The sequence below is a fragment of the Dendropsophus ebraccatus genome, chromosome 1 (assembly GCF_027789765.1).
Source record: "Dendropsophus ebraccatus isolate aDenEbr1 chromosome 1, aDenEbr1.pat, whole genome shotgun sequence".
In the NCBI taxonomy this organism is placed as follows: Eukaryota; Metazoa; Chordata; class Amphibia; order Anura; family Hylidae; genus Dendropsophus; species Dendropsophus ebraccatus.
The window spans coordinates 67,580,568-67,724,746 of NC_091454.1; the positions used below are offsets into that span (position 1 = coordinate 67,580,568).

General features: G+C 43.8%; 1 protein-coding gene across 1 annotated transcript; it reads right to left on the reverse strand.

The window, feature by feature from the left end:
* Positions 1-21,202: 21,202 nt before the first annotated feature.
* Positions 21,203-97,422, reverse strand: UBTD2 (ubiquitin domain containing 2). The gene is made up of 3 exons (XM_069955070.1): positions 97,248-97,422; positions 51,313-51,549; positions 21,203-21,689 (listed from the first exon to the last, which is right to left on the reverse strand). Exons 1-3 carry the CDS (start codon positions 97,315-97,317, stop codon positions 21,292-21,294), a joined length of 705 nt encoding a protein of 234 aa, XP_069811171.1. The 5' UTR covers positions 97,318-97,422; the 3' UTR covers positions 21,203-21,291.
* Between the last annotated feature and the right edge of the window lie 46,757 nt (positions 97,423-144,179).

The window sequence follows — 144,179 nt, forward strand, 5'->3', positions numbered from 1 at the left end:
GTGGATGATGATAACCCACTCTGGTATTGCAGGTAACAGCTAGTACATGCCTCTTAACTTATGTTTACAATGGCTGCAGCAACACAATGTAAATAGTCCACCCACTGGGGCCCAGTTGTCATGGATATCAAAAAACACTTGGTTAACTTTAGTATGAGTTCTCACACTAACTTGGTAAAGGCAAACATGACTCTGTGGCTGGGTTCACACACAGTATATTTGAGGCTGTATTTGTGAGGCTGTATAGCAACCAAAACCAGGAGTGGATTGAAAACACAGAAAGGATCTGTTCACATAATGTTGTAATTGAGTGGATGGCTGTCATTTAATGGCAAATTTTTGCTGTTATTTTAAAACAACGGCTGTTATATTGAAATAATGGCAGTTATTTACCGTTATATGATGGCCATCCACTCAATTTCAACATTGTGTGAACAGAGCCTTTCTGTGTTTTCAATCCACTCCTGGTTTTGGTTGCTATGAGGACCTGACTTGAGGACCAAATACAGCCTGAAATATACGTAGTGTGAACCCAGCCTGAAAGTGTAAAATAATAAAAATAAAATACACAATACTTACCTTGCAGAGTTCAGCAGCAATGCTCTGCTGCACTCTGTTTTACTTCCTGTTTCGAACTCACTGCAGATGTTCTCTGACCGGAACAGCAGGGACATCAGGGAAAGTAAACAGGCACCAGGGCAGACAGGAACCTTGGCAAGGTGAGTATGTTGTATTTTATTATTCACATAAACAATATACAGCCTTCTATGTGTATTTGTCAGAAAATATAAATGATTCAGCTTCTGGGCTGAATTGGCTAGGGTATGTGATATAAATATCTCATACTACCATCTTATTTGTATGATACTGTTTCAGAAAACATTTCAGGTATGAAGTGGTAGATCATGCAAACTGAAAAGGTTGGGCCACAAAATGCCATCTAAATTTACTTTTGGCCATATAGCGCATATATATTCACGACACAGCCCTGCAACCATTGATTGGCTGATAATTGGTCCGTGTAGTAAGGATCCTAACTCATGCTCTCCGGTCAGCGGCATACAGTACCTATGGCCAAATGTATGTCCCAAATATGGTTTTAGGAGAGATTAGTGTACAAGCTCCAGGGTGGATATCCTGCTTTATATCCCCCAGCACTTTTCCACATATCTGTCTAGTGGGGGGAGGTTCTATTACAAGGTTAAAATACATTGAAGGATACACCTTTCATTTATTCAAATACCATCCCCACTGGGAATCGCTTGTGACTGTGCTGTTCAATATTTGTGGGAGCTACATACTGCTTTCATAAAATAATAGAAATGAACTAAGCTCAGAGTTCCAACATGGAAATGTTCTATTGCCAGGAAGATAAGCAGTGTTTGTGTAAGGGATGAGATACTGCTATGTTGATCTAAGTGTATTTAATTAGGCCTTTGGTTTCTTTTACTAATTAGAATAGAGTTGTTGTCACATGTTCAGTTTTAAAAGCAAGCGTAAGATAACATATCCTAATCAATGAATTTCACAGGGGGAAAACAAAGAGAAAGTTAGAAAGTTATAGTATCATGCAAAGTTTCTCAATTGTTGCCCACAGCTGATGTTCACAAGTAAGAACCACCCCACATTTTGAGAAGCATAGATGTACCTCACCTAAACACCATACATAACAATATAGATTCCAAAAAGTATGTGCCCAGAATTATTATTATGTAGAGATGCCAACCTATAGCCGAACATGTTTCTAGAAATTCTATTTACTTTAGTGGGCCCACAGTGTCATATTGTGTCTATGGTCAACCTTCTGTAACAGATCCTGTTTCTGCGTATAGACCACAGTTATAAAGGGGTTGTCCGGCGTTTTTAAACATATTGCTGCTGGTGCATATAAAATAATAAACATGTTATGCTTACCTCTCCGCGCTCCCCCTATGTCCTGCTGCGGTGTCGCCAGTGCCCCCTGCAGACTGCAGAGTCTCCACTTCTAAACTTGTCTCGGGAGTTATGGCCCACTCAGCTAATCACTGTCTGCAGGGGTTTTCCCGTCTCACTCAGTGATTGGCTGAGCGGGCCATAACTCCCGAGACAAGTTCAGAAGTGGAGGCTCTGCAGTCAGCAGGAGACACCGCTGCAGGACACCGGGGGAGTGCGGACAGGTAAGCATAACATATTTATTGTTTTATATACACCAGCAGCAATATGTTAAAGACGGTTAAGACATCTAAATCCACTTTTTTAAGTCGGACTGGCTGTGTAATGTGGCTAGGAGCCTCCAGAGCCTCTTCCCTACTGATGAATTAGGAGGCCTCCAATACAAACGTTAAATTTCAACTGCCCTTTTTGTTCGCAGAAAGGCTACAGCCAGAGAAGCAGCTTACCCCTTCTCTCTCTACTTAGACACATGAACACTAAGATGAGTTACAAACAGTCATGTGTCTAGGTACCCTAAGATGGAAACATTTTGTCATTATGCACAGTGTTAAGTTTGGCAAAAAAAACAACAAAAAAATAAAACACCCATTTGGTGCATGGTCAGTAAGTTTTCTTGCACTTATGTAATAAATTGGGGCACAGATTTTATTTTTTTGGCACATTCACCTTCATACATGTACGGATAGAATATCTGTCCACACTACATCATTAGGTATGAGTTTTAAGCTCAATGAAAAAAACCACCATGAATATATCCATCCCTTCTAATATGACAACTATGGGTGAGCAGCTTATTAGAAATTATTTGCCTCAAACTAACCAGAATCCCTTGCTGAATGAACAGACAAGTGCATTGGCTATAGTTCCGGAAAGTTATCCTTAGGTGGCAATGGATATGAAAACCCAACCACTGGATAATGAGGTGTTATACCAACCAAAGAATGGAGGTCTGAGAATGGAGATTTGGAGAAAGCAAAAGAACATTTTTATTCTGAAGGGGGGGGGGGGGGGGGGGGGGAATTGTTGGTTGCTGGGGTGACAAAGTGCCCAATGGTGCCACACAGAGGTAGGGATTAAGACAGACTGTGGCTTAGTCTGTGACTTAAAGGTTTTATTTTGGGACTTAAAATAAAATATTCATTAAAAGTAAATGTTATAACCATGTAGGAGGTTCAATATGTGGGATTAATAACATGTATGTTACTAAGTTTGACTTTATACCCAGCAATCTTTTTTTCTTTTTTAACAAAAATTAAATGGGGGTTTATTTTATATTTCAGGAGTTTTTTAAGCTTCAAAAAAGTTGACTGGATCTTAAATTTTAAAGAATGCTCACAAATGAACTGAAGCAATGTTGTAAGGAAAAAGGGGCCAAAAAGAATGAAACATCTAGAGAAAATGTCTACCTCAACTGCTTGTTGCTAATTCTACATGTTATTACTGTGAGGTGCTCTTGTTTTTTCCAACTGTTTTTTGAGCTACATATTCAAATCATTTGTCCATGTTTTCCAGTCACCATAAATATTTGCTCACAGAGGTTGCCGATGAACACAAATTGATATAGATCTGTTAAAAATGTATATCTTATGGCTATTTCTTTGTTTGTTTTTTTAGTGGATTCAGCTGTCATTTACATATTTTTCATCTTGTGCTTGGAGGAATGACTTTTATAACAAAATAAATGAAAGCTAGCAAATGGAGCCATATGTCAAACGAAGCAGTTATTCCTCATAATGGAATGACTTTATAGAACTATACTATCATTAAGGAAGTCAGACAGCTTGTGGTGTTCTGCCCTGGAAATAAAGGAGCTCATTACTTTAATGAAGTAGGAATCTCTGACTACCCACAAGTATAGTAACCTTATGATCCAAATAATACTACATCACTTGACGTCTGGAATATATTATACATATATTTACATAGTCAAAAGTGTTGGCATCCCTGAAATGTTTCCAGAAAATTAAGTATTTCTCCAAGAAAATTATTCCATATACTCATTTATTTCCTTTGTTTGTATTGGAACCAGTTAAATCTTTGCATGGGGTGTCTGTGTGGGTAGACTCCTGCAGGCTCAGGGTGCTTCAGTGTCAGGGCCAGCTATATGATGACATTTGGATGAAGTTAAACGCTATAGCCTACAAAGAGAAGAGCACAGTAGCCTACAATCAAATATGGTGGAGGTTCAAAGATGTTTTAAGGTTGTTTTGCTTGTTTGGGTCATAATGTAGGGCCCAGTGTCAGAAAGCTGTGATTGCATCCTGGATCATTGGTCTTGCAGCGGGACAATGACCCCAAAGATGCTTCAAGACGCACCCAGAAATCGATGTGACAAAGCAATGGGAAGTTGTGAAGTAGCCAGCAATAAGAATTCTTGCTGACTGGTAGGTGATCAAATATTTATGGTGCGTTTACACAGAGATTTATCGAACAGATTTTCGAAGCCAAAACCAGGAATGGAATCTCAGTCTTTCCTTTGTGACCTTTTCTGTTTATAGTCTGTTCCCGACTTTGGCTTCAAAGATCTGTCAGATAAATCTTTGTGTAAATGCACCATAAATCTCTGTGTAAATGCACTATTATTTCATGTAATAAAATGTAAATTAATTATTTAGGAACAATACAATGTTAATTTTCTTTATAGATTCTGTCTCTCACAGTTAAAGTGTACCTACAAAAAAAATTACAGATCTCTCTATAGATATTACATACATACATACATACATACACTTATCCTGTAGGGTAACCTACAATATACAGGAGAAAATCTGCATAAAAAAAATGCACATAATGCATATTTACTAAAAACCATTCTAGTATGTTTTTCAAAGGCCTGTTTGCTAAAGTTTTGTTACATCAGAGCGTGCAGTTATGATAAAAACTGCTTTGTTCAAGAACACTTTACACTACTGTGCTTTTATTGCAGTGGATAAAGTGCAATCTTTAGTTGTCACATTTATGTAAATAAAAAATTTTTTCATACACATTCTGCATGCAGAATATGCACATTTTAAGGCTCAGTATGTTTAACTTATCTTAAAACAGCAGCGTAGCTTGTAGTTATTGAAATAAAGTCTAAAAGCAGAGTGAACCTAAATTGCTTGTGTAACCTCGGATTTATTGTGCTGTGATTTTATTAGGATACATCTGCAACCCACTGATAAACCTGCTCTATACAACACAGTACAGCTAGGCACTGAGAAGTGGACTCTGTAGCAGTGGAATAGGGTCACAGTTTGATTAAAAAGATGAGAGGCGTCTGTAATTTACATCATAGGTAGACCTCAACTATGAGAGACAAAATGAGAAAACAAAACCCGAAAATCACATTGTCTGATTTTGTAAGAATTTATTTGCAAATTATGGTGGAAAATAAGTATTTGGTCACCTACAAACAATCAAGATTTCTAGCTCTCACAGACCTGTAACTTCTTCTTTAAGAGTCTCCTCTTTCCTCCACTCATTACCTGTAGTAATGGCACCTGTTTAAACTTATCAGTAATAAAAAGACACCTGTGCATACCCTCAAACAGTCAGACTCCAAACTCCACTATGGTGAAGACCAAAGAGCTGTCAAAAGGACACCAGAAACAAAATTGTAGCCCTGCACCAGGCTGGGAAGACTGAATCTGCAATAGGCAACCAGCTTGTAGTGAAGAAATCAACTGTCGGAGCAATAATTATAAAATGGAAGACATACAAGACCACTGATAATCTCCCTCGATCTGGGGCACCACGCAAAATCTCCCCCCATGGGATCAAAATGATCACAAGAACGGTGAGCAAAAATCCCAGAACCACGCGGGGGGACCTAGTGAATGAACTGCAGAGAGCTGGGACCAATGTAACAAAGCCTACCATCAGTAACACGCTACGCCGCCAGGGACTCAGATCCTGCAGTGCCAGACGTGTCCCACTGCTTAAGCCAGTACATGTCCGGGCGCATCTGAAGTTTGCTAGAGAGCATTTGGATGATCCAGAAGAGTATTGGGAGAATGTCCTATGGTCTGATGAAACCAAAGTGGAACTGTTTGGTAGAAACACAACTTGTCGTGTTTGGAGGAAAAAGAAAGAAAGAGTTGCATCCATCAAACACCATACCTACTGTAAAGCATGGGGGTGGAAACATCATGCTTTGGGGCTGTTTCTCTGCAAAGGGGCCAGGAAGACTGATCCGGGTACATGAAAGAATGAATGGGGCCATGTATTGAGAAATTTTGAGTGCAAACCTCCTTCCATCAGCAAGGGCATTGAAGATGAAACGTGGCTGGGCCTTTCAACATGACAATGATCCAAAGCACACCACCAGGGCAACGAAGGAGTGGCTTCGTAAGAAGCATTTCAAGGTCCTGGAGTGGCCTAGCCAGTCTCCAGATCTCAACCCTATAGAAAACCTTTGGAGGGAGTTGAAAGTCCGTGTTGCCAAGCGACAGCCCTAAAACATCACTGCTCTAGAGGAGATCTGCATGGAGGAATGGGCCAACATACCAACAACAGTGTGTGCCAACCTTGTGAAAACAGAAAACGTTTGACCTCTGTCATTGCCAACAAAGGATATATAACAAAGTATTGAGATGAAATTGTTACTGACCAAATCAGAACAATGTGATTTTCTGGATTTGTTTTCTCATTTTGTCTCCCATAGTTGAGGTCTACATATGGTGTCAATTACAGACGCCTCTCTCATCTTTTTAAGTGGTGGAACTCGCACTATTGGTGACTGACTAAATACTTTTTTTCCCCACTGTATTTCCCTCTAGAAGCACTGCCTACAGGTTAATATATGCCAGTAATATTATAGAATTATGGGGCTATTATATGATTTTTCTTTTTTGGTTAGATACTGTATACATAAAAACAAACATATGAAATGTAATGGCTTATAGAGATACAGTAGTAGGGTCTGAGAGTTATGTGTAACGCCTGGAGTAGTGGATCCACTGGACCGGCACCAGCGATGGCACAAACCTCACCAGGGAGCGGAGTCTAAGGGGCCGCTGGTTTTCACCAGAGCCCGCCGCAAGGCGGGATGGACTTGCTGCGGCAGGCGACCCCCAGGTCGCTACCCCTGGCTTGGTTGCTGGTGTCGGCAGGCGAGGCGTGGCAGGAGATGGCACAGGCAATAGTCTGCAGATGAGAGAGCACGTGACAGGCTGGACACGGGAACAGGTGGAGTGACAGGGGAACAGGAACCAGGAACAGGGACTTGGGACCAGGTAACGGACAGGACTCAGGAACAGGGACTTGGGACCAGGTAACGGACAGGACACAGGAACAACAGGGAGCTGGGCCAAACGCTATGGGAAGCATGTAGAGGCTCCAACACAGGGGACAGGGCATGCTGGGATTTATAGGGGAGTGATTAGGTGCAACTACCAATTAGGAGCGCACTGCCCCTTTAAATCTGAGACAGCCGGCGCGCGCGCGCCCTAGGAGGCGGGGACGCGCGCGCCGGCCGGCACAGCGGGAGACAGGAGCGTGGAGAGGTGAGGCGCCCCCCGGGGCCGAGGTGATAGCAGCGCCGGGTCCCCGACTATGGACACCGGCTGCTGCATGGGGCAGGAAGCGGTCGCGGCGGCGGCCCGGAACGCGGGACGCCGCCGCGGCTGTGACAGTACCCCCCCCTTTGGCCTCCCCCTCTTTCTTGCCTGCAGATGGCACAGGAAGCCACAAAGTCTTTGACATCTTGAAACAGACTGGGCCACCAGTAGTGGCGAGAGATCCGTTGGCCGGTCTTACGGACTCCAGGGTGCCCGGCCTCCAACGAGGAATGACCCCACTTCAAAATACCTCTTCGAAGCGCAGGGTGAACATGAGTCTTTCCGGGGGGTACTCTCCGAAGCGAGGAGGTGACGACTGGTGCTAGGCGATCAGGCGGTAAAACATGGCAAGGGACTGTGGGTCTGTGGACGAGGACCTTCTGTAAGTTCTCCCGGTGGTGAGAGGACACGACCTTAGTCTTGGGTACGGAGAGAGGGTACACCTCGGCAGAGAAGGCATCCGCCGAGTCTTGGTCTTCTGCCGGTAGGTCGGATAGAGGCTTGGCTGGGACAGGAAACGACATAGTACACTTGGTCTGAGGTGACCTGAGACACTGGTTGGAACAGTCCTGACCCCAACTGAGAATCTCCCCGGTTCTCCAGTCCAGTTGAGGGGCATGTTCTTGCAGCCACGGGAGTCCCAGGAGGACCGCGGGGGAAGAATGGGGCAGGACGTAGAAGGATATCTCTTCTTGATGTAAAGGACCCACCTGGAGGACTAAAGGTGCGGTCTGGTAGTACACACGGTCGGTAAGAATTTCGCCTGTGACCGAGGAGATAGTCAGGGGCCTGGCTAGTCGGGTCACGGGTAGCCTCCATCTTTGGACCAATGTTGCCGCAATAAAACTGCCTGCTGACCCAGAATCGAGGAAGGCAGTAGTCTGATGATTTTGTCCTGAGGGAGTCCGGATGGAAACTGGCATAGACAGACTTGGAATGGTGGCATTCACACCTAGGGACACCTGTCCCACCGGACCTAGGTGCGAGCATTTTCCGGATGTTTGGGGACGTAGGGGACATCCCAGCCGGAAGTGATCGGAACCACCGCAATAGAGACAGAGATTCTGCTCCAGGCGCCGGATTCTTTCATCAGGCGTCAGGTGAGCCCGTTCCACCTGCATAGGAGTCTCAGGAGAGGGTTGGGACATCGAAAGGTCAGGATTCTGGAAAACCGGCGCCAGCTGGGGATGGCGACGGGAACGGGTTAGTAAATGTTCATGCCGAACCTCCTCCTCCCTCTCCGAAAAACGAGTATCAACTCGGGTGGCCAGTAGAATGAGTTCGTTCAGGGAGGTAGGCAGGTCTCGGGCAGCGAGCACGTCTCTCACTCGACTAGACAGGCCCTTCTTGAAGGTGGCCAATAGGGCGGCCTCGTTCCAGTCCAATTCAGCTGCCAGGGTGCGGAACTGGATGGCGTAGTCACCTACAGAGGAGCTGCCTTGAGAGAGGTTGAGGAGAGCAGTCTCGGCTGAAGAAGCACGGGCAGGTTCCTCAAAGACGGAGCGAAACTCGAATAGGAAGGCCCGGAGATTGGCAGCAACAGGATCATCACGGTCCCACAGTGGCGTGGCCCAGGCCAGGGCTCTACCCTCTAATAGGCTGATGATGAAAGCCACTTTAGAGCGCTCGGTGGAAAACTGACTACTCAAAAGTTCAATGTGCATGGTGCACTGAGTCAAGAATCCTCTGCACAACTTAGAGTCCCCAGAGTACTTGCTTGGGAGGGCCAGTCGGAGTGAAGAAGAAGCGTCAGGAGGTGGTGTGCGCTGGGCAGTAGTCTGCTGCTGTAAGGCGGCAGTGAGTTGCTGGATCTGCTGTGACTGTTTCTGGATTTGTTGCGCCTGCTGAGTGACCACTCTGGCGACGTCACGGAGATCAGGCACCTCGCCGGGATCCATGGTTGGAGCCTACTGTAACGCCTGGAGTAGTGGATCCACTGGACCGGCACCAGCGATGGCACAAACCTCACCAGGGAGCGGAGTCTAAGGGGCCGCTGGTTTTCACCAGAGCCCGCCGCAAGGCGGGATGGACTTGCTGCGGCAGGCGACCCCCAGGTCGCTACCCCTGGCTTGGTTGCTGGTGTCGGCAGGCGAGGCGTGGCAGGAGATGGCACAGGCAATAGTCTGCAGATGAGAGAGCACGTGACAGGCTGGACACGGGAACAGGTGGAGTGACAGGGGAACAGGAACCAGGAACAGGGACTTGGGACCAGGTAACGGACAGGACTCAGGAACAGGGACTTGGGACCAGGTAACGGACAGGACACAGGAACAACAGGGAGCTGGGCCAAACGCTATGGGAAGCATGTAGAGGCTCCAACACAGGGGACAGGGCATGCTGGGATTTATAGGGGAGTGATTAGGTGCAACTACCAATTAGGAGCGCACTGCCCCTTTAAATCTGAGACAGCCGGCGCGCGCGCGCCCTAGGAGGCGGGGACGCGCGCGCCGGCCGGCACAGCAGGAGACAGGAGCGTGGAGAGGTGAGGCGCCCCCCGGGGCCGAGGTGATAGCAGCGCCGGGTCCCCGACTATGGACACCGGCTGCTGCATGGGGCAGGAAGCGGTCGCGGCGGCGGCCCGGAACGCGGGACGCCGCCGCGGCTGTGACATTATGTTATGGCGTCATACAATCTGGAGGCTCTACAGGGCTATAGTATGGTTGTAAACATGAGAACTTAGGGCCCTATTACACCAAAAGATGACTGACAGATTATTTTACAGATTTTTTCAGCAAACGTCTGGAACGGACTATAAACAGGGATCAGGTAGAAAAGATAAGACTGAGATTTCTCCTCTTTTTAAATCCATTCCTGGCTTTGGCTGAAAAAAATCAGTAAAATAATCTGTCAGACATCTTTTGGTGTTATAGGGCCTTTACACCTTCTGGCTCAGCTAAGATTTATTGACCCTTTCAGGACCGGTGCAGATAGTGCCTTGAGGACCAGAGCCCATTTTTGAAATCTGACCAGTCTCACTTTATGTGGTTATACGTCTGTGATGCTATAACTTGGGGCCCTATTTCACGGGTCAATTATTGTTCAAAAAGTCGTTAGATTGTTCAGATTTGAACAAAAATCGTTTTGTGTAATAGCAGGCAACGATTAAACGACCAAGGAGAAATAGTTGATTGTTTAATAGGATGTGGACCTACTTTGTTTGATCGTTCGGTGGAATAAGTCATAGCTGAAACGTACGCAACAGCGACGACTAAACGACCGCAAGAACAATCATAAATAACTATCATCGTTACGTGTAATTGGGCAAACAATTTCAGGTTGTTTTCCGTAGCAGTCGTTTCAGATTGTTTATCGTTAGTCATAAGAAAAAAAAAAAATTACTAACCGGTAATTTATTTTCTTTGAGCCTATGACGGCACCACTGGAGAGGACCACCTCCTCCCATTGGACAGGAAACAGGACCACTGCACCTTTAAAAGAAGCACACTGCCCCACTCATGCCAGACTATCAGCAAGAACCTAGGAGCGAAGGCTTAACAAAACATACATGTAGCAAATAAACACATGGCAATAGTATCATAAGTATCTACTATCACTTTGACTATACATGCAGTACAAAAAAAAAATCCTCTCTTTGCTCTATATATATCTATATACATATGTACATAAATTTATCAATATATATATATACATACACACACACACACACACACATCTACTCTTTGGGTGGGTTATAGGAGGGGTGCCGTCATAGGCTCAAAGAAAAGAAATTACCGGTTAGTAATTTTGGTTTCTCTTCTCACCCTATGACGGCACCCCTGGAGACAAGACTAGGGATAACCGCCTGGGGGGGGGCACTGCCTGTAGAACTCTATGGCCAAATCTGAGGTCCTCTGAAGCAGAAAGTTGTAATCTATAATGTTTAAAGAATGTATGTGGGGTACTCCAGGTAGCTGCTCTACATATCTCTATCGAAAATGAAGCCCTCTCTGCCCATGAGGTAGCCACTGACCTAGTTGAATGTGCAGTGATGGAGTGGGGTAGGTCTTTACTCTGTAGTATTTTTTAATGGCTTGCGTAATCCATCTCGATATAGTTTGAGAGGTAGCTGCTTTGCCCCTATTCTTCCCTTGGAAAGCTATTAGGATGTTATCTAATCTCCAATCCTTGGTAAGCTGTAAGTACCGTACTATAGCTCGTCTCACATCTAGACAATGAAAGGAACCTTCCCTGTCATTAGATAGATGTACACAAAAAGATAGCAAGATGACCTTCTAGGATCTATTGAAATCGGATACCACCTTGGGCAAGAAGGCCGGATCAGGAGAGAGAGTAATTCTGTTGTCTTGGATAGTCATATATGGTTGAGCAATGGAGAAGGCTCTAATCTCCAGAAGTGATTGCTAGAAGAAATGCCACCTTCCAGGAGAGAAATTTTTTGTGTATTTCTGAAATGGGCTCAAATGGGGCTGATGTTAGACCTGAGGGAACCATGTTTAAGTGGCAGGGTGGCAGTTTCGTTTTTAAAGTAGGATGGAGCCTCAGAGCAGCTTTGACGAAACGTTTAACCCAAGGGTGTTCTGCTAGCCTAAAAACAAAGAGAGCACTTAGGGTAGAAATTTGTACTTTTATTGTACTGGGCCTTAAATGTCTATTGAGTCCTTCTTGCAAGAAGTCCAATATGAGAGAAATATTGGGAGGCTCTAAGACATTGACAGGTTGTTTGATAAAGCGGAGAAAGGTGTTTCAAGTTCTAGAAGAGAAGATATGACATCATCGGATAGTCCTCTGTCCTTTAGTAACTGCCTCTCAAAAGCCAGGCTGTCAGATGTAAATTTTTCACTCCTGCATGGTACACTGTTCCCTGGTTCAGGAGATCTACTCGTTCTGGCAGTATCCAAGGATCCTCTATAGACATCTTCCGGAGCCAGGCAAACCACACCCTCCTTGGCCAGAATGGATCAATCAGTATTATGTGTGCTCTGTCTTGTCTGATCTTCTTGATGACACGAGGAAGAAGTCGGATTGGGGGAAAGGCATAAAAAAAGGCCTGTCTGCCATGACTGTGCTAGAGCGTCTAGGGCTAGTGGTTTGTCTGACGGGCACAGAGAGTAGAAGATCTTGACTTTTCTGTTTTGGCGGGTCTACCTGTGGAAAGTCTTAGAGATGACATATCTGGTGGAACACATCCTGATTTAATTCCCACTCTCCTTGATGGAGTCGGTATCTGCTTAGGAAGTCCGCTTGGTAATTGTCCACTCTTTTGAGGTGAAGAGCTGTCAGGGAGAGGAGATTGAGTTCTGCCAACTTGAAAATGAAAGGAGAAATTCTCATTAGCTCTCTTGATCTTGTGCCCCCTTGACGATTTAGATATGCCACTGCAGTCGCATTGTCCGTGAGAACCCTCACATTTCTTCCCTAAATGACCGGAAGAGATTGTGCTAGTGCAAGGAACACTGCTCTTAATTCTCTTATGTTCTGTGAGTCCCTGGATGTTTCACGGAAGTCCTTTGTCTAGGTTGTCCCTTCTTCTCCACCAGGAGAGGGATCTGAGAGTCTGAGACGACAAAACAAACAAGTCGTCTAGATTGTCATTGCACCCATTCCACACTTCCAGGACCTGGGACTGTAGGGTTATTGAATTGTATTGTGCCCACTGAACTGCTGGGATGCAGGAAGTGAGAAGACCCAACACAGAAATGGCTCCCCTAATAGAAACTTTTGGGTAATCAACCAATTCCCGTACTTTGAGAATTACCAGGGCAATCTTATTCTCCGGCAAAAAGGACCTTTGAGAAACTGATTTCAGACAAATTCCTAAAAATTTGCACTGTTGTGAGGGAGTCTTATTTGATTTTTCATCATTAACTTCCCAACCAAGTTTTGTGAAAACCTCTTCTACAAATGAAATACTAGATCTTACAGAGGTTATAGAATTGCCCACAATGAGTAAATCATCAAGGTAAGGGACAATAATTATGTCCCTTTCCCTGATGTGTGCCATCACTTCCGCCATGACCTTAGTAAAAATTCTGGGAGTATGGGAAATACCAAAGGGTATGGCTGTGTACTGAAAATGCATTACCGCTTCTCCCAAATTAACTGCTACCCTAAGGAATTTTTGGTGATCTGGGTGAGCTGGGATATGGTAGTACGCATCTCTTAATATCTATGTTAGCCATGAAACAGTTGTGGGACAAGTTGAGAAATGCAGAGGAGATTGACTCCATTCTAAATTTTTCGTAAGTGAGGACACGATTAAGAGGCTTGAGGTTATGATGGTTCGGAAGGACCCATTTGGCTTTTTCACCATGAAGAGTGTAGAATAAAACCCTCTACCTATCTGTTCTGCAGGTACCGGGACTAAGATCCTTTTATCTAACAGGGATCTAACCTCAGCCACTATAGAGGAATGTTTTTCAAGATCAGAGGTAAGATTAATAATTACAAATCTATCTCCTGGGGAGGACAAAAAAGAAATTTTTAGGCCATGCTTTATTGGTGTTGCAAACAAAAGAACTGTTCGAAATTTTACATCATTCAGAACAGAAAAAAGCTAAATCACCCTCCCACAGGAACCTGGCGTCATTGTGAGGGTATCTTAGATGTTTCACCGCCCGAGAACATGAGCCCTCCACCTTTCTTGGGGGTCTCCAGTCCTTTCCGCCCACCTGGGCACCTCCTCTGCGTCTCTTCTCTCTGCCTCTGGAAGGCCTGGTAGATTGGGTAGAAATAAGCGGAAAGCCTTTCTTCTTATCTAAGGCCGACCCAAATAGGAGTTTCCCCTCACAGGGTACTGCGCAAAGCTTAGCTTTGGATGTGACATCTCCCTTCCAGTCTCTATGCCAAAGGGTTCTCCTTGCAGAATTTGAAAGGGCTGCTGACCTTGCGGAAAGCTTGAGAGCATCTGCTAATGCCTCAGCCATAAAGGATACCGAGTTCTCCATGGTCGGGAATCTAGCCAATAACTCTTCCTTACTAGCTCCATCCTTGATCTGGTTCTTAAGCTGTGTTATCCAGATTTCTAGGGACCTTGCCACTGAAGTTGTAGCAATGAGGGGCTTAAACGTAGATGCCTCCCAATTCTTCCTCAGATATACTTCTGCCCTCATCCATAGGATCCCACATGGACACGGAATCTTCAAAAGGTAGAGCGTCTTTGCGAGTACGCTTAGCTACTGGAGGGTCGATCTTAGGTGTTATGTCCCAACACTCTGATTCTTCAGAGCTGAATGGGTACTTTCTCTTATAAGCCCGAGGCACAAAGAACTTTCTATCCGGGCGAGACCACTCATCAGATATCAAAGTCTTTATGCTCTGATGGATGGGAAAAAACAGGACGTTGTTTAGGAGCCAATCCTTCGAACCTAATGTCCTGAAATTATTTAGGCTGGGGAGTGTCTTCTATAGCCATAGTCTGTCTAACAGCCTTAACAATACTGTCAACGTATTCAGATGGCATAAGTTTTTTAAGAGGATCTTCCCCTAGAGATTCCAGACTAAAAGGGAGCTCCCCTGGTTCCTCGAGACCTGACAGTTGTTCGTCCTCCTCCTCACCATATTGAGAAGGTGGGGCCTCCCTGCTTGGTCCTGGGATCTCCACTGGGGCTTCATTCTCAGGTATAACAACGGTAGGAGGTACGGGGGTAGATGTAGAAGGGAGAGAGGCCCGAATCTGTCTCTTAATCAACCCCTTCGTACTTCTCAAAAACGCTGTCCCTTGATCATCCAGTAGCCTGTTCATACAGCCACGACATAGAGTTTTAGTATAAGAACTACTGAGTCGCTTTTTACGAATTGGACAATATCTAGGATTAGGTCTCGTTTTCCTAGATTCCTCCTGTTACAAACAAAATGATACGAATTAAAATAAACTTAATAAAAAAAATTACTTAAATGGGGGGAACCCTTCTTACCCATACCGCAGCAGTCTCAGGTTGAGGGTTATTAGCTGGCTCAGCGCCTTGGGACTCCATAATATGCTCACTTATGCGTAGCACGAGTACCACCAACAGAGGCAGCACTCCAGTACACCAGAAGCTCAAACTGGACATACACTGGACTATGGCCAGTGTCCATTTTTAAATCTGGTGCCAAAACGGGATGAGTGGCTGGCTCTGCCCCCCGCCGCAGCGGCACTGATGCAGCCAGGGCCGCCATCAGGAATTTCGGGGCCCCATACAACCAAAGTGTCTGGGCCCCCCACATTAATAAAAAAAAAAATAGTGTGTTCGCCCCACGCCTTGCTGGGAGGTATAATTTGGTTCCGATCAATTCTAGAGAACTGGCTCATATACCCCATTTTCCCCAGTGGCTTAAAATGTAACCTGTTATACAGTTATAAAATTGTAGAAACTAAATGTGAACAAGGTGCAATTTAAATGTCACCATACAGACACTTACTTGTATAGCTGCCTCTTGTGCTCTGTATACAGTGCATTATATCCACCCCTGCAACGTACAATTTATAGCGTGTCTACAAGCCCAGCGGGGCTCATTATGATGGAGACTAAAACTTATACAAGAGTGGGGTAGGGGTTCCCCTGTATTCAGAATGCTTGAGTACTAGGCAATGCCCCGTTTGGGGTTATTGAATTTCGAGGGTCTGGGGGGCTGTTTGATTTGTATATGTTCACCAATATCCCCCCCCCCCCCCCCCCCCGGTATGCTCACTAACATAGAATATGTTGATAAGGCTAATATAATGAGGCTGTTCCATGTTAGTGAGCATATACAACTCACACCCCCCCCAGGCAGACTAGTTTAGCTCACCCAAGACAGTGATAGCGAATACATGGCGGTGAGAACGCTTTCTAGGAGATCCTGTTTGTGCAGCAAAGGTGTCTTTATCCTGCTCTGCATAGACCCTCGAAATACAATAATCCCAGACGGGGCATTGCCTAGCACTCAACAGCATTCTGAATACAGGGGAACCCCTACCCCACTCTTGTGTAAGTTTTAGTCTCCATCATAATGAGCTCCGCTGGGCTTGTAGACACGCTATAAATTGTACGTTGCAGGGGTGAATATAATGCACTGCATACAGGGCACAAGAGGCAGCTATACAAGTAAGTGTCTATTTGAATTGCACCTTGTTCACATTTAGGTTCTACAATTTTATAACTGTATAACAGAGGTTACATTTTAAGCCACTGGGGAAAATGTGATATATGAGCCAGTTCTCTAGAATTGATCTCACACACAGACACCAGCACACATGTATACAGACACCAGCACACATGTATACACACATACAGACACCAGCACACCAGGGCACAATAAAGTTTGAACTTCTGCAACCTGGAGAAATCACCTGATATCACCTGCAGTCCTATGTAACACCACATAACACAGTGGTATCTCTGAGTACAGATAATGTAGTAGATTTCACCTGCAGTCCTATGTAACAGCACAGATAACACAGTGATATCTCAGAGTATAGATCATGTAGTAGATGTCACCTGCAGTCCTATGTAACAGCACAGATAACATAGTGATATCCCTCTGAGTACAGATAATGTAGTAGTCACCTGCAGTCCTATGTAACAGCACAGGTAACACAGTGATATCCCTCTGAGTACAGATAATGTAGATGTCACCTGCAGTCCTATTAACAGCACAGATAACACAGTGATATCCCTCTGAGTACAGATAATGTAGTAGCTGTCACCTCGGGGCACCCCTACTAAATGATGTTCTACAAAATAAGAAAAGTGTCATACAGTGACTCACAGGTGACGTCTTCTTTGATCTGAGGCGTCACTTTCCCTTTTCCTCTCCATCCGGCCCAGACCTCCAGGATGATTCCTTCCAGATGTTTCATCTTTTCAGAACCTGCGAGACAAACAATTTAGGCTCCGCACATTTCTAGCAACTTCCTTCCCTTTCTCCCTCCTGTAGGCTCCCATAGTAACTGCGCTGTTTGGTGTTATGTGCAGTAAAGCGAGTAGGAATGTGGGATGCCCCCTGTATGTAGGATTCCCTGCTGTGCCCCCTGTATGTAGGATTCCCTGCTGTGCCCCCATGAGCTAATAATGCCCCTAGAGGTGGCCCCCATGAACTAATAATGCCCCCAGAGGTACCCCCATGAGCTAATAATGCCCCTAGAGGTGGCACCCATGAACTAATAATGCCCCCAGAGGTACCCCCATGAGCTAATAATGCCCCCAGAGGTGCCCCCATGAGCTAATAATGCCCCCAGAGGTGGCCCCCATGAACTAATAATGCCCCCAGAGGTACCCCCAATGAACTAATAATGCCCCCAGAGGTACCCCCATACACTAATAATGCCCCCAGAGATGCCCCCATGAGTTAAAAATGCCCCCAGAGGTGCCCCCATGAGCTAATAATGCCCCCAGAGGTGCCCCATATACTAATAATGCCCCCAGAGGTGCCCCCATGAGCCAATAATGCCCCCAGAGGTGCCCCCATGAGCTAATAATGCCCCAGAGGTACCCCCATATACTAATAATGCCCCCAGAGGTGCCCCCATGAGCTAATAATGCCCCCAGAGGTTCCCCACATACACTAATAATGCCCCCAGAGGTGCCTCCATACACTAATAATGCCCCCAGAGGTGCCCCCCATATACTAATAATGCCCCCAGAGGTGCCCCTAAAAAAAACAAACCTCATACTCACCTAATCCGCGCTGTGTGGCTGCAGGCAGCAGCTCTTCCTCCTCTTCGGGCTCCATCTTGCGAGCCGCAGGGACGGGACTTCCCGCAGGCGTGATGACGTCACATCATCACGCCTGCCGGAGGTCACGTCCCGGCCTCCCATAGGCTGCTGGTATGAAGTGCCGGCAGCCTATGGGAGAGAATACAGGAGGAGGACGCTGACAGGTCCTTCTCCTGTATTCTGATCGCTTTAATGTTCCGCCCGCTCAATGTGCGTGCGTGGCCGCAGCTTCTCGGGATGCTCAAAAACAGGCGGCAAGGGGGGCAGTGCGGGCCCCCCTAGCGTAGCGGCCGGCGGGCCCCCCCCCCATGTCTCTTAGGGTCCGGGCCCCATACGGCAGTACTGGTTGTACTGCCCTATCGGCGGCCCTGGATGCAGCACACCCTCCCGTGCACCTGGAGCTAATCTTCCCCCCCCCCCCCCCCCCCCCAACTCACAGGGATCCCAGGCCGACGCCATCCAGCCTCGACCCGGTCCCCAGCGTGTGACGTGCGCACGCCACACACACAGGGAAACAAGCAGCAGGCGAATGCACAGCCCCGGTCCTGGAGCCGCCGGGGGAGCACGGGAACACTCTTTCGGAGGTGCGGGGGTTGGGACTCAGACTTTGATGTGGCTCCAGCAGTGGAGTCTTCTACAGCCGGGATGTCAGCAGGATAAGGTAACGCCAGGTGCCAGTCTCCCTCTTCTTAGAAAAAAAGAACCCAGCTAGCAGATGGAAACAGGTCCAGTGGTCCTGTTTCCTGTCCAATGGGAGGAGGTGGTCCTCTCCAGGGGTGCAGTCATAGGAAGAGAAGAGAAAAGTCGCTTGGTGTAGTAGTACCTTAATCCTAGCAATTTTGATAATGTTTTCTTGTGACATATTGTACTTTAGGTTAGTGGTAAAATTTGGCCAATATCCATACAATTTGTGTGAAAAATGCCTACATTTCATGAAAAGATGACAAGATTAGCGGTTTTCTGATTTTTTATTTTTATTTTCTGCAATTGTTGTGCGGGTTTAGTTATGTGAATTTTATTGCCAGTGTACTTTATTTTTTCTACATTTATTATTGCATTGGGGGCTATGGGGATTTTATGTGTTGTGTACTTTATTTTTTATTTGTGTGTGTTTTATATTTACTGGTATACTTTTACTGTCCAACCATGGGGGACATTACTATTTCATTGCCTAATTACAGGCACATCACATTGCAGATCTGCATTGCATTCTCAATGTGCCTGTAATAGGCAAAACTGACCAGGCACAGCCCCGATGGGAAAAGAGGGAAGATTCTCCCTCTATTCTACACTATAGGTGCCAAGATCGGCCTGATTGCAGCACCTATAGGGTTAACTGCCACGATCTGCGCTCAACATGGGTCACGGCAGATGCCCAGCTATCACTGACAGCTGGGACCGGCCACGGGATGGCACGGGCGCAGCTCCTGCGCCCCTTTTATCCCAGGACGTAACTCACCGCAAAAAAGGACGTACGTTATGTCCTTAGTACTAAAGGGGTTAAAGTCTTAACCTATGGTAACTGGCTTATAATGAGCCCAATGAGCCTTTGGCCCATCACTAATATAGGAACATTTCGGTTCATGTATTAAGAATAGTCCTTACTGAGTATCTAATATTTTGAAGTCTAAACACAGAAAGTCCTGTGTTTCCCAGGTCATCCGAGCGCTCACAAAGGCGGCAGCCATTTGATTGACAGAAGCATTGAGCCATGACACTCTGTACTGGCAAGCTGCAAACATGCTTTATATCACATCCACTGTTTATTTCGATTTCGACGACAGTGACACTTTAAAAGGGAATGTGTCACCAGAAAATGACCTACAGTTTAAGTAATGTTTTTATGTTAAATTTTAAGGGTGCGTTCACACGTACAGGATCTGCAGCAGATTTTATGGCTCAGATTTGAATCTGCAGCAGATCCGCAGCAGATTTGATGGCCCAGAGTTGCTTTGCATTGAATCTGCAACTTCAAGTCTGCGCCATCAAATCTGCTGCAGATCCTGTACATGTGAACGCACCCTAAAAAATTTTTTGGGTGTTTTTCTTTTCTTAGTTCCCACTTTCTATTATAACTTATTCCTACATTACATTGATGGGATGTGTACAATAAAATTCATCAATATTGTCTAAATAACAAAATTTCCACCACAGGTGGGGCCCTGAGAAACTGAAAGGTCTCACTCAGATACCACCACCCAGACTTTGACTGGCACATAAGGGAGCAGGTAAATCTACCGCTAGGCCATTGAGCTAGTGTGAGCTCCCACTAGTGTCTAGTTTTAACAGAGAAACAGTCACTTACTTTGTCTTTTAAAATGTCAAGGTGACACAATCTCAAGTCGACTTGCATTCTGTGTCAGCACAGCACCTTTACAAACAGTATCACAAGGGCCTTAGATAGTAAGCACACCATGACCTACTGCTACATTAAGGTGATCGTATGGTCACTACTATTGTACTTCAATCAACGATATAAGAACACGCTTTTATGTGCATGAGCCCTAGAAGTGCAGGGTTACTGAGTGTCTCCGAAGTATCATCTAGAGAGTTCAGCGGGGGTCCTAAAAACATCACAGGACCACCTCGATGGAGTAAGGTTAGGCAAGAATAGGACGCTTATTACTTTCTATGCAACCCCAGCACTATATTAAAAAAAATAATAATTTAATGACAGGAGTACCCCCTTTAAGATATTCAACCTTAGATTGTGAGAATGTTTCCTGTAATAACCTTCCCGCACCACATAAAATCGGCCAGGTATATGGCTTTCACAAAACATAACACATTTGGTTGTTTCAAATTTTCATTGTTTTGCTTTTGAAAAGTGCAATGCTAAATACTTCACGTACAGTCCAAACCTTTATAGAACAGATAAAAAAAGATAGTTTTCCTGATGTTATAAAAAGTCTTTTGTTGCATTAAGAAATACGACCGATTCCCCTCCCCCACCCTCCCATAAAACTTAGAGGAAGGCCCGGCTCTTCCTTCTGTGCTCATCTGCACATGTCCACTGAACCAGCTACAAAAGTCCTGTGATGCCAAAGAGGCCTGCAATGGGTTACATTGCTCTGACAACTCAGGTCTCAGAGAAAAAAAAAAGAAAGTTACAGGCTGCGTACAAACATAGCAAGGAGTGATTCGAGTAAAGAGGACGACGGTGGGCAAAGTCTTTGAGATGGTCAATTCTCTACTGGTGTGGGATTTGGAACAGGCTGGCTCACTATTACTTGTACTACATAGTCCTTGGGAATCTTCAGCTCCTCCAGCTTCATTTTGTCTGTGAGTGGCCGTCCAGAAAAAAACCAGCGCTGGCTGGCGGGTTCAACCCCCTCGGCGGTGTGAAGGCGTCTTTTCATATGATAAACAGTGTCCGTGCTGCGCACCAAGAGTCTAAGGTCTTTGCCTGTTGAGAGGCGCAGGCGCAGCTGGCATTCATGACCAGAATTTGGAGGCGGCTCAGGGATATCCAAAGTTTCTGTGTCACTCTTCTCCTCTATCATATTGATTGGAGGGGCAAGGCAGTAAACAGGTAGCTGGTAGCGGTTTCCCAGTTCGTCATAGCATTCCGTAAGGGCACCTTCAAGAAAAATAGGAAGAAACAAATTGTAAGAATAGTCTGTATAAAAAGTTAAAGAACACAACATATTTACAAGAGGAAAAAAAAAAAAAAAAAAACGTGCATTTGACACTAGGTGAGAATCCATAATAGGGAACCATAGGCGCTCCATGTGCCATTACACAGGGTCCGTTCATGCAGCATACTGTAGGCTCTGACAAATGTGGAAGGAGGGCAATGAAAATCAACCAAATGGTCCAGTAATGTCCTGCCAAGTTCTCCACATAGTTACCATTAGACATCTCACTGCTTGGTGCAAAGAGCCTCAAAATCTAGTTCAAATGGGATCATGTCAAGGCCAAACAAAAAGGAAAACGCAGCAAGGACGGGAAGTCTATAAACCTAAGCTACAAGTAGACATTGATGTCTTTTATACATTTTTGAGGACTGGTTTGCGTCCTTGTAAACTACTGATCGTGTGAATAGCCCAATAGACATCAATGTGCACTAACTCTAGTACGGAAATAGGGATCTGTAGATTACGGGATGTGTGAATAAGGATTCACTCAGCTTCTATGCACACACACGCACACAGATTACAAGCTAATAAGTCACAGATAAGGATGTTACCTATAGTAGCCATTCAAACCCATTTGTGTTAACTTTTGTACATGTTATCAGGCCTAAATCACCAGGGTATGTGAACTTTGGATAAGGGTTTTTTGATGTTATTGGTTGTCATGATTTAAAAAGAGAAAACACAGTAGTTTGACAATAAAAATGGCTTCACCCAACCACTAACCATGAGTAGGAACACAAAAAAAAAAAAAAAACTCTTGAAAAAGAAAGCAAAAAACTTCTGCTTTTGAGTTCTTAAGCAAAAAACAACCAAAAGTTAAATATCACATTATTTGAAACCAAATTAGAAAAAAACAAACAAACAGCTTCACCAATTTCTCATAACTACTTTTTGTCCTGCAGGTGGCGCACACAAATTAAGCAGACGTTTCATTATAAAAAGGAGTCAAGTCCCCAAACCTAAGCATTTACTTTGCTACTGGACTGCTATTCTGCACATGTTTCTCAGCTGGACCATTAAAAATGTAAGAGGTTTTTTTTTTCCCCCTGGCGTCAGATGGCACAGGTTCTTGCTGACTGGGTATGACAGAGATACGGTTAGCAGTGGTTTTGTGGTTAAGATGCAATATATGTGTGTCCAGTGACCTCATTCTTGACAAGAGTAATTGGCAATAACGATTCTGGTAATCATATCTCTTGAGCATTGCAGCATCACACTTTAGATATGCAAATGCTATAAAACTACTAGAAAAACACCAGTGTCCTGAGCACCAGTTCAGCACAATCTGTTCTATTGTGTCAAAATACTTTATATCCTTTGCCTAAGTTAATACATTGATAGACGAGTTTTTCCTATATCAGCATTTTATAGTCTGGGGTATATGGAAGGAGGAAACCACATATTCATTAGCTGTGCAATAAGACTAGAGGCCAGTGTTTACAACTAGATTTTCTGGTGATAAAAGGCTCCCCACATAACATGATTATAGCATATTTATTAGTTATTGCAGATTATATATATATATATATATATATATATATATATATATATATATATATATATATATATATATATATATATATATATATTACATACACATACATACATTTTGGGGCTGTATCATCGAGAGGGTACATGCTGTGAAACTAAAGAACCAAGTCATAGTAGAATCTCACCATTTCCAGCATACAAGCAGAACACATAGAAGGTACAGTATTGGGAGATCTCCCTTCCTCTGGCAGTTTAATGGACATTCCATAAAACTTGGGATATATGGAATATAAGTTTTAATTACAGGTAAGCATTTTGTAGATTAAAGAAAAAAAAAAATCCTATACCAGTTTGAAATACATATATATCCTCCAATAACTAAGACTTCATGTTCGATGCTATATTACGATATGTGTGGCACTGGCGATTATATGGAACCATTGAAGTCTATAGGCCTATACTGTACCCCCTTATGCTTCAATTTTATACAAAGTTTTAATTCTGTCAGGATCTGACAATACAAAATTGGATTCAACATTTATTTTGTCTGTTAGGGTGGGTTCACACTGTGTTTTGGCAATCAGTTTAACAGATCCTTTTTTTTTTTTTTTTTTTTTAACGGTCAAAAAAGTAGTGTCAACAGTACTTTATTGTGCATCAAAAAAACTCATCCGTTTTGATCTTTTTTTTTTTTTTTACATAATGCAAGTCAATGGAAAGACTGATGCACACAAATGCATCAGTTTTTTGCAATAAACGGATCAGTTAAACGGATGCTGAAAACGCAGTGTGAACCTAGCCTAATACAATCATTGTATAACAGATATGTGAATACAGAATCTCCTATTCATGTGCTACCATGTGTACAGAGCATTATATACCATTTCATAGTCCTTTCATTGAGGACATACCTACCAGATACATGGGCCATTCATATTTTATCTACGGCACACTCTGTACAATGTACTATTTCTATGCTTCTATTTTCTTCGACAAACTGGCTACATTTAATAGTTTGCATGGATTCAGAAGTCCATTAATTATAATTAGCTGCAGCATTGGTCCACTGGTTCTTGATACTGGCTTTAGCAACCTTGTCCTATCTGTATCAGTACAGACTGAATTCTCCATTCCTGGGTAACAAGGCAGCAGAGTGCAGTAACTCGAAGCACAGCGTGTCACTTATAAGGGACATGTGAAAGCTGGGAGAGCAGAAATGGCCCAATTAAGAACAGCTGGCGTTTGATGCGTGCTTCTGACAAAACCAAGGGATGGGGGGAGAAGAACAGCAGCACTGTTATAATGTTTCAATAAATGTTATTACAGAAATAGCTACAATCTCTTCTAAAGACAACTCCGGGGTTTTGCTAGATCTTTTATACACCCATGGTCCTAATTTCACATTTTTCCTGTAGCTGTATCCATGTTTTCCAGGCAGACCTAGGGCTGCTCTCATCTTCTCCTGCAACAAAGGGTTAAATGGCTGAGCATTTAGGATTTTACAGACCAGAACTAACTGTAGTTTCAGTTATCTAACATGGCATGTTCATTTCTGCCGTGGCTCTCACATTTTTTTATTTTTTTTTTTACATTGGCAAATTTTTAGGATGCAGAAAACTGCCAAACCAGGTTGATACATCCCTCCCCGTCCTTTAATGGTACTTTGATCTGCAAATTGTATTCCATGGTTTACTACTTTACTGAAAGGCCTTCCATTACCATTCTTTGTGCAGAACCATCCTGCATGGCTTTGGCAGCAGTGTTTATAGACACATGCTCTGCAATAGGAGGCAAGCAGGGCAAAGATATGCAGCAAGGCATGATAGAGGGACAACTCTGCTATTTGACACCACAGCAACAGATGTAACAGACTAAACATTAACATTAACTAAACATCACAAATTTTTTTTTTTTTACTTTTTTTGGAGCACGCTAAGGGCCTTATTGGACGGCCCAATGCTTCCTGTAAGCAAGCACTGATCTGCTACATCGGCGCTCGCTTACAGAGTCCATAACAAAGCTCCATAATCATTCAGCAAGGGCTGCACGGACCTAGTTAGCGATGTCTGCACAGCCTTTTTGCCCTTAAACTGCCTGTACATTGCCTGTCCACGGTCGTGGTGTTCTTCTGCTCTTTTCCCAGAGCCGCCACTTAGCTTCAGAGCTGCTACTCAAGCGTTAGTTGTCAGCCCCTTGTCACTATAACACGTAGCCATGCTCTGTTGGTGGTCAATGATTTTGGACCAGTGTGGTGCACTGCTGTGAGGCTCGACCAGTCACTTACTAGATTGTAACACGTGACGCCACTTCTGTGGTGTTTGGTCAGAATATAGCCTAGCCAGATGGTATACTGTCATGACGCCAGTGCCGGCTGGTCAAACAGGTATGGTGGCACACCTGTTTTTAGTTTAGGGAGGCTAGCTATACCCTTTTCCCTGTGGTCCATGACCTGCTGGTCTGTGAGTGGGTCCCTTGGGCAAATATCATGTTGGTCCGGAGTGGAGTTGTGACCCACCCGGACTATCGGTACTGCCACCCACAGAAAGAGGAGATGACCCAAGGATGTGGTTACTACTGTGAAGGTGCTTGAACAAGAATCACTGAGTCCCATTTGCATAAATAAGTTATCTTTACGGAGTATACTTTATACAGCAGTTAATAGCAGACTGTAGACTAGAAAAAGACAGGAACTGTACTGAGGACCTTCAGAGCGGAAGAGTAGCGAGTAGTTGAGAGTAGTGTGTCATTAGAGTCCCAACCCAGGGTAGAAGTGTGCTCTGGCAGAGAGAGAAGGAAAGAAAGAATAATGTAGACTTTTACTTGTGGCCGTGTTTGACTTCTTGTCCTTACACACTTACTGCCCATCAGTGTCGGGCGACCCATCCTAGAGGGTGACACAAGCTCCAGACCCTGTTACCTGGCATGAGCAGAGTGGCCAAGGTTTCCTGGTGACACCCGCAGGATAGAGTACGCAGGCTTCTAGCAACTTTGCTCTATCTGGATCAGTTCCTCTTGTTATCAGGATACTGTCCTGCTCTTTTAGACTGGTTCTCGGTGTGGGTTGTGGTTTTCTCAGACTTGTCCTCTCATTAGAGTAGCTTAACACTGCACATTGTGTAGTAGTGCTGATTTCAAGAAACTGGTGACTAAGTCTCCCATATACGTCTGCTCTGCTCAACTACACTAAGAACTTGCTGAGTGTAGCTCTGGAGTGGGGACCTGGCAAAGCCAGGGCCCAGATGAACCACTATACGGACCAACTCTTCTTGCTTTGTCTCTGTTCAGAAACGTGACTAAGACTAACTAGTGTGGGCGTGTGCTTCCTCTTCCCATGCAACAACTTCCTACAGTGAGTGGTGGAGGAGAGAAGCGTGGAGGAGAGAAGCATAGAAGAAAGGAGCTCAGAGATAGGTAGAGAGGTCCTCATTGGTGTACAGATCACAATACACAATAACCCTTTGTTTACCTACAGCTGTGCAAAACATAAGTACCGTTACATACAATAGTGACATCTTGTGGCAAAACTTAGGTACTGCTTCATCACCACAGTTTAGTTAGAGTACAGACTTTTGCAAAGGGTGTAACCATAGGCAACACCCGTGGTGGGACACCGCATCATCTTCGTTACATTGAAAAAAGGGAGCTTAATTGTAAGAACACAACCTGAGGACAGGGATATTGTTTTTTTAAAGAAAGCATCTGTGTTTTTTCCAGTCCTGGATAACTCCTTTAACCCCCTATGGTCAAAGCCAATTTTCATTTTTGCACTTTTGCTTTTTCCACTTTATGTTTAAAAGTCCATAGCGCTTGCATTTTTTCACCTAGAGACGTATATGAGCGCTTATTTTTTGCGAAACCAATTGTATTAATACATTAATACATTTGTTTTAATACATTTTTTACTTTTAATGCATATCTAATAAAAGTTAGATTTTATACGTGATTCTGGGAAATCGAAACCTATTGTACTTTGCAATGACAGGCATTATTTTTCCATAACATATGCTGGGAAACCAGAAAGCGTCATCAGCCGCTGAGCCGCGATTGGCCAAGCACAGTTATGCTCAGCCAATCGCGGCTGAGCAGCTGATGACGCGGCCGGCACTCGGGAAGATCGGAGGTGTTCAGGCCGGCCGAAGATGACGTTTGGCACAAGATGGCGGACGCGTGTCGGCACGGGTCAGGTATGTATAATGCACTACACTTCCGGGTACACGGGTGGGGGTGGGGGGACACGGGGAAGGGGGCCATTCACAGACATCACATACATTACAAAGTTGTATAACTTTGTAATGTGTGTTATTCTGTGAATATTTTTTTACCGCCGCACTACCCCTTTAATTGCAAACTACACCTGAACTGGAGACAACAGTAGGGGGAAAAGTGGCCATGTTTTTGTAGCGCTGGATAACCCTTTTAAGCTCTATTCACTTCAATGGAACTGAGCAGCAAAACCCCGCCCAAGTTGGAGACAAGAGTGGTGCTGTCTCTGGAAGAAAGTGGCCATGTTTTTGTAGCACTGGATAACCCCTTTAAGCCTTGTTATATAAAAAAAAAAAAAAAAAATTGCACAATTTCAGGATTATTTGAAAATAAAGACAGTATAACGAGTAACTGGCTGCAGGTGTCCTCAGTCCTTGGTTGCATAATAGTTTAGAAACACACCCACTCTTGCTCAGAGTTGTTAATATATCTGGTCTACAGCACCTACAAGTCCCATGGCGTCTGAAATCAGAGACTGGTTAGGGGTTAAAAGCCACTGATGTTTAAATGCGCCTTATGAACTGAAACTCCTCACTTTGTGGCCACAGCCATGCCCTCACAGACCAGTAGAGCCCCTATTACACAGGGCGACAGAGGAGCGGTTATCGCTCGTGTGCTCCTCGTTCCCCGGTCACTGCCAGTGCTTTAACACACGCCGGCAGTGAGCGGGTAAGTGCAGGGGAGGCCGCGGGGGGCTGATCGTCCGGACAGCCCATAGAGGATAGCGGTGGTCTGCTGCCGCCGCTCCTATTCGACGGGGCAACAGCAGCAGATCGTTGCTATCACAGTCGTTTGTCTTTCAACATGTTGAAAGACAAACGACAACGATCAGCCGACATCTTTCATGTTGGCTGATCATTGCTTTCTATTACACGGGAAGATTATCGGCCGATAATAGATCTGTGTACTAGGGCCTTTACTCGGGGGGCGTGCATGGTTTTGGACCCTGTTGGCTCTTAAACCGACTGGACAAGTTTGTTTTGCATTGCCAAGTGGACAATGTGGTATTCATTTGAACATCGACATGGACAGATTCCTTTCTGGGTTACAGGATCGAGTGGAGCAGGCCCTCTTTCTGTTGGTTGTAGGTGTACATCGGCGACTCCATGGCGGTGAGAATAGAGAGAAGTCGGCCAACATAATGCTTCGGATCCACCTATGCCTGTTTGAGAATGTCTGTTACACTGTTCGTTATCTGGTTCTATAGCAGTTATGAAGTTAAAGCTGTGGCCTAACCCTCATGGTCTTATACTCTGGTGGTGTGGAAGGCCCTTGCTGGAGGGTGTGTTGAGATGGGTCCATTGCATTCTACCAAGAATGTACTACAGTCTTCTGCTGTAAGAACATTTAGTTTAGTGTCAATGTTACTATTGCTAAACTCTGGATTAACATTAATTCCATTGTCAAAAGAGATTTTTCACGACATGACAAATGTATAACCAACCTATAGCTAATGTAACATTCAGATCCAGGCTTTTATATGCCTCAATTGCAGAATCCAAAACATAACCATTTTGTATGCAGAGTTTCTTTTCATAATAGCAATGAATATGACAGCACCATATTTGCTCCATGACATCTGACAGGAACAGAATAGTGCATTAGATTTACTGCTGGGAGACTTTAGCATCTTTTAAATCTGGCACCAGCCTTTTGATAGAGACTGAGTGCCAGCAATGACTGAATCAAGTCCTCGAGTGTTCTTCCTTTAAGCATCAAACTGTACTACAGCCAAGTGCATGAGAAAACAACTAGAGTGGGTGTCCCTAGACGGTAATACTTAGCATATTGACTTGCTCTATAAACGAGCCGATGGGCAGCTGTTTGCTTTCTGACTGCTTATCAGTCCTTCAGCCCTTGCTGCCTGTCACATAATGTTTAGAAAAAAAACATCAGGCTATGTTCACACAGTATATTTGCAACCAAAACCAGGAGTGGACTGAAACACAGAAAGGCTATGTTTACACACTGTTGAAATTTAGTGGCTGTCATTTAAACGGCAAATAACGGTTGTTATTTCAAAACAATGGCAGTTATTTTAAAACGGCAATTATTTGCCATTAAATGTAATCTGCCCACTAAATTTCAACAGTGTGAGAACATAGCCTGTGTTTTCAGTCCACTCCTGGTTTTGGTTACTGAGCAAAAATACTGTGTGGGAACATAGCCTCAGAGTGAATCCAGGCTTTATAGAACAGATCTTCATTTACAATGGTAGCTGGTTCCACTGAATCATACAGACTGGCTAGGTGGGACGTTCAGACGGCGGGAGCCCAGAAGCAAGCCGAAGCGGGGACATGTAATGTATGCGGTGGGTTAAGGGGGCTGCCTTTTACATACTTGCAGCAGGATGACAATTCCGCTGACAATATGTAATCCTATTGAAAGTGACAGGAGGGGAATTGCAGCAGACTTCACGCTGCGAGTCACCCTTAGGGTGGGTTCACACATAGCGGAATCATTTCATGCTGCGAGTGAAATCTGCTGTGATTACTGTACTGCGAGTCTGAATAGGATTCCATACTTGCAGTGGAAGTTTCATCAGACTGACAGTACAGGAATTATTATTATTAATGCAAACTTACCAGTCCTAGTTTCCCAATGGAACTCAACAGGGCCGCCGATAGGGCAGTACAACTGGTACTGCCGTATGGGGCCCGGACCCAAAGAGACATGGGGGGGGGGGGGGGGGGGGCGCCGGCCGCCGCCGCCCCCCCCGCTACGCTAGGGGGGCCCGCACGGCCCCCCTTGCCACCTGTTTTTGAGCATCCCGAGAAGCTGCAGCTTCTCGGGATGCACTGATCGCTTTGATGTTCCGCCCGCACAGTGAGCCGGCGGAACATTAAAGCGATCAGAATACAGGAGAAGGACCTGTCAGTGTCCTCCTCCTGTATTCTCTCCCATAGGCTGCCGGCACTTCATACCAGCAGCCTATGGGAGGCCGGGCCGTGACCTCTCCGGCAGGCGTGTTGATGTGACGTCATCACGCCTGCCGAAGTCCCGTCCCTGCGGTTTGCAAGATGGAGCCCAAAGAGGAGGAAGAGCTGCTGCCTGCACAGCGCGGATTAGGTGAGTAGGAGGTTTGTTTTTTTAGGGGCACCTCTGGGGGCATTATTATTAGTGTATGGGGCACCTCTGGGGGCATTATTATTAGTGTATGGGGGCACCTCTGGGGGCATTATTATTAGTGTATGGGGGCACCTCTGGGGGCATTATTATTAGTGTATGGGGGCACCTCTGGGGGCATTATTAGTATATGGGGGCACCTCTGGGGGCATTATTAGTATATGGGGGCACCTCTGGGGGCATTATTAGTATATGGGGCTACCTCTGGGGGCATTATTAGTATATGGGGGTACCTCTGGGGGCATTATTAGCCCATGGGGGTACCTCTGGGGGCATTATTAGCTCATGGGGGCACCTCTGGGGGCATTATTAGCTCATGGGGGCACCTCTGGGGGCATTATTAGCTCATGGGGGCACCTCTGGGGGCATTATTAGCTCATGGGGGCACCTCTGGGGGCATTATTAGCTCATGGGGGCACCTCTGGGGGCATTATTAGCTCATGGGGGCACCTCTGGGGGCATTATTAGCTCATGGGGGCACCTCTGGGGGCATTATTAGCTCATGGGGGCACCTCTGGGGGCATTATTAGCTCATGGGGGCACCTCTGGGGGCATTATTAGCTCATGGGGGCACCTCTGGGGGCATTATTAGCTCATGGGGGCACCTCTGGGGGCATTATTAGCTCATGGGGGCACCTCTGGGGGCATTATTAGCTCATGGGGGCACCTCTGGGGGCATTATTAGCTCATGGGGGCACCTCTGGGGGCATTATTAGCTCATGGGGGCACCTCTGGGGGCATTATTAGCTCATGGGGGCACCTCTGGGGGCATTATTAGCTCATGGGGGCACCTCTGGGGGCATTATTAGCTCATGGGGGCACCTCTGGGGGCATTATTAGCTCATGGGGGCACCTCTGGGGGCATTATTAGCTCATGGGGGCACCTCTGGGGGCATTATTAGCTCATGGGGGCACCTCTGGGGGCATTATTAGCTCATGGGGGCACCTCTGGGGGCATTATTAGCTCATGGGGGCACCTCTGGGGGCATTATTAGCTCATGGGGGCACCTCTGGGGGCATTATTAGCTCATGGGGGCACCTCTGGGGGCATTATTAGCTCATGGGGGCACCTCTGGGGGCATTATTAGCTCATGGGGGCACCTCTGGGGGCATTATTAGCTCATGGGGGCACCTCTGGGGGCATTATTAGCTCATGGGGGCACCTCTGGGTGACAGCTACTACATTATCTGTACTCAGAGGGATATCACTGTGTTATCTGTGCTGTTACATAGGACTGCAGGTGACATCTACTAGATTATCTGTACTCAGATACCACTGTGTTATGTGGTGTTACATAGGACTGCATCATGGTGATATCAGGTGATTTCTCCAGGTTGCAGAAGTTCAAACTTCGTGCCCTGGTGTCTGTATACATGTGTGCTGGTGTCTGTATACATGTGTGCTGGTGTCTGTGTGTGAGATCAATTCTAGAGAACTGGCTCATATATCCCATTTTCCCTAGTGGCTTAAAATGTAACCTCTGTTATACAGCTATAAAATTGTAGAACCTAAATGTGAACAAGGTGCAATTCAAATAGACACTTACTTGTATAGCTGTCTCTTGTGCTCTGTACGCAGTGCATTATATTCACCCTTGCAACGTACAATTTATAGAGTGTCTACAAGCCCAGCGGGGCTCATTATGATGGAGACTAAAACTTACACAAGAGTGGGGTAGGGGTTCCCCTGTATTCAGAATGCTGTTGAGTGCTAGGCAATGCCCCGTCTGGGATTATTGAATTTCGAGGGTCTATGCAGAGCAGGATAAAGACACCTCTACTGCACAAACAGGATCTCCTAGAAAGCGTTCTCACCGCCATGTATTCGCTACCATGTATTCGCTATCACTGTCTTGGGTGAGCTAAACTAGTCTGCCTGGGGGGGGGGGTGATTTGTATATGCTCACTAACATGGAACAGCCTCATTATATTAGCCTTATCAACATATTCTATGTTAGTGAGCATACCGGGGGGGGGGGGGGGGGGGGGGGAATATTGGATAACATATACAAATCAAACAGCCCCCCAGACCCTCGAAATTCAATAACCCCAAAGGGGCATTGCCTATTTAACAGCATTCTGAATACAGGGGAACCCCTACCCCATGCAGGAATACTTGTATAAGTTTTAGTCTCCATCATAATGAGCCCCGCTGGGCTTGCAGACACGCTATAAATTGTACGTTGCAAGGGTGAATATAATGCACTTCAAACAGAGCACAAGAGACAGCTATACAAGTAAGTGTCTGTATGGTGACATTTAAATTGCACCTTGTTCACATTTAGTCTCTACAATTTTATAACTGTATAACAGAGTTTACATTTTAAGCCACTGGGGAAAATGGGGTATATGAGCCAGTTCTCTAGAATTGATCTGAACCAAATTATACCTTCCAGCAAGGCGTGGGTCGAACACACTATTTTTTTTTTTATTAATGTGGGGGGCCCAGACACTTTGGTTGTATGGGGCCCCGAAATTGCTGATGGCGGCCCTGGAACTCAATCATCAACAGTCTCCAAACAATGGTAACCGCTTCCATAAAAAGAGGTGCAAAAAAACATTTATTCCAACATGGCAGTAGCATGCTACTGCCATGTTGGAATAAGGTTTCTTTTTTGCACCTTAAACCTCCTTTTTTTGGATGCTGTTACCATTGTTGTGGCGCTCCCCACTCAATGTCTGTGCGTGTAAAAGCACAGATAGTGATCGGGGAGCAAGGGGTGCACGCTGACCTGACAGATTGGCACTTGCTTCCCCCTAATTATCATGTTACGTAATACGTTCTTAAAAGGGGAACTATCAGCAAGTTAGAAAAATCTAACCTGCTGCTAGCCTTCTATGGCCCTGGGGGAGCTGAGTAGGAAGGTGTGTGTATTACCTTCCTCCTCGGTGCCAGTCCTGCGCTGTTAGTCAGAATAAACTCAAGAGCACCCTTAGGAGCACTGCCTTGTCATACAGCCAACTCCCTCGATTAATTATCATTAGAAGGGGCAGGCTGGACTACGCAGTGGTGCTACTGAGCAGAGTTTACACCAACTAACAGCGTGGGACCGCCACCGAGGAGGAAGGTAATACACATACCTTCCTCCTCAGCTCCGCCGGGCGAAAGAAGGCTATCAGCAGGTTAGATTGATCTCATCTTCTGATAATTTCCCTTCAAGCTGGGACTTCATATCCTGTACAGATAATATTTTAGTTGTTTCCTTATCAGCAGATAGAAATACGGTAAAAAAGGTGACAATGTATAGATATGCATAACAAAGAAGAAAGCCTTAGAAATATAAAAGGCACGTAGGTCATATCTAAAATGAGTAAAAAATAAAAACCAGCCTTCATTAGACTCCAAACGATTATGAAAAAGAAAAAAACAGATGCACAAAGATTTATACTTAGTAAAGTCACCCTGATGAGGGTTTTTCCTGTGCCAAGAAATATCAGGGTGAAATTCCACAGTATATATTTGTACGGAGCTTTTTTTTTTTTTTTTTACTTGTTTTTACACCTCAGGCTTTCTTCTTTGTTATGCATAGTCTTATAGTAATGCAAAGTAATTAACCTGTTTCGGTAAGCTGTGGCTCTGATTCCAGCTCCTGATTTTATCAAGGACAGACTCCAACTCCTTCATAAATGGCCAGTCAGACACCAGTGGAGTTATCAAACTGGTGTAAAGTAGATCTGGCTCAGCAGCTTCTTCCTAATGTCCTACACAATCTTGAGGCAACTTCTAAAGGCCCTATTCCACGGAACGATTATCGGCTGATAATTGTCCCGTGGAATAGAAGGCAACGATCAGCCGACATCGTTCATGTTAATAAAACAAACGACTGATGCAGCAACGATCTGCTGCCGTCCATCCGTGAAATAGGAGCAGCGTCAGCAGACGCTGCTGTATGCTATGGGCTGCCCGGACAATCTAGCGATCACCGGGCAGCCCCCCCGTCTACTGGCGTAGCTACCATGGGGGCAGGGAACGCTGTCGCTATGGGGCCCGGAGTAGCAGAGGGCCCGGGCCCCCTCGGGAAAACGAGTGTCCCAATGATGCTGAGCATGACAGTATGTGATTCGACAGCATCCGACCGCCCGCCGCGTGTGTGTGTGTGTGTGTGTTAGGCGTGCGCGGGCAGTCCTGAGAGGGGCCGTGCACGCAAACTGGAGAGGAGAGGAGGCCGGGGGGGTGGGTGGGGGAGTCGGGCCGGCGGGTAAGCCGCAGAGGGGTGGTGTGGGGCTCATGGCACAGGCACGCTGGAAAGGGGTGAGCGGAGGCAAGATGTTTGGTGGGCAGGCTAAAGAGGGTGCCGGCAGCCTCCAGGCGTTTAACAGCGCCGCCACAGACCTGCACCCACCCCTTCCACTAAGTGTCCCGCAAGCCTCCCGGCCGGACATGGTGCTCTTCAGTCTCTGCAGGCAGCCGCAGGGACCACAGGAGAAGGTTATCGCGTCGCTGCAGGTCCTGGAGCTGTACAGGGGATCGCGGGATTTAGTGCAGACCCCCTGATCCCCTGTACAGCTCCAGCACCTGCAGCGGCGCGATCACCTTCTCCTGTGGTCCCTGCGGCTGCCTGCAGAGACCGAAGAGCACCATGTCCGGCCGGGAGGAGAAGGTGTGTGTGGAGGCGAGAGGAGGAGGAGGTGGTGTATTTGCCCTCCTGCTGCAATCACCTCCAGCTACCCCAGTTCCCCTCAGTGTCCCCTCCTTCAGTCACCCCAGTCCCCTAATTCCCCCTCAGCCACCCCAGTGTGTCCTCAGTCACCCCATTCCCCCTCAGTCACCCCAGTCCCCTTCAGTTTTACCCCATTCCTCTTCTGTGTCCCCCCAGTCCCCTTCCGTGTCCCCCTTCAGTCACCCCAGTCCCCTTATTCCCCCTCAGCCACCCCAGTCCCTCTCAGTGTGTCCCCAGTCACCCCAGTCCCCTTCAGTGTCCCCCCTCAGCCACCCCAGTCCCCTTATTCCCCCTCAGTCACCCCAGTCCCCCTCAGTTTTACCCCATTCCCCTTCAGTGTCCCCCAGTTCCATTCAGTTTCCCCCTCAGTCATCCACTACTACACCCCATATCCACTATATCTCCACTACTACACCCCTTATCAACTATACCTCACTACTACACCCCTTATCCACTATACCTCCACTACTACACCCCTTATCCACTATACCTCCACTACTACACCCCATGGCAAAGCGTAGCCTGCTTAATGATGCTATGACACACCTCAGGACACACCCCCTTCAATCGCTATCCCCCCCCCCCCGTGCAGCACGTTGGCGGTGTATAGGAACCCCCCCAGCGCTGTCCCCTGTCCAGGCTTCCCAGAGCGGGCACCCCGCTTCGTCCGTCATGGCCGTAGGAGCGGCCCATCTCTGACACCCGCCCCCCCCCCCGCGTCCCACCAATGAGAGCTCCCCCACGTTGCCACAGATCCCGGTCCCTGCCGTCCCTCTCCCACCTCCCTAATACTTGAACAGTGTCCTGGAGCCCCCCAGATGGTGTTTCTGGGCTGCCCGTGACCCCCGTCCTCACCTTCCTCCTGAACGTGAGCTCTCCCTACCAGACAGGACAGGACCAGAAGAGGAGGCCAGAGCAGGAACCAGGTCAAGGTAAGATTACCCACAGAGAACTATAACCCCCACCATGTCCTGCTAATAGTTCATGGTGGGAGTTATAGTTTTGTAACCTGTTGCTCTCACTGTTGCAGAACTACAATCCCCATCAAGCCCTACTGACAGTACATAATGGGAGTTGTAGTTCTGCAATGGATTAGAGGATGACTCAGTATGGAGGGGGGAGCAATGGCACGGTAATATGCAGGACTACATCTCCCAGCATGGTGTGTGGTAGTATAAAGGACTACATCTCCCAGCATGGTGTGTGGTAATATACAGGATTACATCTCCCAGCATGGTGTGTGGTAATATACAGGACTACATCTCCCAGCATGGTGTGTGGTAATATACAGGACTACATCTCCCAGCATGGTGTGTGGTAATATACAGGACTACATCTCCCAGCATGGTGTGTGGTAATATACAGGACTACATCTCCCAGCATGGTGTGTGGTAATTTACAGCACTACATCTCCCAGCATGGTGTGTGTGGTAATTTGCAGGTCTACATCACATAATAGAGTTGTAGTTCAACAGATAAGATGATGAAACAGTACACAAGGGGGAGATGGTGACACAGCACACAAGGGAGAGCTAGTACCACAGTGTCTCACAACTCCGGAGCGTGCTCTGCCTTCATGGCGGCTCACAACATGTTGCATGGCAGAGAGGGTTTCTTTTGTGGCCAGAGGCAGCTGTGCACCTCCAGCTGCAAGAGCTCCCCCCCCCCCCCCCCCCAATACACGTACTCACTTTGCCTGACGCAGCGTTCCTTTATTCTCCCAGCTCCATGGTGCGCAAGTGGCATGCCGGGGGAACTGCGCCAGGCCAGGTGAGTATGTGTCGGGGGGGGGGGATACAGTTTTTTGCTATGGGGCCCCATGAATCCTAGTTACACCCCTGTGGGGTGGTATTCATACTGGGCTCTGCTGTGACTCCCGGCCCCCACACACAGGCCGCATCTCCTCACTAGTTATTTCTTGTCGTGATACAATCTCCAAATCGGTCACCTGCTGTGTGTGGAAATGCTCGGATGCCTCTGTCATCTGCACAGTTAAACTGGCTATTTAACTGTGCAGATGCCACTGTAAAAGTGACGGCGGCATCCTAGCTTTTCCATACACAGCAGGCGACTGATTTGGAGATTGTACCGCAAGTAGGGAGGAGATGCAACTTTTATCCCCAATATACTACACTAGTGCTATGTGTCAGCCATACAACTATCCCCAATATAGGGTCCTGTTACACTGAGCCATTTTTAACAATTAACAATCGCAAACGAGATTGTTTATAGTTAACCTGAAATAGTTCACCATATTACACAGAACAATAATAGTTACGGTCTTTACTATGATGTTTTTTCCTTCTGATCCCAGAAAAACAAACGAACAATGTGCTTTTACACTGAACGATTAGTGAAAAAATTTGGAACTTGAGTGAACGAACGAGGAATTACAGCGAACAATTAACGATAATTTTAGGTTCAGATCTATAACAATCTATGACATACAAACGATTTTTCGATCGTTGCCTGCAATTACAACTATTATTGTTTAAATTCGAAAAATTTAACGATTTTTTGCACGATAATTGTCCAGTTTAATAGGGCCCTTACTATACTTCGTGCTATGTGTCAGCCATACAACTACCTCCAACATACTATACTGTGTGTCTGCTATACAACTACTACCCCCAACATACTATACTGTGTGTCAGCCATACTACTACTAACTCCAACTACTATAATAAAAACAAAAAAAGGAAAACAAATTGGCTTAATGTGTAATTCCACTATTAAATGATCAGCTTCCCGAACTCGCACTTTATACAGTGTTTGCGCCAAAAAAAACAAAAAAAAACCCCAAGTAATATTTGCAAACATGGGACCAATCAAAGCTGCAGATCATGGTGCACAAAAATGACTCAGTCCTACAGTTATGGGCTAAAAAAGTTATGTGACTTTCGTAAAGTTAAGTTATATTTGTAAAGTGTAAGTTGTAAATTAAAATGAACATATATTGTACCATTGTAATCATATGGACCTGAAGAATATAGATAATATCAGGATTACTACATAGTGTAAAAATTGGGGAGCAATATATCTGCAGTCGGGTATAGAGCAGTGATGGCTAACCTTGGCACTCTAGCTTTTACGAAACTACAACTCCCATCATGCCTGGGCAGCCAAAGCCATATCTTTGATTGTTCAAGCATGATGGGAATTGTAGTTTTGCAACAGCTGGAGTGTCACGGTTAACCATCACTGGTATAGATTACTGAAATAAAGTTGGTATTGGTATCGAACTCAAAATTCTGGTATCGTGACATCACTATATGGCTGTATGCAGCAGTACAGGGTCCTCACATGCAACAATGCCAGTCTATGTGTGAAACATGTAGCATGTGCTTCTTGGTGGAAATGATTGTATTTAGAGAATTTACTACTAAATTACATTTAGGTGAAAATGTCACACTATAAAATGCATTCATCCACATGTCAACCTCCTCCCACCCCCATGGCATGTTCCCCTCCCACCCCCATGGCATGTTCCCCTCCCATTTCTAACAACTGTGAAGCAAACTTATTTAAAAATAAACTTGACCTATTCTGTCAGTCTTATCACCCTGCTTGGTTTAGCCTGTAAACCTCTAAATGGGAGTTCTTGAGACTACAAATCCACATGGAAATTTGTTTTATATTTTTTGATAAAGGTTTCATGCTGCCCAAGTCCTTCTGGAGAGTAGCTGTAATTTATCATGACATTGATAAGAGAACAAAAACTTATTCATTTTATTTCCTTGTCAAACACTTTTAGAGATGCTGTCCTTCACTAGGATAACAGGATGTAATCTCAGACATCCATAGTAGAAATTATTTTTCATACGTTGTAAACAGGAAAGATTTTTTCTCAGGTGGCATCAGTGTCTGTATATTAGTGCTACATACCCTTAACTACTTCTGGCCATTACATAGTATGTATAGAGGTTTTTTACACCCATTATAACCCCATCTGCAGACTCCACTTCTAATTTGCACAAGCACAGAAGAGGGGAGGTCTAGTTTCCTATGTCTCTATAGCACGCGGTGAGAAGCAGCATGGAAGGCATTATACAGCAGTACTAAGCAATGTAAACTGTGAATCAAGCCTGGAATGATATAGAACTCTCTAAAGGCCCTATTCCACCAACAGATCTGACGACAGATTATCTGCCAAAGATATGAAGTCAAACCCAGGAGTGGATTTGAAAAGAGGAGAAATCCAGTCTTTCCTTTATGACCTGTTCTCTGATTATAGTCTGTTCCTGGGTTTGGCTTCAAATCTTTGGCAGATAATCTGTCGTCAGATCTGTTGGTGGATTAGGGCCTTAAAGCTTCTACCCAGGTCTTGGTCTCTCTCATAGTCAGATTAGTGTACAACTCCCTATCACTACTGAAGGGACTATACCCCTCCTTGTTTAGCAAGCACATCCCTGAACTTTTGGTTCCAGCTTAGTTCCATTCATTTTGAAAGGGTACTCCAGTATCAGAAAGTTGTATTTAAAGAAAAAAAATCATCCCAAGATATATAACTTACCAATATAGTGTTATCACTAATAGAACTGGTATCAGTGTGCTTGTGCATGCTTTACACATGACAGGATATAGAAAACAGAACTAGAAAATGTGTATTGTCTCTGGCTCCTCAGTCCCTACCGCTCTTTGCAGACAACACATCTTCTGATGTCACAGGAGGCTTGGCTGGATCTTGTCTCTGAGCTTTAGTCCCACCCCCAAGTGACTCAACATCTGACGAGCCATCCAGTCTACGTCTACGTCTAAGCAGACAAGGGGTGGAAGAAGCAGGTGCTGCAACTTCACCAATCTGCAAGGAAATAAGAAGCTCTGCAGCATCTTTAGATAGGGAACTGGCAGAAGTGCAGGTAGGTAGAATGGGAGAGCTGTGATGGACAGCTATGAATTCTGGAACTTATAGTACTGAACCACCAGGAAGTACAATCATGAGAATAAGACTCCTAAAAGACAGATTTTTAGTAGTTTTAAAACTGGGGCAGACAGGTAAGGAATGCAACATGCTTTTGCAAGAGGTTTAATTTTTTTACCTTATGTCAGAGTACCCGTTCAAAAATTTTTGAAAATCTATTATAAATTTAGCAAAACTTGCCTCCTTCTCATATATGTATTAGTTTTTAGAGCAGAGAGGTGGATGTAACCTAGGGTCCTTATAGATGGGCTGATAGGAAAGAGCAAGCGAGTGCCCAGCTGTAAGCTTAGCGCTCGTTCTCTATTCCCTGCTCACTGTCTGAGCCATTACACGCATAGACATCGAGCGGAGGGGAGTGAGGCGCAATCTTTAGATCATCCGGGTGGCCCACAGAAGATCGAGGCGGTCGGATCCTATTTCACTGGTCGACAGCCAGCAGACTGCCGCTATCATTGTCGTTTTAATAGAAGTTGTATGTAAGACAACGATCAGCCAACATTATGCTTATCGGCTGATTGTTGCCCCTTTTACCATGACCTATTACGGCCAATAATTGTTTGGTGTAATACGGCCCCTAGACAAGGGGCTGTCAACAATAGTTATAACACAAAAAAAAAAAAAAAAAAATTTTGCAAAAATATTAAGCTTAATAGTTTAATTAAATATATTGACTAATAACACCTGATCTATCTAGATGTATAGACATAAGGGTTTATCAAGCTGTGTAAAATAGAAATATATACAAACATCTGACAGCAACCAATCACGGCTCAGTTTTCAACTCCGGTAAAATGAAAGTTCTATACACACACACACACACACACACCCACACCTGTTCTTTAGATCAGAGAGGGGGTCGGTAACCTAGACAATGAGTTGTCAACAAGGGAAGGAAAAGAACGGTCATATGGAGAGATTGAGGAAAGTTTGCTAAATAAATGTTTTTGCAAAAATATATATCTTGACAAGTTTAATTCATTTAGGTAAGATGGGAATACCCCTTAAAGTGTGCAGGTTACCAGTAATTGCGTATTTATACTTATCCCAATGAATAAATCCATCACATGTACACACAAGGCACAGTTTCAAGAAACAAACATGTCCTTTTAAAATCCTGAACCTATTTGTGCAAAAGTTTCCAACTTTACTCAGATTAATTTTAGAGGACTTGCCAATGCTAAAGGACTACTCTGTACACTTGTAAAAAGAAGTTACATACCAGTCTGCAGTGAACATGTAGGCAATAGTCTGGAGTAGCAAAATTTTCCATTATGGCACAGATTTATTGAAATATGTGAAATAGAAACTAGTGTGACCTGCCCACAGCAACCAATCACAGCTCAGCTTTAATTTTACCAGATCTGAAAGCTGAGCTGTGATTGGTGGCTGTGGGCAGTTTACACCAGTTTCTATTTTACTCACTTTGATAAATCTGGGCCATCAATAATTTATTCTTCACTAAGTTAAATAACTGTTAAGCTTGTTATAAATGAATAAATATTAATCTAATATTCACTCAAAACCTATGACAGTCTATTGGAAATTTCCACTTTTGGAAATCTGTACTGAAGATGTACAGTTGTCTGGAAATCTGTACTGAAGATGTACAGTTGTCTGGATCAGACCACAAAGAACTCAGATTTTACTGCCGTTTCATAGAGACTCTGCCTGGCAAACTCTGAGCAAACAAATAAATCAAAATGATGACCTGCTAAGAGTACACAGGCTATATTCAAGGTTATCTAAGTATGTGGTATGTGTCTGCGTCTAGCTAGGCTGGTGACTACTAAAAAGTAGTACTGTGTTTCACTTCCTATCTCAGACAAGTTCATGTCTCCATCCTGAAGTGCCACTCTTACTTATTAATGTATATTAGATAGTTTAAATTAAATATTGATAGGAAAATACCTATTTAAAAAACACTCAAAACTTCCAATAGATTGCATTATATATAGTTTACTATTTACAGCATGTGATTGGAAGGTGGCCTTAGATGACTCTTCAAAGCCCTGAAGGTTTTCCTTTTCTAGAAAACACATTACAATCGTGAATCCAATACAGGATTCTGGAAGCAGAAGCATAACTGTCTGAGGAAGAGAAGACAGCTCACAATCTGTCCCTTCATATACATTCCTAAAGAATGGCACACAAGCTATTCCTTTGAGCTTTAAAAGAAACCAGAATACATTTTAGAAGCTTAAGTGCCATGGGAATATACAATACCATATATTTTGCCAAAAAAAAAAAGAAAAAAAAAAAGAAGGACGCTGATATGCAATGCTCTTTAAAAGGAGATCAATTTAACCCAATAAAGTCCATTCCAAAATTGCAGCATAAGGCAATGTTCACACAAAAGTTTTGTATTAATCATGGCTGTTGCTGCCCATTTTGCAACAAGTATGATTAATACAAAACTTACGTTGTACTGCAGTCAGAGGGAATACCGGCTGGAATGTATACACATAGTATACGCTCCGGTCGAGATCCCTAGCAGCCATACAAAAAAAACGTCAGGTCACACAATGGAGGGGGTGGCTCTGGACGCACTCTCTTTGTTCAATGGTGGACTGAGATACGGGCACACAGGGATGTGCCCGCATCCCAATTCAATAGAATTGAAGTTTATCCCACCGGTACTGCACAGAATGGCTGGTGTCAAACACTGGGTGAACCTGGCCTAAGGCTATGTTCACAATATGTAAAAACAGTGGCTATCTTTCTTAACGGCCGTCGTTTGCACAAACAGCCCTGTTATGAAACACAGCCTTTGTATTTACATAGCATGAGCACAGCCTTAGGCTGAGTTCACACTGCGTTTTTCCAGTCCATTTAACATATCCAAATTTTAACATACACAAAAATGTGATCAATAGAAGTCAATGGAAAAATGGATCCAACGGACTGCATGCATCCTTTAACTCATAAAACGCATATGTTAAATGGACTGCAGAAACAGTGTGAATCAAGCCTAAGCCCAAAAGTGGTAAAAATATCCTGATCTAGTTGTACCCTAGTTTATAACAATTTGAGATTTGAGTAGACAATCTTTTGTGAGTTTGGCTAGAGATTCTGCTTAAAATGCTGGAAAGCACATCAGGTAGCAGTATTTTAGATAGTTGAATACCAGGCACAATTATGGAAATCTGACAGACCTTAAAGTCAGAAGGGCCCGTTGGGTGTCAGTGTATGGCATAAAGCAGGTTCTGTGCATTTAATTGGTAGAACAATGGAAAAAGTTGCAGCTGTGTGAACCTTGCCTTCAAACTGTTACACCCCCCCCCCACACACACACACACTTCAAATAAATAAATAAATAAATAAATAAATAAATAAAGGGTCCCAACTGCGTTAATAGTTCTTGCCTACACAGATACAATTAAACTGCAACTGTGAGCAAAGCATGGTCTGTAAAGGACCATTCTTCCTCTGAATGTTTCAATTCATTGACAAGATATAACTTGCTCACAGTTTTCCTTTAAAGACTATGGGCTATTTTTTTTTTTATTGCTAATTTGATACCTAAATGTCATGCAAAAATTTGTAATAAAGCGTCAGCACTATTCAAGAGATTAAAGGGGTAGTGCGGCGGTAAACAGTTATTCACAGAATAACACACATTACAAAGTTATACAACTTTGTAATGTATGTTATGTCTGTGAATGGCCCCCTTCCCCGTGTCCCACCACCCCCACCCGTGTACCCGGAAGTGTGGTGCGCTATACATACCTGTCACGTGCAGACTCGTCTCCGATCTTCAGTCAGCGATGTCGTCTTCGGCCGAATCCCTCAGTCCGTCCTCTGCCGGGTCAGGACGCTCGGAGGGATTCGGCCCAGCCGTCCGAAGAAGACATCGCTGACTGAAGATCGGAGACGAGTCTGCACGTGACAGGTATGTATAGCGCACCACACTTCCGGGTACACTGGTGGGGGGGGGGGGGGGGGACACGGGGAAGGGGGCCATTCACAGACATAACATACATTACAAAGTTGTATAACTTTGTAATGTGTGTTATTCTGTGAATAATTGTTTACCGCCGCACTACCCCTTTAACCCCACGTGTGCCACTGCGTCATGTTATGGTGCAGGTGAGCTATATTACAGTCTCACATCACTGACCCCAGCCTGTCAATCAAGCTGCAGGAAGGAGGTGATACAATGCACAATGCAGAATTTGTCTGTAAAAGATTAAGTAACTAAATAGTCTTGATTAAAATTTCTTACCATTTTGCTTCTGCATAGCATGGGAGACACCTTTAAAATGACCCACAGGTATAATAAAACAAAAACAACAGCACAATATATGCTAATGATGCAGTCAATCTGGGTAAATACACGTTTGGTAAGGTTAGGATTAAGCCTCATTCTCACATTTGCGATCAGAATGTGGTTGACACGCTGCCATTTCTTCACCAATAACCATGTGATGTTGCTGGGACAATTGCAAATAGTGTTGAACTGTCATGTACAACCTCTTTACCCCCCTGCCAATAGAGTGTGGAGAGAGGCGTGCACCTAAGTTTTCATGGAAGGACAGATCACAAGTTGTACTGTACAACAATTTAGCTAAAAAGGAGAGCACATCTGGCCATACACAGGGAGAGGGGGGAAAGGAGTGGTGTTTCTGTGTACATTAGGAGGAGAGTGCACACTCCGACTATGCAGGGGGAAAGATGGGAGAAATCACACACTCCTCAGCATCAGTGTCCATCAGCACAAGGGAGAAGAGATCCCTCATGGGTTTTACCACTAAAAATCTGTATAAAATAAAGCTATGCTGATATAAAGGTGAGCTAAGGAAGGAAAATTTGTGAAATGGGGTAGTTCAGGGGCAGTCCCTGGTCCAGTCCCACAGAAGACGTACTGTAATGCAAATCGCTGAAAATGTAATAATTGTTATGATTCATGCAAAGAAATCCAGTGAGTGATCCTATTGAGTGACACTGTTCATTGGACTCCTTGAGGGTCCATTTACACAGAAAGATTATCTGCCAAAGATTTAAAGCCAAAGCCAGAAACAGACTATAAACAAAGATCAGGTCATAAAGGAAAGCCTGAGATTTCTTTTTTCAAATCCATTCCTGGCCTCTGCTTCAAATCTTTGGCAGACAATCTGTCAGATAATCTTTCTGTGTAAATGGACCCCAACACAGAATGATCAGGGATTTCAATCGACAAGGTTCAACCTGATGTCTATAGATTAGATACCATTATCTTGGTGACCGGTTCTATTTAATAAATCTTAGGTTAAAGTATTGACTTAAAGGTCCTATTACACAGCCCACTATTAGGAGAAACAGAGCACCGACCGGTCTTAAAAACTGCAGATAGTAATCACCGCTCAATGGCTTGGTGTTGGTGGCAGTGTTTGAACAGATTGGGGAGCAAGAACCAGGGCTTGGACAGTCCTACAGTTCCCATCAAAATGGTTCATGGCAGCAGAGAGCTCTGTGTCGCTCCTTACTGTTACCACTAATCATATGATGGCAGATTAAAAATTAATACATAACTTAGTAATGAAGTTTTTTCCATATATCAATAACAGATTTTATTATTATTTGACATTTCCTAGTGTGCTTAGCTTTTTGACCTGAATTGAGACATATATAGAATAGGTCTAACCTTACATGGAGTTTCTTTGGATTTGTATGTGGAATAGTAATTATGGCAAAGAAAAAAAAGGTCAATAACATGGTATTGACACAATGCACAAATTATTTAGCATTGCATCCATACTCAAAAGTTTTTAACTACCATGAAGCCACACTACAGTTTCCTGCACAAGTGGCCATGCAGCGCCGAAGTGTAAAGTGGCCCTAGCTTTAAAACAGCAGTGTGTATTTTAAGGATCGGCACGAATCACAACATGGCCTAGCAATATGTCATCTCTAGGAATAACCATTTAAATCACATTTCTTAGTGTGTGAAACATGCTGTGCTTTAATGGTGTTGTCTGGGTTTAGAGAAGAGTGTCAGTTCCACACAATTCTTCCTTGTGTCAGCTGGAAGTGTAAAAGCTACTGGGAAAATGCAGATATTTTGCAAATAGACTTATACTACAAAATAAGGCTGTGCCTAATGCTGCGAGTTCTGCCCAGCAATGTTACCACTGCATGTATCACCAATGTATCGCTATTGTGTTTGCCACCTGTGCTAGTTAAAAAGGCAACTAAAAAAAAAAACATATAGGCTAAATCAGGGCCGGACTGGGACTTAAAATCAGCCCTGGCACTCAAACCTCAGCAGCCCACATATAACTTTTCTTCCTTGATATATTACCAGCGGAAGTGTCACCTCCTGCCCCTGCCCCTTCCTGCTCTGTCTGAATGACATACATGTCTGGTAAAGAAAATTATTATAAATGTCATAAGTCATAAAGTGCTATTACATCCAGTGACTCACACGAGGTGTCTGTCAGCAGTTGATTCCCAGATCAGAGCCCCCCATAACAATGTGACTAATCTGTAGGACCCAGTAATAATGCTCAAGTAATGTCAAATAATAATGCCCCCTTCCTCAATAGCAATGTCCCATGTACTCCGTAATAATGCCACCTGTAGCCAGATATAGTACCTTCTGTAGTGTTAAACAACGCCCCCTGTAGCCATTAATAATGCTTCTTCTGACCAGATGTGCCCCCTGTGGCTAGAGGCAATGCTTCTTGTAGACAAACATGCCCTATGCAACCAAGTATGCTCCTGTGGTCAGATACAATGGCCCCTGTAGCAAGGTATGTCTACTGTAGTAAGCTATGCCCCCTGCAGCCAAATATGTCCCTTATAGCCAGGTATGTAGCCTGCAGTCAGATATGCCCCATATAGCCAGGTATGTAGCCTGCTACCAGATATGCCCCATATAGCCAGGTATGTAGCCTGCAGTCAGATATGCCCCATATAGCCAGGTATGTAGCCTGCAGTCAGATATGCCCCATATAGTGAGGTATGTCCACCGTAGTCAGATATGCCACCTTCAGCCTTGTGTGCCCCTTATAGTAATATATAACTCCTGGAGCCAAATATGCCCCTTGTAGCCAGGTATGCCCCCCTGCAGACATATGCCACTTGTGATCAGGTATAGATAGATAGATAGGAGATACTGTACTTGTTGGAGCATGTAGTTTCTGGCTACTAGATAGATAGAAGAAAGAGGACATAGATGGATAAGGAGATAGATAAGAGACAGACAGACAGAAGAAAGTGGACATAGACAGACGAGAGGACATAGGTAGGCATGGAGGGAGCCAGAGGACGCTGCACAGGAAGGAGGAGGGAGGAGACACACAGCCCGTGCAGGGGTCACAGGTCACCACACTGAGGGGAAGCACGGCCTGTGGGGAGATTCAGCTGCTACCACATACAGCCTGATGACCCCTGAGGCAGAGTTCAGCCCTGTGTGTCAGGGCTGCTGTAGCTCATCTCCAGGGCCGTCTCTAACCACAAACTGCACTGCACTGACCTGTCCTGTCGGCTTCCTGTGAAAGGATCCGACAATCTCTCACTGCCCAGCCCGGACTTGACCCCCAGCAGCATCTTCTTTTTTCCTGCTCCCGGCGGCATCTTCTTCTCTGCCAGAGATGTCAGCCGCCAGAGATGGGCTGTAGCAGACATGCCTGCGCGCCGCACGTCTGCTACACAAAACAAGTGCTAGCCACGCTGGGGGGGGGCTGTCTGGGGATTTTGCAGATGCCACAGAGCAGCTGAGTGAATAGCGCGGCCGGCCACGCTGTTCACTCAGCTGCAGAGGGCCACCGGATTAAGTATCCAGTGGACCCGGCGGCACACGGACTGGTAATTCTGGCGGCCCAGAGGGCATTTGACCGGTCCGCCAGATTACCAATCCGGGCCTGGGCTAAATGAATGGCTTTTCGTAATCAGAAAGCTATTTGGGCCCTATTTGGTAAAACCAAACAAGCTGTATCTCAATCCAATGAAAAGTTCTGCAACACAAAACCTCTGCAATTTATTGTTGGAGATCCCATCTACATTATAAATGTAAAATGTCTGTCCTCTATAGGTGTCCGAACACCTCAACCGTTTGACCCCAAACTTGACACAAGCTCATTGGATGTCTGGGAAGGTTTTCGTTAAAACCCAACTTCGCCAGACATCTAATGCACTCACTGCTGTTATTCTCTGTTATGAGAAATTATGACAGGATTGTATCCTGAGGATACTCGGTTGTTTTATTATCAGCCATTGTGAGAAATCTATTAATGCAGTTTCACGGGCGCGTACTAGAGACTGATCACGGGTTGAATGACCTGAAATTGTGATCACAGTGATCTGTAATGCGGTCAGTTCATGTGGTCAGAGCACAAGATTTTAGCAATCATATGGGCACAAAAATAGCCTATAATAAACCAGTGTAAAGTCGGCCTTTGGTGCTGTCTCCACTATCCAATGCCTCTAATTTGAACTATTACATATACTGTTCATAGGTTTAGCAGAGTAGCTTTTGGACTCCAATGCAATATGCAAGTACAGAATAAGATTTCCAAACAAGTACAGTATGTTAAGCAACTTCTATATGAAAGTGCTTTCGCTTCCTCCCTATTTTCCATATTATCAAATATACATAATTTAACTCTCCACTAAAGGTCTTAAATTTTTTAACAGAATTTGTACAAGTAACAGGAGTTTATTTTAAGTTCTTTGGATATAAGTCCAGTCTAAAGCAAACTTCAAGTAAATACTAAAAGACCCCAAAACATTAAAATTTTAAGGCTTCACAAAGGGTCTGAAAACATGGGAGTCTCATTTTTATAAGCAGTATCATATTTGTATACAGGTTATGCAGGAGCGTAACTGCCACTGTAGCAGCCATGGTGGCTGCTTTGGGGCCCACAGGATCAGGGGGCCCTGTGGCCTGTTCCTGTGATACACTGGGCCCCCGGAGCAGTCATTCGCAACACCAGGTGGCCAAGTAGGCCTCTCGGAATGTCCCTTTAAATTAAAGCACTTCCAATGATCACTTGCAGTTGGGGGGGGGGGGGGGGGAAATCAAAAGATTGCTGTGGGGTCTGGCCATTTCTAGTTTCACCCCTAAGGTTATACATGGTTACTGCAGCTAAAGTGCATGTGGGATGAGCACAATGACACACACACACACACACACACACACACATACACACAGTGCCATAACTTAGATAGATTTCTGGGTTAAAAGTATTGACGACCTGTCCTCCAGTGCAACATTCCATGTGGGCTGCAGTCCACAGAACCCATCTTGCATCTTTGACATCTATAACAGGCTGTCCTCATCCTCCTGTATTCCCCTGGTTGCTGAAGAGCTGGTATCCACCCTCACTATCCTAGTTGCTGTGCTTCTCATATTTGTCCTCAGTTACATCCTCAGCTGCTTTATAGACAAATAGCTCTCCCTTCCATACTTTCTAGCGCTGTAAGGGAGCATGCCTGACCAGGTTTGTGCACATGAACCTACCAATATCCCCCTGTAGCTGCATACCTTATGCTGTTAGTGCTGGTATTCTTTTTTCCGTCCATGCCACCGTTCTAGAGCAGTTTGATCAGATATGCAGATAAGGTTGTTAGGAGCACTGGGGACATTGCTCACCTGCACAGAGCACCCACCTTGGCCCACCCAGCTGCCTCTTTCATCCCCACCTACTGTGTATATTCATATATACATAATTACGCCACTAAGCGCGCATGCGCAGGAAGCAGGCAGTCTCCGTATGGGAGGTCTTCCAGCACAAGCGCATCAACGAGCTGCACTATTATGTGCAGAAAAAGCTCATCTATGGAGTTGGTCTGCTTCCTGCTGGACTTGACCTGGATTTCTGGTGAGTATAACTTTGTTGTAAAAGGTATGATAAATAATTATAATAATAAGTTACAAAGTTGTTTTATATCACATGTCCTGTTGATTTAGGGTCCTATTACACTGAGCGATTTGTAACGATTAACGATAAACAATCGCAAAAGAGATTGTTTATCGTTAACCTGAAATTGTTCACCATATTACACAGAACCATAATCGTTAGTTACGATCATTATTGTGATTGTTCATTGTTTTTCTGGGATAAGAAGGAATAAACAATGTGCTATTACACTGAACGATTAGTGAAAAAACACGGAATTTGAGCGAACGAACGTGGAATTAAAGCAAATGATTAATAATTTTAGGTTCAGATCTAAATAAACGATCGACATACAAACGATTATTCAATCTTTGCCTGCAATTACACAGAACGATTATAGTTTAAATTCGAACGATTTAACGATTTTTCACAAGATAATCGTCCCGTGTAAGAGGGCCCTTAGACTTTGAAAGTTATAATGACAGGGACACTTTAAAATTACAATGAAATGTTACTTCAAGGTACTTTGTTGACATTTCTTTGACTAGGATTCCTGGGCACTTTTCCTTGCCAATGGAAAATGTAACATCCAGTGGTCAATTTATACAGTTGCAGGAGAAAAAAAAATAAAAAATAAAGTAGTTTTAAGAAAACATGCGATAAGTTTGTTGTTTTTCTCCCTTGCTGCACATTAACAGTTTTTTTTTTCTTTTAGTTTTTCTGGACTTTAAAATTTTGCAGCTATATTTTGATAGTCAAATGAATGAATTACAGCTTTAACAGGTGAAAATACTCACAATAAAAGTTCCTTTAAGAAAAATTAGGGGCTTGACACATACACATTAATGGAATATTTTGCATTGATACTTTATTATATAGTTTGCTACAGTCTCACTACAGTTATTTTTGTTTATGATCAATCTACACAAATTTGATAAAAAAGGACGAATCGGTCAACTCCAATACTACAGGAATTTCACTAAAATATGAAATCACTAGCTACATTTCAAAAGTAGTGCTAAGTAATGTAATTCCACAATGCACCGAAATATCAGGTCTGGGCATTGATACAATTCTATACTGTATGTTAAGCTGTGCAATAGTGCGGCTTAACATACAGTACAAAACAAGGATGGCAACATGAGAGTCTGCCATTTTCTCGGTGTGACGCCAACCCGCATTTAAGAAAAATAAAATCTTTTATTTTTTTGTTAGTCTTAAAAAGCCTTGACCAACTGAACACACAGATTTAAGGAATAAATAAAATAGAAAAAAAAAAACCTACCATGCGGTAATGTTATATTTGCACCATCAATGATTGCTTGGGCCAGTTCGTGATCATTACTCTCAAAAGCGTGTGCTGCTGCTTTCAGAGCATCCCAAATTTCTTTCCTCCCTTCAAAAGCCGGTGCAGTGTCCCAAAATTCATCCCTTTTGCTACGCAACTGTCCATCTGTCATAGGGTAGTCACTTTTCCATTTAGGTTTATCCTTCTTCAAGGGCTGATTACGTCCTAAGGCCACTAAATATAAAAAAAAAAAAGGCAAACATTAAAATTCATTGAAACAAGAGAAAAGGACATTAAATAGATTACCCAAATAGTAACGCATATAAAATACAAACTCTGTACAAAATGCTGGGAAGTCTTGGGTCTGTATTACATTGGCACAGATACATTGGAAAAATCTTAAAATCTGCTGCCTACGTACAGTAGCCTTTGTGCTCATATCAGAATGGGCCCCATTTAATTCAATGACCTGAATGTAGTCAGCTAATAACTATATTTAGGTAATTTTCTAAATGCATATAAAAAGTGTTGGCTCAGAAACAATATAGTCTGCTGCACTGTTCAGTCTCAGACAAAACTTGTATGACCATCAGAAAGTGATATGATAGTAGTAATTAGCTGACAATGTTCAGGTCATTGAATTAAATGGGGCCCATGCTGATCCAAGGACGTATAAATCAGCAGCCAATTTTCATTATTTCATCAATGTATCTGGGCCTTGTAGGCACACATCATGATCCTGGCCTTAGGGCCCTATTCCACGGGACGATTATCGTTCAGATTATCGTTAAATCGTTCGAATCTGAACGATAATCGTTCGGTTGAAATGCAGTTAACGATTAACGACCGAACGAGAAATCGTTGATCGTTTAATAAGACCTGGACCTATTTTTATCGTTGCTCGTTCGCAAATCGTTCGCATTGAATAAGACATCTTTCGGTCGTTCTCAATAGATACGAACGCAATAGCGAATAAATAGCGAAGAGAAACGATCGCAATTACGATCATAAGTAACGATTATCGTTCCATGGAAATGAGTGAACGTTTTCAGGTCTTTCGCAATAGCGGTCGTTTGAGATCGTTAATCGTTAACGATTATCCAAACGATAATCGTCCCGTGGAATAGGGCCCTTAGACTTGCCTCTTTTGCTTTTGGCCATGGTAGACATGCAGTGCCACTCAATAATACTGTACCTAACATAGTGCTCCACTGAACTTGTCACACATCGTGCCATATACCAGGACTGCCATCTGACCATGCCAGTCACAGTATCTACTTGGCAAAATCATCATGCCACATGGGAGTGATGTCATGACTACAGTGATGTGGCTGCAATGGACTAGTTAACATGCAGGCAACCAATGGAACAAGAATGGTATCAGTCACAATTTCTGCTAGCTGCCAGTGAGGCAGAAATATAAAATGGCAGGGTACCAGAAAGAAATGCTGAATTAAATCACACAGATAATAAAAAAGGAATATACCATAATCTTCACATTGCACAAAGTCATGTAGAATTTTTTTTTTACAGCTCTGTATCATAATAGTGTGCATTTCAGAAAAGAATGTGGGAAATGAGAGTACCATAAAATGGAAAGGGAAGCTAGATGTGCTGAATGCAGCAGCTCCCATAATTGCTAGCTACATTAAAGACTGAAGGATGATAGGGTAAGAATGTTTCAGAGGAAGGAACTCTTGCTAACCAAGCCTTATGGAAAGTCTACATATTGGCACTGATGAAAGAAATCCAGCTGGGTACAAGCCACACCAAGGCATTGCCAGTTTTATTTATTTTCTGCATTTGTGCTTAGTCCAACTGTTTTAATCACTGAAAAAGATGAGCAAGTGCCAGTATCCTCCGCTACTATGGATTTATGCAGCACAATGATGTCAATGAATAGTGTTTGTATGCCTGGTGACATGCAAAAGTAAATGAGTTTACAAGATTCAAGTACCATTTTAATACTATACATTTACCATTTGTAGAGGAAGGATATGTGCAGCCTGCAATATATTTCTTTTAATAAATGCACCTCAAATAATGAAAAATTAAAGAAAGCAACTAAGCAAATAGTTTCAAAATACAGTATCCTTCCATTCTGCATATACAGCTTCTATAGTTATAGACAAGCTATTTATCCCACATTTGTTTCAGTCTTACCTCTTTTAAAGCCTATAGATTAGAAAGTAGCAGGGGTAAGAGAAGACTCCTATGCCTACAATATCAGACTACGCACAGCTTTACTTGTAGTCTGTAACCATGGAAGCAGGAAAGCACAGGGACAGTTTAGTGGTGTGTGTTGTGACACTACAACTTACAGCATAATTGGTACAACATACTGGGAGATGTAGATAAGCTATTGTACTCTCCAATTGTCTATCTCAAAATTCTACAGCCATGTAATCCTTTTTATATGTGGAAAAACATAGCTTAGAATCACCAGGCCATATAATATTTTAAAATTAAATTTTAGCAACTTGACGACCTTTTTTTTAATTTATTTGTGGGGGGGGGGGGGGGGGGGGGGAGACAGACTTGTCTGCAGAAAAATCCAAATGCCATATTTATACTTCAAAGAAGTAAAAAAAATAGATCACACACTAAAAGCATGTACAAAAGGAAGGAGGAATTCCCCACTATTAAGACACATGTATGACATTTCACGTAAATAAATCAAGTAAAAAGAAAACCTGGTACTAACAAAATATTTATAGGATATCTTTGCATAGAAGGATTGCTATGAACATACACCAGCAGTATGGAGTGTGACCAGTAATCTGAGTTTGCAAGATGCCTAGTGTCACCTAGAAAAGATGAAAGTTTACAGTACAAGAGAAGGTCACACATTTTATTAGCCGGAGCTCCCCTGCTGACATGCATAGCACAGCCCAGACAGTAAATGCAGCAGCATGAAAGCCTCAACCAGACCACTCTCTACACCCTCTATAAATCCATCATTGCTGTGATCTAGGACTAATAAGAGCCCCATAATGTATTGCCTGCAGACAATTTTGTAAAGGTATTGAACAGATTTTTTTTGTTTTCAGATTTCATAAAAATTTGACTAATGAACTGATATTAAATTTCTATAGGAGAGGTTACTAAAGTCAAATTATTGATGCAGGATTTCTCCTAATTATTTTAATGACAGGGCTTTGCTTGACTTATGCTTTAAGATGCACCATTTTTACCTGCTCTAGTCACACCTTGGGAAAGGAAACCTTGGTCTTTCACATTCCCCTTTTGTGCAATGTGACTACCTTGTAACAGGTACAAGCCCTGCCAAAGTTTCATCAACATTCAAGATCAACTTTTGTGAATCGCACATTTGTGTTGCTAATACACAGGGGTTGCACTGAAAGGCTACGTACCTTTAGAAACATTTTTTTTCAGATGTATACATAACTTATGTAGACTCCTATGGATCCTCATGACTATCTAGTAGCATTCTGCAGTCTGCTTGTACTCTCTTCCACCCTCTCCTCCTAATAATCTACAGTAAAAAGACTGCAGGATCGGACTTCACACAAGACTAGCCAGCTTGTTTTGCTTGCTGGTCAATTTGCTTAACCTTTTATAGCTCTCATAGTTCAAAAAGTACATATCTTGACAGCAAAATTCATCAAGTCTATATTGACAAGTTCAGAAGCAGTTAAAATTCAGAGCATATACATATAGAGAAAACCAGACATAACTAAGAAACAAGCAGGTCAACAATTCTAAACTATGTAAGAGGACCCTTACCAAAAAAACAACAAACAAAAAAAGTGTATGTGCATTAGAAAAACCTCTTGTGTGCAGTGCTGAATGGCTTTCCATGAGCCCTAGTCAGCATGAGGGGGCCCATCTTAAAGCTCCCACTGATTACAGGGAGTTATGGAGAGAGACTGCACAGAAAGTAGTGACATGTAGGAAGGGAGCATAAAGCTGCATAAGTCAGCCAGCACAGATACATGACTACATGAATGGAGTGAAGTATACTGTTAAGTTATAATATCACAATAATTCGGAATGTGGAGAGAAAAAGAACCACGGGTAAGCACTTCCTTTCATTTATATATATCCTATTTTCCCATTGTGCTTCTGCACAATTTAAATTAAAAGACTCCAGCCCTTTAGCAGGGCTGGGAAAGAACAGAGGGAATACATAAGATTTCCCACAATTGCTATTAAACATTTATAATAAAAACTAATGTTTCAGTTGCTTTTGTGTCTATACACTGCGGTTACATAATTGTTAAGACATCCACATGTATTCTTTTGATTCCCTCCCAGAATGTTCTCCTGATGTGTCCAGTGCTGCAGAATCTGTTGGTGCTATTATTATTATTATTATTTTGTGGTCACACACGCTCATTAGTTCAGTCCTACCACCCAGAATCTCCTCTACACAGGCAGTAGAGGGACTCTTGCCTTTGGCCAGGCCAGCAAATAAGTATCAGTGCACTTGGAAGTTTCTTCTTACCAGCACTGGACACATTACATGGATGTTGTAAGAGGGAATCTAAAGGACAGAAAGGAGCACCATAAGATTAAACAGCAATAACTAGACATATTATTACCATTTAAGGATTCCTATAGAAAAATGTGTAACTGTGTGAGATCTAACAGAGAAATCCAAAATGTTACTAGGGATGATCCCTGTAATATGAGTTACCTACAAGTTCTGCATCTTGCTTTTCCATTGAGAAATCTATAAGAAATAAACTGGAAGCATATTCAAGCATTCTTGGGGGGACATATGAAAAGAGCACAAGTAACATGCAAGTATCAAACATTTTCATTAAATGAAACACTAAAAACACACAAAAGTAAAAATTATTTCTGGTTGGAAAATCTCTACTCAAATTATAATAATGGGTCACTAAAGATGTTGGGTGCCTTGAAAAAGTAAAGCTAATGAAAGGAATCTATAATGGTATTGCTTGTTCACACAGGTTTCAGAAGATCTGTAATTCACCGCTGCCGGGCTAATACATTACCTGCCTAGGTTTCCGCCTGCTACTCCGGCTCCTGGGTCACCGATGTCCCGCTCGGCCAATCAGTGGCTGCGGAAGGGAAAGGGCACTAATTGGTTCAGTGGGACATCAGGGAGCCGGAGAAGCAGATGGGAGTGTGAACAGGTAATGTATTAGCCTGGCAGTGGTAGGTTAAATTGACAGCAGAATAAAAATCCGCTTTGAGAATAAAGAGCCACATGGAACAATTCTACAGGGAATCGCTGCGATGCTGTACCTGTGAAAGCACCCGAATGTATACTAGGTGAAGAATAGGCACTTGGGTATCTGCTGCCTTTGAATAAAACATAAAAACAGACATTAGCATTCAAGATTTGGGGCCCACCCACATTTTCTGGGTACACTACCGATTTCACAAAATTGGGGGAAAGCATTCATACGTACACACACCTTGGCATTTCTGTGGCACACCCATTTACTATAATAGCGACTGTTTAGTATGTTTCTTAAACATATGATGGCCGTGCTTTGGAGATCTCTGTGCAAATAGGGGAGAAATCACATTTCCTTCTCCTTCCGCATGGATGCAGTCTGCATGTCGCCTCCCCTGCCGACTCTGGTTGCTTGCACCCCCTCTTTAAAAGTGACTGGAGGCGGGCTGACCCACCCTTAGTGGGAGGAACCCCCCGCCCCTCTATGATAGGGTTCCATTGATTCTAATGGAGTCATGTCATGGAGGGGCTGGGGTCGGCCCGCCTCCAGTGCTTCAGCCTGGGCCTGGTGGTACAGTCACTTTAATACATTTTACTCTGTGTGCCACCATTCTCTTCCCTGCTGATATTTATAACAATAAGAGGGGAGAGAAGGAGTGGAGAGGGCATATGAGCGGTGGTCTGTGCAGACAAAAGCTGTGTGCTGTCCAATGTAAAGAGACTGCATTGGGGGTGGGGGTTTAAGGAAAGGAAAGCATGACCAAGCTGTGTGAGGAAGTTAAGGATGGTGCGGAGCTTACTTTTCAGAGTGGACAATAGTTTATTTTTTAAAGTTATTATTAATTGCTTTTAAAATTTAACAGTAAAAAAAAAAAAAAAAAAAAAAAAAAAAAAACTTATGCCAACAGGGACAAAAAAAAACAATTCATACTAGTGAACAAAAGGGTACAGCAGTAATACATTTCAACCCTCAACCCTCAGATCAATGGAAAATATGCAGGTCAACCTCATTATACTGCGGCCTATGCAACAGAGTGTCGGGTGCCCAGGATGTGGCATCAAGGTATAAACTAAAAACCATTTTATATTGCTTGTTCTAAAATCAGAGGAAACACATGTACTACGCATTTGCTCGCTCCATTCACACACTTCTCTGGAGCTGTGCCTCATCCCTCAATCTAGCTTAAGTTGTTTTGGCAGATAACCAAGGTTCCCAAATGTGATAGAACCTTTTAGGGCTGCCTCTTGCCGAATATGTAACATTATACATTTCCAAATCGTCATCTACCAGTTTCAGCCAGTGGGACAAAGTAGGGCGCTTAGGAGGTTTCCAATTCAGTAGAATTGTTTTACGGGCATAATATAGCAGGAACCTATACAAAATACGGCTATGTTTAGAAGGGACCAAATCATTTATCAGACCAAGTAGACTATTTTCAGGTGCAGACAATAGCTTTTAAAACTTGCTCATACAATCATGTGGGCAGTCTGCAGCTCCTAAGTGGCCATGGCTGGGGGAGATCACATCTTCAGGGAGCATTTGTGCTTAGGGACTGCCCCTCTGACATTGCCAGCTCCTATATGCCGACACTTCCAGGTAGGTGTGATTTCTAGCAAGATTTCCAGACAGCTGTCAGACCGCCAACGTGACCAGTTAAGTTTTAAAAAGTATTTTTTGGGACATATAAGTAACGCTCATAATGTTTACTAATATGCCCAGAAATGGTGCTGGGGGGTGGGGGGGCATAAATGAACTTATTTGTAGCTGCAAAAGCAATTCCTTTAACAGGAAGGGGGAAGGGTGGAAATAGAAAATGTTTAACAGGAAAAAGGAAGCAATTTTTGTCTGATAAGATATATTACAAAGTTTCTTATATTGGCTTGTAATAATATATGCAAAGTTTGTTTAAAAGACTTAATTTTTCATTTAGAAAGTTAGTACAAAGCCTTTAAAGAGGTACTCTGGAGAAAAAAAAATAGTTAAGTCAAATGGTGTCAAAAGTTAATTCATAAATTAATGAATCAGTCAGCTGCACTATTAGATAACTGTAAGGTCTAGAAGACACATGATACCATGTATGTTTGTACTTCCAGCTAGTGTACTTCTGTCTCTGACCAGCATTGCTGCTATTTCCTTTCTGCTCATAGCACCTTGCAATCCTAGTGCATCAGTAATGCCCGCACCTCCAACCTGTTCAATGCTAAGGGTAACTCCCTCTTTGCGGTCCTGCTGAGAAACAGCTGTGTACCATGCTGTGTACCAGTGGCAGCACTAAAATCGCCTTGTCAGCATTCTTAAGACCTTGCAGAATGTGATAATGTTTATAAAAAAAAAAAAAACACACAGTTCCCTGGTGACAAACGGATTCTGAAATGTCAACACTAACATTATCTCAAAAAAAAGAAAAAGGAAGTATGACTGATTGATGCTTGCAAGTCAGCTGTCAAACAACAAACATTTCCTCACTGCAAAATGTGGTACGCATGCAGATCCTTGAAGCTCCATTAACTTTGGGGTCAACTGATACGCTTCATCGGATCTTTCTGGAAACTGACACCTCGCCACTCTGTGTATTGAATATTTTCTTATACGTGATTAAGAAATGGCTTATGGCTTAAATCTCACAAATGACATACTCCATTCTATAAAGCGCTTCACCTGCACAACAAGAAAAATACAATTTTATCAAAACTGAATGAAAGCTATAACAAAATGTTTTTATTTCAGGAATTTCTAGATAAAGAGAAAACAAGCAAAATCTGTAACTCTAGATGAATTTAACAAGCATTTACTTATAATATACCACCAGTGTTTGATAACTCCCAATGTCAAAACACAGTTTAAGGCCCCGTTTACACTGAGCAAGAACGTTGGAATTCCGCTGTGCTCAATGCACTGCTTTGCCTTGTTTATCCCATTTTGTTTCTTACAGTTCTGCTAATATGAAAGTAAAACAGTTATTTTCATGTAATACTAATAGGGAAAAACATGTTTGCTAAAGTGTTTGATAAAAACTGTAGATTTCATCTATTGTCAAATCTTGTTTTTCACCATAATAGATAGGTTCTCTTTACCAATAGGACATCACTCTTTATAACTGGCTTGAATTAAGAGTAAAGATCCTGAAAAGCACAAGTGATCACAGGCACATAATGTTGTTGCATAATGCTGGGTAACTTAACCCTTTAAGGACATGGCCCATTTTCGTTTTTACGTTTTCGGTTTTTCCTCCTTGTGTTTAAAAGGTCATAGCACTTGCATTTTTCCACCTAAAAACCCCCATGACCCCTTATTTTTTGCGTCACTAATTGTACTTTGCAATTACAGGCTGAATTTTTGCATAAAGTACACTGCGAAACCAGAAAAAAATTCGAAGTGTGGTGAAATTGAAAAAAAAAAACGCATTTCTTTTATTTGGGGGAAATGTGTTTTTACGCCATTCACCCTGGGGTAAAACTGACTTGTTATGCATGTTCCTCAAGTCGTTACGATTAAAACGATATATAACATGTATAACTTATATTGTATCTGATGGCCTGTAAAAAATTCAAACCGTTGTTAACCAATATACGTTCCTTAAAATCGCTCCATTCCCAGGCTTATAGCGCTTTTATCCTTTGGTCTATGGGGCTGTGCGAGGGTGTCATTTTTTGCGCCATGATTTGATCTTTCTATCGGTACCTTGATTGCCCATATACGTCTTTTTGATCGCTTTTTATTACATTTTTTCTGGATTTGATGCAACCAAAAATGCGCAATTTTGCACTTTGGGATTTTTTTGCGCTGACGCCGTTTACCGTACGAGATCAGGAATGTGATTAATTAATAGTTCGGGCGATTACGCACGCGGCGATAGCAAACATGTTTATTTATTTATTTGTTTACTTTTATTTAAAACCTGGGAAAAGGGGGGTGATTCAGACTTTTATTAGGGGAGGGGGCTTTTTACTATTAACAACACTTTTTTTTTTTTTTTTTACACATATACTAGAAGCCCCCATGGGGGACTTCTAGTATATACTCTGTGATCTCTCATTGAGATCTCTGCAGCATAGATATGCTGCAGAGATCCATGAGATCGGCACTCGTTTGCTTTCGGCTGCTGCAGCCGGAAGTAAACGAGTGCCGAGCCGAGGACGGCGCCATCTTGGACGCGTCCCCGGCCGGCATCAGTAACGGAGATCGCTCCTCCGGGACAAGGTCCCGGAGGAGCGATCTCCCCCACTAGACACCAGGGAAACGTTGCCTCCGGTAATCGGAGGCAGCTGTCAACTTTGACAGCTGCCTCCGATTAGCTAATTAGCGGGCACGGCGATCAGACCGTGCCCGCTAATAGCGGCGGTCCCGGGCTACACGCGGCACCTGGGATCGCGGCACTTCAAAGCGGGGCCGCCGCGCGGCCCCGCTTTGAAGTGCAAGTGAGGACATAGGACGTACCGGTACGTCCTATGTCCTTAAGAGGTTAAAGAGTCACTGTCGTATTTTTTTTTTTTGCAGAAATCAATAGTCCAGGCGATTTTAAGAAACTTTGTAATTGGGTTTATTAGCCAAATCTGCCATTATCTGCATGTAAAAAGCCTTTTCCCAGGTCCCCCCCTCCTTCCTCTTTTTCATCCACTCTGAAAAATCTGAAAATTGTGACTTGTTGCAGGAGACGTCCCCTGTCTGCTCTAGGGAGAGGGGAGGGGGGAGGAGGAAGGAGGGAGTTAGCCGGCAGCAGAAAGCAGATAACAGAGGATTACAGGCACGGAGCTGGGTGACAGCTGTAATCCGAGCTCAGACAGGTCACTGGTGATGGTCAGAACAGATAACGGGTTAGGGATTTGTAGATTAACTCTTTGTTGTCCTGTTTTGGTCTTTTCTTTAGCTCTCTCCATAGGAGAACAACGAAGACAGGGGGGAGAGCTTCAAACTGCTTTTTCATGATAAAAATGCATTTTTCGGATAATAAACCCAATTACAAAGTTTCTTAAAATCGCCTGGACTATTGATTTCTGCAAAAAAAAAATTCACGACAGTGACACTTTAACCCCTTTGTGCTGCAGCTAGTTTTGGCCTTAATGACCAGGCTAATTTTTCAAAATCTGACCTGTCTCACTTTATGCTCTTATAGCTCAGTGATGCTTTAACGTATGCTAGCGATTCTGAGATTGTTTTTTCGTCACATATGGCACTTTATGTTAGTGGCAAAATTTGGTCACTACTTTGTGTGTTTTTTGTGAAAAACATCAAAATATCATGAAAAATTAAAAAAATTAGCATTTTATGAACTTTGAAATTCTCTGCTTCTAAAAAAAGAAAGTCGTAGCACATAAATTAGTTACTAAGTCACATTACCAATATGTCTTCTTTATTCTGGCATAATTTGGTAAACATATTTTACTTTTTTAGGGTGTTATGGGGCTTAGAAATTTATCAGCAAATTATCAAATTTTCGTGAAACTGATTTTTTTAGGGACCAGTTCTTTTTTTAAATGGATTTAGAAGTCTGGTATCCTGAAAACCCCCATAAGTGACCCCATTTTGGAAACTACACACCTTAAAGAATTAATCTAGGGGTATAATGAGCATTTTAACCCTACAGGGGCTGGAGGAAAGTATTCACAATTAGGCAGTAAAAAAATTGAAAATTTTAATTTTCCAATAATATATACGTTTAGATTAAAGTTTCTCATTTTCAAAAGGAATATGAGACAAAAAGCACCCCAAAATTTGTAATGCAGGTTCTCTTGAGTACAACGGTACCCCATATGTGGGCGTAAACCACTGTATGGGCACACAGCAGGGCTCAGAAGGAAGGGAGCGCCAATTAGCTTTTCCAATGCAAATTTTGCTGAAGAAGTTTCTGAGCGCCTGGTGCGTTTGCAGAGCCCCTGTAGTGTCAGCAGAGAGAAAACCCCCCATAAGTCACCCCATTTTGGAAAGTGCACCCCTCAAAGAATTCATCTTGGTGTGTGGTGACCATTTTGACCCCACAGGTATTACAGGAAATTATTCAAAAGAAGACAGTAAAAATGAAAAACTCGAATTCTTCCAATAATATGTTCGTTTAGTTTGAAATTTCTAAATTTCACGAGGAACAAGAGGAAAAAAGTACCCCAAAATTTGTAACGCAGGTTCTCCTGAGTACAATGGTACCCCATATGTGGGCATAAACCACTGCATGGGCACACAGGAGGGCTCAGAAGGGAAGGAGCGCCAATTAGCTTTTTCAATGCAGATTTTGCTGCAGAAGTTTCCGAGCGCCAGGTGCGTTTGCAGTGCCCCTGTAGTGCCAGCGGAGTAAAATCTCCCCATAAGTCACTCCATTTTGGAAAGTGCACCCCTCAAAGTATTCATCTTGGTGTGTGGTGACCATTTTGACCCCACAGGTATTAGAGGAAAGTATTCAAAAGTAGACAGTAAAAATGAAAAACTAAAATTTTTCCAATATTATGTTCTTTTAGTTTGAAATTTCTCAATTTCACGAGGAACAAGAGGAAAAAAAGTACCACAAAATTTGTAACGCAGGTTCTCCTGAGTACAATGGTACCCCATATGTGGGCGTAAACCACTGTATGGGCACACAGGAGGGCTCAAAAGGGAAGGAGCGCCAATTAGCTTTTTCAATGCAGATTTTGCTGAAGAAGTTTCCGAGTGCCAGGTGCGTTTGCAGAGCCCCTGTAGTGTCCGCAGAGTAAAATCTCCCAATAAGTCACTCCATTTTGGAAAGTGCACCCCTCATAGAATTTATTTTGGGGTGTGGTGAGCATTTTGACCCCACAGGTATTTGAGGAAAGTATTCAAAAGTTGACAGTAAAAATGAAAAACTCGAATTTTTCCAATAATATGTTCCTTTAGTTTGAAATTTCTCAATTTCACGAGGAACAGGAGAGAAATGTCACCCCAACATATGTAAAGCAGGTTCTCCTGAGTAGAACAGTACCCCATATGTGGGCATAAACCACTGCATGGGCACACAGGAGGGCTCAGAAGGGAAGGAGCGCCAATTAGCATTTTCAGTGCAGATTTTTCTGAAGAAGTTTCTGAGCACCAGGTGCGTTTGCAGAGCCTCTGTAGTGTCAGCAGAATAGATTCCCCCCAAAAGTCACCACATTTTGGAAAGAGCACCCCTCAAAGAATTCATCTTGGGGTGTGGTGACCATTTTTACCCCACAGGTATTAGAGGAAAGTATTCAAAATTGGCCAGTAAAAATGAAAAACTCGAATTTTTCCAATAATATGTTGGTTTAGTTTGAAATTTCTCAATTTGACGAGGGACAGGAGAGAAAATGTACCCCAAAATCTGTAACGCAGGTTCTCCTGAGTAAAACGGTACATCATATGTGGGTATAAACCACTGTATGGGCACACAGCAGGGCTCAGAAGGGAAGGAGCGCCAATTTACAGGAGCAAAACCGCAGCTAGTAATGGTTATTAGAATAGCGCAGTTACTAAAATAAAATAAAAAAAATGAGATTACAGGTAATGTGGGGTGGTTACGGGCAACCAGGGGTGGTTATGGGCAACCTGAGGTGGTTACGGGCAACCTGGGGTGGTTACGGGCAACCTGGGGTGGTTACGGGCAACCTGGGGTGGTTACGGGCAACCTGGGGTGGTCACGGGCAACCTGGGGTGGTCACGGGCAACGTGGGCTGGTTACGGGCAACGTGGGCTGGTAACGGGCAACGTGGGCTGGTTACGGGCAACCTGCTGTGCTTACAGACAATCTGGGATGGTTACGGGAAACGTGGGGTGGTTACGGGCAACCTGCAGTGCTTACAGACAATCTGGCGTGGATACGGGCAACGTGGGGTGGTTACGGGCAACCTGCAGTGCTTACAGACAATCTGGGGTGGTTACGGGCAACGTGGGCTGGTTACGGGCAACCTGCAGTGCTTACAGACAATCTGGGGTGGATACGGGCAACGTGGGCTGGTTACGGGCAACCTGCAGTGCTTACAGACAATCTGGGGTGGTTACGGGCAACGTGGGCTGGTTACGGGCAACCTGCAGTGCTTACAGACAATCTGGGGTGGTTACGGGCAACGTGGGGTGGTTACGGGCAACGTGGGGTGGTTACGGGCAATGTGGGGTGGTTACGGATAAACTGAAGTTCTTATAGGCAATCTGGGGTGGGTACCTGTAATCTGACATGGGCACCGCAATCTGGAGGTGGTCAGAGGCGACGTGGCGTGGTCAGAGGCGACGTGGCGTGGTCAGAGGCGACGTGGCGTGGTCAGAGGCGACGTGGCGTGGTCAGAGGCGACGTGGCGTGGTCAGAGGCGACGTGGCGTGGTCAGAGGCGACGTGGCGTGGTCAGAGGCGACGTGGCGTGGTCAGAGGCGACGTGGCGTGGTCAGAGGCGACGTGGCGTGGTCAGAGGCGACGTGGCGTGGTCAGAGGCGACGTGGCGTGGTCAGAGGCGACGTGGCGTGGTCAGAGGCGACGTGGCGTGGTCAGAGGCGACGTGGCGTGGTCAGAGGCGACGTGGCGTGGTCAGAGGCGACGTGGCGTGGTCAGAGGCATCGTGGCGTGGTCAGAGGCATCGTGGCGTGGTCAGAGGCATCGTGGCGTGGTCAGAGGCATCGTGGCGTGGTCAGAGGCATCGTGGCGTGGTCAGAGGCAACGCGCGGTGGTTACGTGCAATCTGGGGGGGTTACATGTAATCTGGCATGATTACGGGGAACCTGGGGGGTTATGTGCAACCTGGAAGGGTTACAGACAATCTGGGATTGTTACTGATAAACTGAAGTGCTTATAGGTAATCTGGAGGGGGTCACGGGCAATCTGGAGGGGGTCACGGGCAATCTGGAGGGGGTCACGGGCAATCTGGAGGGGGTCACGGGCAATCTGGAGGGGGTCACGGGCAATCTGGAGGGGGTCACGGGCAATCTGGAGGGGGTCACGGGCAATCTGGAGGGGGTCACGGGCAATCTGGAGGGGGTCACGGGCAATCTGGAGGGGGTCACGGGCAATCTGGAGGGGGTCACGGGCAATCTGGAGGGGGTCACGGGCAATCTGGAGGGGGTCACGGGCAATCTGGAGGGGGTCACGGGCAATCTGGAGGGGGTCACGGGCAATCTGGAGGGGGTCACGGGCAATCTGGAGGGGGTCACGGGCAATCTGGAGGGGGTCACGGGCAATCTGGAGGGGGTCACGGGCAATCTGGAGGGGGTCACGGGCAATCTGGAGGGGGTCACGGGCAATCTGGAGGGGGTCACGGGCAATCTGGAGGGGGTTACGGGCAACGTGCGGTGGTTACGGGCAACGTGCGGTGGTTACGGGCAACGTGCGGTGGTTACGGGCAACGTGCGGTGGTTACGGGCAACGTGCGGTGGTTACGGGCAACGTGCGGTGGTTACGGGCAACGTGCGGTGGTTACGGGCAACGTGCGGTGGTTACGGGCAATCTGGGGAGGGGTAAGGGGTAATTTGGGAGTAAACTGCAATTATTACTATAATAAAAAAGTGTGTGTGTTTTATTTTTTTGTATGTTTGTCACTTTTTGTACTTTACATATTCATTTTCACTGTATTACTATGATTACTGTGATATTTTCTATCACAGTAATCATAGTTCAGTGACAGAGACCAAATTGGTCTCTGTCACTTTAAATTTTCAGAGTTGGCTGGTTGTGAAGCGCATGCGCACTTCATAACCAGCCAGGACGTCGAGGAGGAAGGAGCTCCGTGGATCCGGTGAGTAAATGGGGAAGGGGGGGTGACTGGGGGACGGGGGTGACAGGGGGGGTGGGGGGGCGACTTGGGGGGTGGGGGGACATCACTTTTTATCCCCTGTCACCAATCATTTATGGTGACAGGGGATAAAAAGTGCCGGGAGCACATGGCACAAGCGATCAGCGGTATATAGTATATACCGCTGATCGCTTGTACCGGGACCCCACAGGGGGGTCCCCGATGACTGCCCCATGCTCTCCGCTACCTCCGGTGGCGGAGAGCATGGGACTTTCATTCATTTTAACTCTTTCATCGCTGTGAACCGACGTTAGTCGGTTCACAGCGATGGCGGCGGCCATCTTGGAAATGATGGCCGCCGGGGGAGGGGGGTTAGTTATCGGGGCACTAGGGGGGTCTGATCTGAGGTCTGGGGGACACTTATTTCATCTCCCCCCGCCGTAGATTCACGGCGGGGGGAGATGAAAGGCGGCGGCAGCACCGGTAATCCTCTTTACCGACGGTCGCCGCTATAACGTTAATAGCGGCGATCGTCGGTAAGGGGGGGGGGGCCGGGACGGACCCCACACACTGCCCCAACCCCTCAGCTACCTCCGGTAGCCGGGGGGATGGGGTGGGGGCCGTCCCGGCCCCGCAGCCTTATTCTCTGCCATCGCCGTAAAAAGCTGATGGCAGCAGAATAAGGCCCATTAGTGACCGCCGTAGAAAGCCGTATCGGCGGTCACTAAGGGGTTAAGGGTGCGTTCACACTTACCGTATCCACAGCTGATTTTCTGCTGCTGATCCGCAGAAGATTTCATTTAGATAACTGAACACAGCATCAAATCTGCTGCGGATCCTGTAGGTGTGAACGCGTATTTTCTGCTGTGGATCTGCAGCAGATTTCATTTAAATAACTGAACACAGCATCAAATCTGCACCATCAAATCTGCTGCAGATCCTGTACGTGTGACCACACCCTAAAAGGGGTTATCCAGTGCTACAAAAAAAAAAAAAAAAAAAAACACATGGCCACTTTCTTTTAGGGTAGCTTCACACACACACCGTATCGCAGCAGATTTTTTGCTGCGGATCCGTAGCAGATTTGATCTAAATAACTGAACACAGCATCAAATCTACACCATCTGCTGCGGATCTGGTGTGTGTGAAGGCACCCTTGGGGCCAGTTCACAGAGTAAACAGCGTAATTCCGCGGCGAAGCTCTCCGCTGCGCTCAGTGTGCTGCTTTGAGTAAATGAGAGTGTGCGCACTTGTCCTCTCTCCACTCTCAAAGAACTAACATGTCAGTTCCTCGAGCGGGGAGCGGCGGCAGCAGACAAGCACGCGCCCTCTCATTCACTTACAGCAGCTCACAGAGCACGGCGGGCCCGTAGAGACAACACAGCTCTTGTCTCCAGTTCAGGTTTGGTTTGCAATTAAGCTCCATTCACTTCAATGAAACAGAGCAGCAAAACCCCGCCCAAGCTGAAAAGAAGCTGAGTCATTTGCTCTGTTTGTGTTGGGGAAGGATGAGGGTGGTTGGGCACAGACATCACAGTAGACAAAGTGCATCATGGGAAAGCCCAAACCAGGAAGTAAAGAAGAAATAAATACAGCAACTGGAGTTTCAGGGACCTGCAAGCAGCGGGAAATTCAAACTGAGAGACTCAGGAGGGATGGTAAGTGTGAAAACTATGTTTATGATTGATTTAGTTCTTTTTAATTAGCGTGGGAGTTGTCCTTTAAGTTACTTATGTCACGGCAATGCTTTTGACACAACTCATACTGTTAAAAAAAAAAAAAAAAAAAAAACCTCACACTTCCCAATGACATAGCAATTAAACAATAAAAAGGATCCCCAGAAAATGATCAGCTCTATTCTAAGTAGGAACCTGATAAATGTAATGTATATGTAATACATGATATTGTTCCCTCTAATCTAATGATAAATGTAATGTATATGTAATACATGGGAAAGCCAAGAGACTCTGCTCTTCCATCTGGCTACTAATGAAAAGTCCTAAGGGCTCTGGAGTCAGCAAGCCAAAAGTCAAATTTTTCATAAAAGGGCTAATGTGCAATAATGAGTATGACTTAGGGTATTTTACATGGAGTTTTGCTTTGAAGTCTGCTGTGATTCTGACTAGCATTAAAGTCTATGGCACTATATTATTATTAATATTTTTTTGTATAGCGCCAACAGATTCCGCAGCACTATATTGCCAAAGCAGATTTTAATTCCACTATGAAAATGGAGTGCAATAGCAAAAATAATAGAGACCATACTTACCTGTGTCGTGCTCCCCTGGTGCCTTCCTGCTTGGGTCTACTGCTCATTGACAGCCTGCCGATGAAGCTTGGAGAGGTAAGAATGGCCTCTATTATTTTAAACATAACAGCAGCATTATACAGTGTTTCCCCCCAAAAAAGAAAGTGCCTTATTAATTTTTGTTCCCAAAGAGGCACTCTGTCCTATTTTCGGGGGATGTCTTATTTCTCGGGAATGGCACCAGACAAGCATGTTGAGGGAGTGGGGTGAGCGGCATGGGGTGGTGGGCGGCCTTACTTTCGGGGTGGGGGTGCCCTAGTTAAAGGAGGATGACTTATTGTTGGGGAAACACTTTTACAATGCTATGGACTCCATTTTGCAGTGGAATGAAAATCCACTATGAGAATTGAGTGTCAGACGTTACTGCTAATCTGAATCTCAGCAGATATTACCGAGAGACTCGCAGCGTCAAATGTGCAGCAATATGGTGTGAATGTACCCTTAAACTCCTATCAAAATAAATATCTTCTAAACTATACACTGATCAAATATAATATTCTGTATTTAGAGTCAAAAGTCAGTACATTTTTACCAACTCCACAACCCTGATGATTTCTTCTCTCACTATTAATTCAAGACTCTAGAACAGGCTGTTTGATGTTAGTTTTGCTGAACAGACAGTTTACTTCACTTAAAATTTAAGGAAATGCTCTTTATAATAGGATATGAAACACATAGTTCATTGTCTCTAGGCCTAAATACGGCTCTATGAAAAGATATGGATGAATGGTCCAGTCAAACACTTTAGGAGGGAGATTCAGGATTTGATTGTCTTATATTCCGGTAGGCTTTTGTCCTTTAAAATATTATGACATAAATATTGCTATGTAAAACGTGTTCCCTTACAGCGTGTTTCTGAAGAATCGGGAATTAATTTGTCAGCCCATCTGCACGCAATGTGCTGCAGACGTGGACTGATATAATGATGCAACAACATGTAAGTCGCCTTATAAAGCTAATTGCTTTTGGAGAAGTTATAAAATCAGGCTGAGGTGTTATGGAGTGCAATGCTGTGGCACTTCAGCGGCTTGCCTTGCCTCCTTGATACATAAAATATACCCACTGTATACTGGCAAGCCGCAGCAATTATAAGGCATCACTGCTCAGTTCCCAAATTTTACTGACACACCCTAACAATGCAACAGACCTTAAATAAATTACATTTCCTTTCAGCCTTGTGAGACCAATTTAAAATGATGTGCTACATATTAACAGAATAGGGAGTGAGAGCAGTTGGAAGAGGAATCCACATTCCAGGAAAAAAAGCTGAAGGAGATTGATCTTTCATAATCAATTTCAGAACATTGTGAAAATCAAAAACATAAATTAATTTATAAACCTTAATGTGTGGTGTCCCACTGTTAAGTGCCCTAGGCACCTGTCGTAAGGTTCTCTCTCCAGGTTCAGTGGCGATTAAGGTAGTATTCTCTAGTTTCACCACAGGTGTCGGTGTTTTATGCACAGCGGGAGTTAGCAATGGGTTATTGATGTTGTACCAGGTGTTCTGTGTTAGCCTATAGGAGACGCTCTTTCTTCTGCCTATCCCTGTTCTCTACACACACACACACACACAGCCCCTGTGGGTAGAGCTAGTTAGCCCCGTGTGGGAGGAAGTCAGTGCAGTGTGTTCAGTCTACTTCAGTTGGTAGAATTTTCGCAATAACGATCGCATTTGAGCGATAATCGGCTCGTGTAAACACAGCAAATGATCAAGCCATGAGTGAGAAATAAAAAATAACGATCTTTCAACATGTTCTCAAATAGTCGTTCGCTAAAAATTCGTAGATCTTAAAAACGATCGCAATAATGATTTTTATTACGAATTTTCTAACGATTTGTCTAAACACTGATAGTTTTAAAAACCAAATAGTTTTACCCTGTATCTACTATGCAGTGCTTAACACTATAAGAGAAGAATCTGGGAAGAACCTAGCCCATGCCTAGAACTACTCTACAAAGTGCAGGGCAGTATCCTGATACAAAAGAGGAACTAGCCTGGATAGGACAAAGCAAACAGATGGTCTACGTATCCTCTCTCGCAGTGCAGGTAACCGGGAAGACTCGGAAACTTGCACTAAAGCCTGTGTAAAGATTTATGTATTTGCTACCAAAGTGTTTTGTGCTGTTGACAGACTGTACAGTAAAGCTGTTATATTCCCCCCCCCCCCCCCCATCAATGGGACGCAGACCATTTTGGGGAGTACAGCCAGCCACAACATAAAGCAGTGAAGACACCCATACCTGTGTGCTGGACTAGCACTTGTGTCACAACACATCTTTGGCTGAGCTGCCACAACCACCAGTACATCAACCGGTGGCACAGAAATGTATATGGATAGCTTATAAGAACATGACCAAAATTATGTACATTTTGGATACATCTAAAAACAATGGATGCTATAAAACGCTTTGACTGCCCAGGCATGATGGGAATTGTAGTTTTGCAGCAGCTGGAGGGCCACGAGTTTAACATCCCTGCTCTACACTGTATAACAACTCAATCACACATTCAGTAATTTTTCAGGACTGTATATTATGTCCACAATAGTCATCTGCAAAAAAAAAAAAAAAAAAAAAAAAAAAAAAAAAAATTTATATATTATATATATATATATATATATATATATATATATATATATATATATTATATATAAATAAATAAATATATATATATATATATATATATAATAAGGTTAAATTGTCCGCAGCCGCCCCGTTATCCCCACGCCTGTTTGCTTCGGGACTTCCTGGCACGTCCCGCTCGGCCAATCAGTGCACTGCCCCGCCGCAGCGCACCGATTGGCTGAGCGGGATGTGAAGACACCGGGAGCCCCGAAGCAAGCCGGAGCAGGGACCAGGTGATGTATACACTCCAGTAGCCGCGTGGTTAACGGGTCAGGCTGCGGACAAACTTGCAGCAGGATGTGCATCCTGCTGAGAGTTTGTCTGCCCATGTGTGTACAGGGCAGGGATTCAAATGCAAATTCGCAGCGGATCCGCCCAGTGAGTTTGTACCCTAAAGCAGGAACTTAGTGTTCTGTAGCTCATTTGGCCGATTGCATCTCTTATGCAGCCCTATAAATCATTGTTTATTTGCCACCACATCTCCCTGTGTAAACAGGAGATGTGCGGTCAATAGCATGACATGTCAGTTTTGTGTGGCCGCTACTCATTAAATAGCGGCCATACAGATGTGTCAATTCACACAATGGAGAGTGCGGCTCCAGCCGCGCGATGCATTGTGTGTAGTGGTGAATTGGGATGCTGGTGCACACGGATGTGCCCACATCCCAATTCAACAGAAATCTGACATAAGGCACGCCCTGCTTACTGCTCAGTATTCAAAAGAGGCATGCAGTACCGGCCGTTCTGTGACCCGGCCATGTGACAGAACGGCCGGTCACATTCGACGAGTGAATGTCACCTAATTCTGCATGCCCCTTTTGAATACTGAGCAGTTAGCAGGGCTTGCCTTATGTCAGTGAGCCCTACACAATTGTCACACATGCAGTTACAGCTTTTTGGTGGCTTTTCTGCATGGAGTTCCCAAATGCAAAATGACACGTCTTTTACATCACCCTTCTGTGGCTTTGTGACAGTTATTAGCAGCTGAATTTTCATGGCCTGACATCTGGCCAAGACGAGTGTACACTACACACATCAGTTTTCTATGGACTATGATCACTCCTCATGGAGTTCACACCACTATCAGTTTGAAGCCTCCAGTGGTTGTTCCATGAGATTTAACAGAATAAAAAATGCAGCACTATACTTCCTATCAAAACGTCAGATTACAGTGGAACCCAACAAACCTCACTATAAGTCAGTGGGGTGCATTAGGCATAGTTGTCGCTCTTTTGACAGTTCCATTATTCAGGATGGTGGTGTGAGCAGGGCCTGTAAACCTTGTGAGCAGCATCTGTCTTCATCACTCATTGTTGGACACACAGAGCCCTCTGAAGTTATTTTTTCACTATGAAAACTGGGATTACCTCTATGAAATAACAAAAAAAAAAAACAACTAAATTCAGAGTTTTCTTTAGAGTATTGAAATACTGTTTTATAACTCAAAATGTTGAGAAGATTGTCCAACAAAATTTTTTTTGGTAAATGTGACTGTACTAGGGTATATACTGTAGGTGCCATAGATGGAGCTGATTTCTGCCCTAAATGTTTGGATCAGAGCTGGAATACACATTGTACTTAATTTAGGGTTTCTAAGCATAGTGAACCATTTTGGATCTTGACTTCTGAAGTTAAACCACACAGAAATAATGCAATGTTCTGGGCTCACAGTAATCTGTCGGAAAACTCAGATGCTACTGTTCAAACACAACCTTCTCTGCACATTGGCTTGGTCACACTCATTTACCAGCTGCAGAATAAATCAGAGCTTCTAAGTCACAGCGTGATAGCCTGAAAACTCTGCTGGTCATATCAGGCAATGCAAACACATTAAAATCCTCTGTTTACAATTGATGCAATTAATTTAAACCAAGTCAGAGCCTTACACATTATGAAGAATCAATGCTACATTTCTGGTATTAGCAGCTATGGCAAAAAAATAAATAAATAAAAAAAAATTTTTTTTAAAGGTTTTTGTTTTTACTCAGAAAGGGAATGCTTTGGATAATTTCTTAAACCATGTTATAACGATTATGTAGACCACAATTATGCTCATTTTCAGGAAAATGTTAGCACTCTGATGTCTCTTTCTGCAAAAGCCTTTGATTGAATAGGTGAACAGGGTGAATGTTCAACCAAACTCCTGCTGCCATGGTCCTGTGTCCAGAGTAGGGGCAAGTACAAGGAGCTGATCTTCCCTGTTCTGAAAACCATTGGTATCCCCAAAGTCAGACCCTCATCAATGTAGCATCTATTACTTATTTAGTAAACCGATGGTAAATGCTGGTGACCTGAACACATCTCCACAGCAATCACAGAGCTCAAGATGATCTCAGGGAGATAGCAAGAATCCTCTTCCACAATAACGAGGAGCAAATACCCTGAAACAGCTGTCTGTGGATGCATACCTGGCTTTGGTATACCCTTGTCATGTCGCAATACCCGCAACAAAGTTAGACTTTGACTTTAAAGGGGCCACCCTGGTATTTCCCCATTTATGTTCCAAAACTCGTAACTGAGTGAGACTTAAGGGGCTACGTATTGGGGTGGTTTGGTGATCTCCCCACTGGGAGGGACCCCTTGGCAACAGGCTTCCTTCTCTGGAGAGAGTGATATCTGGCTGTGTTTTGAGACTCGCAAGCTTCAACATCATGCCACGATAAAAATGCACCTTTATCATGACTTGTAAAGTCACTGTTTGAACCTTGTCTTCTAGTCCAGGGCTGTACTTACAACTCTTCTGGTAATTATAGGAACCATTGGACAGCTTGTAAATGAACATATGCCTGGCTCAGTGGTAGGTCTACCAATTGGCCTCAGAGAGCAGTCAAAGATCCTTTGATCAGGCAGCAAGGGTGTTCTCTTACTGGCTGCAAGACAGACCCATAAATATGCAGTTTTCCCTCTATGTTTTGTGGTGCCCACTTTTTCCTAATGCTTTGGTCATTTGTCTGATCATGTAACAACCACAATTGCAGACAGCTACAGACGCACATGCCCTACGGATATGTGAATAAGGACTTATACTACCTGCTTTGTCCTTTTCTAAAATTTGACTCAAAAACTGCAGATAATTTCTGATAACTGACAATATGGTGTGCCTATTGGTAAAGAAATGGAGGCATGGCTTAGTTTGCAGTTTAATTGTTTAAGCTGCACCAAACTGAAAATATGGTTTTTAGAACTTTTCATTAATTTCTTCACCCCAGCAGCTACTTAAGGGTGGTATTACACGGAACGATAATCGGCCGTATTGGCCCGATTCGGCCGATTATCGCTCCGTGTAATAAATGCAACGATCAGCCGATGACAACGATCATCGGCTGATCGTTGATATAGGTTAGAACCTATTTTCGTCGGGCGCCGACCGCGCACCACTGCATGTAATAGCAGTGCGTGGCCGGCGGCTAACGATATACATTACCCATCCACGTTCCAGGGCTGCTCCTGCCGTCCGCTTCTCCCTGCGTCCCGCGCGCGCTCTAGCGTCACAGTGGCCTGTCAGCTGATAGGCCGCTCAGCCAATCACAGGCCGCGGCGGTCCCGGCCTGTGATTGGCTGAGTGGCCTACCAGCTGACAGGCTGCTGTGACGCTAGAGAGCGCGCGGGACCCCCAGGAGAAGCGGACGCAGGAGCAGCCCTGGAACGTGGATGGGTAATGTATGCCAGTTTAGCAAGGGCTGCAAGGACATCGATAACGATGTCCTTGCAGCTCTTGTCAAACGATTATCGGGCCGTGTAATAGGTCCAGTAAACGAGCAACGATCTAGCAGATCGCTGCTCGTTTACAGGTATTATCGGGCCCTGCTCGGCCCGTGTAATACCACCCTAACTCTTATACAATGTTATCAGTAACAGATCAAATAATTTACGTTTACATGCATCAGTTGTTTAGCAATAAATGATAATTTTATGTTCACATTAACAATTTCTTACACAATCAACAATCATTTTCTTGCCAGCTGTTCAGTCAGCAATGTATTCGCATTAAGCAGTTATCAGCCACTCAACCATTAGCTTTGGAATTTGATTGGTTATCTGCTTGTTTAAATGGACCTTTAGTTGGCAGTAAAAACGGTTTTATTTCTCCAGGATTTTTTTATTCTTAACCTATCCGGTCCCTGGGGCCTCACAAAGCGTCTTCAAGACCTGAGGTCATGAAAACAGTTTCTGATTCTGTTCTTCTCAGCACCCCACAAAGTAGAGAAAATCACTCCTGTCTGGGTAATAGGGGATGTGGCAATGTGACTAACCACTCTCTGTGACTGGGAAAAAAAAAAAAAAAATTATATATTATACACACACAGTCATGGCTCTGAGGAATCACAGGACACTCAGGAGAAGGACCTCAGAACGCTGTTCTCCTGATCTGTCAGGACAGAGACCCACAGGGAGGGGACAGGTTCCCTTCAAAACTTTTTGGTAAACATGGCTTCTTTTGTTTGATCCCACAATACATTGAGCACAGTCTGTCCCTATATTACAGCCAATGGAAGATTCTAACCCATTTATTTAAATATTGGTCAGTACAGAAGTTACAATAGTTGTCACACAACTCAAATGTCTCTTGTTAATGGACAAGTCATTGTCTCCGACAAATTATGAGGAAATACCTTGACTTAGTGGAGCTTCACTTGAGGGCAAGTCCCAACCCCAGTCGGAGTTTCACCTAAAGCTAGGGCAATAGTGCAATTCTACATTGTGACTCCATTCACTTGTATGAAATATGGAGTTGTGTCATAAGAACAGTGGTTCCTGGTAAGGCAACTCGATCACTCATACAAATAAATAGGGTCACGTCATCACTCACAAGCGACCACAAACCTGCAATCTCATATCCCCTCGCAATGCAACCCTATTGTACAAGTGAGGGTATATGAGGGTTCCTGGTATTTGCCATGTGGCCCTAGCTAAATGCGTTAATTGCAAGCACAGTAACATTAACACACATTAAACTCCTTTCCAGACGGCATTAGAAAGCCAGTCGCCTGTACACGTTTCTTGGAGACCATTCTTTTTCTAGAGAAATGTAGTCTGCAGGTCATACATTCCTGAAAACTATTTTACTGTATCACAATCACATTCTGAGATGAAGGGGTATTTTGAGGTCACCAGGCTTTGTGATATGCCCAGATTTCAGACAGTTAAGATGTAGTGTTGTTGTACCTGACAAAGAACTGGAAGAATATATGGTCATCAGAATCTCGCAGTATTGCAGCCTTTGACTGTGGGCCGGTAAAGCCACAACCGAGCTCAGATCTAAGATTATTAAAGTCTATGATAAAATGCCATTCACTATTTTTTTCTGCCATTTCTCCTTTCTTAGAAATAAATTACAGATTAAAATTTCTGATGAAATATTAAAATGCTATAGTTGCTATTTGTTATTCCATAAAAAGGAATTGGTGTTTAAATCTCGATTGATTTTTGTTCACAAACCAAACAGCTCTTTAGAAAAATCCTGAAAAGTGAACAGCCCCTGAGACCTGAAGGTAAATCTTGTCTAAATGATAGGACACGCCATGCACTGCTGTCTTTTGCAATCAGAAGAACAGCAGGTCTACATTTATCCTATGTCTTCCTGCTAGACCCATGACCTAGATAAAATGTCCTGTTGCTGTGGACACATTTACAATGCTGTATTGAGAATCACAATCAATGTGGCCAATTTATTGTGTATTTCATCAATATCTGGAGGACTTAGTTGAGCTGCAAACAAGCATCAGAAGTTTTTGTGCACTCCCCACCTCTAAAAACTTTCCTGGCCACATATTTGGTTTGGCACAGGATTAAGAAAGCCTCTATAATATTGTTCTGATGTTGAATCAGCAAAAGAAAAAAAATCTGCACATTAACTATTGTCTGATGGGTTCAAAATCAGATGAGGACCATATTTTGCTGCCCAGCAAATTGATACATAAATTATCAATGAAAATGACTTTGGCGCAGTAGTGGTGGTGAGGCTTTCAAATTTATTGATGTCTTGTCCTGTACAAGATTTTTAGATAGTAATGGAAGCCTCTGTTTATAATAAATAACATATGGAAAGTCAGAAAAGTAGCTTTTACATTTACTGTGGTTTCCCCAACCACAATTATGTTTTCTCTAGATTTTATTATCGACCGAAAAAGGAAAGAATCATTCGTCGTCATATCCTAAATTCGGTGGCTTAAAGGCAACCAGTCATCATGAAGATGCTATCTAAGCTATCGGCATCATGTTATAGAGCAGGGGGAGTTAAATAGATTGATATATACTTTATGGGAAAACATACAGTATAACTTGTAATTTATTGATAGAAATCTAGTGTTTCTATGCTAAAAAGTCCAGTCCATCGATATTGAGTGACACTGTCCACGGCTCCTTTACACAGAATGATTACAAGTTATACTGAATATTTTCCCACAAAGATATATAATGAGTCTGCTCAGTTCTTCCAGCTCTATAACATGATGCCAATAGATCAAGGTTAGAAGGGCATTAAGCCAATTGGGATCATTTCGACGAGTGGTTCGGGCAGCATGAAAGTGCTAACACATTCCCTACAAGCACAAACCCATTGCAAGCTACCAAAAACAGACAAACAACTAGGTTGCTGTCACAAAAGTACTAAAGCATTTGCGCAATGTTGTGGTTATACAATCAAACCGCTTTCACACCATTTTGCAACCATTATACATCTACACCTTGAAGACAGTAATATGGAGTTAATGTTAAAATGCATCAGTCACGGTTCAGGCTTTTAAACTTCCATGTGCAGATGCAGTTGTGGATGGACGTTCAGGTTGCCACAGAAGTGTCCCAAGAATCTGTGAGCTCTGTGCACAAGGCTTATTAAGCAGAATGGGGCTCATGCACAGAACACAGACGGCGTCTGCACATGGAGACTGAACCATGACAGGCATGTGATAATTTATGGAACTATTCATACAGGCATATAAAATAAAATGCATATTTAAAAAATGCAGCATGTGCCTGTTTTGTGCTTGAAAAATGCCCATTGAAATCAAGGTAAAGGGATAAAGTACTGATGCATCGTATGTGTCTGATGCATCATTTAGGGTGCGTTCACACCTACAGGATCCGCAGCAGATTTGATGGTGCAGATTTGATGCAGTGTTCAGTTATTTTAATGAAATCTGCTGCGGATCCGCAGCAGAAAATATGCAGCGGATCCGGTAAGTGTGAACACACCCTTAATCTGTATTGCACCTATTTTATCAAAGGGTAGTTTAATTTCCACCCTAGAACATAGGCTGTGTTTATTGCACAGAAATGCAAAAGATAACCTACTGATGCAATCCTGCACTTTATACGTCCATATGTTGTACCTGTAATATGGATATTTACCAATAGGCCTAGAGATTATGGTATAGTAAGGATGTGTATGGATATATGGAATAGTAAAAGATGTAGTGAACTGCATGTTTTCGGAGATGCTTTCTTATGATTTAGCGCATTTCAAACAAAGATGGTTTGGTGGTTGTGATTTTTCTATGACTGCACTTCTTACTTGTGTAGGAAAACCACAAATGTGTTTAATAAATCTTTCATATGCCACAAAACAAGGGATAAAACAATGTATTAAACCCTAAAAACTATGCAGCCTTCAAAAGGCATAGTGTGAATCCTATTTATAACCATGTAACGGCAGTAAAATAATACAGTACCAACAACATGGTGTGAATGTTCAAGCACATCTGATGAGTAGCCCACATTTCAGATATATATCAGCATACCAGCAGAAAGGTCGGATCCAGTTCAAAGAACCAGACGTGGTCTACTAGTGACTACATTCGGTCAACTGCCCAGCGTATCTGTAATGCTCAAAAGCGCAGCTGCCTGCTGGGTGCCAGAGTACTTTTCAATGAAATCTGCAGAGGCGTGATGCAACGCATGTCAGCACGCGGTTCGGCCAGTATGGTGATGTATAACCCAAACAGACTACTGATCAGGTGTTAACACAGACAAAGAGATAAAGGGGGAGATTTATCAACAGGGGATTTTTCTAGATGTGGTCTATTTCTGCTTTGGCAAGAATAGACTGGTCTATTTAAAGTGCAATATACTATCAGGGATAAGCCTGGTCTATTTTCTGTGGTGCTGATTTGTTTGGCTCAGAATTGTCTCTGAATAGTCTCATTGACCCTGGTTTGCCTCCTAGGTAATGAGCATTTTCTTCTCCCTTTCTTTTCCAGATAGCGGCATGCAGAGGATTACAGCGGATTCGTTTGGATTACGTCGATGACCTGCGGACTTTACTGTTCAATAAAATGGTCAATGAGGGGTGTGGGGGTGTTTTTATTTGAATAAAAACATTTTCTCGGTGTGTTGTGTTTTCTTTAATTTCTCTACAGACTTCGTAGTGGAAGCCGTCTAATAGATGGAATCCATTACCAAGTCAGGGCTTAGTGTTAGCCGGTATAAAATGGCTAACACTAACCACCCCATTATTAGCCCAGTACCCAATGCCACCAGGGGTACTGGGAAGAGCCGGGTGCCAGTGGTCCCGGAGCGTCAAAATTGGCGCTCCTGGCTGGTAAGATTTAGACTGGGGAGGGCCTAAACCAATGGCTCTTCCCACCCTGATGTTACTAGGCTGCTGTCTCTTGGTTTTTATCCTGGCTGGTTATAGTAAGGGGGGACCCTATGCGTTTTTTTTATTTTATTATTATTTGTTTAAAAAAACAAACAAAAAAAAAAAAAAACAACACATAGGGTTCCCCTTATTTTCATAACCAGCCGGGATAAAAGCCAAGCGACAGCAGCCTGGTAACACCAGGGTGGGAAGAGCCATTGGTTTAGGCCCTCCCCAGTCTAAATCTTACCAGCCTGCTGCCGCCCCAGTGCAGGAGCGCCAATTTTGACGCTCCGGGACCACTGGCACCCGGCTCTTCCCAGTACCCCTGGTGGCATTGGGTACTGGGGTAATAATGGGGGGTTAGTGTTAGCCATTTTATACCGGCTAACACTAGGCCCCGACTTAGTAATGGATTCCGTCTATTAGACAGCTTCCACCACCAAGTCTGTAGAGAAATGAAAGAAAAACACAACACACCGAGAAAATGTTTTTTATTCAAATAAAAACACCCCCACACCCCTCGTTGACCATTTTATTGAACAGTAAAGTCCGCCGATCGACGTAGTCCAAACGAATCCGCCGCAATCCTCTGCATGCCGCTATCTGGAAAAGAAAAGACACAAGCAAAAACAAATAGCAAGTAAGGGGTTAAGTCCCAGGGAGCCAGACTAACTCCCATGCCTATGCTGGAGGTCACCCAGCTTTCCCAGCATCCTGTAAGGTTAACCCTTACAGGATCCTGGGAAAGCTGGGTGACCTTCAGCATGGGCATGGCAGTTACAGTCTGGCTCCCAAGGGCTCAAGCCCCTGGGAGCCCGACTGTAACTTCTGTGCCAGGATTTTAAATTTCCCGCCCAGAAGCAGACTGCTTTCTGCTTTTGGGTGGGAAACCCTGTCGGCAGGGAATCCCGGCTTAATTAAGGGGATTCCCTGCTCCTGTACTGCAAGGAGGGGTGCGCTAAGCACCCCTCCTTACTGTACAGCTCCAGGGGGTTAGTAGTGATGCTGCTGCATCACTACTTAACCCTTTACACTCCGTGGACCGGGTGCACTGCACCCGACCCACGGAGCAAACTCACTCCACAGTATAGGTGGTGAAATAGACCACCTCTAGTGTGGAGTTAGTTTGCGACACATGTGCGACCCTTTTAGATAGTCGCACATAAATCATGCCTACTTTCAGCAGTAAGCTGAAGTAGGCATGATCAGTCTATGTTGGGGAAAAGTCGCAAAATTTTGCGCAGCTATGCGGTTGCTCAAAATTTTGCGACTTTCCACTCCAAAAAAAAAGGTGTAAATGTTTGATAAATCTCCCTAAAAGTGTGTATTCTTATTGCCTTCCCTGTATACAGCCACATTACAATGTCCCAGTCATTTTCAGAAACTGATATTAAAACGAGTTATGCAGCGCTACAAAAACATGGCTACTTTCCCCCCCCTCGTCTCCAGTTTGGGTGGGGTTTGCAATTAAGCTCCATTTACTTCAATGGAACCCAGTTTGAAACCCCACCCAAACTGGAGACAAGAGGGGGAAAAGTGGCCATGTTTTTGTAGCACTGGATAACCCTTTTAAAGCGACTCTGTACCCACAACCTGACCCCCCCAAACCGCTTGTACCTTCAGATAGCCGCTTTAAGTCCAAGATCTGTCTTGGGGTCCGTTCGGCAGATGCAGTTATTGTCCAAAAAACTACTTTCAATCCTGCAGCGCTGTGTCCAACGGCCGGGGCTTACATTTGTATATGCATTAGGCTGGCACAACTTCTCCGTCCTTCCTCCCCACTGTCATTAGAAATGCTCCAGGCAGATTGCTTCCTATTCCCCACCTGTGTCAGCCCCGCAAATGGGCTAGATCGTTAAGACACCTGTGCAATGTTCAAACAGCAGTAAATGTTCCTGGAGCATTCCTAATGATTAGGAGGGTTGTGAGGAAGGACGGAGAGGTGGTGCCAGCCTAATGCATATACAAATATAAGCCCCGGCCGTTGGGCAAGTTTAAAAGTTGTTTTTTTTGGACAATAACTGCATCAACTGCCGAATGGACCCCAGGACAGATCTTGGATTAAAAGCAGCTATCCGAAGGTACAAGTGGTTTGGGGGGGGGGGGGGGGGGGGGACAGATTGTAGGTACAGAGTCGCTTTAAGAGCTTGGGGGTCTGTGCATTTAGACTTCAATTTCTGGAACAAGACAGGAGAAGTGTGCAGTTGAGTGTTCGCTACCTGGCTTATTTCAGAGACAAACTATTGTAAGTCTATGGAGCCCATCTCCAGCAGTGAGACAGGAAATGCAGCAAACCAAGGAGCGAAGGGTTTGGTGAGTGACCATTCAAAACTTCTGACATGTCAATTTTTTTTCAAAATGACAGGGATACAATAGAGGAATTAAAAAAATAAAATAAAAATTATATATATTTTGCAGGTTGGATTGCAGGTTAGCTCCGTTTATAGGTATATTCCCATCTGAGCTAGGTATTCCCTACTCACTTGAATAAATGGATAAAATGTATTCCTTCTCTACGGGGCTGCAGACCGCTTCCTAGCTCAGCTCTTGGGAACATTTGGTTGGCCCATAGAGAATGAATGTAGGCACAATGAAAGTAGATTTCTTTTGGCTAAATGGTATGAGTGCAGCCTCAGATTTTGCACTCTCCCTATACTCAAATTCCCTAGAGGTGAATCACAAACCTGAATTTATTCATCAATAGATCCTATTTTAAGAGCTTGAACTCTACATTACATGTATTCATGTATTAAAAATGGATCGTATTACACAGCCCGACATCTCCAAGTACACAAGCGTGATCTGTTGATTCACACTTTGCTTACCGAGCTCACTACTCAATAGTCTGCAGCAAGGGATGCAAAGACATAGTTGATGTCTGTGCAGCTCTTGCTTTTTTTCATTAAAAATAAAAAAAATCTTAACGTTCATACTCCTCTATTCTCCCCCGATGTCCTGCAGCATCTCACTGCTGATGCTTCTGTTTCGGCTACTGAAGAGACAAGGTCAGAAGTCTCGGCACTAAGCAGTGAAAGGCTGCAGGACACCGGGGGAGCATACATAAGTATGAACTTTTTTATTTTTTAGCGTCATCAGCTGTCAGCCGCACACCAGTGCACGTAGCAGCCCACAGCCAGCGGCTAATGATTTTTGAATAGCGATCAGACGATTGTCGTTTTTTCAACTGATCGTCATCTTTACCAAGCGGAGCCATAATCAGCCGAATCGGACATTTATCATTCTGTTTAATAGGGCCCTAATCTGCAGCAGCTACACTACAGGAAGTGGACAGCACAAAAATCTACCTAAATGGCAGCTACCTCTAGCCTCTTCCGCTCTTTGTTTCATAATATACAGGACTCCTACATCATACACTTCTGCTCATATAATAGCATCCAGCTATGCCTGACCACGTTATTATGTAGGTAATAAACTAAACATTCAAAAGCAAATACTTATTAGCTCTTATATGTCATGCAGGAAATGTTTTATTTTCAGTCTGACACAGTGCTCTCTGCTGACATCTCTGGCCGAGACAGGAACTCTAATAAGTATGGAGATTTTTTTAATAGAAATAAATTACAAATCTATAAAACTTTCTGACATCAGTTGATTTGAGAGAAAAACATTTTCGCTGGACAACCCCTTTACACATTAAGGGTAGCTTCACGCGTACCGCATCCGCAGCAGGTTTCACGCTGCAAATTTCTATTTCACTGCAGATATGTAACCCGGCCCCTCTAACCCCCGCCGGGAGCATACATCACCTGCTCGGTGCCACTGCTGTGTTTGAGGCTCCCGGCTCCCCTCGGTCCCCATCAGCCAATCAGTGCATGGCAGCACTAATTGGCTGATGGGGACTGACAGGAGCTGGGAGCCTCAAACACAGCCATGGCACCGAGCAGGTAATGTATGCTCTGGGCTGGGGGCTGCGGATTAAAGGGGCCGGGTTACATATCTTCAGTGGAATGAAAATTCCGCTGCCGATATGTAACCCCATAGACCTTCAAACTACCAGGATCCGCAGCGGATTTCACAGCAAACTCGCATTAAATCGGCTGCGGATCCGGTACGTGTGAAGCTACCCTAAGGCCATGTTCACACCGGCTGTTCTGTGAACTGGCCAGGTCGTAGAAAGACCGGTGTTTGTGAAGATCATCCTGACCAGTACTGCAGTAGCGGCCGGATAATCTTCCTTTGTGCTGAATTGGGATGTGGGCGCCTGCATGCCAATTCACCATAGCCGACAATGGAGAGAGTGTGCAGCCGGAGCCGCACTGTCCATTGTGTGACATGTCAGGGATGTGCGGCCGCTATTCAATGAATAGCGGCTGCACAAAACGCACATGTCAGTTTTTCAGGGGGCCGCTAGCGATCCCGGCTGGAGTGTATACTATGTGTATACACTCCGGTTGGGATTCCCTCAGCCTCCAGTGCACACAAGTTTTGAATTAATCACAGCAGTTGTTGCAAAATCGGCAACAGCTATGATTCCTTCAACACTTACATTGTGTGAACATACCCTAAATAGTAGTAGGTTGATAGCTTAACAACCATTGAATGAACATTTGTCCGACAAATGATTGGCGAAGATAATCCCATTAAAGGGCTGGCCACTAGTAAAATATTCAGTTGTAAAAATCTCCACAACAAACCTACCAAGTGAGAATATATTCTTTGTGCTATTCTGTGAGTTCTTTGTGCGCAGATCTTTAACCTGAGATGAAACTTGAGTGGTGCCCTGTTTCCTGATCCCTTGAAGGCTGTACATTTTTAATGCAGTCTAGTGGAAATGTAACAGTGTTAATGTGACAAGGAGCAATAATAGTGTCAAAGCACAAGTTGTCTAACCTTTAATATTAAGACCTAAAATAAAAAATGTTTATTATTTATTCATGGAGTAGCAAGGCCTATCCCTGCATTTAGTCCTCTAGGTTTAGTATTCAGAAAAAAAACTGAAGGTAGTCTTCATCAGTGGCGTAGCTACTATAGAGGAAGGAAAGGTGGTTGCTATGGGGCCCCTGGAGGGAGGGGGCCCAGGGAAGATGAGAGCCTCCTGTGTCCTTTTGCTTAACCCCTTATTTACTGCAGTGTGTAAGTGACCCAGTGTTCTCTAACATGCTGCAAAACAAAAAAACGGGTTAATACAGAAGACAATTAGCTCTCTGCCTGACTACTCTGATAACCTCTGACCTCTGTTCTCTGAGTTCCTGCAGAGGTCAGGGGTTATCAGTGCAGGAGTAGCAAAGGAGAAAGCTAATTGTCTTCTGTATTAACCCTTTGTTTGTGTTATAGCATGTAAGAGAACTCTGGGTCACCTACACACTGCAGTAAATACAGGGTTAAGCAAAAGGTAGTCTGTATATAACCATAGGATCCTGACTCTGGCCACAAGAGAATTTTTTTGGGGACCACATCACAGAGAATTATATATATTAGTGTGTAGGGGAGGGGGGCCCCATACAGTTTTTTGCTATGGGGCCCCATGAATCCTAGCTACGCCCCTGGTTATCATATTGTATGGAATTTAGAGCTGGCGGGGACTTCAGCAATACTTTGATACATACTGATTGATCATAACTTTAAAGAGTCACTGTCGTATTTTTTTTCCGCAGAAATCAATAGTCCAGGCGATTTTAAGAAACTTTGTAATTGGGTTTATTAGCCAAATCTGCCATTATCTGCATGTAAAAAGCCTTTTCCCAGGTCCCCCCTCCTTCCTCTTTTTCATCCACTTTGAAAAATCTGAAAATTGTGACTTGTTGCAGGAGACGTCCCCTGTCTGCTCTAGGGAGAGGGGAGGGGGGAGGAGGAAGGAGGGAGTTAGCTGGCAGCAGAAAGCAGATAACAGAGGATTAAAGGCACGGAGCTGGGTGACAGCTGTAATCTGAGCTCAGACAGGTCACTGGTGACTGTCACAGGAGATATCCCGTGAGGGATTTGTAGATTAACTCTTTGTCCTGTTTTGGTCTTTTCTTTAGCTCTCTCCATAGGAGAACAATGAAGACAGGGGGGAGAGCTTCAAACTGCTTTTTCATGATAAAAATGCATTTTTCGGATAATAAACCCAATTACAAAGTTTCTTAAAATCGCCTGGACTATTGATTTCTGCGGCGGCCCCGCTTTGAAGTGCCGCGATCCCGGGTGCCGCGAGTAGCCCGGGACCGCTGCTATTAGCGGGCACGGTCTGATCGCCGTGCCCGCTAATTAGCTAAAGCTAATCGGAGGCAGCTGTCAAAGTTGACAGCTGCCTCCGATTACCGGAGGCAACGTTTCCCTGGTGTCTAGTGGGGGAGATCGCTCCTCCGGGACCTTGTCCCGGAGGAGCGATCTCCGTTACTGATGCCGGCCGGGGACGCGTCCAAGATGTCGCCGTCCCCGGCTCGGCACTCGTTCGTTTTCGGCTGCAGCAGCCGAAAGCAAACGAGTGCCGATCTCATGGATCTCTGCAGCATATCTATGCTGCAGAGATCTCAATGAGAGATCACAGTGTATATACTAGAAGTCCCCCAGGGGGGCTTCTAGTATATGTGTAAAAAAAAAAAAAAAAAAAAAAAAAAAAAAAAAAAAAAAAAAAAAAGTGTTGTTAACAGTAAAAAGCCCCCAGGTTTTAAATAAAAGTAAACAAATAAATAAATATGTTTGCTATCGCCGCGTGCGTAATCGCCCGAACTATTAATTAATCACATTCTTGATCTCGTACGGTAAACGGCGTCAGCGCAAAAAAATCCCAAAGTGCAAAATTGCGCATTTTTGGTCGCATCAAATCCAGAAAAAATGTAATATAAAGCGATCAAAAAGTTGTATATGCGCAATCAAGGTACCGATAGAAAGATCACATCATGGCGCAAAAAATGACACCTCGCACAGCCCCATAGACCAAAGGATAAAAGTGCTATAAGCCTGGGAATGGAGCGATTTTAAGGAACGTATATTGGTTAACAACGGTTTGAATTTTTTACAGGCCATCCGATACAATATAAGTTATACATGTTATATATCGTTTTAATCGTAACGACTTGAGGAACATGCATAACAAGTCAGTTTTACCCCAGGGCGAATGGCGTAAAAACACATTTCCCCCAAATAAAAGAAATGCGTTTTTTTTTTCAATTTCACCACACTTTGAATTTTTTTCTGGTTTCGCAGTGTACTTTATGCAAAAATTCAGCCTGTAATTGCAAAGTACAATTAGTGACGCAAAAAATAAGGGGTCATGTGGGTTTCTAGGTGGAAAAATGCAAGTGCTATGACCTTTTAAACACGAGGAAAAACCGAAAACGTAAAAACGAAAATGGGCCATGTCCTTAAAGGGTTAAAGTGTACACTGTGCATCATGTACTGTATATAGCTCAGTTGGTTTTGGATTACTTCTGGATGGGGATATTTTGTCCAGATATAGGGAGAGATTTATCATAGGGTATAAAGTTTAGACTGGTGAAAACTGCCCACAGCAACCAATCACAGCTCAGCTTCTAGCTCTGGTGAAAGGAAAGAGGAGCTGTGATTGGTTGCTGTGGGCAGTTTGCACCAGTCTAAATTTTAAACCCTTTGATAAATCTCCCCCATAGTGTATTGGATGTAAACAGGCCAATCTATAGTTCCTTGCACAATTCAATCAAAAGCTCAAGAGAAGGAAATACATAAAAAGTACCTTTTATTTGATATACAGTAAAAAAGTAAAATGATGCAATTGTTGAACAATCTCCAAATAATTTATGCCATAAAGAGGTGCAGTAAGGTTGTGACTGCACTGTCCATGTCCTGTCCACTGTCAATAAAGTGGTGCCTATGTAGTAAAAAAAAGGAGCCTGTAAACACAAGACTAGCCAGACATCCCTCCAGGACAGGCCCAGCCAAGGGGTAGCTCCTGTAGGGAAACCACCAAATTAAGTGGCCCTACAAGTTAACCCCTTAAGGACAGAGCCTGAAATGGCCTTAAAGTGTCACTGTCGTGAATTTTTTTTTTTTGCAGAAATCAATAGTCCAGGCGATTTTAAGAAACTTTGTAATTGGGTTTATTATCCGAAAAATGCATTTTTATCATGAAAAAGCAGTTTGAAGCTCTCCCCCCTGTCTTCATTGTTCTCCTATGGAGAGAGCTAAAGAAAAGACCAAAACAGGACAACAAAGAGTTAATCTACAAAGGGATATCTTCTGACCATCACCAGTGACCTGTCTGAGCTCGGATTACAGCTGTCACCCAGCTCAGTGCCTGTAATCCTCTGTTATCTGCTTTCTGCTGCCGGCTAACTCCCTCCTTCCTCCTCCCCCCTCCCCTCTCCCTAGAGCAGACAGGGTACGTCTCCTGCAACAAGTCACAATTTTCAGATTTTTCAGAGTGGATGAAAAAGAGGAAGGAGGGGGGGACCTGGGAAAAGGCTTTTTACATGCAGATAATGGCAGATTTGGCTAATAAACCCAATTACAAAGTTTCTTAAAAATCGCCTGGACTATTGATTTCTGCAAAAAAAAAAAAAAATACGACAGTGACTCTTTAATGACAGAGACAAATTTTATGAATACGACCAGTGTCACTTTATTCATTAATAACTTCGGGATGCTTTTACCTATCCGGCTGATTCTGAGATTGTTTTCTCGTGACATATTGTACTTTACATTTCTGGTAAATTGGAGTCGATACTCATAACAAATCTTTATGAAAAAACACCAAATAATGTGAAAAAAAATGCATTTTTCCAACTTTGAAACTTTTTTGCTTATACAGAAAGTGGTTATACGACATAAATTATATATTAAATAGCATTAGCAACATGTCTAATTTATGTTGGCAGCATTTATTAAACGATCTTTCATTTTTTTTTTAGACAATAGGAAGCTTAAAACATTAGCAGCAAATTTCCAAATTTTCAAAATCAGATATTTTTAGGGACCTGTTCAGGTTTAAAGTGTATTTGAGGGGCCTGTATGTTAGAAAGCCCCACAAAGCACCCCATTTCAGAAACTGCACCCCCCACACTCTGCAAAAGCATATCCAGAAAGAGTTTTAACCCTTTAGGGGAGTCACAGAAATAAAAGCCAAGTGTGTAAGAAATGTGAAAATTTTAATTTTCTGTGCAGAGATTTTATTGTAATCCAATATTTTTCATAATTATAAATTACCAGAGAAATGCACCCCAATAATTATTGCCCCGTTTCTGCAGTTTATAGAAATGCCCCATATGTGGCCCTATTGCGCTATTTGACGCAACCACAAGCCTCAGATATAAGGGAGCGCCTAGTGAATTTCAACGCCTCCGTTATATTTGGTCATTTTTGACTGTACCACTTCAGGTTGGCAGAGGCTCTGGGGTGCCAAAACCTAAAAAACACCCCTAAAGGGACACCATTTAGAAAACTACACCCCTCAAGGAATGTAACAAGGGGTGCGGTGAGCATTTTGACCCCACAGGTGCTTCACAGATTTTCCGAACAATATGGTGTGAAAAAAGAAAAATTTTTTACACTAAAACGTTGTTCTAGCCTTCAATTTTTCATTTTCTTAAAGGGATAAGAGGAAAAAAAAAGACACAAAATGTGTAGCGCAGTTTCTCCCGAGTACGGAAATACCCAACATGTGGCGATAAAGCGCCAAGGGGGCGAAGGGCGAGCCTCCAAAGGGAAGGAGCGCCAATTGGCTTTTGGAAGCTGAATTTCACTGGAAAGGATTTCAAGGGCCATGTCGCATTTACAGAGCCCTTGTGCTGCCAAGACACTGGAAACCCCCCACAAGTGACCCCATTCTGGAAACTACACCCCTCAAGGAATCTAACAAGGGGTGCAGTGAGCATATGGACCCCACTGGTGACGGGCACAAATGTGGAACAATGTGATGTGAAAGGGAAAATTTAAATTTTTTTCACTTTCATGGCACAAATGTGCCTGTCATCAAGGGGTCAATATCCTCACTGCACCCCTTGTTAGATTCCCTGAGGGGTGCAGTTTCCAGAATGGGGTCACTTGTGGGGGGTTTCCAGTGTTTTGGCAGCACGAGGGCTCTGTAAATGCGACATGGCGTTCATCATCCATTCTAGCCAAATCCAACCTCCAAAATCCAAATGGCGCTCCTTCCCTTCGGAGGCTTGCCCTGCGCCCACATGGCGCTTTATGTCCACATGTGGGGTATTTACGGACTCGGGGGAAATTGCTCTACACATTTTGTATTTTTATTTTCCTCTTAACCCCTTGTGAAAATGATAAATTCAAGGCTAAACCAACATTATAGTGTAAAAAATATAATATTTCATTTTCACGCCACATTGTTCCACATTTGTGCCCGTCACCAGTGGGGTCCATATGCTCACTACACCCCTTGTTACATTCCCTGAGGGGTGTAGTTTCCATAATGGGGGTCACTTGTGGGGGGTTTCAACTGTCTTGGCAACACAGGGGCCTTTTGAATGCAACATGGCCCCTCGAAATCCATTCCATCCAAATCCAGCCTTCAAAAACCAAATGGCGCTCCGTCCCTTCGGAGGCTTACCCTGCACCCGCATGGCGCTTTATGTCCACATGTGGGGTATTTCCGTACTCAGGGGAAATTGCGCTACACATTTAGTGTTTTTTTTTTTTATCTTTTAGCCCCTTGTGAAAATGAAAAAATCATGACAAGATTAATGATTTAGAGTAAAAATTTTACAAAAATTACACTAAATGTTGGTCTAGCCTTGATTTTTTCCCATTTCCACAAGGGGTTAAAGAAAATGAACACAAAACGTGTAGGGTAGTTTCCCCTGAGTACGAAAATACCCCACATGTGGGCATAATGTGCCATATGGGCACAGGGCAAGCCACCAAAGGGACAGAGTGCCATTTAGAGGCTGGAATGGAGGATGGAGGCCATGTCGCATTTACAAAGCTCCTGTGCTGCCAGGACAGTAGAAACCCCCCCACAAGTGACCCCATTCTGGAAACTACACCCCATAAGGAATCTAACAAGGGGTGCAGTGAGGATATGGACCCCACTGGTGACGGGCACTTACGTAGAACATGTGCCGAGGAAATAAAAAATACCACTTTTTTCATTTTCACGTCCCAAATGTGGCCGTCACCAGGGGGCCATATCCCCGCTGCCCCCCTTGTTAGATTCCTTATCGGGTGTAGTTTCCAGAATGGGATCACTTGTGGGGGGTTTCTACTGTCCTGGCGGCACAGAGGCTTTGTAATTGCATCATGGCATCCTCTAATGGGAATGGCGGCCATACCTACTTAGCTGGGGAAAAGGGACAATTCTAATTTATTTTGGGGTATTAGGCCAATTATTAGTTTATAAGGTTGAAAATGACAGGTGTCCATCAAATTCAACCTGTGTTGATCCAGAGGAAGGCAAAAAACCCTCGTGAGGCAGACGACAGTAGCCTCATCACAGGGGAAAAATTCCTTCCCGACTCCATAATGGCGATCAGAATAATCCCTGGATCAACGTGACCTTCCTGATCCCCCTGTTACGCCACACTCTGCACTTCTTCTGGGGTCTCCCTTTCTCCAGTGTGGGGGACGTCACCTGGAAAATGTTGCCCTGGTGCGATACGGGGTCCCTCACATCCAGAAGCGCTGGGTCCGCTCCATGGCTGCTAAATATTAGGGCTCTATTACTACTTCGGATATTTTCGGTTCGTGCCGCAAGCTACAGGGCAGCGAGGGACCGGAAGAGGGGGTGCTGGTATAAAAGTTATCCCCGTACAGGTGGTGTTAACCTTTATCCAGCAGTGGGAAGGTCAGTTCCCGGACGATCTTCCCACGTGTTCAGAGGATGGGTGGGGGGGTGGGGGGGGTTCGGGGAGGGGGCTGGATTCGGGTGTCCCTTCCTACATACACTCTAAGGGTACGTGCACACTGCGGAATCGCGACAGATAACCCTTCGTGCATTCCACTGCTGGCACCCGCCGGCGGAGTGATGCAGACACACGTCTCCACACATGTCATAGACTCCATTCTATGCACGGGCGGATTCCGCTCTCCGTCCAATGTGTTCATTCTTTGGATGGACGATGGAATCCGCCTGTGCATAGAATGGAGTCTATGACACGGGTAGAGACATGCGCCCGCATTAGTCTGCCGGCGGGTGCCAGCTGCGGAATGCACAAAGGGTTATCCTTCACCATTCCGCAGTGTGCACGCACCCTAAATCTGCAAGAGTACCCAGAGGCACGCTCACAGAGTTTGTAGAATTTCACGCCATACCGTCATCTCTTATTGGGACGGTACTGGCGGAAAAGACGTGTCTGGGGGGCAGCGTACGATACGCTACCCCCAGACACGTCACTGGATGATGAGGATGAATGGAGGAAAGAAGGATCCCCCCCATTCATCCTCACTGGCTGTTTTGGTGTCGGAGGCAATAATAACGTATCCCTCTGACGCCGAAAACACCCTCGGGGCCATCTTTATATGGGGTATGTAGTGGTGTAGTGTCAAACTTTATTCAATGTAGTGTGGTGTAATGTAGTGTTTTTTTTTTTTACAGTAAGTATAAAAAAAACCTACGCCAACAAAGGCGTTGCCGCACTTATGTGCGGCACTTATCAGCAGACCGTGGCAGTAGGATATAGAGAAAAAAAAAAAAAAAAAAAAAAAAAAAAAAAAAAAAAACACACCCTACGCCAAAAAGGAGGAGTTGCTGATTAGCAGCGCACTTTCGTGCGATGCTGATCAACACTCAGCGGCGATAGGGTGCAGAAAATAGAAAAAAAAAAATTTGGAAAAACAAAAAAAACTTTCTACATTCTGAACATCCCTGTAGCTGCTGATAAGTGTATTACACATATCAGCCGCTAGGGGGCAGCAGAGCGCAAAATCCGGAAAAAGACGAGGCTGGAGCCGAAAAAAGACGATGGGGACTGCCGGAAATAGCCGAAGACCGAGGACGCCGCGAACCCGGAAGACGCCGATCAGGACCCCTGGACAGGTGAGTAATGTACAAATACCTGCTCTGGACCCCTCAGCTACCTAGCTGAGGGGTCCAGAGCAGGTATTTATTATTTTGGTGGACTCTGATCGCCGTACCACCGGCCCGATCGTCGCGAACGGCCGGCCGTTCACGGCGATCGGGCCGGTGGCACCGTGACCACCATTACTTTTTACAGTAATTGCGGTCGGTGCCGTCCTCAAACAGCACCGACCGCCATTTTTTTCCGGGTCATCGATGACCCGGAAAGGTTCCGATCGCCGCTATTAGCTCATCTGAATTGATCAGCCAATAGCGGCGATCGTAAGCACGGGGGGGTGTTAACCACCCCCCGTGCTGAGAAGCTAAGATGGCCTGCTATGATTTATAGCAGGCCATCTTCCCCGATCGCTGTGTGCGAACACGCAGCGATTGGGGAAACATCGGGTGTAAATTTACGCCCTGATGCGCTAAGTACCAGGGCGCGAGGGAGTAAGTTTACGCCCGATGTCGTTAAGGGGTTAAAGTAGAAGTCTGGCTAAAATTACAAAGTATTTTATTGCTCCCCAAAAGTTATACAAATCCCCAATATACACTTATTACGGGAAATGCTTATAAAGTGCTTTTTTCCCTGCACTTACTACTGCATCAAGGCTTCACTTCCTGGATAAAACTGTGATGTCACGTCCAGACTCCCAGAGCTGTGTGGGCTGTGGCTGCTGGAGAGGATGATGGCAGGGGGGGGGGGGATGCTTAGTGTCCCCTCAGTGCCCTGTCTCCCTCAGTGTCCCTCCTGCCATTATCCTCTCCAGCATCACAGCTCTGGGAGTCGGGTCGTGACATCACCATGTTATCAAGGAAGTGAAGCCTTGATGCAGTAGTAAGTGCAGAGAAAAAGCACTTTATAAGCATTTTCTGTAACAAGTGTATATTGGTGATTTGTATAACTTTTGGGGGCAGTGCAATACTTTAATAAAAATATTAGCCAGACTTCTCCTTTTATGGCCACACAAATGATCGCTGTATCATTTGTGGCCCAGCTGCACCATTGATTGTTCCTTGTAAAGGCACTGCAAGTGAGCGCCAATCTCACTGATTGCATATCAGGCCATTTAAAAGGACTACAGATTAGCAGCAACAGTACCTAATGTCATGCAACTAAATCCAGATCAAATGTAATTTTGTATTGTACAGAGAAGAAAAACCTAAGTGCAAAGCATCAAGGAGGCTTACCCAAGCCCATGAAGTGACGAGGGCTGGTAACTGAGCTGTGACGGTCAATCAAAAAGGGCAATATTTTAGAGGGGACTTAACAGCCCTCAGCACTTCAAAAACATTATTTTCCAGTTCAAAAGAGGCTTTACTTTGAATTTTACAGTGTAGAAATAATAATAAATATGTTATAGAAGCACAGATAGATATAGGAAAAGGTACCATGTGTCTTCTTGACCTAACAGCTATCTAGTAGCACTTACAGAGCAGAAAAGCAAGTGGCACTCACTTCTTTTATTGCAACTCCATAAAAAAGCGGCCAAACATAAGGTTCCAAAGAGGAAGAGCAGGCAATGGCTGCTTCGCAGCGGTGATTACACGCTTAAAATCTGCAACAATTCTGTATGAAGTACCTATACGACTAAAAACAGCAGATACTCACCTTTTAGATCTTATTCATGCGACTGTATTTTCAGGTATTACTGATCACAATTGTGAACAGTATAGGCCCCACTGATTTCTATGTACCCATGCACATGACTGTTTTGTCACAGATCTGTGTTGGGGTTGCAATACAAACCACAAAAAAAACAAACAAAAAACTATTACACAGTCTGTATTTGCAGCACAGACTTGATAATACAAGTTTGTGTCCTTTCAAATTGGGGGATGGATATGAATTAAATGCAGATGGTGGATACTTACAAGCAACATTCCCCCCCCCCCCCCCCCTTTTTGATCCCCATCTCGTTTTTGTAGATCCATACAGATGCACTGTGGATGGTTGTGTTTTTCGAAAAACTTAAACAATGTGGTCATGTGAATGAGGTCTAGAAGTGAGCCTGTCACTCCCCCTGGGCCTGTGCAGTTTCCAGCTCCATAGTGTTTGAAATAAAATATTTTGCAAACTATTTTCAATTTTGCAATCCTTGTGTTCACTGTCCCTTTATCATCATGACAGTGTCATGGAGGTGGAGAGTACTGGCCTTTACGACATCTGTGTTGCCTCTGCCCATCACTGAAAATCACCCCTCCTGATGCTGGGTCAAGGAAATCCCACGCAGGTGCCGTAGTCTCCTCTAGTCACTTCCAGTGATGGGCGGGACAGAGGACACAAGCCACCCTGTCAAAATCTGGTGCCAACATAAGTGTGCACAGACAGGCACAGACCCCAGTTACTTCTGAATGCAATCAGCCAATGACTACGTTCAGGTGATTTCCTGCACATATACCAGTTTTAACTCGAACTTAGCGATCCAGCAAGCTCATTTAGGTGCAGTAGTCACTACATTTGAGCCATAGCTGTCATACCTGTCCTCCATCGCTTTAGTGGGCAGGATTATAATAGCTAACTTAGCCCATTGAAGAGCAGGAGGACACATGATCCCGACTCTGGGGGCCAGAAGGAGTGTCGGAGTGGACTCAGATTAGCCCCTTATTTTGCATCCAGAGGAGGCGAGTGGGAAGAAATACCCCCAAAATGACTCAGAACAGGTAAATACTTGCTTTGAACAGTGTATGGAGCTGTGGGTGGGCTATTTAAAGGGGTTATCCAGCGCTACAAAAACATGGCCACCTTCCCTCTACTGTTGTCTCCTGTCTGGGTGGGGTTTTGAAACTCAGTTCCATTGAAGTAAATGGAGCTTAATTGCAAACCGCACCTGACCTGGAGAAAACAGTAGGGGGAAAAGTGGCCATGTTTTTGTAGCTCTGGATAACCCCTTTAACAATGCAAAAAGATTTCTGTGTAAAGGCACCCTTAGTGTAGGGTGCCATGAAAAGTACATGCAGGAGCAGGGACTCCTATCAGTTGCTGATGAACAATAAAAAGGTGAGGCAGTTACTGTATTGCTTGATGCTCAGTAGTCACTGGGCTGAGCCTAGTGAATATTTTTGGCACCCTAAAGACCTGACGATCCTTTGCGATCTCACATCTAGATACATAACCTTTGGACGGGGAGAATATGTAACACCCATTTGTCAGTTTATTAATAAATATTCAGGAGGAGTAATCAAGGAGAACAGCAGAACCCGTAACATAATAAATTGCTATTCTAGGTAGATAAGAATACACCGTAAGCATCTACTAAAACAGATAGGTCAGGTCAGGAGAGTTAAGAGACCCTCATTACATTCTGCTCTCTTACAGCACCACTAGTGCCATATGTCTCAGTGTGGACACAATATCACCACTGTGGCCAGCAATTGGGAGGACAAGTTCTGTGACCTCAACCGAACACTAGCATAAAGGAGTGCAGGCACTATACTTCTATTGGCATTTGTCATCTAGTGACATTTAACCTTGTACAGACTATACAAATAACCTAAAGTATACAGCCCATACACTGCTTCTGAGAAAAGACAGAAGAACACTCAGCATTGTAGTGCACCCCTTCATCCTTATGATCAAAAGTCTCCACGGCCTGTCAGAAGTTCTCCAAAATGACAGATACCTTTTATACTCTGTAGAACACATACAGTCGCAGGCTACTTAGGGAAAGGGATTGAGTTCTACAAACAGCAAGGCAATGGGTGAAATTTGAAGCAAAGTCCATGTAAATCTAAATGCAAATTTTGTTGTGTTCATAGCATGTAAAAAAAAGGCCTCAGATGCAAAACGTCAAGCTTCTGGGCCCCAGAGCAGAGTAGGTTGTTTATAATCCTTGAGTGGCAGAGGGACCTTTGGGCCCACATGCACCTGCTACCTCTGCACCCCGTATACCCAGCCTCATGAACCAGTCAGACCGCTCCTGGCCCACTGGGAATTTATTAACGGGCAGGAAGTCAGAACTTATCAATGGAAACCGTTAACTACTTGGCTCCTGGGATTTGTCCGGCCCTACAATAACTGGCTGGGTAGAGAATTGTTTCCTTTTCATAACTAAATATTTACACATTTACCAAAATACTGAATGTAAACATGAGGAAAAAGGTAAATAAACATAAAAGAAGTAGTACTGAGCGGCTTTACTACAGTCCGAACATACATGACTAATAAACACTAGAACAGTGAAAGTTACACATACACACAAGTAGGTAAAGTTTGATGCAGTGTAACACAATGCCAGGTGATAGGTGTGGGCACTCACCCTGAGGAGGGAGAGGATTGGTACACAGTAATCCTATCAGGAAGAGTTGGAAGCGAGTGTCTCCCCATTGTAGCATCAATTATACAGTGATGGCAGGGGCATAGAAACCATACCAAGTACACACAGCTGCCCTGGGTCTATGCCAGGCTGTGCCCTAACCCCCAAAGTGGTGGGGGGCAGGAGAGTGGGCACAGGGGCAGCAATGGCTTCCCTAACCCCATGCAGGACATGCCCCCACTCAGCTCAGGGCAGCGCTTCCTACCCCTCAGAGGGCAGTATCTGCACCGGGCCAGTATCAGACAAAAGAGCAGCGAATCCCTTTCCATCTCCCCTCCTCCCCTCTCTCCTCCTCTTCCCCACCATCCTTCCTTGTTTCCTCACCTCCGGTCCCGTCCGAGTTCTCGTTCAGGCTGCCCGAGGAGTCGTGGTGAGTGCCCACACACCCTCCCATGGGTGCCGGCGGGGGCAGCCTCTGCCGTTATCTCCCTCTTGCCTTCACACGGGCGGGCGCGCTCACGCTGCGCGACGCCGAGAGCGGGGACGAGGAAGGAGAGCGTAGCGGTAACGCGCCCGTGACGTCACTGATCTCCACACCCCGCAGCATCGGCCTTCTTGTACCGTGCTGATGACGTCACAGGCGGCTGGAGAACGCGGCTGGTCATTGAGCTGGGAGCGTGCGGCTGCTCTCATTGGTCGGGAGCCGGCGTGCGCCTCCGTAGTAAGGTAGCGCCGTGCACCGTAAGCATCTCGGTGGACAGCTCCGGCCTTTTCACAACTTGGCACTTGAAACTTACCTCTGATTTCCTGTACTGCTGGATACAAATTGTATGGCTTCATTGTAGTACTTAAAGGGTTTTACCATAAGCTGAAAAGGTATTAGCCAAGATTTATCAGGGACAGTAATGATAGCAACCAATCAGAGCCCATTCTGAGAAATAAAAGCTGAGCTCTGATTGGTGGAGACAAAAGCGTGTCTGATAAATCTGGGTTCTTATCTCTTCTGCTTCTTGGTGCTCCACTCTCCACCTTGGCACTTCTGAGAAGTCTACCTTCTGAGAGCAGAGAGGGCAGGTACCAAGTCCTGATCATCCAATATCATCCTGATCCTCGGCCCTCTTGTCTCTGGAGATGTACTGGAAGATGAAGTATGGGGAACGGGTTCCCTGGACAACCCCTTTAATAGCTGTAAAAGAAGAAAAAAACAAACTTACAATTAGTTTATTCAGAGTTTGCTTATGGTCACAACAAAGCTGCCTTGAGAAAAAACACCTTTAACTCAGCTTGGAATGTGACTTTCAGGCTATTTATTTTTCAGGAATAATCATCTCACCACACCCACAGGGATTCCACCCGTCCGTAGCGCGGCAGTGCAAGCTCCACCAAAGTCCAAGTGATTGAAGCCAGCAACCAGGATTCCATCAGAGACTTCTTTATTGAGTCTTCACATACATTACAGATTTATCATGTATAGCTGACGCGTTTCAGCCATGCGCCTTACTCATAGCCAAAATGCGTCAGCTATACATGATAAATCTATAATATATGTGAAGACTCAATAAAGAAGTATCTGATGGAATACTGGTTGCTGGCTTCAATCACTTGGACATTATTTTTTCAGGCTCCCATCAATTTTAATGTGAGTTTCCAAGTGGAACTGCTCAGAAAACTTTTTAAACATTCCCTACTGAAGTCAAAGGGGGTGGAAAGCATTTGTTTTAGGGATGGTTTGTGCCCATATGAACATACCCTTAAAGGGAATGTACCATCAGGCCTTGCCTGAAGCACTGGAGGCGGGCCGACCCACTCCCAGTGGGAGGAAGCCCCCGCCTCTCTATGACACGGCTCCATTAGAATCAATAGAGCTGCATCATAGAGGGGCGGGGGGTTCCTCCCACTGGGGGTGGGTCGGCCCGCCTCCAGTGCTTCAGCCCAGGCCTGATGGTACATTCCCTTTAAGTAGACTGACTATAGTCTGCAGACGTTTATACTACAGATGATTTTTTGCAAGTTACAGGCTTTTCTTAAAAGAGTCATATTTTTTTCTGCCGATACAGCTATATGATGGCTTGTTTTTTGACGGTTGAGTTTTTGCTCCTTTTTGTGTTTGTTTTGTTATTAGATGACACCATCAATTGTTTTATATAATGTATTGAGAGACTTTTAAAAATGTCACATGGGATGAAAAAAGAAAAAAAAAAGAAATTTCACCATGGTCTCTATCACTTAGTTCACTGTGTGGTGACCTTAGGGGCCCCACACTGGCATTTTGCAGTCACATTTTGTCTCCATATTAGGATCACAAGGGACAGTTTGAGTTATCAGAGGGTCCGGCTCAGATTTGCATCTGTAATATGGACGCAGAAATGCAGCCACAATATGCCAATCGTGTGGGGCCCCTAAGGCTGACTTGTCATTTAGGCTGGGTTTACACACAGTATATTTCAGGCAGTCTTTGGTCCTCATGTCAGGTCCTCATAGCAACCAAAACCAGAAATGGATTAAAAACACAGAAAGGCTCAGTTCACACAACGTTGAAATTGAGTGGATGGCCGCCAGTTAATGGCAAATATTTGCTGGTATTTTAGAACAACGGCTGTTATATTGAAATAATGGCAGTTTATTACTGTTATATGGAGGCCATCCACTCAATTTCAACATTGTGTGAACAGAGCCTTTCTGTGTTTTTAATCCACTCCTGGATTTGGTTGCTATGAGGACCTGACATGAGGACCAAATACTGCCTGAAATATACTGTGTGTGAACCCAGCCTAAGGCCATGTTCACACTACGTATATTTGAGGCTGTATGTTTGAGGCTGTATAGCAACCAAAACAAGGAGTGGATTGAAAACACAGAAAGGCTCTGTTCACATAATGTTGTAATTGAGTGGATGGCCGCCATATAATGGCAAATATGTGCTGTTATTTTAACCCCTTAACGACATCGGGCGTACCTATACGCCCCCGCAGGGTGGGCTTTAACACAAACGGGCGTATAGGTACGCCCGATGTTTCCCCGATCGCTGTGTGTTCACACACAGCGGTCGGGGAAGATGGCCTGCTATAAATCATAGCAGGCCATCTTAGCTTCACGGCACGGGGGGTGGTTAACACCCCCCGTGCTTACGATCGCCGCTATAGGCTGATCAATTCAGATCAGCCAATAGCGGCGATCGGAACCTTTCCGGGTCATCGGTGACCCGATGACCCGGAAAAAAATGGCGGTCGGTGCTGTCCGAGGACGGCACCGACCGCCATTACTGTAAAAAGTAATGGTGGTCACCGTGCCACCGGCCCGATCGCCGTGAACGGCCGGCCGGCCGTTCACGGCGATCGGGCCGGTGGCACGGCGATCAGAGTCCCACAAAATAGTAAATACCTGCTCTGGACCCCTCAGCTAGGTAGCCCAGGGGTCCAGAGCAGGTATTTGTACATTACTCACCTGTCCCGGGCTCCTGATTGGCATCTTCCGGGTTCCCGGCGTCCTCGTGTTCGTTCGGGTCTTCGGCTTCCTCCGTGACGTCACGTTCGGCTTCTCTCGGCTATTTTCGGCTCCAGCGTCAGCTTTTTCCGTATTTTGCGCTCTGCTGCCCTCTAGCGGCTGATATGTGTAATACACTTATCAGCAGCTACAGGGATGTTCAGAATGTAGAAAAAGTTTTTTTTTTTTTTTTTCAAATTTTTTTTTTTTCTATTTTCCGCACCCTATCGCCGCTGAGTGTTGATCAGCATCGCACGAAAGTGCGCTGCTAATCAGCAACTCCTCCTTTTTGGCGTAGGGTGTTTTTTTTCTATATTCTACTGCCACGGTCTGCTGATAAGTTCCGCACATAAGTGCGGCATTTATCAGCAACTCCTTTGTTGGCGTAGGTTTTTTTTTTTATACTTACTGTAAAAAAACACGTAAAAAACACTACATTACACCACACTACATTGAATAAAGTTTGACACTACACCATTACATACCCCATATACTAGTCCCCATATAAAGATGGCCCCCAGGGTGTTTTCGGTGTCGGACGCATACGTTATTGCCTCCGACACCGAAACAGCCAGTAAGGATGAATGGGGGATCCTTCTTTCCTCCATTCATCCTCATCATCCTCATCATCCAGTGACGTGTCTGGGGGTAGCGTAGCGTATGCTGGCCCCCCAGACACGTCTTTTCCGCCAGTACCGTCCCAATAAGAGATCACGGTATGGCGTGAAATTCTACAAACTGTGTGAGCGTACCTCAGGGTACACTTACAGATTTAGGGTACGTGCACACTGCGGAATGGCAAAGGATAACCCTTTGTGCATTCCGCAGCTGGCACCCGCCGGCGGACTGATGCGGGCGCATGTCTCCACCCGTGTCATAGACTCCATGTTATGCATGGGCGGATTCCATCGTCCGTCCAAAGAATGAACACGTTGGACGGAGAGCGGAATCCGCCCGTGCATAGAATGGAGTCTATGACACGGACGGAGACATGTGCCTGCATCAGTCCGCCGGCGGGTGCCAACTGCGGAATGCACGAAGGGTTATCTGTCGCGATTCCGCAGTGTGCACGTACCCTTAGAGTGTATGTAGGAAGGGACACCCGAATCCAGCCCCAGATGCCCCCTCCCCCCCCATCCTCGGAACAAGTGGGAAGATCGTCCGGGAACTGATCTTCCCACTGCTGGATAAAGGTCACCACCTGTACGGGGATAACTTTTATACCAGCACCCCCTCTTCCGGTCCCTCGCTGCCCTGTAGCTTGCGGCACGATCCGTAAATATCAGAAGTAGTAATAGCGCCCTAATATTTAGCAGCCATGGAGCGGACCCAGCGCTTCTGGATATGAAGGACCCCGTATCGCACCAGGACAACATTTTCCAGGTGACGTCCCCCACACTGGAGAAAGGGAGACCCCAGAAGAAATGCAGAGTGTGGCGTAACAGGGGGATCAGGAAGGACACCATTTTCCAGTGTGACACCTGTCCTGATCACCCCGGCCTCTGCATACAGGATCGCTGCAAGGCGCACCACACATCATTGGGGTTCTACATTATCTAAATTCTGTCCCTTATTCGTATTTCAGGGGTCACGTTGATCCAGGGATTATTCTGATCGCCATTATGGAGTCGGGAAGGAATTTTTCCCCTGTGATGAGGCTACTGTCGTCTGCCTCACGAGGGGTTTTTGCCTTCCTCTGGATCAACACAGGTTGAATTTGATGGACACCTGTCATTTTCAACCTTATAAACTAATAATTGGCCTAATACCCCCAAATAAATTAGAATTGTCCCTTTTCCCCAGCTAAGTAGGTATGGCCACCATTCCCATTAGAGGATGCCATGATGCAATTACAAAGCCTCTGTGCGGCCAGGACAGTAGAAACCCCCCACAAGTGACCCCATTCTGGAAACTACACCCGATAAGGAATCTAACAAGGGGGGCAGCGGGGATATGGCCCCCTGGTGACGGCCACATTTGGGACGTGAAAATGAAAAAAATTGTATTTTTTATTTTCTCGGCACATGTTCTACGTAAGTGCCCGTCACATGTGGGGTCCATATCCTCACTGCACCCCTTGTTAGATTCCTTATGGGGTGTAGTTTCCAGAATGGGGTCACTTGTGGGGGGTTTCTACTGTCCTGGCAGCACAGGAGCTTTGTAATTGCGACATGGCCTCTATCCTCCATTCCAGCCTCTAAATGGCGCTCTGTCCCTTTGGTGACTTGCCCTGTGCCCATATGGCACATTATATCCACATTTGGGGTATTTTCGTACTCAGGAGAAACTACCCTACACGTTTTGTGTTCATTTTCTTTTTTAACCCCTTGTGGAAATGGAAAAAAATCAAGGCTAGACCAACATTTAGTGTAATTTTTGTAAAATTTTTACTCTAAATCATTAATCTTGTCATGATTTTTTCATTTTCACAAGGGGTTAAAAGATAAAAAAAAACATTTAATGTGTAGCGCAATTTCCCCTGAGTACGGAAATACCCCACATGTGTACATAAAGCGCCATTCGGGTGCAGGGTAAGCCTCCGAAGGGACGGAGCGCCATTTGGTTTTTGAAGGCTGGATTTGGATGGAATGGATTTCGAGGGGCCATGTTGCATTCAAAAGGCCCCTGTGTTGCCAAGACAGTTGAAACCCCCCACAAGTGACCCCATTATGGAAACTGCACCCCTCAGGGAATGTAACAAGTAGTGTAGTGAGCATATGGACCCCACTGGTGACGGGCACAAATGTGGAACAATGTGGCGTGAAAATGAAATATTACATTTTTTACACTATAATGTTGGTTTAGCCTTGAATTTATCATTTTCACAAGGGGTTAAAAGAGGAAAAAAAAACAAAATGTGTAGAGCAATTTCCCCCAAGTCCGTAAATACCCCACATGTGGACATAAAGCGCCATGTGGGCGCAGGGCAAGCCTCCCAAGGGAAGGAGCGCCATTTGGATTTTGGAGGTTGGATTTGGCTAGAATGGATGATGAACGCCATGTCTCATTTACAGAGCCCTCGTGCTGCCAAAACACTGGAAACCCCCCACAAGTGACCCCATTCTGGAAACTGCAGCCCTCAGGGAATCTAACAAGGGGTGCAGTGAGGATATGGACCCCTTGATGACGGGCACATTTGTGCCATGAAAGTGAAAAAATGAAATTTTTTACTTTTACGTCACATTGTTCCACATTTGTGCCCGTCACCAGTGGGGTCCATATGCTCACTGCCCCCCTTGTTAGATTCCTTGAGGGGTGTAGTTTCCAGAATGGGGTCACTTGTGGGGGGTTTCCAGTGTCTTGGCAGCACGAGGGCTCTGTAAATGCGACATGGCGCTTGAAATCCTTTTCAGTGAAATTCAGCTTCGAAAAGCCAATTGGCGCTCCTTCCCTTTGGAGGCTCGCCCTGCGCCTCCTTGGCACTTTATCGCCACATGTGGGGCATTTCCGTACTTGGGAGAAACTGCGCTACACATTTTGTGTCTTTTTTTGCCTCTTATCCCTTTAAGAAAATGAAAAATTGAAGGCTAGAACAACGTTTTAGTGTAAAAAATAAATTTTTCTTTTTTCACGCCATATTGTTCGGAAAATCTGTGAAGCACCTATGGGGTCCAGATGCTCACCGCACCCCTTGTTACATTCCTTGAGGGGTGTAGTTTTCTAAATGGTGTCCCTTTAGGGGTGTTTTTTAGGTTTTGGCACCCCAGAGCCTCTGCCAACCTGAAGTGGTACAGTAGAGGCGTTGAAATTCACTAGGCGCTCCCTAATATCTGAGGCTTGTGGTTGCGTCAAATAGCGCAATAGGGTCACATATGGGGTATTTCTATAAACTGCAGAAACGGGACAATAATTATTGGGGTGCATTTCTCTGGTAATAGGTTTATAATTATGAAAAATATTGGATTACAATAAAATCTCTGCACAGAAAATTAAAATTTTCAAATTCCTTACACACTTAGCTTTTATTTCTGTGACTCCCCTAAAGGGTTAAAACACTTTCTGGATATGCTTTTGCAGAGTTTGGGGGGTGCAGTTTCTGAAATGGGGTGCTTTGTGGGGCTTTCTAACATACAGGCCCCTCAAATACACTTTATCTCAACCTGAACAGGTCCCTAAAAATGTCTGATTTTGAAATTTTACTGAAAATTTGGAAATTTGCTGCTAATGTTTTAAGCTCCCTATTGTCTAAAAAAATGAAAGATAGTTTAATAAATGCCGCCAACATAAAGTAGACATGTTGCTAATGCTATTTAATATATAATTTATGTGGTATAACCACTTTCTGCATACGCAAAAAAGTTTCAAAGTTGGAAAAATGCATTTTTTCACATTTTTTCACATTATTTGGGTTTTTTTCATAAAGATTTGTTATGAGTATCGACTCCAATTTACCAGAAATGTAAAGTACAATATGTCACGAGAAAACAATCTCAGAATCAGCCGGATAGGTAAAAGCATTCCGAAGTTATTAATGACTAAAGTGACACAGGTCATATTCATAAAATTTGTCTCTGTCATTAAGGCCATTTCAGGCTCTGTCCTTAAGGGGTTAAAACAACGGCTGTTATATTGAAATAATGGCCGTTATTTACCGTTATATGGCGGCCATCCACTTAATTACAACATTATGTGGACGGAGCATTTCTGTGTTTTCAATCCACTCCTGGTTTTGGTTGCTATGAGGACCTGACATGAGGACCAAATACAGCCTCAAATATACATAGTGTGAACCCAGCCTAATACTGCATGGGGAACTACATGTGAACAATGGTGGTAGAACCACTTTTACCTTTTTTTAATGGGGAACTATGAGCAGGTTAGACAAATGTAGCCTGCTGGTAACCCCCAAGTGGGCACAGGGTGCTGAGGCTGAAGGCATGTCTGTTACCTTCTCCTCTTTCCTGTGCTGTTAGCTGTGAAATCCCCTGCCTGGTAAGCCATTAGGAGTGGGGGGCCACCTATCCCTCTCCATAGATAATCATTAGAAGGAGCGGCCCCTAATCCCCCCACCCACACTAAAGCCCACTATATAGAGATCAACATCATATCAACACCAAATAATACTGCCACAAAATGACTACATATCACCCCCCCCCCATAGTGACTAAATATTATCACCAATATTACCACTACACAAGGAAATAGTAATACCACCACATGTTAAACACGCTACCACTGCTTAATGACTGAACAATACCACCAGCACTGCTACTGAATAGGAACCACTGTACAGAGTCCAGCATTACCCCCACATAGTGACAGTATAGTGATCAAGGTGCATCTACGCAGCTACATCCAGTGACTCACAGTGACGTCTTCTCTTATCAGAGTTGTTCACTTTCTCTTTTCTTCTCTATTCTGTCTGCCCAATTATGAAGACTTTTGTTATCCGTGACCTGTCCCCGCACCATCTATCAGACAAACATTTTAGGATCTACACTTTTCCAGCACCTCCTAACCCCTATACAATACCCTATCCATAGTCCCCCAACATGAATAGTTCCCCCTATTTGACACCCACAGAGTAACTAGCCCTTTCTGTTCCTCCATGCTCTTAATACGCTGCTTTGACCTTTTGCCCTGACACTTAATGAGATCCCGTCTGTACCTCCACACTATTATAATCCCTCCTCCTGTGTCCTCATGTAGTCATAACTCTTTCCTGTCTCCTCCTGTACTCATAATACCCCCTCCTGTCTCCTCATGTAGTCATAATACCCCCTCCTGTCTCCTCATTTAGTCATAATACCCCCTCCTGTCTCCTCATGTACTCATAATACCCCCTCCTGTCTTCTCATGTACTCATAATACCCCTCCTGTCTCCTCATGTAGTCATAATACCCCCTCCTGTCTCCTCATGTAGTCATAATACCCCCTCCTGTCTCCTCATGTAGTTATAATCCCCCTACTGTCTCCTCATAATGTCCCATACAGTCTCCTCATGTAGTTATAATCCACCATTTTGTGTCCCTATGTAATCATGATCCTCTGGTGTCCTCATAATGCCCCCTCCTGTCTTTCCATGTAGTCATAATCCCTCTTACTGTGTCCTCATGTAGTTATAAGCCCTCTCCTTTCTCCTCATGTAGTCATAATCCCTCTTACTGTGTCCTCATGTAGTTATAATCCCCTCTTCTGTGTCCTCATGTAGTCATAATCCCGCCTCCTGTGTCCCCATGTAGTCATAATCCCTCCTCCTGTGTCCTCATGTAGCCATAATCCCTCCTCCTGTGTCCCCATGTAGTAATAATCCCCCTCCTGTGTCCCCATGTAGTTATAATCCCTCCTCCTGTGTCCTCGTGTAGTCATAATCCCCCCTCCTGTGTCCCCATGTAGTCATAATCCCTCTCCTCTCATTTTCTGTAGTCATAATCTCCCCTTCTAAAATCACATGTAGTTATCCCCCCATTGTGTTTTCACTACAGTAATACCTCTGTTCTCAAACACTATCTGTTCAGGAAGGCTGTTTCAGAACTGAGCAGTTCAAGAACCGAGCTGTATGTTCCCATAGGGAACAATGTAAATGTGTTTAATTGGTTTTTACACTCAATATGTCAGGTGCAGAACACCTGGCCCACAGAGTGTAAAGAGTTAGGTGGTGATGCAGTAACAGTAACTGTAAAAGAGCAGGGATTCTCATCATAATGACGGAAATCCCCATTCTAAAGGGGTTCCGGCAGCCAGAGAGGGGCTCCCTGCTAGGCATTTCTGGGTGCTCTCGGCAAGTGTTGACCCAGAACTCCTGCACAGTGATGTTCTCCCTCTCCAGGTGGCTGGCACACTCAGTTGCATAGGAGACGATTGACGATTGCCTGTGGAGGTAGGATGTCACTGTTCAGGAGCTCGGGTCACCTACAATACACTAGTCAACAGCCCCCTGGCAGCCCGCTGGTCCCTAACACCTAACAGATCTTCATAAAACTGCACCAGCAGTCCATTTAGTGCAGGAGTGCAGCCCCAGAGCTCCTGCATGGTGATGTCCCCCCTCTCCAGGTGGCCTGTGCATTCTGTTGCATAGGACAAGGATTTTCAACCTTTTTTGAGCCGCGGCACACTTTTTATACTTAAAAAATCCCGGGGCACACCACCAACCAAAATGGCACAAAATGACACTAAAACAGTACATATTATACATATAGTTAATAATATAGATTCTAAATGTATTTATACTCACTCAGTGTGAAACCTGGGCCTGTTTTCTTCTACCCCCTGTGCTTCTCTCCACCATACTTCTCCCCCCTACTTCTCTCCTGTGCTTCTCTCCACCATACTTCTCCCCCCTTCTTCTCTCCTGTGCTTCTCTCCACCATACTTCTCCCCCCTGCTTCTCTCCTGTGCTTCTCTCCCCCATGCTTCTCTCCTGTGCTTCTCTCCCCCCTGCTTCTCTCCTGTGCTTCTCTCCACCATACTTCTCCCCCCTTCTTCTCTCCTGTGCTTCTCTCCACCATACTTCTCCCCCCTGCTTCTCTCCTGTGCTTCTCTCCCCCATGCTTCTCTCCTGTGCTTCTCTCCTGTGCTTCTCTCCACCATACTTCTCCCCCCTTCTTCTCTCCTGTGCTTCTCTCCACCATACTTCTCCCCCCTGCTTCTCTCCTGTGCTTCTCTCCCCCATGCTTCTCTCCTGTGCTTTTCTCCACCATACTTCTCTCCCCCCTGCTTCTCTCCCCTGTTTCTCTCCCATCCCCAGGTTTCTCTCCCCCATTGTTTTCTCCTGTTTCACAGGGGCACCATAGTTTGGGGAACTTTCCCGTGGCACACCCGACCATGTGTAGCGGCACACTAGTGTGCCACGGCACACTGGTTGAAAATCACTGGCATAGGAGACACACCAGCCACCTGGAAGGGGAGGACGTCACTGTGCAGGAGCTCTGGGGCTGCTCTCCTAAACTAAATACACTGTTGGTACAGTTTTAGAAAGATTTGCTAGGTGTTGGGGGCCAGCAGAGTGGAGAGGGAGGACAAAGGAGCTTCGGGTCACCCTTTGCTGAGGGCACCCCAAAATCCCTGGTGGGGAGCCCCCCTCTGGCTGATTGCCACCCATTTACAGCAGGGATTCCCATCATTACGATGGGAATTCCCACCCCTGTAACCTTGATATCCGAACACCTCAATAACTGTCAGCTGAACAATACTTCAGCTGCCAGTTTTCCCCCCGGATTTTGTTCGGATATTGAACAATGTTTGAGTCCTGAACAATACTTGGGGGGAAAATGTGGTTCGAATTCCAAAGCGCTCTAACACCGAGGTATTACTGTATATTGCTCCTATGCAGATCTTTGTACCTACTAGGTTACAGGCTAAAAGCCCTGTCTATTGTCTAAAATTGGACCCATCTGACACTTCTAATGCTTGTGGGCAGGGAGAAACAAATGAATTGTTGAAAAATAAAATACTACATGTAAAACAGGAACATATTTTTGTTCTGTTGAAGCCACTTTATAAAAAAAACATCAATATGGCAGCAATTAAAAATAATCAGAAAAAGTAAAAAAACAAACAAACAAAAAACACAAAGTAGTACCACACTGCAAGAATTAGGCCCAGTGCATTGCTAGTGCATGAGCATTCTGTATCCTATTTTGATTGTGCATGCATAGTTAGTCTATGTATATGTATGTCATTGCATTGTGATATATAGTTTATTTATATTTATGACACTAAACTTAACAGTCTTTGTATCTGAAGGATAAATAAACTATATGGAAAAAAAGTATTGTGATATACCTCTTAATCGTTTAAGTCAGGTGTTTCATTCAGTCCCATTGCCACAGGTGTATAAAGTCAAACACCTGCCAGTGCAGTCTGAGTTGGGGACTGAAGGACACAAGACAGATGCAGCCCTGACGCTGCCTTAGGCAGCAGTGGACAACTGGACGGCAGTCCCTAACTTGTATAAGTGAACACGGAACAAGACAAATAACACATTAGATCAGGGTCACTAAATCCAGGTCAAAACACACTAGGAAGGCAGTACAAAAACGTGTCCAGAATCAAAGTCAGAATTCAAAGCCAGAAAGTCCAAATGTCAGAGAATAGATGCAGGAACAATTGCTAGGTCAAGACTCAGAGTCTGAGGCTCTATTGCAGGCAAGGAATGGACACAAGTGGAGAATACTTATGGGACCAGAAGTCCCAGCCCAGATCATGTCAAGCAGCTGAATGGCGGTACTAGCCGTCAGTCAGCTGATTGCAAAAACCTACATCAGAAGGAAGCGCCGCTGCACCCCTAGCAACCGCCAGGGATGCCTAGCACCAGGGATGCCATTGGTGTGCTCCCTGCACCCGGCAGCGGTGCGGGCAGGGTGTGCAGGTTTTTTCCTAACAGAACTGATATGACTGTATGAGTTACTTAAATTTCATCCACCCTAGACCTTGCTCCAATGTTGCAGGAACAGCCTGAAAAATGGCTGACTGGTCCGCACAGAGCCCTGACCTCAATCACTTCAAACATATGATGAACTAGAACAGAGACCAGGAGCTCATCCAACCAGGTGTCTGATCTCACGGATGTTCATATATGTAGGGAACAAATCCCACTGACACACTCCAAAATCTTATAGAAAATGCCTTTGTAGCAGTAATCTCTTATGTATTATAAAGTATAAGTACACAAGTATACACTGTCCTACTGTGGAGCTCCTGAACCACATGGAGATTTGGAAGCCACAAGCATACAAACATGTGCCATAGATGAATGACTCAAATATTCAAAACATTTCTACATTACTGTAATATTGGAAGATAATGCTCCTTTGGAACCAATGAAAGCTTTAAAAATGCAAATCATGTTGACATCCAAGAGTTTATGAATTATTTGTAATATGTAACTGGATTGTCTGCACCGAGCATCCTAACTTTACAGAGTGCCAATCCTTTTTTGTCATATTTGTTCTTGTTCTTATTAATCTGGCAATATTTTTCACATATGAATGGAATACTATTAGTTTGTTGATGACGGTATCATCTGAATGTCTTTCCTGCTTCACACAGCTGTGCGGCTATTTTTCTGTACTAGCGCTGTAGTGAATGCTTTCTCTCAGATGATTCATTGCAAAATGAGAAAGGACTTGATGATTATGGGCAGGAAAAAAAACCAATGCACCCACCTCTTCAAGGCTGACAAGCACTGCAGATTCCAGTTGGCATCATGCTGAGGTCTCATTCACTAAGCCATAGTAACCCTCAACTACATCATTGTAGCAACACACTAACAAGGACCTGCGGCAGGAAACGGTGATGCACCAAACTAGATGTGTACAGTATATTGGATAACCGAAGGCTAAAACATGATGAATGTTTGTTCTTATAGTATGTACTAGCAATGGTATAATTAGAAAAATCCCAAGACATTAGCTACTGAGCAGGGCAGTACTTACAGCTTGTGCTGCTTTAGGCACTCGGACTGAAAACACCCCATTAGGGCGATTCCGCAATTGTCACCCTGCAAAAACCACATGAGTTACATGTGGATTTTGTTGCAGTTTCCCCCTATACACAGGAGGAAGTGAAATCAATCATGAATCCTTAACAGAAAGAACATGCTGCTGCTGCAATCTGCAGAGAAATTCTGCATCAGTTTTGATCCATGTGGATTAAACCAAAGGAAGAAATTGATAATTCTACAGCCCACAGCATGGCAGTGGAATTGACAACAAAAGGATATATATATATATATATATATATATATATATATATATATATATATATATATATACAGTGGTGCCTTGGATTACGAGCATAATTCGTTCCGGGACTGTGCTTGTAATCCAAATCCACTCTTAAACCAAAGCAAATTTCCCCATAACAAATCATAGAAATGCAGACAATTGGTTCCACACCCCAAAAATAATGATTTATTATTCTGAATAACATGTAATACAAATGAAACAAACATTCAGAAACAGCAGAATATGTGATATTATAAGTTACTGTACAGTAAAGGAGAGGATGGGAAACACAAGGGCTGACAGAGTCTGCAGGGAGCATGAAGAAATGAGCAGGACAGATGTGGGCACATACATGCAGCACTCTCTGTCAGGGGAGAGAAGGGTTACAGCTATGCAGAGATTACCTCCACAGTCCTGTCCCCTGATGCAAGCCCCAGCCTGAAGTGGATCTGCTATGATTTGGAAGGTGAGGGAGACACCCTGGGTCAGAGTAGAGTGCTGTAGACCCCGCTATGCAGACCATGCCCCTCCCCCACTCCCGCTCCCACCCAGTACAGGGAGCTCTTAAACCAAAGCAATGCTCTTAAACCAAGTCACAATTTTGAAAAAGTGTGAGCTCTTAAACCAAAACGCTCTTAAACCAAGTTACTCTTAAACCAAGGTACCACTGTATATATATTTTTTTTAATTTATTTATTTTTTCCTCACTAAAGTGCTGCCCCTCTCAACACTGCTGCCTTAAGCAAAGGACCACAAGTGCCTAATAAAAAAAGGGCGACACGAGGGTCCGTGTTAGGGGGGCTGGGAAGGACAACTGGAGGGTCCGCGTTAGGGGGCTGGGGTGGGCCTGTGCTGGTAAGGGTGACGGGGAGGGTCTGCATTAGGGGGCTGGGAAGGGCGATGGGTGGGTCTGCATTAGGGGGCTGGGGTGGGCCTGAGCCGGGAAGGGCAATAGGAGGGTCTGTGTTAGGGGCCTGGGGCAGGCTTGGGTTGGGAAAGGTACTGGGAGGGTCTATGTTAGTTGGCTGGAAAGGGCATTGGGAGGGTCTGCGTTAAGGGGCTGGGAAGGGTCCCAGGAGGGTCCGCATTAGCTCACAGTTTTAAGGAGTTCTAGGTAGGTTTTAGCGAAAGAAAGGTAAATTAACAGTTGGGATGTGTAATTGGGTTAGGGTGGAGGGGCTCCCTCATGGTGCCTTCACCTTGACGTGGTGAGGGAGCTTGTGTGCCTTGGTGATCCACTGAGCTAAGCTGGTAGGAGTAATACTCCTGGTGGGGTCACCCATGCCAGACAGGTCAATGGGGAGAGGCCAGACTAAGCAAGGCACCCAGAAGAAAGGGTGGTATCCTAGAAATATTTGAAATTCAATGGACATATACTATCGACAACACATCTATCACTCTCACTACATATATCACCACACACATTGCTATCCTCATCTGCTTTAGTTGTTGAATGATGAACCTTGTAATTGGCAAACAGGAGCTGGCAGGACCCCTGCACCTAAGATTCCTGTGCACTACTAAGCCCTTCCATCACTTCTGCGAACCTCACGCATGCTAGGGTTCATACGAACCCAAACACTTCATTTGATTACCGGTGGCTGAAGAATTTGGATGAAGGCCTAAGGTTTGTATCTACGTATTCCAGGACTCCATAGGGCTGAATCCAACTTCCAGTGAACTTGAGGTTCGTTCTTCTGTACCTGTGACATTTTGGGGTGACAGATTCTCTTTAATTTTGCCTCTGTATTGCATACCAGTTAGTTTTTATTCTGAAAGGGTGCACTAAAGCATAAATTTTCTTGTACTTATCATGGTCCTGACCAAACCTGAAATCAAGAGGATGAGTGCAAAGGCTGAAGTTGCATATCAATATTGAAGTTTCAGAATCTGCTCAGCTTGCTAAGCCATGTTATTAGATTTTACACAATTCTTAGCAAATTCTGGTTAGCTTTTCCACAAATGTGAACACTATGTGGTGTCTCAAATGCAATATGTTTTTTCACGTGTCTACATACTACAAACAAGCACAATGCCCAATACACAGAAGGACTATACAATCATTAATGCTTTTTCATGTATATCTAATGTGCTCTTTATGATAAAGTGTATACGATGCCCCTCCGGGATTTACATTGGGCAAACAAAACAAATTACAGACTAGAATGAATTTACATAGACATACAATGAAAAGACCCTTAACACCCTTGTAGGCCAAGGTTTTTTTCAGGTGCAGACCATAGAATGGTCCTCAAAAGTCACTTCAAGAGTGACAGAGAGAGGAAAGTGTGAGAATTCAAATTGATAAAACATTAACACATGGTCTAACCCTGGCACCTGGATTTATGACCCACTATATGGACACACTCCACAGATAAAACCAAACTGGCCAAGAATCTTGGACTTCTAAATAACCTTTTATTGACAACAAATTGTAACATCCCTAAAATGTTGTGCTGCTTCTGTAAGACATTAATTTGTCTGATAAAGGGCTTTTTTGAATCCTGAAAGCTCACAAGTGTAACTAATTTTTTGTGGGCCAATAAAGGTACGAGGAGCTTCTGATAAGTCTTTGGCTTTGTGTCCTTTTTTGTTTCTATGGTAACAAATGTTACATTACACGACAGCCTTATGTGTCCAATATATGTTTTTAAAATTGTGTGTATGTACCTTTTGGCAACAGTGATCTAGGCACGCAGGAAAACAAAATGGCGGGGTCTAAGCCGATATTCACAGTAACTAAGAGCCGAGGAGTGATAAAATTCTTGTTTCTGCAAGGAAAGTCAGCACAGGATATTTATGGTGATATGTCGCAGACATTTAGGGATCAATGCCCTTCATATTCTGCAGTTAAGAGTTGGGTTGCCAAATTTATAATGGGCTGCCTCAGCACCAATAATGGGGAACATGGTGGACAGCCGAGAGTGTTAATTTTTCCAGAGATCGTCGATGCTGTGCCCTTAGACTGGAGAATAGGGGAATTTCATCTAAAGGAATAGCAGACATCATAGGGATTTCTCGTGAACGCATTTGTGTCATTATCCTTGAACAATTAAACATCAGGAAGCTATCTGAAAAGTGGGTCTCCAAATATTTCACAACAGATGAGAAAAACATGTGAGTGAAAACTTCCTGGTCCATTTGTCAGCGTTTCCGGACTGATAAGAACTTCCTGGATCGACGTCACTATGGACGAGACCTGGATTTATTTCTATGACCCTGGAACCAAGAAGCAGTCAAAAGAATAGAGGCACAGTGGTTCTCCTGGTCCAAAGAATTTCAGGAAGCAAAAATTAGCCACTAAGGTGATAGTGTCTGTGTTCTGGGATAAGGAGGGTATTCTGCTAGTGGACTACCTTCAAAATGGTTTCACCATCAATGCAAGGTATTTGTCAGGGCTGCGGCGGCATCCCATGGTCCGAGCTGCCGCCGCACCCGCTCTCCCCTTACACTGCTGCAGCCGCCGGAGCCCATGTGCAGAGGCTCAGCGCTGCTTTAGTTTCAGCCCCTGGGGGCATCTCACCTCGCCGCACTCCTGCTTTCTTCTGTCCTGGCCAGCACGCGCATCCCTGCCTCCTAGGGTGCGCGCGTGCCAGCTGTCACAGATTTAAAGGGCCAGTGTGCCCCTAATTAATTGTGTGCACCAATCACTACCTATAAATCCCAGCATGCCCTGTCCCTTGTGTTGGAGCCTCTGCATGCTTCCCATTAGCGTGTGGCCCAGCTCTCTGTTGTTCCTGCCCGTTGTTCCAGCTCGTTGCTCCTGCCTGTATTCCCTGCCACCTGCGGTTCCGCTCGTGACTGCTATCCGTGTGACCACCTGCCTTCCTGCCCACCTGCTTGCCTACTGTTTCTGCTACACCTCGTCCACCGTCACTAGCAAGCCAAGCCATGGGTAGCGACCTGGGAGTCGTCTGCCGCAGCAAGTCTATCCTGCCTTGCCTGGTGAAGACCAGCAGCCCCTTAGACTTCGCTCCCCGGTGTGGCTTACGTCATTGCTTGTGACGGTCCAGTGGATCCACGACTCCAGTCATTACAGTATTGCATTGAACTTTTGGACCTATTGAAGGGGGCTCTGAAGTCCAAAAGACGCAGCACCACAGGGCAACCAAATTTCACATAGGGTTTCCTGCCATCAATCAGCATTAGATACTTTGTTATTCAGAGTTTTATGGAGAAAAAAAAAAATTAAACATCAACCTAGTCATATGATCTTTTTGTGGGGCTGACATTACTGTGCAGTTTTTCATGCAAAAGTAGCTTAATTTACTGTGGTGCTTTTCAGTGTCTCTATCATAAAACCTTCATGAAACATTAATAAATCTGTGAATAGATGATGATGAAATAAAATTTTTAGGTCCGTATTACACGGTACGAATAAGAGGAGGAAGCGAGCGCCAACCTGTCAGATCAACGCTTGCTTCCTCCTCGTTCCCTGCTCGCTGTCTGTGCTATTACACGCAGAGACAGTGATTGGGGAGTAGCAGAGGGTCGTGGGAGGGGTTGCCTTAGATCTTCCCAATGGCCCATTTAAATGAGCAGTGGTCTGCAGCTGCCACTCCTATTACAAGGAGGGATGGTCATCAGACCGCTGATGTCATTATCGTTTTATTAGAACACCTTGAAAGACAACGATCAGCTGACATTGTACATGTCGCCTGATCGTTGCCTTTTAACATTACCTATTACATCAAACAATTATCGGCTGGAATGGCTTGTAATTGTATTGGTGGTAATTGTTCGGTGTAATAGAACCCTTAAGTTATCTTTTAGCATACTGGAACATATCTTCTAGAAGAAAAATAATGATTTCTGTCAACTGTGTGAATTCATATACAAGAGTAACAGTGACCCCTGCTGCTATGTTTACAAAATTCCATGTAATATACTGTGAATGAGTTTTAATCCTATGGGACTGGCAATAATACATTAAACAACATATCATTTCTGCCTTCCTAATGTTTTAAGAAGCATAGATAGACTGTGCCAAGCATTTTAACGATTGATGGATTAACGTGTAAAACAGTATTCATCCACATTACATCCATGTAGTTCTAGTTTGTGTATGATGATGCTTAAGAAGGGCAAATCTCAAGCTATGACATTGCATGTACTTGTATGAAGTGCAGTCATGTGGTATACATGGAGACATATAACACAATCATATGCACAGAGAGATATTAGTAGGTTGGAGGAATATATATAATGGGACCTGTTTTTTTTTTTTTTAAAGGAAAAGCCCATTTGATTGACTGTGTCTATATCAACAGATATATAAAACTTTTTTTTAGCCTACAATGTTTTTTCTACAATTGCATATCAATGAGTCAGTAAAGATGAGGCACTCACCCTTCTCGTCTTCTTAAAAGCAGATGAAGTTTTATTTCACATAACTGCAGGTACAGACACAAACATGTGGACGGGTGACAGCCTGTTTCGCGTGCGTCACTACACGCTTCCTCTCGGCCACATGTTTGTGTCTGTGCCTGCAGTTATGTGAAATAAAACTTCATCTGCTTTTAAGAAGACGAGAAGGGTGAGTGCCTCATCTTTACTGACTCATTGATATGCAATTCGTATGGACTTCCATGGATGACTGAGCACCACCCACAGTCACTTTAGGTCTTCTTGGTAAAGTGTTCATATGGTCCGGTTCACCTGCGGTAGTGCCGAGATTTTTTCTTTGTGGTGATTTTTTTCTACAATGATTATATGTCTTAGCTGATATTGCTTTGGGGCTTTGGTCCCTTCTGTGTGGTCCTACTTCTTTTTCAATAAAGAATATGAAAAAATATGCCAATACATTAAAGGCAATTCCTTTAAATGTCCTATATTAATATTAAACTGAAACATTGACCAAAACTAGACAGCTAACAAAAAAAGCTTTTTGATCATTCTATTACATTATTCCATGTGTAAGTCTTTTATCTGTTCTTTGTCTTCCTACTTCTATCAGTAAATATGACACTGGAATGGTTGCATGGCAACAGTATGAATCAGACTTTGATGACACATTTTTTTTTTTTACTTTTTGTATCGATGGTATCACTCATATGTTTTACTTAGTTGGCTGAACCACCCAGGTTTTTCAAAGAGGGGGGGTGTTAAACAAACTCCTATCAAGCTCCTTTACAATGGAGCTTATAGTTCAGCTTCCCTGACTGTGTATTTGTGGTATCCCAGGCTGAATGGGCATGATAGCAAAGAGAAAGAGAAAGCAGAATAACATCTAAAAATTAAAATAGTGTCTTACCAGAAGAGAGACTAAACTACAGGGAAATGACTATTCTGTGTTTACAAACATCCAGAGTGTAAAAGACACACAGGGGGGCATTTATTAAGTCCGGAGTTTTTTACGCCGGACTTAAAAATGCCCCCGCAGCTCCGTCCCTACGGAGATTTATGTAGAGGCGGACTGCCTCTACATAAATCCCGTGCGCGCCGGTGCGCACCGCCGAAAACCTACGCCAGCTGAGGACTGGAGTAGGTTTTCGGCGTATATTTGGCCGGAACGGATGGTAAATCGCGCAGACTCTGAGTCCGCGCCCTCCGTTCCGCCCACTACACGCCCCCTTTCCGCCCCCCTGGCGTACTCGGCGGAAAGTGACGTTTTGAGAATATTTTATTCGCAAATCGGCCATTTGCGTATAAAAAAATACGCAAATCGGCACTTTCCACCGAAAATCATCCGTTCGCAGGATGATACATGTGGCCCACAGTATTGGAAAGCAGTGTTTGCTTTGAGGTCTTCTTTAGCAGTGTGTCATTGTTTTAGTCAAGGTTTTAAGTTTAACATATTTAAAAAATAATAATTATTGGTGTTGTTTATTCAAATTTTCCATTTTTATGTCTATATTAAAACAAATATTGAGGCCATGCAGTTTCCATTCTGGCCACTAATAATAACAATAAGAAGCCAACACTTTTTTTTTCCAGACACCTTCCTGTAAAAAGTGACACCAGTATACAAATAAAATGGGATCAGACCATGTATCTCTAACTGCAGTGCAGAAAGCTCAGGCAAAATGACTGTCCCTATAGTAATGTGTTAATGGAAAAAAAATAATAATAATAATAATAATAAAAAAAAATTAATAAAATATATATATATATATATATATATATATATATATATATATGGGGTGGGATGCATATAGTCATATAGTCCTCCTCTGCAGCATGCTCTAATATTTGTACAGATTATATACACCACATAAGGATGGGTTTATAAAAATCCTATAAACTAGAGATGAGCAAATCTGCAGTAAAAACAAAGCAAAGTGCTTCATTTCTATCTGCATTCTTCTCATCAGGCTGCAGGGCTTTGAAGTCTGCTCTGCTCCGTGCCATTCCACTCCAGGTGCTGGAAAAAGATGGATCCAGTTTCCCAGGACTGAATCCATCTTTTTCCAGCACCGTGGGAGGGAGCGGAGCAGCCTGATGAGCAGAATCCTGATAGGGACAAAGGAGGAGATTTGTCAAACTGGTGTAAAGTAGAATTGTCTGAGTTACCCCTAGAAACCAATCAGATTCCACTTTTCATTCCTCACAGATTCTTTGAAAATAAAGGTGGAATCTGGTTGGTTGCTAGGGGCAACTAAGACAATTCTTTTTTACACCAGTTTGATAAATCTCCCCCAAAGTGCTTTGCTTTGTTCCTACTGTAGATTGGCTCATCTCTACTATTAACATTAACTGTATTGTAACTTTTGTTACTGACAAATAAACAAATAAATAAAACAAATAAAATTATACAAACATAATTTAAAGTGACTCTGTACCCACAATCTGTCCCCCCAAACCACTTGTACCTTCAGATAGCTGCTTTGAATCCAAGATCTGTCCTGGGGTCCGTTCGGCAGGTGATGCAGTTATTGTCCTAAAAACAACATTTAAACTTGAAGCCCTGTGCCCAACAGCCGTGGCCTAGATTGTGTATGCATTAGGCGGACACACCCTCTCCGTCCCTCCTCCACACCCTCCTCATCATTAGGAATGCTCCTAGAACATTTTCTCCTGTCTAAACATTGCACAGGTGTCTTAACAATTAAGCCCATGTGCCGTGCTAACACAGCTGAGGAATAGGAGACAATCTGCCTGGAGCATTCCTAATGATGAGGAGGGCGGGAAGGAGGGACAGAGAGGTTGTGCCAGCCTAATGCATACACAATCTAAGCCCTGGCCGTTGGGTACGGGCAGCCAGTTTAAAAGTTGTTTTTACGACAATAACTGCATCACCTGCCGTACGGACCCCAGGACAGATCTTGGATTAAAAGCAGCTATCTGAAGGTACAAGCGGTTTAGGGGGGTCAGATCGTAGGTACAGAGTCGCTTTAAATAAAAATATTCCCTGGAAAAATGTGATTAACATCAGAAAATAAAAAAAGGTTCAACAAAAGGTCTTGGATGTCAGAATTTAAATACATTTAAGTTAAGTTAATTAATGTTGAGTTAATAAAAGGTAAAACGTTCCATTTACTTATGTGCAGTGGCTCTCCATGTAGACCATAAACATTAAAGGTCAATAGCATCTAGGCAGAATTATACTATTCTGTATAGTTAGTGTGCCTGTGTCAATATTTTGTGGGTGTGTTCATTTATTAACCTCTTTCCTCCTCAGCCACTTTCCGTTTTTGCACTTTTGTTTTGTCCTACTTGCTATAGAGGCCATTGAGCTTGCATTTTTCATCTACTGATCCATATGAGATCTTTTTTTTATTTTGAGTCACCAGTTGTACTTTGCTATGACAGTTAATTTTTCCATAAACTATGCTGCGAAACCGGAAAAAAAAATCACGCAGTGAAATTGAAGCTTTTTTAAAAATTATTTTGGGGGGTTTCATGTTTACATTCCTCACCCGGTGGTAAAACTGAGTGTCCGGACCAGCGGATGTGAGCCCACTGTGTCACATGCCTGTCTATCCCTAAGGGCGTTGTCTAAGCGTATCCTCTGTTCTTCACAAGATTTCCCTGATGGTGGAGATAGACTTTCCCATAGGATATGCCAGGTCGCTAGCTCTTGAGATAAAGCATGTGACAGCTGATGCGGGCAGACCAGATGGCATAGTTCAGGCAAATATGCAAACACAGGACACACCGGATATAAGTAACGGATGCAGGTGACAGATGCTGGGGACAAAGACACAGGTACAGGTCCCATTGTGAAGTTCACACAAGGCGGGTAACTTGATGCAGGTATGGTAGCAGGTGCAAACACTGGTGAGGTTAGGTTTACACTCAGGAAAGGAATACGCAGATATATTTAAAGCAACTGGGATTGCAGGACAAGACAGCAGGAGCACTAGGACACAGGGACACCGCAGCGCGAACACTGGAACCAGGTTGGATAGGGCAGTAACACTGTAGCAGGAACCAGGACAGGAAATACAGGAACACGAGGCAGGGAAGTAATGGTGAGACAACAGAAGAAGAGGAGACAGCACATCCAAGATATAGATGAGTATTTTTTTATGACACACCAGTGCGTGACATTTTGGCTGTATTAGCCTTTTTTAAGCTTTTTGGATTTGCTGCCACCCCTGGGCCGGAGTGGTGAGACGGGCACCCACCCCTTTATATTGGTTTGTGCTGTTGTAGACATTTTTGTAATGGTAAGACAAATACAGGTTCACAGGAATGCTTTCGCTAGGAAAATGCAAAAACACCTTTGCAGGATCTGTCAGATAAATCTCTCCGTGAAAACACACCATAAGGCAGAGCACATGTGCAGGAAACCTCCTTAACCCCTAAGGCGTATAGTTATGTCCTAGAAGTCTGTCACCAGATGACCCTGGATGTAACTGTACACCCTGGGTCTCTAGTGAGCTATGAAGTGCGCTCCAGAGTGGAGTGCACTTCATAGCAGGTGGGGGACGGCTGCAGTGAGCAGCCTGACCCTCACCGTTAATGACAGGCTGCAGCGATTGTGCAGTGTTTAGATGTAAGTGACAGGAGCAGCTCTTGTCACTTACCGATCGGGACCCCCGCAGTGTGACTGCAGGGGTCCTGGTCGCTTTCACGGATCACCAGAGGTCTCTTACCTTCCTTCATGCGGTCTGATTGGCGCTCTGCTGATTAAGTCTGCCATAGGCAGGCTCAATCAGCAGAGTGCCTATAACACTGATCAATGCTATGCCTACAGCATAGCAATGATCAGTGTATGCAGTCTGATGATTGTGTAAAAGTCCCCCAGGGAGCTACACACGTCCGAGCTACACACATATGGTATTAATAAAAACTAAGATCATGGCACAAAAAATGACACCCCAAACAGCCCCGTAGGTGAAAAACTAAAGGCCCTATTCCACCAACAGATCTGACGACGGATTATCTGCCAAAGATTTACAGCCAAACCCAGGAGTGAATTTGAAAAGAGGAGAAATCCAGTCTTTCCTTTATGACCTGATCTCTGATTATAGTCTGGGTTTGGCTTCAAATCTTTGGCAGATAATCTGTCGTCAGATCTGTTGGTGGAATAGGGCCTTAAAACCGTTATAAGCGTCACAATAGGCCCATTTTAATAAAAAAAAAAGAATTTAATAAAAAAAAAAAAACAAACAAACATTAGAGAGTCTGTGTAAACCTGCCTATGGTTGTGTTCAGGCTGACCTATAGAATAATGGTATAATGTCACTTTTATCGTATAGTGCATTACGTAGAGACAGGAACTCCCCAAAGTTACTATATTGCATTCTTTTTTACAATTTCACCAATTTTTGGGGTTCCATCATACATGTTATGGCAGAATGAAAGGCGCCATTACAAAGTACACCTATTCCTGAAAAAAAACAAGTCCTTACATGGCCCTGTTGATAGAAAAATAAAAGTGCTAGAGCTCTTAGAAGGGGAGGAGGAAAAAACAAAAATTGACACGGTCCACTGGGTCGATTTGGGCTTGATCCTCAAAGGGTTAAAGATGTACTCCAAGTATAGGTAAAAAAGAAATAAACCTGCTGCAGTAGCATATAGCATTGCGTACCTGTCTAACCCAGTTTTGAAACAACCAAAAATCCATTTGCTTTGGGAGGTTTCATTCTGTATTGTGTGGCTGTACTTCCTGGTTGAGCAGTTTTACACAGTACTACAAGTTCCAAAATGTATTGCTTTCCCTCAGCTGTTCATCACAGTTCTCCACCCTGTCATAGGGATCAGATTATGGGCGCAATGGGTGCAGTATATGGGAAATATGTGATAAGATAAGTGAAAAGTATCTGATTAGTGGGGTCATATCATTGTGGTTCCCACCAATCACAAAAACAAAGATCTCCCAGGCGATTGGTGCAGCCAAACACATGATCACCTGCTGCGGGATCATTTATTCTATATGACGCTTCTGTACATTGATGAGTTCAGTGCCCCACAGTGTTCATAAGTCCAAAGGGAAATGAATAGAACAATGACAAACGTGGCAAATTCACCTGGAAGACCATGCATCGTTCTTCAGGTGATTGGTGGATGCCCCAGTGGTCGGACCCGCAACAGTCAGATATTTACTGTATACCCTATGCTGTGAATAGACTATGGGGGACATTTATTAAGTCCGAAGTTTTTTACGCCGGACTTAAAAATGTCCCCGCATCTCCGGCGCTACCAAGATTTATGTAGAGGCGGACTGCCTCTACATAAATCCTGTGCGCTCCAGGCTGGAGTAGGTTTTCGGCGTAACTTTAAGAGCAAAAAATAATGAATCTCGCGGACTATGAGTCCACGCCCCCGTTCCGCCCCCTCCACACCCCCTCCCCCCCCCTCGGCGTACCCGGCGGAAAGTGCTGCTTTGCGAATATTTTATTCGCAAAATGGCAGTTTTGCAAATAAAATATTTGCAAAACTGCACTTTCCGCCGAAAATCAAAGATACGCCAGATGATACATGTCCCCCTATGTCTTTAAAGGGGTAATACTCCAATTTTCTTTTCTTTTAGATAACTGGTGCCAGAAATGTGTAATTTACTTCTATTAAAAAAACCTCAAGTCTTCCTGTACTTGTCACCTGCTGTATGCCCTGCAGGAAGTGATATTTTTTCCAGCCTGGAGAGCAGGAGAGGTTTTCTTTCAAATTTATATTTTAACAGTGTAAAGACAACAGATATTATCAATTGCATATCTTGTCATGTGTATGAATATAAATGATTCAACAATTGGTACATTTTAGTAATAATAATATAAAAAGAAAACTAAACTAGTGGAGTGGGGATTGGGTAAGGGAGGGAAAGGGTAAGGATAGGAAAAGTCAGGAAGGAAAGGGTGTGGGCGTGGCAGAAGGGAGAGTGGGGTCTTCTATCTGATGTCCATCTACCAGTAAAGATTTGGATAGCGTTTTGGTATTTGTGGAGGGGGAAGACTTACATAATCGAGAGACCTCTGACATCACCGTGAGCTTCCATTCCGTGAAGAGTCTAAGACATAGTGCTATCTGTTTTCGTGTCTGGCCGGTGTGTGAATAATTTGAATGTTTTAGTATAAGTTGAGAGAGCGGAATGATGGAGATTCCTTGAAGGCGATCCAGTTCCTCCATTTATTATGGAAATTCTTGTTATTGTGTAGGTCCGAGGAAACCAGTTCTTCCAATCTGTGGAGTTTGTCTACTTCCTCAATCCACTCTCCCAATGTAGGGGGACTTGTGGACTTCCATTTCCTGGCTAGGACAGTTCTGGCCGCGACCAGGAGGAAACCCACAATCGTTGTTTTGCATATGTGTGTATGACCAGGAATCATGGATAGTAGAGTGTGTTGTGGGGTGTTAGCAATCTTGTGATCTAGTATGAGATTGGAGGAAAAAATTATTGAGGACCAAAAGCCTTGCAGGGCGGTGCACTCCCACCAGGTATGCAGCATGGTGCCTCTAGCTCTCCTACATCGCCAGCAGGTATCATCTGCAGCCGGATACATGCTCGCTATCTTGGTTGGAACTGTGTACCATCTAGAGAGAAGTTTAAAGTTTCTCTCCTGTATACTGCAGGAAATAGAGGTCTTGTGGGCCATATGAAAGGCCATATTTATCTCCTCTGTGGTGAAGGAAGTTTTGATTTCTTTTTCCCAACTGCTTAGGTAGTCAGGAGGTGCATTGGACTCATCAGCCAGTAGGAGATTGTAGATTTTCGAAATCGCCTTTGAGGTGGGGGAGCCAGAGGCACAGAGTTTTTCAAAAGGCAAGAGACCCCTATTTAACTGTAGTAAAACCTCTTGCCTCCTAAAGAACGCCGTGAGTTGTGCATATTGGTGGTCTAGATCTTGTCTACGCAAATATTTCCTTTCTTCATTATAGGGAAGTTCCTCTAGGGAACCAATTTCTCCTTTTTTTATAAGGGAATGAAAGGTGACACCTATGTTTGTTGGAATCCCTAGGAAGTTTTGTTTGTGGAGAGCCGGGAGGAAACAATAATTGTTCCCTAAGGGAGTGAGGGGACCGTTTGTCTGGAATTGTGTGTTGCGTGGGGGCTTTGAGGAGTTTGCTAATGCTAAAATCGAGGCACTAATGGGGGAGGATGAAAGGGTTTTGTACATTTTGAGTGATTCTCTAGCCGTCCATAGGATTGCCGTCGGATCAAAGTTGGTAATTGCGGACTCTAAGTTGACCCAGAGCTTCCTTTGCCTGTTCTGAAAGCCATCAAGAACTCTAGTCAAGACTGCCGCCCAGTAGTATAATTTACAACTTGGAAAGGCCAAGCCTCCCTCTAGTTTCGGTCTTATCAGTGTTCTGACAGCGATCCTTGGGGGCTTGTTTGACCAAACGAATTTAGAGAGTATTGTGTTCATTTTATTCAGGTAGGTATTAGACAGAACTGTTGGGACTGTTTGAAAAAGATATAGGATTCTTGGTATAATGTTCATTTTAAGAGTATTAATCCTACCTACTAGTGAGAGATCCTTCTTCTCCCACAACCGCATATCTTCTCTGATTCTGTTGAGTAAAGGGTTAAAGTTTTTCTTTATGGTGTCCGTGGGAGATGTGGTGATATGTGTGCCTAGGTAGCTGAGTGATGTGTCGTTCCATTTGAACTGGAAGTTCTCTTTCAAGGTGGTTTTTAATTTTTCTGGAATCGCTATGCAGAGGGCTTCGCATTTTTTAAGGTTTAGTTTGTAATTGCTAAAGAGCGAGAATTCCTTAATGGAGGCAAGCAAGGAGGGCAGAGAAGTATGTGGTTTCGTGAGGAAAAGAAGCAAATCATCAGCATAGGCTGAGCAGACGTGTGTTCTATTCCCTACCTGAATGCCACCAATGTTAGGATTCAACCTTATTGCGTTAAGCAGGTGTTCCATGCATAGGATATAAAGTAGGGGGGAGAGGGGGCAGCCCTGTCGGGTACCATTTTTAATATGAATTGTTTCCGAAAGTGTACCATTAATTTTGATTTTGGCTTTTGGATTGTTATAGAGAGCTTTAATCCTATTGAGAAGAATAGGGCCTATTCCAATTTGTGTTAGGGTTGCCTCCATGAACCCCCAGTCGATCCGGTCAAAGGCCTTTTCTGCGTCAAGCGCGAGCATTACAGTTTGGAGCTTCTTGTTGTGCGCATAGTTGGCGAGTGCAAAGGCTCTGAGAGTGTTATCTCTTGCCTCCCTGTTGGGAACAAAGCCAACTTGATCCGGATCGACTAGGGTCTCGAGATGTCCTGAGAGTCTGTTTGCTATCGCTTTCGCAAAAATCTTTGCGTCTATGTTCAGGAGCGATATGGGTCTGTAATTTCCGCAAGAGTTTGGGTCTTTCCCCTCTTTTGGAATTACTGTAATAAAGGCCTCTAAGAAGGCTGGGGCGAATTTTTGTGTGTCCGATATTGAGTTAAACAGTTTGACCAGTTGGGGGGTGATTGTATTTGGAAATTTCTTGTAGAAGGCTGCTGTGTAGCCGTCTGGCCCTGGGCTTTTCCCATTGGGGAGATTTTTAATGATATTTTGGATTTCATCAATTGTAAACGGTTCCTCTAATTTTGCTCTGGATTCAAGGGGAATGGTGGGGAGGGCGGTTTTGTTAATGTATTCTATAAGTTTGTCAGTTAGTCGGGGTTGGGATTGGGTTCGTGAGTGGTCCGGTGTGGGTAATTGATAGAGGTTGTCATAGAAATCTTTGAAAGTTCTTGAGATTTCTGTGGTGTTGTAAGTTAGGTTTCCCTCAGAAGTCTTAATGGAGGGAATGGTGTTAGTCTTATTTTTATTTTTGAGGGCGTTAGCTAATAGCTTGCTGGGTCTGTTGCTGTATGTGTAGAATAACTTGCCACAAATCTGAACTGCTCTCTTGTATTGCTTATGTAGGATATCTTTTATTTTGCAACGTGTTTCGTTAAGTTCCAATAGGGTTTGTTTGCGTAATGATTCCTTATGGGCAGACTCCAGGTCCTGTAATTTCTTAAATAAACTGTCTAATTGTTTCGCCTTCTCCCTCTTTAATCTCGATCCCTGTGATATGAGAACTCCCCTTGTGGTCGCCTTAAAGGCCTCCCACTTGAAGGTCTCGGCTGTGGGGTCTGATTCATGTGCTTCCTTATAGATGTCAAAGGAATTTTCTAAGGCACTTACACATACTAGGTCCTCTAGTAGAGATTCATTTAGTCTCCATGTGGTTGTGAGAATCCTATTGGGTAGTAAGTTGAAGGTGGTGAGGACTGGGGCGTGATCTGAAAGGAAGGAATTACCTATAGAGGAATCTTTTATGCTGTTTAGGAGAGAATGAGACGCTAGTATGTAATCTATTCTGCTATAGGTATCTGTTGGGGCTGAATAATGAGTGAAGTCTTTCAATGTGGGATTGGTGATTTTCCATGTATCGAACAGTCTAAGTTCTCTCAGTGCATTTTGTAGAGCCCTGATCTTTCTGTGTGCTATTTTAGTTTTACCTATGGATGTATCTGTCAGAGGATTAAGTGGGATGTTAAGGTCTCCACCTAGTATGATGTCCCCTTTGGCGAAGTTGGCTAGGTCTTTGAGTAAGCCAAGAAGGAAGTCCACTTGATCTTGGTTAGGGGCATAGATACTCGCTAGGGTGAGTGTTTTCTCAGCAATTTTGCAGTTTAGAAATACAAATCTAGCTTCAGGGTCAATTTTAGACTCTAAAATTGTGTGGGGAAGATTTCTATGAATGCCAATAGAGGCACCCTTTGTCTTTTTGTGATCTGAGGTGGAGTGGTACCAGGTGGGATAATACCTGTTTTTTGTAAGGTCAGGAATTTTTTGTGATTTGAAATGTGTTTCCTGAAGGAAGATTATTTGTGCATTTTTTTTGTGAAGCGTGTATAAAGTGTTTGAGCGTTTTTCCGGTACATTGAGCCCATTGGCGTTCAATGAGCTGAATGTAACCTCGGTCATGGTGTATTGAGTGTGTGTGTTCACTTACAGTTCGGAAGGTATAAATTCTTCGTTGGATAATTCTCTAATAAGTCTGGATCTGTATGCTCAGGTGATGTCCGAGGTCTTGCAAATCTGATCTGCTTCCTGGGCGGGGAAGAAGGTCGGAGGGTTTATCTGGTGTTTGGAAAGGGGTTCGGGTAAGGAAAAATAGGATAAGGAAAGAAAAGAAACAAAGGGTTAAAGTTTTGAGTAACTTGAACCTAAACCAGATAAAGTTATAATGATAACAGTCTTGTACTTTAATATCTAGTACTTATTACTATATGTTAGGTTTTCAAACAATAAAGATAATCGTTTTCCGCTGTTATGATCGTTATTGAAAATACGAGGGAAAACAAAAGCTACTGAACTACTTATGTGTAAAATACAAACTAAAGTAAAAAGCGTATTCTATAACGGTAACGCACGGGGACTACAATAGTGTTAATACGGTCACTAAGTCTTGCTAATCAAGACTGACTAATGGGAGGTTGGGTTGTCGCGTCACAAGGAGGGGATACCGCTTCGGGTGTCCAGGCCTAGTTATGTCATCATCCATATAAAGCCTGTGGGACTAGATTGTTAAGCTAACTCGTTATATCGGACTATGAAAATGAGCTTTAAGAGCCGTGTGGGGGAGACGTAGCTGTGATCCATATGGATTCTACTACTATGGGTTAATGTGCTAGTAGTTTTAGAGTAGGATCAACGTGTATTTACGGGAGGAAGAGCTAAAGTCTAGTTAGTGTTGTTATATGGGATTGTGTCTCTGGGCATAAAGAGTTAAGCCTATAGCGAAACAAATACATATACAAACACATCATGGATTGCAGACTGTAACTAATTCTTGCAGGGCCTGCTTGAAGGGAAAGAGGGTAAAAGTTAGAAGAAAGATTGCTTAAGTGTTGGCGTCAGACCCAGGTCTTTGATCTTTATCTCCCTGGTGTATCTTCTTTCTGTCTTTTCCTCTTTGCGGCAGTGGCTGTTGAGACATATTTGTGAAGTCTTTGGAAGTGCCTTCTGTAGGTTGGGAATAGTATCTGGGTGGTGGAAGGACCATCGTCTCATGTAGTTCCGACCAATCTGGTAGATATATTGTAGGTAGGTTGAGAGCTTTGAGAAAGTCCGGTAGCTCCTTTGGTTCACTTAACGTGATAGATCCTCTTGCTGTTCTTACTGATAAGGAGAATGGAAAACCCCATTTGTATATATGTTTGCGCTCAAGTAGTAGTTGGGTCAGAGGTTTAAGTGCTGCTCTTTGACGCAGCGTTAGGAGAGAGAGGTCGGTAAAGAGATATATTTTGTGACCATTGAAGTCTATGTCCCGGATATCCTTCGCTCTCCTCATTATCTCTTCTTTAAGTAGGTAGAAGTGGACGCGACATATTATGTCCCTTGGTCTTTTGGAATCCTTCCCTCTGGGTTTGAGTGCTCTGTGGACCCTGTCCAACTCGATATAAGTGTCCTGTGGCCTCTCTAGGATCCTGTTAAAGATCGATGTTGTTGCGCTATACAGGTCGGCCGCTCGAATTTCTTCTGGAACTCCCCTTATCCTTATATTGTTCCTGCGGCTCCTGTTTTCAACATCATCAAGCCTAAGGGTGATCATCTTTTGGGATATCTTAAGGGATTCGGTGCAGTTGATAAGTTCCTTAATCTGGATATCCTGTTTATTTTGTACTTTCTCAAGGGTTGTCGATTTATTTTCCAGCACTGAGACTTTTTTGTTCACCACTGCGAGGTCCTTCTGCCAGGTGGCTTTGAGATCTGTGGCTAAATTGCATAAGTCCTGTTTGGATGGAATTAATGCTAATAGAGCTTGAAGCTCGGGATGACCTTGTAAAGCTTGCATAGCACTCTCAGTAGCAATTGTATGTTTTGGACCAACAGCTGTGGGATTATGAATCACTGAGTCGTCTGAAGATGCCGACATGTCTTCAGATGTTGAATTATTGCCTGATGAAGATAGTCTATTCATGTAATGTTTTTTAGGAGTCTTTAACATCTTCTTTTTGTTCGGTTGAAGTGGTTCGTAATCAGAATCTAATGGCGTCGTGGACCCTTCTGAGCTGTCTGACTCTTGTGCTCTCTTTTTCTGTAGCGGATGTGTCTCATCTTGGTTGACACCTATGAGGATGTCCTTTGCATTTCTCACTGGTTTGGAACCTTCCATATCAGAAAGTATATAGTCTCTCATATGGGTGATTCTGGTCTCCTTTAATTGAGGAGTTTGTCTGGACGTGGTCTCGGATGGCAGCATATTTAGCCTAGAGTCCGCTGGGGCTGAGTCCTTTAGATTGATGGGGAGTGATATATTTTCAATTTTGGATGTCAGGGGATTGTATGTGGAAACAGACTCTTGCATGATGTCTGCTTGATGCTGGTGGCTGTGGATTTGGCTAGAGAGACCTGATGGATTCTGAGGTTCCCATTGGACCTTTAATGTCTCTTGCGAGTCTCTGTCATTTGCTTTTGAGAGGGACTGTGTAAGAGGAGCTTGTTTCTGCTTCTTCTCATCAAATCTGTATACAGTGTCTTGGGCTAGTACTGTAGTGTCCTTATTATAATCAGCAATGGCTGATGTTGTCCTATGAGGCTGCCTTGCCTCACCCAAGATGGCCACCTGTTTAGACTGTGTGTGAATTCTCAGTTCCCTGTTATAGTTTGCCTTAAGCCCTTCTGAGGTCTGCGGGGCTTGTTGGGGTGACTGTGGGGTTATGATCGATGTTGTGGCACTCTGTGCCGTCTCTGACCCCTTATAGATTGGGAGCTCAGTGCAGCTTTTCTCCCCTGCCTCCTCCAAGATGGCCGCTCGGCCATTCTGCTGTATAGGGATAGGGATTCCCCCTCTATTAGTGACGTCAACCGCGGGGGAATCCGCTTTCCACGGTGCTTGTAGGGGGCCCCTGGGGACTCTATTCACGTCCGCATCGCACGGGGGGGGGACAGGAGACGCCGCGCTTTGTTTACCGGCCGGGTCCTGTGTCTGTGCCTCTACCAACATGGCCGCCGTCTCCCGCTGCAAGGCGCTGCGGCTGGCTCTGGTGCCGTTCTCCCCTCTCTGCTTGTTAGCATCCATCTCCGGGGCTCCCGATCTGGTCTTGGGGCTTTCCTTTTTCCTCCCCTGCTTGTCGGTCTTCTTTGCGTCCGGCATGGCTTCTCAGTCTCCCCTAATAGCTACGGCCCGGGACGGAGCACTCCTCAGTAGCAGCCGTCCATGTGGCGCGCCAAGCCCCGCCTCCCCAGGAGAGGTTTTCTATGGGGATTCAGAATCATGGGATAACCCCTTTCATTTTCTGCTTTGGTCTGGGGCCCATCATGTTGTTGTTACCCCCTTAGGCCATGTTCACATGGCATAAGAGACCGAACGTTCCGTTACCTGGATCATCTTTGGTGCCGCTGAGTTCTGATGCTGGCCCATCTGTGCACGCCTGCATCAGAACTCCCCACAGCACACAATGAAGCAAGCGTCCGGAGCCGCTCGCTTCATTGTGTGAACGGACAGAGCTTTTTGCGGCTGCTATTTAGTCAGCAAAAAACTGACGTCAGTTCTTTGCGGCGCCGCAAGATATCCTGGCGGAGTGTATACTATGTGTATTCACGCCGGCCAGGATCCCATACAAAACTAAGCGATGTAGCTTTTTGCAACAACGGCCGTATTTTTACGAAAAGTTACGTTAGGTGAACATAGCCTTATGGTGACCTTCATCCCCATCCTCAGGCACTATCTAGTGTATAGAATTTCTGGGTATTGGGTAGGGCTGTAGCTATGTTAACGGGGCACATGGGGCAGCAGCAGGCACAGGATGGGGAGTCGCTTCACCTGATTGTTAGATGCAGGCACATTTTCTTCTTAAAAAAGAACCTTATAGTCTGAAAAATATGGAAAATTAGGTAATACATAACACCTGCAAAATACAGATCACATGTTAACATGTTTTACTGCATGTTTTTTATGTTGATATACAGCTATGAAACAGATCCAACAGCTCCAAACTGTAAGCGTTCCTATCTGAATTTGTTCTTTGCAGCATTGCCCACAAGATGGTGCTTGGACATTAAAATTAAGCTATAAAGAACCTAGTAAGTGTATGAGTGCATGGAAAATCCACACTGCTGGATCGCAATGAAAATGTATACCTGTCTATTTGTTTTATAAAGAAAATTGTGGTCAGGCAGTTTTGGGTGTGTAATTGTTGGAATCAGCCAGGATACACAAGAACATTTGAATTTTCTAGTATTATTTAAACACACTTAGAAAATACTAACTTTTTTGTTGTACTTGTATGATAAGAACAGGAGCATTATATGTAATCATTGCAACATTTGAAATGTGTCCAAACTCCATTTCAGCAGCAAACTGTTCAGAATATACAATGGTTATTGTTATGTGTCCTATATTGCTCTAAGGGGTTATCCATGATTTGAATAAAAAACACAGCTACTTTCTTACAAAAACAGCACCATTCCTGTCCCCAGGTTGTGTATGGTATTAGAATTCAACTCTATCCACCCTAATGAAACTGAGCTATAAAACACTCAAACAGAAGACAGATAAGGTGCTGTTTATTTTTCTCCAGTCCGGTTGTTCGCCATTTGGATACAGCCGCAGGCAGTATCCATATTTTCTTGGATTCCCTAGGGCTTCATCAAACTTCTTCTACCACTGTTTGCATTGCGCTCATCTCTAATAGATATATAAAGATTATCCTAGTTACCATAGTTCCATTATAGTGAGAATTACTGGCTAGTGAACATCGGGTTAAGAAACAGTATAAATAGCTGATGTTTTAATCACATCACGTTTACATATTATTTTACTTTATTACTGAAGTTATGTTCAAAATGATTTTCTCAGTGAAAACCCAGGGTTAAGCGGGCCCCTTGTGCCTTTTGCTGTAATATGTTGGCTCCCATACTCTGGACAAATATGGAGGAGGAGGCTATTATAGCATAGTACTAAGCAGTCTAAACTGTGAATCAAATCCTGGGGGTATGGCCCTCTCCAATCATACCTCCCCTGTTCCTGCTGTGCCTTTTCAGTTACAGAGACTTGTATTGACTGTCTTTAGGGTTAAAAATGCTCTTCCAGAGAGGTGTCAAAGAGGCAGGCCCTAGAGCATCCCTGCCCTAGGCCTGTGACACCTCTAGGGTCTTCCTTTCCACCCTCTTAGTCTTTAGCAACACCCCAGGGCGGCATTTATCCTCTTCAACACTCGAGATCTATCTATTGGGGAGGGTGCAAACACTGGTGAGGAAAATGGTGCGGACGCACTGACAAAGTTGTGGTCATGTGCAGAGTTTAAACAGTGCAGAAGAGGATAAATCCCGCTCAGGCGTGTTGCTAAACATAAAAGGTGTAAAAGGACGCTAAAGATGGAGTAATTTAAACAATTTCTTATATTTAAAGTGTCACTGTCGTTCTTATTTTCCCAATCTAAAACATGCAGGAAGCGTAATCAGCCGATTACAGGAACAGATTAGAGTCCCCACACAGCTTGGATCAGCGCAGGAGTACAGGAGTGGGTGCACGGCAGGACAACCCAAAAACATCAACCCACGGGGGGTTTCATCCAACCACAGAGGATGTAATAGAACATATATTTTATTGCAAGCGTTTCGGCCTTATAATGTATAATAAAGGCCTTTCTCATGCTTGAGAAAGGCCTTTATTATACATGATAAGGCCGAAACGTGGGTTGATGTTTTTGGCTTGTCCTGCCGTACATCCACTCCTGTACTCCTGTGCTGATCCAAGCTGTGTGGGGACTCTACTCTGGTCCTGTAATCGGCTGATTATGCTTCCTGCATCCTTCTCTCCCACCCCTGGTGGGGATGCCCCCAGAATAGCTGCGGAGTACATTTATTTGCCTTCAGTAGAGTTGTGCCTAATCTTGCACAACTCCTCCAGGTGAGTGGATCCTTGTAGAAATCTACTACCACACTCCTGGTCTCCTCATACTACAGAAGCAAGCGCCCCTCCTCTCCCTTTTTTTCACAATCTAAAACAACAGTACATGTGATATAAAGCAAGTTTGCAATTTACATTTATTATTTCTTTTTTTTTTTTCACAAAATAGGAAACAGTCAAAAAAACAGGACGTCCTGTGTATCCCAGGCCATCTGAGCGCTCACAGAGAGAAGGCAGTCATGTGATTGATGGAGACAGTGAACCAGGACTCTCTATACTCGCCGGAATTCCTGTGTTTAGTCTGTTTTTTTCAACCAGCAAAAGTCAGAAAATCTGCCTTCAGTAGACTAGACCTGGATTTCTGGTAAGTTCAGCTATGTTTTACAGCATGACAACAACCTAAAAAATTATGAATATATATATTGCAAACTTGCTTTATATCACATCTACTGATGATTTAGATTTTGAAAGTTATAACGACAGTGAGCTCTGCATTAAGCATTCCATGCTATCACAGCTGTTACAGTATGCCTGACATCTTGATATTTATGTCCGTGAACTCAAAAGATCAATACCCTGATAATGGCCTTATTCGTCACACAAGCCATTCTATGAAAGAATGCTCTATTTTCAAACAGCAGGTTATTGTCATAGTCGCATTCAGTTCCAGGGAGCCTAATAAAACTGTGAGAGATGTTTATGTTAATCTTATATACTGTGTATGTGATACTGTGAAAATATGCAACGTAGTACCAAGAAACACATGCACAAACAAGGGGAGAATAAATATTTACACCATACAAAGTGAACCCAATGTTCAACATCCAAAAGTTGGTACATTAAAAAAATGATATATACAGTAGCAAACCTATGTAAAATGTAGCAAGAGATACTGGTACCTGCAATGTTTTCTTAATATACTGTAGTTGGCGCACACCTTATCTTTATTTATCTTGTTCGTTTCTAGGTTTCTAACACGCTTTCTGTGTGCCTTCAGTTTAAAAGATCTTAAGATGTGTATCTTAGATTACATCACCCTTGCACGGTTTAAAACAAATTTGTATTAGGCAGATGTTGGACAATGTCCAACAATATAGTACAGTGTTACAGTGTCTGCTAACTACTATATATGGAGCGATAAAGCCATGTCAGCTATATTAGCAATGTCTGCATATTTATCTTGACCTTGATGTTTGATTTGAAGAGATTTGAGAGTTTCTGCTTTGCACAAATAAAAAAAGAAAATAGAATTTCAGCGAGATGCAAATATTAAGTCAGATTTATACAAATATATCAAAAGATGCTATTGTTTTATATAGAATCTCACAGAATTTTTACCTCTGTTCTTTCAGATTGTTATAAGAATAGTTGTAAGCTTTATAATTGGGGAAGGAAGTAAAATCACACATAGGCTATGTTCACACAACGTCAAAAATAGGGAAAAAGTGGCCGATTTTCATATTTAAAACAACGGCCGTTTTTGCCACGATTTAACTGACTGCAATGGCAATGCATTGAAGTCAATGGGAAGACGGACGTCCAATGCACACAGTATAACAGACGTTTTTGCCGCTGATGTCAAAATAATGATCATGATCATTATTTTCGGACGTCTTTTGCAAACAGCGGACGTCTTTTATTAGTTGTTCACACACAGTTTTCCTTTTTCCACCGTCCTTTCTCTGTCTTTACTATTAAATTCAATGGACTTTTCAATTTGGACACACCCAAGGTTCAATTAGTAACCCTAAACTAAAAAAATGTGCAAACACCAGTCATTGCACGGGAGGCCAGGCTGCTAAATAACTCAAATTAGAGCTAAATTAGACTCAAAATAACGGACGTAATTTTAAACTGAACTGAAAAAACGTTGTGTGAACATAGCCTTGAACACATGAACAAAGAGATAAAGGAGAGAGATCTCTGCAAGAGTTAGGCTATGTTCACACAACGCCTTTTAAAATCCGTTTAAAATGACGTCCGTTATTTTGTGTCTAAAATAACAGCCGTCATTCAGCTGTCTAGCCTTCCCTCAGTACAATGAGGGCTGTTGGTACATTATCCTAATTGGCCTTTGGATGCGGCTTAATTGAAAAGTCCATTGAATTTAATAGTAAAAACGGAAAAAGAACTGTGGAAAAAGAAAAACAGTGTGTGCTCAACTAATAAAAAAACGTCCCCTGTTTGCAAAAGACGTAAAAAAATAATGATCATGTTCATTATTTTGATGCCCACAGTAAAAGCGTCCGTTATTCAATGCATTGTGTGCATTGGACGTGCGTCTTCCCATTGATTTCAATGCATTGCCATTGCATTCAGTTAAGTCGAGGCAGAAACAAATGTTGTTTTTTTTTTTTAATGTCAAAATCAGCCGCCTTTTCTTTATTTTTGATGTTGTGGGAACATAGCCTGACTGTTGTAGTTACTGTCATGTTGACTTGCTGTTACAGATGGTAAAATTATAAAAAAACTGATAGTAATAATGTTCTTATTTGTATAGCACCAACTTCTCTTTAAATAGTTTGCCAATTTCAGTCCCTGTCCCCATTAAGGTTCACAATTAGAGATGAGCGAACCTGGAGCATGCTCGAGTCCACCCGAAGCCGATCGTTCGGCATTTGATTAGCGGTGGCTGCTGAAGTTGCATAAAGCCCTAAGGCTATGTGGAAAACATGGATATAGTCATTGGCTGTATCCATGTTATCCAGACAATTTTAGAGCTTTATCCAACTTGAGCAGCCACCGCTAATCAAATGCCGAATGATCGTGTTCAGATGGACTCGAGCCTGCTTGAGGTTCGCTCATCTCTAATCACAATCTAAATGGACCTATTTGTATGTTTTGGGTGTGGGAGGAAACCCACGTTAACACAGAGAACATACAAACTCTTTGCAGATGTTGCCCTTGGTAGGATTTAAACCCAGGGCCCAATGGTGTGTTTATGCACAGACAGAGATTTCTCATCTTCTGACATCAAAGCCATTTCTGGCTTTAGCTTCAAAAATCTGTCAGAAAAATCTCTGTGTGTAAACACACCATAAGTCTTTGCTGATCTTATTGAACCAAATTTCTCTCTGGGGACTTTTGTCAGCTAAAAATTTGGGTTACTTGGTAATTTAAATAAAAGTTCTCATGATAAGTTTACATTATAAGAGCCATGTACAGAGCTATATTCAGGGCTTGTTTTTAATAATACTGACTGAAGCATGTAATGATACCCTACATTTTACCATAAAGTATACAGCAAAAAAATAAATAAAAATTGTGTGAGTGTTTGGGGGGTTGTTTTTATATTGTTAGGCTATGTTCACACAACGTCAATGTCATGAATGTGCCTGGGATGAACTCCGTGCGCCCCTCGGCTCGTGCTGCGCGGCTGAGATGGCGCTGATTTCAGTGTTTTGTGTGTCTTGAGCAGTAACCTGAACCTTGTCTGAACACTGCTCTATTTCCTTCTGTGTGTTCAGCCACACCCGCTTTGCCTGAGATACTCCTGGCCACTCCGGAGTTAACTCTGATGCTGGTTAGCTAGTCTGACAGACTGTTCTCCCTGCCAGTCAGGTTGCTCTTGCCCCAGGTGTTCTGAGGAGATTAGGGGTCTGGTCCAATCAGCTTCTGCACTGGACCTCTGGTCTCCTATATAGTGTCTGCCAGCCTGCCTCTCACTGCCGGATATTGAGCTTGTCTCTGCCTGGTTCTGTGTTTGCTATTCTTGCTCTGTTTATTCTGACTCTGCTTTGTATTTCTGACCATTCCTGCTTGCCGCCTGCCCTGACCATATTGCCTGTTTATTGACCTCGCCTTTGGATTGTGATTTTGTACTTTTGCTGCCCGATTGTTGTGACCCGGACTGTCGACCATTCTTTATTGTGTTTTGTCTGTCTGTCTTGTCTTTGTGTCCCACCTAGCCAGTGCAGGGACTGACGCCCAGTTGCTCGCCGCCATCTTAGGGCGGATTGTGGCAAATAGGTAGAGGACAGTGGGCGGGGCTGAGCTTAGGGCTCACTGTGTCTTGTCTTGCTGTCCGGTTCCTGACAGAATATCCGGCCTAATATATATACTGCCCCCTCTGGTGCCATGGCTACTGTGGAAGATCTTGCTACCCGGGTGGAGGGGGTGTCAGGCCTGGTGGTCAAACTGGCAAACCAGATCACCCAGTTAATGGATTCTAACCTGGTTGCTAAGATGGAGGCTTTGTCTTGCCTGGTTGAAGACCTAGCTAAACAGGTTCAAGTTTTGTCCGTCAACCAGAATAATGCTGTGGTAGCGCCCCCAGTGGTGGAAAGGCCTAGAAAACCGGTCATGTTGCTCCCTGATAGATTTTCTGGTGATATGGAAAAGTTTGAGTCCTTTAGGGGTGCTTGCATGTTGTTTTTTCGGATCAATCACTTCCCTTCTGAGCAGGAGAAGGTTGGTATTGTGGTCTCACTACTTCAGGGAGATCCTCAGGCTTGGGCTCTCAAAATTCCCCCTGAGGCGGAGGAATGGAATAGCTTGGAGAAATTCTTTTTGTCCCTGGGTACTATATATGCTCAACCTGATGACAGGGCATTGGCAGAGAATAACCTATTCTCTCTCCGTCAGGGTAAACGACCAGCAGAGGAATACTGTTCCGAGTTTAGAAAATTTAGTGTGGTGACTGCTTGGTGTGAACCAGCTTTGAAGGCTTACTTTAAGCAAGGATTGGCAGAGGCCATTAAGGATGCCTGGGTAGGTCACCCAGATCCTCCAACCCTTAAAGAGACCATGGCCTTGGCCATTAGTATCGACCGCAGACTCCGTGACAGGAAGAGGGCGAAAGCAAACTCTGACCTCTTCAAATCTTCTTCTTTTCCTGCTGAAAAACCTTTCCTCCCTGTTGTCTCAGAGGAGGAACCTATGCAGATGGGAGCATTGATTGTCAGGACCAGACAAGAATTCCGGAGAGACAATGGCCTGTGCTTTTACTGCGGGAACGGTGGTCACTACATCAGCCATTGCCCCATCCGTCCCCAGCGATCAGAACATCATCAGCGTCCAGATGACTACCAGGAAGGTCATCTGGGCGCACAGGTAACAATTGGTGAAATTGGCATAAATTGTTCCTCTGATAATCCTGCCATACCTGTGCCTGATGTAAATGAAAATTGTGGTGATGATAACTCTGTCTGTACCTCATCTGTCTATAACTCAGAGTCCTCCGCTGACGAGTGGGAGACTGATAGCGATATTGCTAGTGATATTCAAACCTGTGTGGTAAGAGGTAATTTTCCGCCTACTTCTGGTTTATTGAGTGAGGGTCCGGTGGCCCCTCATAAAAGGGGGGGTACTGTCATGAATGTGCCTGGGATGAACTCCGTGCGCCCCTCGGCTCGTGCTGCGCGGCTGAGATGGCGCTGATTTCAGTGTTTTGTGTGTCTTGAGCAGTAACCTGAACCTTGTCTGAACACTGCTCTATTTCCTTCTGTGTGTTCAGCCACACCCGCTTTGCCTGAGATACTCCTGGCCACTCCGGAGTTAACTCTGATGCTGGTTAGCTAGTCTGACAGACTGTTCTCCCTGCCAGTCAGGTTGCTCTTGCCCCAGGTGTTCTGAGGAGATTAGGGGTCTGGTCCAATCAGCTTCTGCACTGGACCTCTGGTCTCCTATATAGTGTCTGCCAGCCTGCCTCTCACTGCCGGATATTGAGCTTGTCTCTGCCTGGTTCTGTGTTTGCTATTCTTGCTCTGTTTATTCTGACTCTGCTTTGTATTTCTGACCATTCCTGCTTGCCGCCTGCCCTGACCATATTGCCTGTTTATTGACCTCGCCTTTGGATTGTGATTTTGTACTTTTGCTGCCCGATTGTTGTGACCCGGACTGTCGACCATTCTTTATTGTGTTTTGTCTGTCTGTCTTGTCTTTGTGTCCCACCTAGCCAGTGCAGGGACTGACGCCCAGTTGCTCGCCGCCATCTTAGGGCGGATTGTGGCAAATAGGTAGAGGACAGTGGGCGGGGCTGAGCTTAGGGCTCACTGTGTCTTGTCTTGCTGTCCGGTTCCTGACAGTCAAATTGAGAAAAGGCGCCTGATTTTGATATTTTAAAAAATGTCTGTTTTTACCACAATTTAACTGACTGCCATGGCAATGCATCGAAGTCATTGGGAAGACGGACATCCAATGCACACACTGTATTAAATAACGGACATTTATTGCGGACGTCAAAATAATGAACATGATTATTTATTTTCGGACATCTTTTGCAAACAGCAGAGGTTTTTTATTAGTTGTTCATACACAGTTTCTCTTTTGCCACCGTTCTTTCTACGTTTTTATTATTAATCTCAATGGACTTTTCAATTACACCCAAAGTCCAATTATTAACCCCAAACTAGAATAATGTACAAACACCCATCATTGCACTAAGGGGAGGCCAGACAGCTAAATGACGTCTGTTATTTTAGACTCAAAATGATTAACGTTATTTTAAACGTTGTGTGAACATAGCCTTATGTAGTAAAACGGTAATGTTATACAGTATGTATTCCTTAGCTCAGGATGATTACAATAATGCCTAATTTGTTTAGCATTTTATGTTTTATAATGTTTAAAAAGTAAGAAACTTTTCCCCAAAAATTGCTTTAAATTGCCATATTCTGACTCCCTATAACTTTTTTTTATTCAGTTATATTGGTTTTGAGCCAGATTCTATTAGCAGAGACAATTTGTAAGTCTTTGAGGGCCTATTCAGTGTGGAATTGAACCAGACAGATTCTATTTAGGGCTAGGCTACATGACAGTATTGCTTCAGCCTGTCTGCAGCAGGCTAAAGTAATCGAGCCCTGATATGATGAATCAATGCAGTACGTAAGTGCTGCTTTGATGCCTATAAGCAATCAGTGTATTACTCATAGGATACCCCTAGAGGGACCATAAATAAAAATAAAGTTTTTTTTAACATAAAAAATCCCATTCCATAATAAAAAGTAAAATCACCCTTTTTCCTATATTTTAAATAAAAAAATAACAAACATATTTGATATTGCTACATGTGAATTGCCTGAACTATAAAATTATTACATTTGGGATCTCACATGGTAAACAGCATAAGCACAGAAACACTGAAAGACTACAAAATGCTGTTGTCGTTTTTTTGTTACAGCCTATGGCTATGTTCCCACAACGTCTCTTTTTATGTGAAAAACGCCGTCTCTTGATAAAGACGAAGGTCATTAATGACATAGCCTATGGCTGTATCTATGTTTTCCAGGCGGCCTTAGGGCTGCATCCAGCTTCTTCGGCCACTGGTAATCAAATTCTGCATGCTCGGGTTCAGATGGATTGGAGCATGATTGAGTTGCACTCATCTCTATTGTGCATGTTGTTCTTTATCAGCCTTTATCTAGTAATCATTTAATTCCCTTATTAATTGCAGAATATAATTAGAAAGGTGAATGTGCTATTCTGTTGTGTTCAATAAGAAAAGAACGATTATCGTTCGAATTTTCGTATAAACGATCGCATTTGAGCGATAATCATACCGTGTAAACACAGCAAGCGATCAAATGATGAGCGAGAAATCGTTTATTTTGATCTTTCAACATGTTCTTAAATTGTCGCTCGTTGTTCGCTGAAAATTCGCAGATCGCTTCGTGTAAACAGTCTTTCACCGATTTACCCTATGTAAAAGATGGGCTTAAGTGATCTTAAAAATGATCGCAAAAAGATTTTTCTTACGAAGTTTCAAACAATTTTTCTAACGATTTATTCGTCTAAACACAAATTGTTGCTTCAAAATCGTTAAACGATCGATTGGGCGAATTATCGCTTCGTGTAAACGTAGGATTAATTATTGTTATTTCAGAGGGTAAATTACCTAGACGAAAAAAGAAAAGAAAATGATCACAAAATCAATGTATAAATTTTTATAATGCGTACTAAATGGAGCCAAGTGATACCCTTATCAACTCCAGTCTCATTTGCTGAATCGGAAGTACATAGCATAGCTTTTGTTTGCACTAAAACATCAGCAAATTTCTGGCTTGGCAGGACATTCTAATAATATGCAGTAATTCCTTGAAGGTAAAACACTGGTTAAGTTTATATTTAAATAAACATACACCATATTATAAACACACTAATGTAGCATTAGGTACAGTATTATACACAGTACAATCACTCTTATTCCTTTATGTGTGTCACTTAAAGGGAAGCAATCACACTAAAAATGCCATAGAACCTAGAACCTGCGCACATATTTTATATCACAGGAAAGCTGCACATTCCCACCAATGCATAAAGTTCAAAGTTCCATTGAGCAATGCTTGTAAGAGAGAATAACTCTGTGTAAGTGGTATTTGAGGAAACGTGCAACTTTTTTCTCCATCAGATTTGTATGAAATTGCAGGCAAACTCTGGAAAACAAAGGTTTCTCACCCCCCAAATACCCCTCCCCCCAATATATTTTCCTGTGAAACCATACTGTCATAAATTTGAATATTAATTCTTTCTTCAATTAAACTAAGATAAATAATCTTGTATTGTACCTATGACCTTTAAAAGGATTGTCAATTCTATCACTAGTATATGGAGTTCCCCCCATGCCAACTCTATTTCTCTGTCTGCTTTCTTTATGCTCAGCTGCACTTTGGATGCAGAATAGCCTCTGTTCTGGCTCCTATACAGTATATACACACTAAAAACAACATTCTGCAATCTTACTTGACAGACCAGCAATGAGCAGTCTTACATGTGAATCTAGTGTTTTCTAAGGCCACAAATGCTGATCTCGGCTTGGCAGTTGTTTACTATGGGCTACAACAGCCCATAGTAATCGAACACTGATCTCATAGATCAATGCAGTACATATATATATTGAAATCAGTGCAGTTATCATAGAAGTGCCCCAGGGGGACTTCATGTTACTGTAAATTATTAAAAAATACCATCCCATAACGAAAAATTTAAATCACGCCCTTTTTCCCATTTTATAAAAAAATAATAATAATAAAAAAATAAATAAATAAATATATATATATAATAATAATAATTAATTTGTATAGCGCCAACAGATTCCGCAGCGCTTATATATATATTTGATATCACTGCATACGGAATATTAAATTCCTATTGCATTCCTTATCTCGCACAGTAAATGGCTTAAGCGAAAAAATAAATGGCAAAATGCTAAATTACAGATTTTTGATCACATCAAATCCAGAAAAATTGTAATAAAAGGGATCAAGAAGTCGCAGATATGCAAACAGGATACTGATAGAAAGTAAAAATCATGGCACAAAAAATGATGCCTCACACAGCCACATAGACCAGAAAATAAAATGATGGTAATAGAGCAATTTAAGGAACATTTATTTATTTATTTATTTTTTTTTTAAAAGCAGTCAAATACAATAAAAGTTATACAAATTACATATCATTGTAATCGTACCGACTTTAAGAACACAGATAACATGTCAGTTTTACCATAGGGTTAATGGCATAAACATGAAACTCCCCAAAATGAAAACAATTTTTTTTTAATTTCACTGCGCAAATAATTTTTTTTCCAGTTTACAGTCTGTCATTGCAAATTACATATGGTGTAAAAAAAAAACAAAAAGGGGGGGGGGGGCTCATGTGGGTCTATAGGTGAGAAAAATGCAAGGGCTACGGCGTTTTAAACACAAGGAGGAAAAAAGGAAAGTGCCAAGACGAAAATGAGCCCGGTCCTGAAGGGGTTAAAGCTTCATTACCTCAATGGTGAACACAAACTTGGATCAAGAACATATTTGTCAACCAGCTGTATCCTGCTGGGGTTTTATTTATTCCGTGAGTCACATTCTATACAACTTCCTCAGTAGTTTACTCTCTGCAGATCAGAATCAACTTCACAATCAATATATAGAATTTCTCTGAATATCTGGGAGTCAGACACCTGTGACTATCACAGATTAATTTACAAGTGTATGTGTAAGGGTCATATCAGGACTTGTGTTTCATAGTGTCGTTTGAACAAAAGAACTTAGGTGTAAGATTGTTGTTTAGATCACTCTTTTACAATTTTACAAGCCACAATAATTATAGCACTAACTAATGGTTCATTTACACAGAAAGATTATCTGACATTATCTGCCAAAGATTTGAAGCCAAACCCAGAAAATGACTATAAATAGAGATCAGGTCAAAGAAAAGCTTGAGATTTTCCTCTTTTCAAATCCATTGCTGGCTTTGGCTTCAAATCTTTGGCAGATAATCTGTCAGAAAATCTTTCTATGTAAATGGACCCTAACAAGTGAGTGTTATAATTCTACTCAGCTCTAATGAATTGAATCAGCCACAAAAAAATAATTAAATTAATTTATTAAATAGAAATGAGTCAAGGTGGTATGAAAACAAAGAGAAATGCGTACTCAACTTCAGCGATCCCATGACTCCCTGTCACTCACAACTGCTTTCTGATTTCTGTCATATGTCATCCCCACAGAAACTGTCTGCCCAGTCTCTGGCTGCAGAGGTGACCTACCTTGGCCAGTGATTATTATTGTTACTATAGGGATGACACATCAAAGGACCCAGGAAGAAGTGGTGGAGACTGGGAGCCTTGAGAACAACAGAGGCAGGGAATCATGGCAGGTGAGTATGCTTTCTTGATTCATTTCTGCACAGCAATTAAGCCGGCCATTCACTGTGCTGGGAACTAAAGAATCCCGGTCGCCACTGATCATACAGTTACCTTTAATAGCTTAGTCCCTGTTACCTTAGTCTACGACTAGTTTTCAGGAATACTGTAAAATTAACACAGTAGAGCTTCACCTTCATACCTTACTTTCTGCCTTTGTTTAGGCACTTACATCTCACACTGTAAATATTATTTGTATCCTTAGAGAATAGTGACAGGGAAGGGGGGGAAGCATGTGTATGTATACAGAGCAAAAATCCACGACACTTGGATAAAGTATGGATGAACGGGTGCCACCCC

Bases quoted from the DNA above. Each gene is read 5' to 3' on its own strand.
- UBTD2 (XM_069955070.1), bottom strand. From the start codon at position 97,317: ATGGGAGGGTGTGTGGGCACTCACCACGACTCCTCGGGCAGCCTGAAC. The intron at 51,550-97,247 runs GTGAGGAAACAA...TTTTATATTTAG, and splicing joins GAACTCGGACGGGACCGGAG to TGGCCTTAGGACGTAATCAG. The intron at 21,690-51,312 runs GTAGGTTTTTTT...TTTTTCTTGAAG, and splicing joins AAATATAACATTACCGCATG to GTGCCCTTACGGAATGCTAT.